This window comes from Solanum lycopersicum, chromosome 6, assembly GCF_036512215.1.
Source record: "Solanum lycopersicum chromosome 6, SLM_r2.1".
Taxonomy (NCBI): domain Eukaryota; kingdom Viridiplantae; phylum Streptophyta; class Magnoliopsida; order Solanales; family Solanaceae; genus Solanum; species Solanum lycopersicum.
Window position 1 is genome coordinate 39,462,563 of NC_090805.1, and position 144,179 is coordinate 39,606,741.

Here is a 144,179-nt window from a genome sequence, read left to right on the forward strand (position 1 = left end):
TATATATATATATATATATATATATATATATATATATATATATATATATATATTTGTAACTAAAACAGAGACTATAATCATCAGCTATAACATATGAAAAATTGAGAAATTTGAGTAATTTTTTAAAAAGGGTTTGTAAATGTGTATATGTTTAAAAATAGCGTGAGCATATGTAATGGTTCCTCAACTTATTACGGAGATCCTCATAAAGTTTTTTAAGAAAAAAAATTTTCGTGTGCTCTAGGGCGCCAAACCATGAGCTATAGCACATGAAAAAAATCGAGAAATTTGGATAAATTCTAAAAAGTGACTTATAAATGCGGAAATATGCATTATAAAATGTTATGAGTATATGTGATAGTTCCCAAAGTCATTACGGAGGTCCTCATAAAGTTTTATAGCATACAAAAAAGCAAGAAATTTGAGTAATTCCTAAAAAAAATATGTAAATGCAGAAATAGGCGTTAAAAATTAGTAAGAGTATATGTGGTTGTTCCCAACACATTACGAAGGTCCTCATAAAGTATTTTGAGGAAAATTTTCGAGTGCTTTGGGGCGCCAGATCAATGAGTAACACACGAAAAATCGAGGAATTTAGGTAATTCCTAAGAAGGGACCTGTAAATTCAAAAATAGGAGTTAAAAATGATGTAAGTATACGTGGTGGTTTCTTTAATTCATTATAGAGGTTCTCATAAATTTTTTGAGAAAAAAATTTTCGGGTGCTCCGGGGTACCAGATCCATGGGCTATATAGCATACAAAAATCGAGGATTTTGGGTAATTCTTAAAAAAGGGTCTCTAAATGCGGAAATAGGCGTTAAAAATGTTATGAGTATACATGGTGATTCCCAATTCATTACAGAAGTCCTCATAAAGTTTTTTAAGAAAATCTTTTTGGGTACTCTAAGGCGCTAGATCCATGGTATATAGCACACGAAAAATCGAGAAATTTAGTTAATTCCTAAAAAGGGCATGTAAATGAAGAAATTAGCGTTAAAAAAAGTGCGAGTATGTGTGGTGGTTCCCCAACTCATTACTGAGGTACTAATAAAGTCTTTTGAGAAAAAAAATTACAGATGCTTCGAGGCACCAGATCCATGGGCTATATATAGCACATGAAAAATTGAGGAATTAGGGTACTTTCTAAAATGGGGTCTGTAAATGCGGAAATAGGCGTTAGAAATAGTGTGAGTATACGTGGAGGTTCCTCAACTCATTATGGAGGTCCTCATAATTTTTTTTGAGAAAAAATTCGGAGCTTCACGGCGCTAGATCCATGGGCTATAGCACACGAAAAAGCGAGAAATTTGGGTAATTTCTAAAAAAGGCATGTAACTTCAAAAATAGATGTTATAAAAATGGTATGAGTAAACGTGGTGGTTCCCCAACTCATTACGGAGGTCCTCATAGAATTTTTTTGAGAAAATCATTTTGGGTCCCGGGTTGCCAAATCAATGAGTAGCACGGAAAATCAAGAAATTTGGGCAATTCATAAAAAAGGGTTTGTAAATACGAAAATAGGCGTTAAACAATGGAGTGAGTATACGAGGTGGTTCTCTAACTCAATACATAGGTCCTAATAATTTTTTTTAAAGAAATTCTTTTTTTTTAATCCTCCGGGCCACAAATTCATGGGCTAGGACACGAAAAATCAAGGAATTAAGATAATTCCTAATAAAAGGTCTGAAAATGCGAAAGGTGTAAATAATGGTGTCAGTATACGTGAAGTTTCCCCAACTCATTATAGAGGTCCTCATAAAATGTTTTGAGAAAAAACTTCTGGGAGCTCCGGGGCGCTAGATCCATGGTCTATAGAACACAAAAAGTCGAGGAATTTGAGTTATTCCTTAAAAAGTGCATGTAAAAGCGAAAATATGTGTTTAAAATGTTGTGAGTATAAGTGGTGGTTCCCCAATTTATTATAAAGGTCATCATTGAGTTTTTTGAGAATTTTTTTTCTTGCATCCTCCAAGGCGCCAGATCCATAGGCTATGACACATAAAAAATCGAACTTTGGATAATCTCTAATAAAGGGTCTAATGAGAAAATAGGTGTTAAACAAATGGTATGAGCACACATGGTTCCACAACTCACTATGGAGGTCCTCATAAATTCTATTATGGAGGTCCTCACAAATTTTGATGAGAGAAAATTTTTGGGTGCTCTGGGGCGCCAGATCCATGGGGTAGCACATGACAAATCAAGAAATTTGAATAATTCCTAAAAAGAATTTGTAAATGCAGAAATAAGCATAAAAAATGATGTGAGTATACGTAGTAATTTCCCAACTCACTATGTAGATCCTTACAAAGTTTTTTTGAAAATAAAAATTTGGGTGCTCCACTATGGTATTAGCACACGAAAAATGGAGGAATCTGGTTAATTTTGAGAAAAAAACTTCTATGGTGCTTCGGGAGGGGGGTGGGGGTGGGGTGGAGCGGCAGATCATGGGCTATGCATACAAAAAATTGAGAATTTTAGATAATTTCTAAAAGGTGAATGTAAATGCGAAAATAAACGTTAAAATGGTCTAAGTATATATGGTGGTTTCCAACTCATTATGGAGTTCCTCATAAATTTTTTTAGAAGAGATTTCGAGTGCTTCAGGGTGCCAAATTCATGGGTTATATAGCACACAAAAAATTGAGGAAATTGGGTTATTCCTTAAAAAGAGCTTGTAAATGCAGAAATAGAAGTTAAAAAAAAATGATGTAAGTGTAAGTGGTGGTTCCCCAACCTATGGAGGTCCTCAGAATTTGTTTTTAGAAAAAACTTTCGGGTGCTCCAGGGCGCCAGATCCGTGGGTGATAACACACGAATAATCAAGAAATTTGGGTAATTCCTAAAAAAGCTTGCAAATACGAAAATAAACGTTAAAAATGGTGTGAATATACGTGGAGCTTCCCAACTCATTTTAGAAATCCTTATAAAGTTTTATTTAAAAAAAATATTTAGGTGCTCCGAGGCACAAGATATGTGCTATAATACAAGAAAAATCGAGGAATTTGGGCAAATCCTAAGAAGCGACCTATAATTACGAAAATAAGCGTTACAAAATGGTGTAAATATACATAGTAGTTCCTCAACTCTTTACAGAGGTGCTCAAAAGTTTCTTGAGAAAACATTTACGTGCTCCGGGGCTCTGGATCCATGGATTATATAACACACGAAAATTTATAAAATCTGCATTTACCTGTTTTGAGGCTCGTTTGAACTTGAAAATTCGCGCATTTTTCTTGTGAGATAGACTAAGTCCATTGCTAAGGTCTTAACGGATGTCCATGAAAAATTTTGGCCTTTTTATTTCGAAAATTTCGGATCACAAAAAATTCATGAACTATAGCACAAGAATAATTAAAAAAAATCAGCGTTCACCTGCTTTGAGACTTTTTTAACTTGAAAATATGCTCATTTATCTCACAGGGCGATTTGAGTCCATTGTTAAGGTCTTACGGACTTCCATGAAAAACTTCGTCCATTTTGTTTTGAGAATTTTGGATCACAAAAAATCTATGGACTATAGCACACGACTATGGACAAAATCTGCGTTTACCTGCTTTAGGGCTCGCTTGGACTTGAAAATGCGCATATTTTCCCAAAGGGATGAATTAGGTCTATTTCTATGATCTTAACAAACATTCATGAAAAATTTCAAGCATTTTATTTTGGAAATTCCAAATCACAAAAAAATCATGTATTACATTACATGAAAATCAGTAAAAATTTACATCTACCTGCTTTTTGGCTCGTTTGAACTTGAAAATGTGTTTTATTTTTTCGCGGGACAAACTTGGTCCATTGCCAAAGTCTTAAAGAACTTTAATGAAAAATTTCAACCATTTTTTTTGGAAAATCTAGATCACAAAAAATTCATGGATTATAGAACACGAAAATTGAATTAATTTGAGGTTACCTGCTTTTGTACTCGTTTGAACTTGAAAATGCGTCCGTTTTCCTTGTGGACCAAACTAGGTCTATTGCACGTCCACTAATAATTTTGTTCATTTTATTCAGAAATTCCAAATAAAAATTCATAAATTATTAGTACACGAAAATCAAAATATGTATTTACCTATTTTAGGGCTCGTTTAAACTTGAAAACATGCATGTTTTCCCCGCGGGATGAACTGGGTTCATTGCTAAGGTCTTAATGGACGTCCATTAAATATTACGGTCATTTTCTTTCGAGAAATCTAGATCACAAAAAATAAATGTATTATAGTATAAGAAAATTGACAAAATCTGTGTTTACCTGCTTTAAGGCTTGTTTGAACTTTAAGATGAGTTCGTTTTTCCTGCGCGATGAATTGGTCCATTGCAAAGGTCTCAACGAATGACCATGAAAAAATTCAACTATTCTATGTTTGTGAAATCTGAATCACAAAAAATTCATGGACTATAGCATACAAAAATTGATAACATCTGTGTTTACCTGCTTTATGCTCATTTAAACTTGAAAATGCATCAATTTTTTTCCGCGAACGAACTAGATCCATTACAAATGTAACTTATGTACATGTAAAACTTCGGCCTTTATATTTTGAAAATTTCAGATCGCAAAAAATTCATGGACTATAGCACACGAGAATTGGTAAAACCTGCGTTTGCCTGCACAGGGGCTCGTTTGAACTTGAAAATGCGGTCATTTTCCCTGCGAGACGAACTGGTCCATTGTTAAGGTCTTAACGGACGTTGATAAAAACTTTTAGTTATTTTGTTTCAGAAATTCTAGATCACAAAAAATTCATCGTCTATAGCACATGAAAATCGACAACATTTGCATTTTCTTGCTTTAGAGGTCGTTTCAACTTGAAAGCGTGCTCGTTTTTTCCTGCGGGATGAATTGGATCCATTGCTAGGTCTTGACGAACGTCCATGAAAATTTTCCATCATTTTGTTTTAGAAATCCCAAATGACAAAAAATCATAGACTACAACACACAAAAATCAGCAAATTCTGCATTTACCTATTTTGGGCTCGTTTGAACTTGAAAATACGTCCTTTTTTCCAGCGGGACAAATTGGGTCCATTGTTAAGGTCTTAACGGATGTCTATGAAAAATTTTGATCATTTTATTTTGGTAATTTTAGATCACAAATAATTCATAAATTATAGCACAAAAAATTGATAAAATCTACGTTGACCTACTTTGGAACTCGTTTGATATTGAAAATCGTCGATTTTCCCTGCAATATGTACTAGGTCGATTGCTAAGGTCTTCACTGACATCCATGAAAAATTTCGTTCATTTTTATTTTGAGAATTTTAGATCACAAAAATGCATGGACTATTGCACACAAAAATTGACAAAATCTGCATTTACCTGCTTTGGGGGCTAGTTCTAACTTTAAAATGCGCTTGTTTCCCCATTGGATCAACTGGGTCCATTGTTAAGGTCTTAGTGAACATCATAAAAAAATTCGTTTATTTTATGTCGAGAATTTTGGATAAAAAAATTAATGAACTATAGCACATGAAAATCGATAAATCTGCATTTATCTACTTTGAAGCTCGTCTGAACTTGAAAATGCACCGATTTTTCCTGCGAGACAAATTAGGTCCATTTCTAAGGTCTCAAAGGACGTCCATGAAAATTTTTGACTATCTTGTTAGGAAATTATAGATCACAAAAAATTCATGGCCTATAACACACGAAAATTGATAAATTCTAAGGTAACCTGCTTTAGGCTTGTTTGAACTTGAAAATGCGTCTGTTTTCTTTTCGGAACAAAGTAGGTCCATTGTTAAGGTCTTAATGGACGTCCATGAAAAATTTTGACCATTTTATTTTAGGAATTTCGGATCACAAAAAATCCATGGACAATAGTACACAAAAGTAGGCAAAATCAGAGTTTACTTGCTTTGGGCTCGTTTGAACTTGAAAAAATATTGATTTTTCCCGCAGGACGGACTAGGTCCATTGCTAAGGTTATTTGACGTCCATGTAAAATTTCGTCCATTTAATTTGAAAATTTTAGATACAAAAAATCATGAAGTATGCACACACAAATCGACAAATTGTGTGCTTATCAACTTAAGGGCTTGTTTGAACTTGATAATGAACCTCTTTTCCGTGCTGGACGAACTGGGCCCATTATTAAAGTCTTAACAAACGTTTAAGAAAAATTTTGGCCATTTTATTTTGGAAATTCTGAATCACGAAAATTCATTAACTATAATACATGAAAATCGGCAAAATCACTGTTTACCTTCTTTGAAACACGTTTGAACTTGAAAATGCGTTTGTTTTACCCACAGGATGAATTAGGTCTATTGCTAAAAGCTTGATGAACGTTCATTAAAAATTTTGGCCATTTTGTTTCAAAAATTCCAGATCACAAATAATCCATTGACTATGGCACATTAAAATCGTCAAAAATTGTGTTTACCTCCTTTGGCCTCATTTGAACTGAAAATGCATCTGTTTTTCCCATGGGACGAACTTGGTCCATTGCTAAGGTCTTAACGGATGTCTATGAATAATTTTGGTCATTTTATTTCAGAAATATCGGATTAAAAATCTATGGACCATAGCACATAAAAATCGATAAAGTCTAGTTTACCTTCTTTGGGATTCGTTTAAACTTAAAATTGCATCCGTTTTTCCCACAAAATGAAATGAGTCCATTACTAAGGTCTTCATGAATGTCCACGAAAAATGTCAATCATATTATTTTGGAAATCTAGATCACTAAAAATTCATGCACTATAGCTCATGAAAATATGCAAAATCTGCATTTACTTGTTTTGAGGCTCGTTTGAACTTTAAAATGTGCATGTTTTTTTCGTGGGATGAATTGAGTCCATTGCTAATGTCTTAGTTGACGTACATAAAATTTTTTTGCAATTTTTTTTGGGAATTCTGGATCACTAAAAATGTAAGGACTATAGCACACGAAAAATTGAAAAAATCTACGGTTACTTGTTTTGAGCTTGTTTTAACTTGAAAATGCACCCGATTTCCTCGTGGGACGATCAGAGTCCATTTCTAAGGTCTTAATGAACGTCAATGATAAATTTGACAATTTTATTTCTGAAATTCAGAATCATAAAAATCCCTAGACAATAGCACATGAAAATTACAAAATCTTAATTTACATGCTTTGGGACTTGTGTTGAACTTGAAAATGCGCTTGATTTCCCCGCAGGACAAATTAGTTCTATTGCTAGGGTCTTAATGAAAGTCCATGAAAAATTTTGATCATTTAGTATCGGAAGTTGAAAATGACAAAAAATTTGTGGACTATAGCACAAAAGAATCAGAAAAATATGTGTTTACCTACTTTAGGACTCATTTAAACTTGATAATGCGCCGATTTTTCCCGCGGGACGAAGAGGGTCCATTGCTAAAGTGTTAACGGAATTCCATAAAAAAAATTGCATTTTATTTTTGTAATCCAGATTACAAAAAATCCATGGATTAAAATCTGTATTTACTTGCTTTGAAGCTCGTTGAACTTAAAAATGCGTATGTTTTTCCCACGGGCTGAACTGGGTCCATCACTTAGGTCTTAAAGGACGTTCATAAAATTTTTTGGCTATTTTATTTCGGAAATTCTCAATCACAAAAAATCTATGAACTATATCACATGAAAATTAGCAAAATCTGTATTTTCTTGCTTTGAGGCTCGTTTGAACTTGAAAATACATTGCTTTTTCCCGCGGGAAGAACTGGGTCCATTGCTTAGGTATTAGCCGATCTCCATGTAAAATTTTGGCTATTTTTTTTGAAATTCTAAATGCAAAAAAACCTTGGACTATACACGGAAATTGACAAAATATGTGTTAACCTGCATAGAGGCTCATTTAAACTTGAAAATGTGCTCGCTTTTCTTGTAGGAAAAATTGGATCCATTTCTAAGGTCTTAACAGACGTCAATGAAAATTTTCAGCCATTTTTTTTGAATTCCAGATAACTAAAAATCAATGGACAATAGCATAGGAAAAACTTCCAATTTCCAAAAAAAAAAAACCAATTGTGTCGAACTTTCCATTTTTAGAATAGTTACGGAATCTCTATGCTTTCGGGTTCGTTTGAACTTGAAATGCGCCAATTTTCCTTGTGGGATGAACTGGATCCATTGCTAGAATCTTAAAGGACGTCCATGAAAAATCTAGGCCATTTTGTTTCGAGAAATTCAGATCACAAAAAATTCATGAACTATAGCACAGGAAAATTTGCAAAATTGCGCTACTTCGTGGCTCGTTTGAACTTGAAAATGCTTACATTTTCTCCGCATGATGCACTAAGTCCATTGCTAAGGTCATAACGGATGTCCATGAAATTTTTTGATTATTTTATTTTGGAAATTCCGGATCATAAAAAATGCATTGATATAGCACAAGAAAATTGATAGAATCTGCATTTACCTACTTTATGGTGCGTTTGAACTTTAAAATGCACTTGTTTTCCTCGCTGGATGAAATGAGTTCATTGCTAAGGTCTTATTAGACGTTCATGAAAATTTTAGCCATTTTGTTTCTAGAATTATCACAAAAAATCAATGGACTAGCACACGAAAATCGCAAAATCTGCAATTACCTGCTTTGGAGCTCATTTGAACTTAAAAATACTCTCGTTCTTTTTCTAGGGGATGAATTGAGTCCATTGCTAAGGTCTTCTTGGATGTCCATGAAAAAATTCAGTCATTTGTTTTGGAAATCAAGATAAAAAGATATCCATGAAAAATTGCACAAGATAATCGGCAAAATCTGTGTTTACCTACTTTTGTCTCGCTTGTTCTAAAAAATGTGTCTGTTTTCCTCGCAAGACAAACTTGGTTCATTGTTAAGGTTTTAGTATACGTCCATGAAAAGTTTGGCCATTTTTTTGGGAATTTAAGATTAAAAAAATCTCATGCACTATAGCACACGAAAATCGACAAAATTTATGATCGACAAAATTTATGTTTACCTGCTTTGAGGCTTGTTTGAACTTTAAAATATGCCAGTTTTCTCGCAGGATGAATTGAGTCCAGCTAAGGTCTTCATAGACGTCCAAATTTTTTTGACAATTTTATTTCGGGAATTCCAGATTACATAAATTTCATAGACTACAACATATGATAATTGAAAAAATCTTCGTTTACCTACTCTGGGACTTGTTTGAACTTGAAAATGCGTCTATTTCCATGCGGGATCAACTAGGTAAATTGCTAACGTCTAAATGGACGTCCAAGAAAAATTTTCGCCATTAAGTTTCAGAAATTTACGATCACAAATATTCATGGACTATGTCACACGATAATCGGTAACATCTGCATTTACCTACTTTGGGGCTCGTTTAAACTTGAAAATGCGTCTGTTTTTTCCGCGTGATGAACTGAGTATATTGTTAACGTCTTAACAGACAATCATGAAAAATTTTATTCATTTCATTTTGGAAATTTATGTTCACAAAAAATTCAAGGCTTATAGTTCACAATAATAAAAAAATAATCTGCGTTTACCTACTTTAAGGCTCGTTTAAACTTGAAAATGTACACGTTTTAACTCCGGGACAAATTGAGCACATTGCTAACTTCTTAACGAATATCCATGAAAATTTTTGAGCAATTCGTTTCAAAAATTCTCGATCACAAAAAATCCATATATTATAGCACATGATAATTGACAAAACCTGAGTTTACCTATTTTGGCTCATTTGAACTTGAAAATGCGCCCATTTTTCCCATGGGATGAACTGCGTACATTGCTAACGTCTTAATGACGTCCTTACAAAATTTCGGCCTTTTCATTTTTAAAATTCATGATCACAAAAAATCTATGAACTATAGCACATAATAATCAGCAAAATTCGCATTTACCTACTTTGAGGCTCGTTTGAACTTGAAAATGTGCCAATTTTTCCTTCGGAACAAACTAGTATATTGCTAACATCTTAACAGACGTCCATGAAAAATTTCGGTCATTTAATTTCGAAAAATTTCTATCATAAAAAATCCATGGACTATATAGCACACGATATCGGTAAAATCTGTGTTTATCTACTTTGGAGCTCGTTTGAACTTGAAAATGTACCCATTTTCCCCACGGGACGAACTAGGTACATTTCTAACGTCTTAAAAGACGTCCATGAAAAATTTCGACCATTTCTTTCAGAAATTCACTAATGAATCATATAAACAATGAGGTATTGACATAACTTGTTCGTCTGACTTTCAAAAACTCCTTTTAATCTATTCAATTTTGAATTTCTCTCAATTTTGAAAAAAAAATATAATTTTATTTTGCCAAAAATTGAATGCAATGAAAGAGTTTTTGAGTTTGGAATACATTAGAAATGCATATAAGAATGTCAATTTGAAGATTGCATAATCAATTTTATAATTTTTGACAGTCGATTTTTATCCAATTTTATCACTACTAAAATCATTTTTTAACGATAAAAACTAATGGTTTAGGTTTCTTCGGACTTCTTTTATTTTTTTAGCAAATATTAGAGTTTTCTATGATTTTTGAATTTATTTTTCTAAATTTTAATCTTAAATACTTTCACCTATTTTGTTGTCTTTCTTCCTGCTCAAAATAATTTGTGAAAAATCAATATAAATTTTAAGAAGAAAAACACGAACTCAAAAATGAAAAAAATAAATAAATCATATTTTCAATTATCAAATCCTACATTCACAATAAACAATTTTAGCATTCCAATCACATCATAATAACGGAAAATTCCAAATCAGATAAGCTATATAAATTTTAGCAGAAAGATTAGAACTCCTTATTTATGTAGTAAAGCAACAATTTTTAACTTGCATTATTGACCCATAAATCTAGCAAAAAAGAAAATTAAGAAAAACCCCAAAAAGATCAAGAAAACGCATTACCGCATTGCCACATTCATCAAATCAAACATTCAATCATCAATTTATCATAAAAAAAGATAATTTTATCTCACAACATTCACAAACTGACAAAAACAAACAGAAAAAAGCTTCTTCTTTTGACACATTTTGATGGGGGAGGGTCGAGGGTGGTGGGTGGAGAAGAAAGTGTAGTTGAGGAAGCGAGGTTGGGGTTTGAGGTGAGGGTGGGGTAGTGGAGAAGACGATTTTGATAATCCATAAGTGTTGAACTAATAAACTTCAAAATCGGACCAATTGATATAGAACTCTAATTATTAAATAACTATTTTTAATATAATGGACAACTGAAAATTAATTTTCCAAACATTTTAACTAATCAAACATAGCAAAATAAAAAAGATATTTTATAATATTTGAACAGTAATTGAAAGAACAAAATCATTAAAAACAAAAAGAGAGACTGTTGAATCACTCCATCACGCAATTGCTGTTCATCTCTTAGCTTAAAACCCTTCTCTATTCTCTCTTTTAAAGACCAAAATCGAGGTGGGTTTTCTTTTTATCTGTTCTATTTGATCTGCATTTTCAGTTTTCTGAACCAATTAACTGATTTGTGATTGTGGGGTTTTCGTTTTTTTATGTGTATGGATATCCGGGTTTGATTTTAATAGCAACTTTCCCTTTTCTACTTTTGAAATTTGTGATTTTTTTTAAACTCATGCATTGTTCATGTCGATTTTCACGCATTGTTCATGTCTGACTCAGTTTGTTGTCTTTGTAAAAGTTTTTGTAAAATTTTGCCTAATTTTGATGTAATTTTCGTCCCCTTTGAGTGAAGTATCCAGAAACCTTGATGTAGACTTGATTTTACTATTTTTATTGTGATTTTTTGAGAGCATCAGTTTCTCTTCACCTAAAGTAGTTGCCTTTTGTCAATGTGGAGTTGAGTAAATAAGTAAATGAAGGAAGAACAATTAGCCCCTTTGTTACTATAACGTGTTTATTTTTGGGATCATTAACTTGGAAGTGATTTGTTCAGAAAAGTTGATTAGGCTCATTTATCTGTACTTTCAGCGTATCGGAAAAACTGGCTGTGTAGGTAATTGTTCACCTAAAGTATCAAAAAGGAGAACTTTCATTGAAAACTCATGTATAATTATAATGCACCCCATAGTCATTTGTGTGCTATGTCATTATGCTAACTCATGATTCTTTCATAACAATGTCACATACATGAACTAGTTTCGAAAAATGTTGCATACGTGAATAATCTACAAATACAAAATTGGCATGCTTACTTTAAGATTATTTTACTTAAAAAGTAAGGTTATGTGTACCTATTTATGGATCGACTGACCTGGATATTAATGTGTAAAAGTTGGATACAAATACTGGTTGTCTATCAATATAATGCCTTGTACGGTGCGTTAGCATTTCCGAATGAAAATGGCATTTCATTTAAGCACTTTTTTTTTCAGGAGAGATTTTGAATTGAGTCCTGAATTTTCATCTGGTATCCAATCTAAAGTGCTTGTTAATTTGGTGATTGTTAGTCTAGTTCTCATCATTATCATTTTACTCTTTCTTTTTAGATTTATTTGGACGATCAGATTGTTTGTGTAAAAGTGATTTGGTTTAAGTGTTAAGTAGGGTTACTTTGCTGTGGTAATTCATTCATGTTTACTTTCTCCATGAATCTTAATACTTGGCTATTGTATAATAACTTTGGTTGAAAGCTGCAGATTCTTCTTGAAATTCATCTTAATTACTCATGGGCACAATTTCTTATAAGTCGGATGATGAATACTCAACTATTACTGACAAAGGAGACATCGGATTTGTCGACTTTGACAAATATAAATCAGCTGGTAGCTACAATCCAAATGAAGAGAGTGATATAGTTGTTATATCTGTTCCATTTCCGCTGGTAGCAGGAAAACCTAAATCAGGATTTGTTGGGGAAACTGTTGTTGATTCAGTCACAATAGAGAATACCACCAATGAAACCCAGGAGCTGTGGTCAATTAAGATCTATAACTCAAAACCTGAGGATTCATTCACTCTTTCTCTGATGAAACCTCCAACTGATAGTTCTGATTTGCAATATGTTGAAGAATTCATGGAATCCTTTAGCTTAGAGGATAGAATGTTACGGCCAGGTCAAACACTTACAGTATGGCTGACTTGTAAACCCAAAGAAATTGGATTGCACACATCAGCTGTGCATTTCAATGTGGGTGATGACACCATAGAAAGATTAGTTTTTGTCTTGGCTGAGGATAAGGTTTCCCAGTCTCTGGCTTCAAGGAGGCCGTTCCACAGAGACAGAAAGAAGAAAGTACCAGCAGTAGATGTTTTTGCTGCAAATGCATTTGTTGTGGGTTCCCGTCCTACAAGGGCTCCAAATCGAGGTTTCAGATACAGACTTCCTTCATATCCAATTCCAGGTGATATACGGGAAATGATAGAGAACAAACAATTTCCTGATGTTATTGGGGAAGGTTTAAGAAGAGACAATTATATTGCTTATTTTAGAACTTTACTAGCAATTGAAGAAATCAAGATGGAGGTATTTGTTCAGATTTTGATTTGAAGTAAGACTTGATTTTGGGTAGCACTTATATCTTATAGTTTCTTGCATCAGGAAGACATGAGGGACTATGATATGTTGTCAGTCACCATGAAGCGCAAAGGACTACAGTTCTTGTCCCTTGATGTCCCAGGGCTAGCCGAGAGGAGGCCATCACTTGTTTATGGAGATTTTATCTTTGCAAGGCTAGCTTCTGGAGATGCTAGTGAGATCACCCCTTACCAGGTGCATTCATATTTGTGCTTTGTTTTATATCTTAAGCTGCTACTTGATAATATAAGCTCTCTTTACTGCATAATTTGGTAACAACTATTACAAATCCATTTTACCTGTAGATTTTCGAAGTTGCAAGGAATCATTTGATGTATTTGTACATGGCCAAATACATACGCAGCCCCTGAAACTCGGCTTGGATTTTTTTTAGCACCTCAACTTAGCCAAGACCATTTGAACACGCCATAGACTGTGTTTTTAGACCCTTGAATGGTAATCCCTAAGAAAACTAGGACGCGGGAAGCCGGGAACTTACATGCGGTTATCTGTCAAATATGACAAATAAGATAATTCCACGTAGCTTCTCATCAAACTAATGCAAGAAAAAGAAAAAAAAGGGCTTTTGAGCTGAAAAAGGAAACAAGAAGATGCAATAATTGTTAAGAAACTCCCGGAAAGCCAAAACTTCACAATCTCTCTGTATCATCTTATCCACCAGCTGAGATTCTTACCCTTCCAACATTAAAATTCTTCAGTCCTTCTCCTCCACCATCTATATTGATCAGCAACACCACTACTTCAAAGCTTCATTTCACCTCCCAGTTTGTCTCTATAAATTGTTGAGAAAACATGTAAACACGGGTCTACAAATTTCATCATAGACCACAATATCATCGAGAAAAAAGCAAAAAAGCTTGGTTTCGTTATTGCATCAAGAATTTCATTGTGATAAAATTTTATCATTGTAGTAGAATCTGTTAAGATTGATTCAGAGAATTTGAAGCATATTTGTGCAAGCATAGCCACAAACACAAGTATCTATCACCAAAAATTGCAAATTATTCCTTTTAGGCCATTTTCTCTGTCTTATAATGGTCAAGCTCCTACTGTGCATTAGCTACATGCGTTCCCAAGAAATATTTTAAAAGGATTGAAGACTTCCTCTTTCTTTGAGAACAACGATCTTAGAATCTTGTTCCAAATTTTCTCTGTTTCGGCAACTGGACTGTCTTTCTTTATCTTATGTTAAAAAAGATGGAAGAAAAAATTGATCTGTCAAGAAGAGGTCAGAGAAAAGAAAGAAGAAAGGGAGAATCACAGGAAAGAAATGTAAAAAGGTGATATTAGGAGTGGGCCTCATTTATTTCTGTTAAAGTCATTCTACGCACCTGATAAAAGTGAGAAACATATATAGATGATAGATTCATGTCAGCATAATGTGGTTAGTGATACAATTCAAGGGTACATGAAGTGTTAAAATAATGTTTAACTAAGTTAAGGTGCCAAAAGGAATTTTAAGCCAAGTGGGAGGGGCTATCTATGCATTGCCTTTATACATCCAAATCTCTGCTAGATAAGGTCCTTGTGTTGTCTTCTATTACCTTTAAAATCACACCTCTTGAAATAGTCATGTTGATCTTTACAACTATGGATGTCATGGTAGAACATCAACATTTCTATTTGTATTCTTCCTTGAGTCTCTTTTTATTTTGTTTCTGTTATTAAATTCATTTTCATCTATTTTACTAGAAAGGGTGACAACTTTTGTGATGCCTGGCTGCTATGTCTAGCTGTTGTTTGCTAAGTTGCATCTCAGTACAATCAATTGAAGGCCCGAGGTTCAAATACTTGGGGATGAGGAAATTCAATGGTTTCCAATATTTAGTCTTTAGGGAAATTAAGCTGTGCAATGAATGACACATGCATAGCACCCCCTTTATATGATACATGTTAAAAGTTACACTCTCAGTTATGCATATGAAGAATTTTAAAGGGAAAATGATTATATATCAGCAAGATTTTACTCATGAACTTGATAGATCAAAAGGAGAATAAATGTATTAACATAAACTTGGTGATTTTTGTGGTTCTTGGACAGGGTTATATCCACCGAGTTGAGGCGGAAGAAGTATATTTGAAGTTTGATGAAGAATTCCACATCAACCATGTTCCTGGAAATCTGTACAATGTGCAATTTTCATTCAATCGTACGGGTGTGCGGAGGTTACATCAAGCCATTGAAGCTACAGAAAGCTTAAATGGAGAAATTCTCTTTCCATCAGGCATATCCAGAACGAGAAATATACAAGCTGCTAGACTGGCACCTAATTCATGTATGCTTAACAAGGAACAAACAACTGCAGTTGAAAAGATTCTTGGGTGCAAAGGAGGGGCTCCATATGTTATCCATGGGCCTCCTGGTACAGGCAAAACAAGGACTCTTATAGAAGCTATCATCCAGGTACGTATTATGAGGAAAGATGCTCGAGTTCTTGTCTGTGCACCTTCAAATAGTGCTGCAGACCATATACTTGAGAAACTTGTCAGTCAGCAGAATGTTGAAGTGCAGGACAATGAGATTCTTAGGTTGAATGCACTCACACGTCCTTTAGATGATGTGAATCCTAGTTACCTTCGTTTTTGCAATGCTGAAGATAATTCTTTTAAGTGCCCCCTTCTCAGGGACCTTAAAAGATATACGGTTATTATATCTACATATGCTAGTGCATGTCTTCTTTATTCAGAGGGCATCAAACGGGGACACTTCTCTCATATTTTCTTGGATGAGGCAGGACAGGCATCAGAGCCTGATACCATGGTTCCTCTATCACATCTTTTAAAGAAAGAGACAGTCGTTGTACTTGCTGGTGACCCACAGCAACTTGGTCCCATTGTTTTCTCAAAAGATGCTGAAAATTATGGATTGGCAACTTCATATATGGAGAGGTTATTTGAATGCCAGTTATATGGTGATCTCAACGAAAATTATGCTACCAGACTAGTAAGGAATTATCGGTGTCATCCGGTAATTCTGCAGCTTCCCTCAGAAATGTTTTATGAAGGAGAGTTGATCCCATGTAAAGAAGATAAAACTTTTACCCAGACTTGGGTGGACCTGCTTCCAAACAAGGAATTTCCGTTGGTTTTCATTGGCATACAGGGTTGTGATGAAAGAGAAGGAAGCAACCCATCATGGTTCAACAGGATCGAAGCAAGCAAGGTGGTAGAGATCATCAGAGATCTGATAGGGAACAAAGGTCTGAAAGAGGAAGATATTGGGGTGATAACACCTTATAGGCAGCAAGTACTGAAAATAAGAACAGCCCTTGAGAGCTTTGAGTGGGCTAATATAAAGGTTGGCAGCGTAGAGCAATTCCAAGGTCAGGAGAGAGAAGTTATTATCATATCGACCGTCCGGTCGACGATTCAGCATAATGACTTCGACAGAATCCATTACTTAGGATTCTTAAGCAATCCGAGAAGGTTCAATGTTGCTGCTACAAGAGCCAGATCATTGCTTGTAGTTGTCGGGAATCCACACATCATCTGCAAGGTGATTCTGTATTTTTTTCTGCTACTGCATTTGTAGTACCTACGTAGATTTGATATGCCATAGTTTTTTGTTTTTTTTTTTGATATGCCATAGTAAAGGTGGAGTTTCTGTCTATCTATTTCTGAAAATTTTCCTTATACTGGTGATACCTTTTGTTGGCATTTTTGCAGGTTATACCTATTGAGTCATTCATAAAAGTTGAATTAGAAAATGTGACTTTCCTCTTGAATTTGTTATGGGCCTATGTAGAGCTTAAAATTATGAATCTTGAGACATATTTTGCCAATTGTTCCATCTATTAGTGAGAAATACTAATTCTTGTTAATGTATATGATATGGCAGGATCCCTTCTGGAACAAGCTTTTGTGGTATTGTGCAGACAATGACTCCTACAAGGGCTGCTTCTTACCTGAAAAACTGGAGATCCCTCAAGAGGATTTCGGACAAGCAAATAATTGGTTTCAAGAGTATTCCGGACAAGCAAATAATTGGGATGATGTTGGGGCACAAGTAAATAACTGGGACTGTGAAGGAGCAGAAGCTAATGATTGGGACCAAGACCAGGTGGGAAAAGTTAACAATTGGGACCAAGACCAAGGCGGACAAGTCAACAATTGGGACCAAGATGAAGGGGAACTAGCTAAGAATTGGAATGAGGAAGGCACTTGCGTCAATGAAGAGAAACAGAGTTTTCAGCCATCTCCTGATGTTGAGGGTACAACGCACCAAACAGACTACATCCCGGACCCTGTTATGGATGAAGCTGAATGGTCTGATGGTTGGAAATAACTACTCAGTTTATTATGCTAGTGGGTGAATCTTTTGGATGTTACATTGAACCTCAAAACTCAAAGAACCTTTTCAGATTCTGCACTAGAATGTGTGGTTATTGCATTTTGAAAAAATTCAAGCGCAGGAATGCCTGCACTTTAGCTACATGTATAGATGCTATCTATCTATCTATATATTTAAAATGGTTTGGGAAATTCAAGCTCAAAATTTATGTAAAAGCTGATACCTTGAAACCTATATTCCATGAAACGTACTGCAATGAGTGTTATCAGAGCACTTTAAACCTGATGTACATCTACATCACACTTCTAACACATGTTTACATTGATTTGCCAGTTCAGTTGAACTGCAAAGCCATTACCCCACAGGCTGCTAGAAGAACAAATACTGAAAATCTCTGGGAACCCTGTGCTGGTGATGGTATCAAATTAGGCTTGAACCCTAAATTTGTATCAGGGTCTCCAAAGATATCTGTTGGAGATGGTCTTGTATCAGCCACTGGTCTTAGAGGAGGTGTGTATGGTTGAGGAACATTATTAGCAGCTGCAAAATGTGAAACAAACAATAGCTAGACTTCAAGATTCAACAAATTCAAGAAAAATTCATCAGAAGATCAGAGTTTTAATTACCTTTAGGACTAGGAGATGGAATAGGGGAAGGTGATGCTGCATGCAATGTAATAAACAAGTCAGAAATTAGTGACCTAATATCAATTGGAACGAGTGTAATTTCACGTATGATCACTGACTCATTTAATTACCCTTGCACTGAACGGGGACACCATCCATTTTACAAGCTTTAGGGAGGGAAATAGCCAAAGTCCTGTTAATGGGAACGCGAAAAGGAACGTTTCCAGTAACAACAAGGCAGAGGCAATCTGTGCCATTGTTCATGACATACTTGAGAGATCTGCAACAATCTGAAGTTGGTGAAGAATTATTGCTCCCACCATTGCTAATGAAGTTTATGCAAGGGCTAAAGCTACGTAGCATGGCCGCGCTACACACTGTACTAATCTGCCCGGAAACTGATTGCGTGCTGAAAATCATTAAAACAAGAGTCAAAATTGAAGATAGTATTATCCCTTCCATTTTTGTAATGAATTTGAAAGATTTGTAGAGTTAGTAATTAAAAGGGAATGTGTATGTATGGAGGAAAAATGATTGCATAGAAAATTGATGTTGGATATAGAAGATATTATTACTGATTAGAAGTAATTTATAGATCAATAGATGAAAATAACAAGGAGAAATATGTAGGTTCAAAGTGGTTTGTGGAGCTCAACTACCTTAACTAACTTCAAATAATAAAGAATGTTTAAGTCACCTTTAAACATAATTAATTGCATTTGGATTTTCGAAGTTCTTAATTAAATTGATATCCAAGGGATTCAAGCTAGTTGTGTGACATGATTACTCCTTGAAATTCAAGTCACATTTAATCTTCATACCTCGTAGAATTTTGATTGTTTAATATTGATCAGACTTACATACGCTCCGTTCTTTATATATCAAATTAATTAATGTATACATGGTACACATTTTTTAAAAATAAAAATAAAATTTAGTTTGTAAAAAATAATATTTCAATTCATTTTAGCGTATGAATGAATGTGACATTTGGACGTCTCAAAATTTAATAAGGTGTTATGTGGAATGTGACATTAATCTAAGTGTATATAAATGTTCGCCATAAATAACTAATAATTATTTTTACTTATAATTAGCTAAACTTCTTATTAAGGTTGTGTGCATGACTGTAAAATACTTGAATGGACAATAATTTTATACTAAAATCAATTATTATGCATAGATCTTTTGTTTTCTTCAAGGTTTAATCTAGAAATAGGTGGTTATATACATTGACTAAACTCTCTAATTTTACTTTTACTTGAAAAGGGAAGTGAAATTGGGTAAAGACTTCAATCCTTAGATTAAATCTAGAGATAGTCTAAATCTGATTGATTTCTCGTTTAATTATTAGAGTTAGAGACGGTCTAATCATCTCAAACAATATTTGATGTTTTTTTATAACGTTTCGGGGTTCAGAAGAACCTTAGATCAAGAAAACTTTGGATATATTGTTAGCCAAATGGTATCCATGTAGTGAGTTACCATTTCTCCTTTTTTAAAATACTTGTTTAATACAATGTGCTTGTTATATTTGAATTAACAAACTAACGAAATAATCCTTATGAATTCAATCTCTATCTCATAAAAATTGGGTATTATTTTTACATATACGACAACTGCTGCATTTGCTAAGTCTGTTCAAGTTTTTGTATTTCGGGTTTTAAAAAAATCTAGATATTTGACATGTTTCAGAGGAGGTGAAATCGTACAGATTGGTGTCTCAAGGGCGACACAAAATCTGTCAAGGAACCAAAAGGCCATTAGAAGGGAAAAAGAGAAAAAAATTAAAAAATTTAAATCTCTGAAGATGTCCCCTAATATGTAACACGTGATTTTATTCATATTTTTGAAATAAAATGGAGTAGACTGGCTGATTATGAGGAAATTCCAGATTTAAAAGCCTTAACTTATTTAACAGACGATCATGTCTTTGAATGTGATTGTTGTTGTATTGGATTTATTATTCCTTATGCAGAGCACTTTTAAATGACTAATATGTATGAGTTTTTTTACTATAGTCAAGTGTCACTATTTCACCAACAACCAACACAAAACCTAAAATATTTTTATTTTGGAAAAGACTGGAATATATCATTTAAATTTGAGAAAATATTTATACTCTGGTGATTGAGATCATTTTATTCTGGGAGGTCATATTTCAAATCAAACCTCGCATACTAGACGGGAATAATTTCCTTAAGGAGACACTGTGAATTCAGTGGATTTGATCTTTTTTCTATTAAAATTTTTTCAGATTCTGGTACGTGTTTTACAAACTTTAGATTTGTAAATTAATTTTAGTTCTTCTATTCTTTTGTTCTTCACTGGTTCATTAAACTTGGTAACTTCGTGTTTCTGCAAAGTTTGTTGGAATCAGTAATATTCTTTAGACACATATTTACAACAATTCTTCTTAAGAAAAATATTTCGTATATTGTTTTTTAAAATCTGTTTCTGATTCTAGTTTCGCTACTAGTTTTAATTTTCTAGTTGTGAAAATGTTCTTAAACTTTGTTTTTTTACAAAGATGTTCAAAGTTTTGTTCTACGTATGTTTGGAATACAAGATGAACAACAGAGGGGAATTAATGAGAGAAAATACTTCCTTTTTCTTTGGAAAAGAAAAAAACATATGAGAGAGAATGAGTTGGAAAACTATAATTAAGGTGAAAATAAAATAGGAACTAAATTAGGATACATAATATTTTACAAAAATATTGACATTTTGACAAAAAAATTACACGGGCATATTATTTTTGGAAATATTTAATTTTTTTAATTAATATATTTTAATATTATTAATATTAAAATAAAAATAATAACAGAGTGTTATATGGTAACTTGAATTATAAATTAATTGTGCAAATTTAATTAGGATTCTTATTTGTCTTACCAAAAATAAAAAATACATAATTTCTTGTGTTTTCTTATTGGAAAGCACTTCAATCCTTCAAAGAAAATCATTGCCAACATATTTTTTTTTATAAGAACCGGTACTTGTTGCCATTGAAGCAATGCTAGCAAAATATTAATATGAAACTATTCCAGAAACATAAAGTGCAACAAAATCAACATATTCAAACTTAGAAGAGTAAGCAAACAAAATCAAACACTATTAAATACGGCCCATGATTTAATCACAATTGCATGCTTGGTTACATTTTTTTAAACGAAATCCTTCTTTTGAACAAACAAACTCTTGACCAATAATGGATTTATCTTTTCTTGATCTACTAATTCGATTTTTGCGCACACTAAAACCATTACGATGAGCATAATCAAGATAAAATTTAAATCCAGTATCAAGTGATTGAAATTCCATACCGATGGAAGGCTCTCTTAATTCTTGCTCACCTAGTTGAGGAACAAAAGATACAACTGCATTCATGTTGCTTTCTATATCCTCCAAGGAATCTTCAATTCCTTCTGCATTTTGCTCTTCTAAATTAGAGATTTCAAAAGTTTCCTGCAATACACAATTATTAGATATTAGACTGATAGGGTAAGTTAGCTTTAAAATTTTAAATATTTTTCATGGCTAATGTATTGAACTTCTTCAATTTGCTAAAAAGTTCTTAAACGTATTCTTTAAATATCTTCATCACTACAAAACATAAATTTCTTCATACATTAAAACAAGAATATTTCTTTGAAACGTTTATTCATGTTGCGAAAAAGACTTAATAAGTTATGTAAAAAAAGATATACGAGGAAAACGCTACCATGATAATTGTTTCAAATTGCTTCAATGGTGGATAGTTGGTTGCTTCAATGGTTTATGTAGAAAAAGAAGAACGTTAATCCAACTAAGAAAACACAAGAAATTATGTATTTTTTATTTTTGGTAAGACAAATAAGAATCCTAATTAAATTTGTACAATTAATTTATAATTCAAGTTACCATATAACACTATGTTATTATTTTTATTTTAATATTAATAATATTAAAATATATTAATTAAAAAAATTAAATATTTCCAAAAATAAAATGTCCGTGTAATTTTTTTGTCCACCGTCGGTGGATAGCAGTTAAACTCTTTTACTAATATTTTTAAATTATAGGTGTTTTTAATAATTATATTAGAAATTTTGACTAAATTACTAATTTTCCCTAATATCAAATGTATTAGATTCTTCTTTGTTTCTGTATCATTTTTCTCTTGAAACACAGATTTACAGATGTATAACCAAATGAAGATTTAATCATCTTATTCCCTTGTTTAAACAAAGAAATTGAGTTTTTGGTTACAGGTCCAGCTAACTTAAAACCAACTAGGTCACTTCCAGTTCCACTGGTATAATTTGTTTAAATACTTTTTTTTTTTAAAAAAGAAAGAAATACGAAGGGGATTACATGATGGAGAATCGAACTCTTACCAATAAAATGAAAATTTAGGTAATCAATTAACTGAACAATTAAGATTCTCTCGTTAAAATAATTAAGATTCATATTTGGGCTGAATTCATACCTTATCTCCTTTTAGTAATTATCTTTTTTGTTCATATCTTTATATGATATTAGATGAAATTAACTACTTTTAAGTTTTGACGTTTATACCTTTATATATGCAATGATATAAATCTTCATGACCCTTAAACTTTAATTATACGTGATATAAACGGAACCTAACCAACTCAATCATATATTATTGAAAGTTTGAAGCTCCTAACCTTAAAGTTGAATTACCATTTTGTTCTTCGCTTAATTTTTTTTAATGTACAAAATGTAAATATATATTTTAATAACTAATTAAATAATCAATGTTAAGTATTCAATTTAAATTATTGTAATTAAGATATAATGGAAGATAAAAAGTCATTCAAATGAATGAAATAGATTACATTAATTTGCTAGGTGGAAGTTTAAACATTTCAAATGAAAAGTATTAAAAGAAACTGTTATATATTACAATCCCCAAAAATTTATTCTTCATCGTAATTTGTATGTTTTCTCTTTCAGGTTCTCTTTTATGACAATATTGTGTAGTTGAATTTGGTTTAGACAATATAAGACTCTCATCTTCCTCTCCTTTTTTACATAAAGTTCTTATGGTATGTTCTTTCATATTTTGTATTCTGTCTAATGTTTTAATTTTTTATTTATCATATAAATCATGCCCAATTCTTTAATTGTTATCTAAGGATTCTATCTTTCACATGAAAATAAACTATTAAAATTTTGTTGTCACCATTTATGTAGTCCATTTTTTAGTTTCAAGAATAAATATATGATGATTTTGCAGGCAGTTGAATTACTTTGTTGCTTCTATTTTCATGATAAGTATTGGATATGACTTCTTTATTTACCAAATAGATATTTAGTGTTTACCTTCAATACTATTAGGAACTTGAATTTATTATTTTAATAATTGAAGAATTTTTTATAATGTCTTTGTGGATTTTAAGAAGTTTATATTTGCTTCGTAAGAGTAACATACGCTTAAAAGTAGAAAGAATGTTACGCAAAAGATAGATGACCGTTTTACTTCTATATTAAATTAAAATATTTAACTATTTAATAAATTTGATATTAAATAGTAACTCATCACATTAGTCATGAATCAACCACCATAATGTCTACGAAATATCTTTGTATTGATTTTATGTTGGAGTAAATTATGAATTTTTTGTTCTTTTTGTATTCCAATTGAATATATGAATTGTTGTGTTTGTCCTCCAAAAAGAAAAAGATCGGATCTATATTATATATAATTTTTTTATATATAAATATTTGTATTAAAGTTCCACTAACTCTCCTTTATGTAAATATATAAAGAAAATCGGATCATATTACTGTATATGGTTTTTTTATATATACATATTTGTATTAATGTTCCACTAACTCTCCTTTACGTAAATATAATAATTTTCACTAATTATTTTCATTATGATTTTTACTCCTACCTCTCATTCATGATCTTATATGAGTTAATGTCATATACATTAGCCATGACAACTCTTATGTTCTTCAATCCTATCTATAAATAGTGGCATTTGACGCAAGATTGTACACACTCAAAATAGTTGAAGAAAATGTATCTCTCTTTGTTTATCTCTTTTTATTTGTTTTGTTTAATATTTAGGTTTCTTTATTGTTTTCATTCTATAACATTCTTAATATATATATATATATATATATAAACTAAACATGGAAAGCTTCAAAATGAAAAGTTAAATTGTCATTTTATTCCTAGACTTAATTAAAGTATCAAAAAATATATTTGAAAAATATATTTAATTATTCCTTTAAAATTCAAAAATGATGAATTTGAGTAAATTAAATTAAGTATAGTCCAGTCTCATTTGACTAATAGTTCATTTACTTTTAATATGACAATTATTTAGGCTTTTAGCATTCTCTTTGGATGTAGGTATAATGCATTAAGTTCAGAAAATTAAATCTCTGTTTTAAAAAAAATTGAAAAAAGACATCTCATAATAATTTAGGTCTTTTCAACTACTCCAAACATCTTATAATAATGTGAATCTATTCTATTTCTCCTAACATCTCATTATAAATTTTGTCTTTTTTACTACTCTTAAAATCACGTTATAAATAAGTTTTTTTAATATTTCATTTGGTTAAAATATTCACAGTTTCTTGAGTCTCTTTCTCCACCATCTTCAACTTCATGTACTTATCAACCCCATTCCTTACACCCCACCTTCTTTTTTCTTTTTTTTTGCTTACTTTCTTAATTTCCATATATTTGAATCAATACAAGGTTCCATGACTTTTAACCACATTTGAATTGGTCATGATGCGATTCAATATATGCATCAATTTAGTTTTTATTGTTCATTCATAATCGTTAGTTTCACAAGATAAATAATTTTTCCTTACAATATGTATTTATCTTTAAATTAGAGTACTATATATATGTCAGAAAAGTACTATCGAATTTGCAAGAATTTCTAATCTGAATTTATAGGCTTGTTATTTTTGTTTTCTATTGTATTTGATTTTTTTTGTAGCACATAAGAAGTCTATAGTAATATATATGTCATTTAAATTTTTATCATTTGTTATAGAAGAATTGTTTTATTTTGAAATAAACGTGCCATGCACGTTCCCAGAGACTAGTCTATTAAAAACCACCACCTATAGAGCATAGGATTTCAGCAATCAACTTCACTAATTCGAAACGAGTGGTTTCAAATTACAACTCTATAATCTAAGGGACAAACTCTAGTACCTTAATGTAATAATTAACTCTAACTATTACTCTCAAAGAAGATAGATCTTTTTGATCAATAAATAATTACTTTTAGTTATTAACATCTTCCATATCCAACATCAAGTTTCTATACATGCATTTTTCCTCCTTGCACATCCCTGTTTAAAATTACTAATTCTCCAAATCTTTAAAATTCATTACAGAAATGGAAGGGACAAACTTATAGTCGTCAACTTTGGTTGTTGTTTTAGTGTTTTTCAGCACGTAATTAGTACAGTCTGTACCGCGGAAATGTTACATAGCTTAAGCCCTTGCATAAACTTCATAAGGTATAATTCTTCACCAACTTCAGATTGTTGCCGATCTCTCAAGTATGTCATGAGCAACGAAACAGATTTATATATCAACGGGAGAATCTTAGTAATTGAGTAGGTTGACTATCTAAACTTCCGTCTTGACTTGTTGGTGAGGATTTGATTCCCCGCCTAGTAATCCCCTCAACGTCCGAGTCCAGTTCTCATATCATTTTGCAAGAACTAGCCAAAAAAAGAGAGACACTATTGTTGTAAAGGACCTTTTGTCGATTCGTTTGAGAATAAATTAAAGACAAATTTGATGAGTTAAATGTACCACTAAAAATGCAGTATTAATAAACAGATGTTCTTCATTGCAAACTGAAAATAGTCCACACTAAACTTGTAATCACCAACAGTTTAAGTAAAACTAGAAACAGAATATATGTCGCACATTCCTGAGCTTGAAAATTTTGAAATGCAAAAACTGCACAAGCTAGTACAGAACAGTTTCGTGGTTCAATGCAACCTCCAAACCGTTATTTCCAAGGGGAAAGAAGTTGAACAAGTTTGTCATTATCAAAAAGGGGGAAAATGCTATCTTGATATTTTGATGAGTTGACAACTTCGAGATGATGAAACTCTAGTTATCCCAAGAATTCCTTTTAATAGGAGGAACTGGTGAATATGTTTGTCATCATCAAAAAGGGAGAAAATGTTATTTGTAGTTTTGTGATTTGACAAACCCAGGGACCTTATGAAGGAACCTGGTTCTCGGCTCAATATACTTTTTGGCTGCCGGCTGGAGAAAGTACAAAAAGTTGGTGCACAGTCTCCAACAGTGGCAGAAGTAGCAGACGCGCCAGAATCCTCCGCCAATGGGATTGTTTTACGTTTTGTGACCTTTCTACATAATCAAAACATCCCCATATTCACAATCAATTTTTGCAACTTGAAAAAGCACATTCAAGAACTCTTGCAAAGGCTTAGAAAATCAAGGAGAAGAAATATTCAACAACAACAGAAGCTCAAGTGAACATTGTGTAGTTTTTTGGAAATACTTTCTTTCGATCTTACATTGTAAATTGATCCTAAAACTATAAAGGAATTAGTGTTGTTTGATCTGAAATTCTAAGTTAGTTAGTTGAACTAATTTAGTGGCAACCTTTGTGTTGCTTAGAAAATTCTAAATCATTAGTAGATTAGCGGTTTAGTGGGCAGTCTGTGAGATTGCTTAGAAAATTTCAAGTATCCACTTAGGCTCATCAAGCAATTGAGTTATTGCTTGTTGGTGAGATTAAAAACTTTTTCTGACATTTTGTGTAACCGATTTCCTTTTGCTTGTGAAGATTAGTGAAATGGTTGTGAAAGTCCTGTGAGACAGGTCGTGGTTTTATTCCCTTGAGCAAGGAGGTTTCCACGCAAAACTCCTCTGTTGTTAAACTGCATTTACTTTCTGCTATATCCTTTTTTGTGTGTCAAGGGACCTAGTCCATTGACTGATAGTGGACGCACAGATTCTAACATTGCTGATCTCTCAAGTATGTCATGAGCAACGAAACAGATTTATATTTCAACGGTAGAATCTTAGTAATTGAGTAGGTTGACTATCTAAACTTCCGTCTTGACTTGTTGGTGAGGATTCAATTCCCCACCTAGTAATCCCCTCAACGTCCGAGCCCAGTTCTCATATCATTTTGCAAGAACTAGCAAAAAAAGACAGACACTATTGTTGTAAAGGGCTATTCGACTCGTTTGAGAATAAATTAAAGACAAATTTGATGAGTTAAATGTACCACTAAAAATGCAGTTTTAATAAACAAATGTTTTTCATTGTAAACTGAAAATAGTCCACAATAAACTTGTAATCACCAACAGTTTAAGTAAAATTAGAAACAGAATATATGTCGCGCATTCCTGAGCTTGAAAATTTTGAAATGCAAAAACGAACAGTTTTGTGGTTCAATGCAACCTCCAAAACCGTTATTTCCAACCATCAGACCATTCAGCTTCATCCATAACAGGGACCGAGGTGTAGTGCACTGAAGCTGGCTGAAGAATTTGTTTCTCTTCGTTGCCGTCATCATTCCAATTCTTAGCTTGTCCCCATTCATCTTGATCCCAATTGTTAACTCGACCCCATTCTTGGTCCGAATTATTAACATATCCCCATTGGTCTTGGTCCCAATTATTTGCTTGTTCCGAGTCGTCTTGAGCAATCTCCACTTTTTCAGGCAAGAAGCAGCCCTTGTAGGAGCCATTCTCTGCACAATACCACAAAAGTTGGTTCCAGTAGTGGTCCTGCGAATAAAAATATATTCAGAAAGAGGATAGACAAAAACTCCACCTTTACTATGGGCATACATAATAAGTAAACCGCTTACCTTGCAGATGATGTGTGGATTCCCGATAACTACAAGCAATGATCTAGCTCTTGTAACAGCAACATTGAACCTTCTCGGATTATTTAAAAATCCTAAATAATGGATTCTATCAAAGTCATTATGCTGTATAGTTGATCGGACGGTGGATATGATAATAACTCGTCTCTCCTGACCTTGAAATTGCTCTACGCTGCCAACCTTTATATCAGCCCAATCAAAGCTCTGAATTAAAGCTCTTCTTATTTTCAATGCTTGCTGCCTGTAAGGTGTTATCACCCCAATATCTTCCTCTTTGAGACCTTTGTTCTGTATCAGATCTCTGATGATCTCTACTACCTTGCTTGCTTCGATCCTGTTGAACCATGACGGGTTGTTTCCTTCCCTTTCATCACAACCTTGTATACCAATGAAAAGCAAAGGGAACTCCTTGTTTGGAAGCAGGTCCACCCAAGTTTCATCATCTTCTTTACATGGGATACTCATACACTCTCCCCCATAAAACATTTCTGAGGGAAGCTTCAAAATGGCCGGATGACATCGATAGCTCCTTACTAGTCTGGTAGCATAATTTTCGTTGAGAGAACCAAATAACTCGCATTCAAATAACCTTTCCATGTATGACCTACCCAATCCATACCTTTCAGCATCTTTTGAGAAAACTACGGGACCAAGTTGCCGTGGGTCACCAGCGAGTACAACTACTGTCTCCTTACTTAAAAGATGTGACAGAGGAATCATGGTATCAGGCTCCGATGCCTGTCCTGCCTCATCCAAGAAAATATGAGACAAGTGTCCCCGTTTGATGCCTTGTGCATAAAGAAGAAATGCGCTAGCATATGTAGATATGATAATCCTATATCTTCTAAGCTCCCTAAGAAGAGGACACTTAAAACCATTATCTTCAACATTGCAAAACCGAAGGCAACTAGGATTCACATCGTCTAATGGACGCATCAGTGCATTCAACCTAAATATCTCATGCTCCTGCACTTCAACATTCTGCTGACTCACGAGTTTCTCAAGTATATGGTCTGCAGCACTATTTGAAGGTGCACACACAAGAACTCGAGCATCTTTCCTCATAATATGTAGCTGGATGATAGCTTCTATAAGAGTCCTTGTTTTGCCTGTACCAGGAGGTCCATGGATAATATATGGAGCCCCTCCTTCACACCCGAGAATCTTTTCAACAGCACTTGTTTGCTCCTTGTTAAGCATAGATGAATTACGAGGTGCCAGTACAGCAGCTTGTATGTTTCTCGTGCTGGATATGACTGATGGAAATAGAATTTCTCCATCTAAGCTTTCTGTAGCTTCTATGGCTTGATGCAACCTCCGCACTCCCACACGGTTGAAGGCAAACTGCACATTGTAAAGGTTTCTACCTACATGGTTGTCGTGAAATTCCTTATCAAACTTCAAATATACATCTTCTGCTTCAACTCGGTGAATATAACCCTGTGCAAGAACCACCAAGTTTATGTTAATACATTTAATTCTTTTAATTGTACTGATATATATGCAACCTAAAAAATAGCAGCAAGAAATAACAATTGTTCAAACCTTTCAAGTAAAGTAGATGAAAATAAACTTTAAAACAGAAAAGATAATTGATGACATGACGAAGTGAACCAGGTTCACAACCCATTAGCAGAGCCAACACCGCAACTGAGAAAACCTTATTAAATCCGAAGAATCTTTAAATAAGAAAAAGAAGTACAGAAGATTCCTTATAAGAAAAAGAAAGTTTATTGAATTAAGATAACTACTTTCCTTGTTTCTTCTCTATCATTTCCAAAATGTGAACACACCTGGTAAGGGGTAATGATCTCACTAGCATATGCGGTAGCTAGCTTTGCAAAGATATGATCTCCAACAACAAGTGATGGTCTCCTCTCAGCTAGCCCTGGGACATGAAGGGACAAAAAGTGTTGTCCCCGATGCTTCATGGTGACGAACTGCATATCGTAGTCCCTCATGTCTTCCTGATGCAAGAAACTATAAGATATTAGTACTACCCAAAATCAAGTCTTGGTTAAATTAAAATCTGTACACAAACCTCCATCTTGATTTCTTCAATTGATAGTAAAGTTCTAAAATAGGCAACATAATTGTCTCTGCTTAAACCTTCCCCGATAACATCAGGAAATTTTCTCTTCTCCATCATTTCCCTTACATCCCGTGGAATTGAATATGACGGAAGTTTGTGTCTGAATATACTACATGAATCCCTCGTAGGACGAGAACCCCCAACGAATCCAGCATCTACTGCTGGCGCTTTCTTCTTTCTGTTTCTGTGGAATGGCCTACTCGAAGCCAGGGACTGGGAAACGTTGTCCTCAGCTAAGACAAAAACTAACCTTTCTATGTTGTCATCGCCCACATTGAAATGCACAGCTGATGTGTGCAATCCAATTTCTTTCGGTTTACAAGTCAGCCATACAGTTAATGGCCGACCTGGTTGTAACATTCTATCCTCTAAGCTAAAGGACTCCATGAATTCTTCAACATATTGCAAGTCTGAACAAGCAGTTGGAGGTTTCATCAGAGATAGCGTGAATGAATCCTCCGGTTTCGAGTCATAGATCTTAATTGACCACAGCTCCACGGTTTCATTGGTAGTATTCTCTATTGTGATTGAATCAACAACAGTTTCCCCAACAAAGCCTGATTTAGGTTTTCCCTCTATCAGCGGAAATGGAACAGATATTACAACTATATCACTCTCTTCGTCTGGATTGTAGCTATAAGCTGATTTATATTTGTCAAAGTCGACAAATCCGATGTCTCCTTTATCAGTAATAGTTGAGTATTCATCATCCGAGTTATAACCAATTGTGGCCATGAGTAATCGAGAGGAATTTGAACAAGAACCTGCAGTTATTGTACAACTGCAAAATTTTAATATTCATGGAGAAAGTAAACATGAATGAATTAATTATCACAAACACTTGACACTTAAGCTGAATCCCTTTTACGCAAACAATCTGATAGTGAAATGAAAATGATGAGAACTAGACCAACAAGCAGCAAATTTTCATTTGGACAGTGTACAAGGCATACACGATACACAGCCAGTATTGCTTCCAACGTTTAATATTCAGCTGATCAGGCAATACGTAATAGGTACAGATAACCTTTTAAAGTAAAATAATCTTATAGTAAGCATGCCAATGTTGCATTTATAGATTATTCATGTATTCGACATTGTTATGAAAGAATCATTAGTTAGCACAAACGGTTGGTCAATTTGTTTGCAAAACTTTGCTTCAAAATGAGTAAAACGACTTCCTTAATCAAACTTAGAACAAGTTTCACAAGCGACATTCTACATTGATTGTATTCTCCTCATCCAACCCCCACCCCCTACCGTCACACCCTATAGCCCCCATCTCCACCACCCCCGCCCCTACCTCTCATATATAGAAATGCTTTCCAGAACAATTATATTTTTTTCTTATATACCAAAAACAAGAAAATAAATAACCGAAAACATCTTCCTTCACACTGAACACATCTAAATGGTTTTTCAATGTAATTTCTCCTTTTTGATACTTAGAGATGTTACTGAAATATACATCCACTTTTTGGGACACCCCGAAAGTATAGATAGATAAGCCTAATAATCAATTGTTCTGAACTATTGCAAGGTTCCAGGTCAGAAAATCAGGTGCTCACACACATCATTTTGCTCACTCAAACTCAAAACCATAGGATTGAAATTCAGGAATGTTTGTCACACGAGCAAGTCCCTCTTGTCCGCAAAAAATATTGAAAATCAAGTCTACATCAAAATTAGGCCAAATTTTACAGAAGCTTTCAGAAGTTGCTCTTAAAATCAAACCATACACATATATAAGAAAAGAAAACACACAATCACAAATGAGTTGAGAAAACTAAAAAAAACGCAGATCAAATAAAATAGATACGAAGGAAAACTCACCTCGATTTTGGTCTCTAGAAAGAGAGAACAGAGAAGAAGGGTTTATACTTAATTAGAAATGAGAAATTGTGGAATGTCTCTAAGAGAATAATTATAGTTTGCATCATTAGATTTATGTAATCTATACTCAGATTACAAATTTAATAAGTAGTTGACTGAACAGGAATCTAGTCTTATTCTTGTTCTAATGAATTTTCTTCAATTATAAGCGAGCTGATCTGGATAGATAATTAATGCTACAAACTCCGGTTTCATATAATCAAACATAGAAATAATCGTCGCTTGACATATCTGATTCTACGATATGGAAGTCCGTCTTGATTATTCGTTCTAACTTGATTAGGGAAACAACTAATTAGCTAACTTTTCAGCCACCATATTGCCTTCCCTAAACGGTAATGTTAGAACGTATACAGAAAAAAATGATAATAATGGTAAATCATTCAGTAGTGTCTTATAATCCTAAACAAGAGAATCAAATTAAGATTTATAGTTTAGAAATGTTTTCTTCGATATGTTGGTGATCTAGTTGATTATCTGTCCAAGATAAAAGAGTACTCTATTTGAAACTTTATGAAGTTGGATAACAAGTTCTGCCCTGTTGCAAGAGTTAAGATTCAATAAATTCAAACTACATTTTATCTCTGATTGACAAATTCACTCTCGGAATAATGTCATCTTTGATCGATCTGCACTTCTCATCAATAGGAAGCTTTTACAAGTAGCTTCAATATAATATTTGATATACTGTCATATATTAATGTTTACGTTGTTCAACCTCCCCGGTGAGGTTGCCGGGGGTTATGGGGGCTCCCGCCCCCCATTCGAAGGAGGGTTCGGGGCAGCGTCCTGACCCAAATTTTAGGTTGTACTGTTCATTCTCCATTTATTTTGTAACTGTTCATACTCTGAATAATTAATATATATCTCACTGCTGTAGAAGTTTACCCACGGGGTGTTACCACGAACAATTGGTTTCTCTCTTTCTCTCTCTAGATCTCTCATCTCTCTCGAGAAAGTTTTTGTGTTCTTCATTCATCAAGTGTGTGTGGATTCGATCCTAACACTTTGTTTGACTAAGGAAGAGCTTGAAGGCGTTCAATGGGCGTTTTTTTAATTGTATGTATATGCATTCAATGCCACTTAAGTAGTATGTAGTATGCAATTGACTTTCTGGTAATTGAAGTTCTAACAATGTCTAGGTTGAAAATATTTTTGCAGCTTGTAAAATAGTACTGGATGCTTTTTCATAGCTATATATTACTCTAATTTTAAAGAATTAGGTTGTACTGAAAATTTTACTAGTATTACTTTGATCATTTGGTAGTTAAATAAAATGATAAATTTTATGAATCATGTAGTTTTGATATGAGATTACAATTTATTCTTCTTTAGTTTGCAAATACATTAATTCCTTAAAAAGTAACACAAACTCGATACATAATATGTAGTTCGGATACATTAAAGAGTATCTCGGATACATTATAATATAAACCGGATACATAATATGTAGCTCGAATACATTAAAAATTAGTTTAAATACATAATATGTAGCTCGGATAAATTAAAAAAACTAGATCTGATACATTATTAAATGAACCAGATAGATAATATGTAGTTCGAATACATTAAATACTGACTCAAATACAATACAAAAATAAGGTATGTTAGAAATTTTTTGATATAGAAGCGGATATTGAAAACATAAAACGTGTATTTTAGTAATTTTTCCTTGTGTAAATGTGATTTAATGGTGACAATTTGTCAACTAAAAAAAAGGTTTGTATAATAGTTTTTGCAGAGGCTATTGTTGTTGCTAAAAGTTGTTCTTTAGTAACAAAGTGAAATTTGCCACAATGATATACTAGTTTTTGTGGCAATATCTTTCGCCACCAAAGGTTGTTTTCAGTAGCGATATGAAAGTTGCTGCGGATAGTTCTTAGTTTGTGGCAACAACAATCGCTACAAATATTACTTTTTAGCCGCGAAATCATAGCTGCCACTAATTGTCTTAGGTGCTTTTGACGACTAGGTTGCTACTAAAACTTTCATTTTAGCACCGACTTGGCCAAGATTTTTTTATAAAAATATTTTTAGTGTCGCCACAAATAACCTTTAGTTATGAAAGTACTAGCTACGGCTCAATTGTTGCCACTATAACTATTTACTTACGACTCCACCACATTGTTGGGGAGCATTTTACCCTCGTTGTTTTCTTGCCCGAATTCAGATTTAATGGGGCTCCATTGTGGGTACTGGACACCATGTGGGAAACCAAAAAAAAATTAGGAAAAATTACATAAATTAATACATTTTAAAAAATAATTACTGATTTTAGCAATACTTTTTGTTTATTACCATTTATATCAATGTTTTGTTAAATCTGTAATATTTATTAAAAGTGAATTATGTATGCATATATGAATTATAATTGTTTGTTTGGTAAAAAGTTGTCACATTATATTATAAGTGTATTAAAATGTGTGATAAATGTATTATTCATCATTAAAATTTGTATTATATGTAATTAAAATACAATTGGGAGGCAAATTTATTCTATTTCTTTTTATAGTTCAACTTCACAAGTGTATACAATGATACGTTATTACAAATCTTACCTAATCACGAACCCTTATTAGTTAACCTACATATTCCCTTTCTGCAATTTAAAAATGAAAAAAAAGTCATCCACAAGTAACCAAATCACCACAAAAGAACGTGTATATATATATACATCTCCAACCCCCACATGACTTCATAAATTAAAATTATAACTATGTCAAAAATGGGATTGAATGTCAAAATTCGCACGACTTTAGTTGCAATATTAGTAATAGGGAATAACTACATGGTTTCAAGAGGAGCAATGGCTCAATCTAACTGCATGAATGCATTTTTAAGCATGTATTCATGTCTTAGCTATGTCACTGGATCAACACCAAGAACACCACCGTCGAGCTCTTGCTGCTCCGCCCTCTCAAGGGTGCTGCAATCGCAGCCAAGGTGTCTTTGCACCGTTGCTAATGGAGGTGGTTCGTCGTTAGGAATTCAAATTAATCAAACTCTTGCACTTGCATTACCTGCTGCATGCAACCTTAAAACTCCTCCTGTTAGTAGATGTTATGATGGTAAGTACCTTGTAATTAATTAACAGGACATTTTGGTGCATTTCTAGTACTAGCTCACTACATCAAAAATGAACTCTAGCGGCAATTAATTAGCAATTGCCGCTGAATGTGTATTTTTAGCTGCAATTAGCACTCTTTGTATAATGTTCGTTAAGACTTTAGCGACATTGAATCTAATGGCACTTAACTAATGCAGGTAAAAACTTTAGCACTCTTTATTAATGTGTCTATTTTTGCCGCTAAAAATTGTTTTTGTTATAGTGGTTTAAGAAAATAAGATTCAAAGTTGTACTGTATTTATTTTCTTAAATTTGATTTCAAATAAAAAATCAGACAAACAAATTAAAAAAGAGTCATTTTCATATACTGATTAGTTATTAGTAGCATTAATTTATCAGATTTTCGTTTATACACTTTTCTCTGATACTAATTTCAAACTTGTGCTAATAATACTTGATAGATGGTAATGAACCGGCAATGTCTCCAATCTCAAGGGTCTCTCTAGTAGGCTCGCCAGAGGGTTCATTTTCGGACGAGACTGCGGATCCTCCAATGCCAGGTAAGTCATGAACAAACACACCACGTATCGTGCCTAGTCAGACTAAGAACACTTAAATTGAATTGAAGACATGGTTTTGTGTTGATTATCGATTATTTATGACATGTTCTATGTTTATGGATGGATTGAGCAGGGCTCGAGGAGAACTGGGAGTAGCAGTACGTTGCTGAGTTCTCATCTAGGAGTTCTAAAGAAGTTTGTTACATAAATTAGCAATACATTTTAATGTAATGTCATGTTATGATAATTATGTTGTGGGGTGATTTATATTAGTAATAATTACTTGTGTACTGTTCTCCTTCATTTCTGTACTGTCCTAGCAATGAACTCCAAAAGTTCGAATTTATTTGGCACTATTACTATTTGTAATTGGATATAGCTTAACCATAACGTTCTCTTGAATTCTAACTTTTCAAAATTAATATTATTATTTTGATATGTTATACATAATCGTAACAAAAGAATTATTAGGTACTTAAAAATCATACTAAAAGAAAGAATTGACGAAATTAAAACTTAGTAAGAAGTGAACGTATGATTATGATTCGCTTTTTAGCTCATTTTAGGCTTTAGCCTGAGTAATTTTTGAATAGTATCATGAATCATGATTATGACTACTTATTAACTCAATTCATTTCGAGCTGTTCAAATTCTTCGTCTTGAAAAGATTCCTCTGTTACGACACACGACTTAACACCAAACAGATCACATCAACTGGTCACCCATATAACTGACCACTATACCAATTCCTACCTAATTCCTATATCTGTAAAATATGTCAAATCCTTATCAATGCTAATCTGTCATATAATTTGTTTTCTAGTCTTCCATATCCTTTTTCCAAAATATAATCAGCTAGTCATCTAACAAGATTATTAGTATGTGACCAAACTTTACTATCAGAATCTCTTTTTCTTTCTCCTCATTTCACTGGGATTGATTTTTACAAAAAGATGGCTGATCATAGGTACGAAATGAGTCTTGCCTTGATTGTGTTCGCGGTGATCTGGACTGGAGTAATTGCTCAAGAAAGCGATGACTGCACAAACGTGTGGGTCAGCATGTCACCTTGCCTGAACTACTACGCGGACAGCACCTCACCACAATTCTCAGGTTGCTGCACGCAGCTTAGCACGGTGGTTGATGAAAAGTCAGAGTGCTTGTGCCAGGTTCTCAAAGACCTTGGACTCAACATTAACCAGACTCGGTTATCGGCCCTCACTACCGCTTGCAAAGTTCAGACTCCACCTGCTAGCAACTGCAACGGTAAGAGAATATTCACTCTAAAATCTCCACATAAAAAGCTTGTTAACAGGAAGTGATTTAGTATATAATGGCTTCAACTGTGACAGGACGTGGATCTGCATCACAAGGAGGTCCCAATGATGCAACTTCAACCAATATGGCTGCTCCTTTTTCCTTTTTCTTTCTCTTGATTGCTTCTTATGCTTCAATAATCAACATCACCTAACAGTCCATTGTATTTTGACTAGCTAGTTTGCTCTGTCATGAAAATGTACTATTACTTTTCATAGCATTTGCTCATTTCAGCAGTCAGTTTTCCACCGAAGCCTGATTGGCCATTGTATCGTACTTCGTCAATCACTATTGCTAGTTTGCTCTGCATTCACATTCATGTTGTAAATTAGAGTTAAAACAGACAGTGTAGCTATCAGCTGTTTGAGCCATGCTATCAAGAAAACGATTTGCAAACACACAAAAGATTGAAATAAAATAAAAATGAGCCACGTCCAAAGAAGCTACGTAATAAATTAAATTGGTTGACTTACAAGAAAGGATTTACATAGAATTCACAATCTCTAAACAAGTGGTATGCCACAATAGAAGACCTTGTAGAACCTATAAAAGGACGAAATTCATCTTAGGGGCGCTGTATTTCTATCTATTGATGACATTGACAAGCTTATCAGGGTACATTTGGATTTTGTCGAGCCTCTTAGCTGTCCAGTTTTGTAAGATATTGTCATCTAGTTTCACCTGGTGCAACACAGAGAAACAGATCATGTTACTTGAAACATGCAAGTCTTACAAAATATAGTTGACTTGACTATGAAATTGTTGTACAAAAGGAAAATGAGGAAAATAATTATGCTACAGCTAACACGGAATCATTCTTGAATATAGGAAAAAGACACAAAAATGCATGTACCAATCTCAAACAACAATAAGATACCAAGAGTAATCTAACAAAGTCCGGTCGGGAGTGGGTAAAATGTACACATACCCTTACCACAAAGATCATTGTGGGGGAGAGAGAGGTTATTTCTGGTAGACCCTCGACTCAAGAAATGTAACTAAAGCAAGATTGAAAAGAAAATCAACAACAAAATAGCAAGATGAACAAAGCAAAGAAGCAACCAGCAAAAGCAAATATTCAAAACAAGATAGAATACTACTAAAAAAAGGTGAAGAATAAGACTAACCCTACCTCTCCCACATAAAAGTACTACAACAACCAGTTGCATCCTACCCTTCTACCCTAATATTCGACCTCTCTACCTTCCTATGTAAGGCTGTGTCCCACACTCCTACAACAGAATAAACTATGCCATTTTTTAACACTACCCACGCTCCTTGCCACTGGAAGTAGCACCAACATGACACGATGCAAGCATTTTTGTTATGCTTGAGATTGACTAACAAAGGTAAAAGCAGCACTTTCTAAAGTGAAAAGCACAAATAGTGCCAACACCTACGAGGCTTGAGTAAGTGCAATGCACAATTCACAACATTAAAAAATACTTAACATATTCTTTCTCCAAAAAAAAAAAACATATATGAATTTAGCACTATAATGACCAAACTGCAAGTAAAGTAACGAATTTGAGCATCTTATACACAAAAAGACATTAATCCAACTCCTCAAAGTTGAGATTGAAAGAACTGACCGCTTTGTACTGGGATTACTTTGTGCATCGCCAGGGCTAAGCTGACAGTTCCTTTTGCAGGTTCAACAAACCCGATAGGTTTGGCTTAGACCAATGTATTTGTGTTGAAATTTCATGTAATATTCGAAAATTTATCAAGAACCCAATAATCTTTTTCAAAACTCAAAAACCAAACTCCTTTGTGCATCATAGTGTGAAGCACACAGTTCTATGAAGCACAGGACTTCAACTCTACGTAGAAGGGTGAACACAGGTGAAAAGATGTCCCTAATACATTATCAATCTCTTTCGTAAATGGAGGGAGAAATGAAAAGGGAAAATCAAATTTGATAATTCCTATATCCCTTGTAACCATTGCTCTGACCCATTATCTATGTAAAGGACTCTCTAATCCTTCTTTGTGCATTTACTAAATATTAAGCAACAACAGGGATTACATTCCGATTTACAAACGTGTCTATGTTTCCTTCCCAAAAAAATTTCAAATGAAAAATAAGTCGAAAAACAAGTTTCTTCATGCCCTGTAAATGACATATTTAACAGACGTTGGAGAATTGAACCTACATGAAACTAGTCAAATTCAACAACAGCACTACTCATACCAACAACAGGATTTACATTCTGATGTATAAACGTGTCTTTGTTTCCTTCCCAAAAAATTTAAATAAAAAAGAAGTCGAAAAGCAAGTTTCTTCTTGCCCTGTAAATGACATATTTAACAGATGTTGGAAAATTGTGGAACCTACATGAACCTAGTCAAATTCAAAAACAGCACTACTCATACCAACAATGGGTGGAACTTACATGAACCAAGTCAAATTCAAGCGATAGAATGTCAACGTCCAGTTACGAAAAAAAGGGGGGGAAAAGTATATATAAACACAAACACACGCATTTCTACAAATTTGAACATAAAATGTGTTATTTTCATGACTTAAACAAAAAAAAGAAAAACCTAGGCTAAGGCCTCATTGGCAGCACACTCCCTGTCAGTGGTGTCCAAGATAAATAAATCTTTAAACAAACTCTAATTCATTAAAGATGTTGGACGTGATGTACCAATAAATCAAAAAGATGTTCCCATGAGATAACTCTTTTACATGCCAAAAATACTACAACCTCTAACTCCCCAAACTAGTAAGGGTGAATTATCTATATCCATACTACTCCATTTAAAAAAGTAAATCCTGTATCTATATCCATACTACTCCATTTAAAAAAGTAACTCCTGTATCTATCTCCCTTAACAAGGAGATGAGAATTAGTCCAGGTGACAAGGGTAAAGGTATCTTTGGACCTGACTGGGTTCAGCACGGGGCACAAGGTTAAGTTGGATCACCAAAAATCAGAAAGTTATTCCTGGTATATGGAAATGATTGCGAGACAAACTACCAAGTATCAAGTTTCAGACAGCTTTAAATTATCAGCTATCCAAAAATCAGCATAACTACACAAGAGTTTCATCACATTCTACAGCCAAATACCTCCTGCATGACACCATCAACCAGCCGAATAAACAGCAAAATTAAGGAGAAGGAAAAATGCTAAGCACGTGGCTAATCAAGTTTGAAAAGTGCTGCATCCTTTAGATGCTATTTAGAGAAGATATTTACTTTATTAAGAAAAAAAGAGATTCTCAAGTATGAGAAATCAGGGTAATAATTGTTACAACCAAAAAGACGGTCACAAAGGGAAATACAACTTGTAGCAAGTTGTCTACCTAGAGACTCAGCATGAATCAATGAGACCGTGACCGCATAAATTCTTCAAGTTTCTCCCACACCTCAAGTGCTGCAGCTCTGTCCTGGTGGCGTTTGTTCTTACTAATCTGCAGATCCCATTAGCAAAATACAATTGATAAGACATAATAATCATATAGAATTAAAAGCAAATTGTCGTGATCTGCACAAAAATTGTAGTTTTACAGATTTTAAAGATGAGAGCTAAATCCACAATCGTTACCGAGATAATCTTGACATTCCATTGCTTCACGGTCTTCGCTGACTCCACACTGTCATCCTCAAAACGCAAAAAAAATCCTACAACTGCAGCAAAAATGAGAAAATCTAATTTCAGGTTCCAAGTGAAAATTGACCCAAAAGATCACTACTTTTTCTAGCTAAGAACGAACAAGATTACTCCAATCCTTTTAGTAACTAGTATTACAAGAGGCTATCATCATTTGACAAACAATATGACAAAATCCAGCTGCACATAATCATTCAGAACTTACCCCTGTTAAAGGTCTCAACATGATCCTTAAAAGGCCAATCTTTGAACTGCCAGTCTTTCCCCAACACAAAAACTGCCACCACACGGTCCCAATCTTCCGGCTTCAAGGCAGAAGGCTTATCTCTAACCTCATATGCTGTAACTACCCTATCCCTACTAAACTTCTTTTGTACTGTTATACAGTCCGGTTTTGACCCCTTCATCTGCTTCAGTTTCACATCAGTTGGTATAAACACCCCATCCTCCAAAAAGTCCTTCACATTATAGATGGTGATCAAAGTCGAAAAGGCACTGGGAACCAAAATAATGGGAACACCCTCCCCTATCTTACTCCCCTTCAAATGCATTTTCGCCTTGGGCCCTCCATCATATCCTATTTCATCACCACCTCCATACCCCCTATCTATCCGATTCTTAGCAACCAACCCATCTTTTCTCTGCAAGGATTCCGCCCGGTGCCGCTCCTCATCTCTACGCAACGCAGCCGTAAAAACACTATAGAAATCCCGGTTCTTACAAAACAAAATCGCCTCTCTATCCTTCAAAGGCTTCTCAGCAGCTTTAATCAGCTCAATAGGGTTTTGATTTTCCAAAACCCTAACATCACTCATCACATTCTCCTCATTGCCCGTAACACCAGCTGAAACAGAAACAGGAACTGAAGTATCATTCGACTGAGGGAATTTGAGGAATTCAATAGAATCTGAAGATGCAGTCTTTCCGGTGAGATAATCGAGAAGGGGTTTACGGTCAGGTAGGGTAACCGCCGGAATACGAAGAGAACGAGATTGCTGAATGTATTCAGTGTGTTTAAGGTGGTGATTGGTGATGAAGTTGATTAGGGTTTCGAGAGTGTACCGATTAGCTTGAACATGTTTGGAGCGATAAGCGGTTTCGATTGTGCAAGGGAAAGTGTAGTCATTGCCGAATCGGTAGTCGTCGCCGATGCGAACAATCTTGTGGAGGTCGTTGCGTATGGTGTACTCACGGAGGAGTGTGAGGGGGTCCATGGAAGATCGATTAGGGATTGAAAATTGTCACTGAAATTAAGGGGATTAGAGTATGTTGGACTAGTAGTTCATAGAGACTACTGTATGGAACAAGTTGGCGTTCTCACTGGAGCCGAAAAAAGAAACTCAAATTTTTTTTCCTTCTTAGGTGCTTGGTTCAAGTTTTCGAAAAAATATTTTTCAAAACTTTTCTCCAATTTGAAATTATAAATTACTTGTTGATAAAATATATTTTTTTTAAAAAAAATTAAAATATTTTCAATTTCAAAATTTTATTTTTCACCCCACTCCACCGCTACCCACGATCCCCCACCCCCCAAATCGCCCCCTTCCTCTTCGAAAAAAAATTAAGTTATTTTTAAAAAATATTTTCAATTTCAGATTTTTATTTTTTTCACCCTACCCGCCCCTCCCTACCCATGACCCCCCAACCCCCTCCAAAAAATTAAGTTATTTTTAAAAATATTTCAATTTTCAAATTTTTTCACCTTGCCCCTACCGACGACCCCTCCCCCCCCCCCCCCCCCCCAAAAAAAAAAATTGAATTTGTTTTTAAAAGATATTTTCAACTTCGAAATTATTTTTTTTTTCCTCCCTACCCTTGACCTCCCCCTCCCCTCCCCCCCAAAAAAAATTTAAATTTATTTTTAAAAAATATTTTCAGTTTCGAATTTTTTTTCACCCTTACCCACCCCTAAAAAAATTAACTTTGTTTTTAGAAAACATTTTTTATTTTGAAAATTATTTTCTACTCTAATAAATATAAAAGATATTTCTCAAAATTGTTTTTCCTTCATAAATCAAACACCAAAAAATCTTTTTCGAAAAATATTTTCTACTCACCAACCAAACATGAGAAAATAAGTAAAATATTTACTTATTTTCCAGAAAAACATTTTCGATGAAAAATATTTCTCATCATACCAAACATTAGTTTGCTATTAAAAATTAGTTTAATACAATCTACTTATCAAAATCAAAAGCAAATTACTCTTCTTTTTTTTCAAACGCTGAAAGTTATTTTTAAAAGGTATTTCTAAAAATAATTTTTTAGTAGTAACGTCAAACAAGCTCTAAACAAGGTGAGATACTAAAAATATAAAATTAAATCGTAATCGACAAGTCAATCATAAAATTAGTTTATTAACTTATTAATATTGGGTTATCGAAAAATGGATAGTGAATGGATTAAATTCTTTTTATAATTAACAATTTACTGTTGCAGAGTTGAATTACTCAATTTCTTTATTGGATAAAACGTTAACGTATTAAGAGTTATCACACTTACATTTTTTCCTAGATATATTTTTTTTAAATTGCAAATATAATTTTGTTATATTTTTAATTATTGATATAATCGATTAACCAAATCGAAAAAAATCCAAATCAAAAAAAGAAAAACCAAATTAAACCAAATTTATTTTGGTTCGGATTGGATTGCACTTCTTAAAAAAAAATCAAAAACTCAAACCAAATAATATAAAACGAAACCGAAAAACCAAATGTACACCCCTATCCATAATAAGCCTTTATTAGGGCCACATAAAGGAATTGCCCTAATCAACAATACAAATCTATTTAGGCTTAAGTCATCGATAGCTCCTTAAAGTTGTCTGTATAATTCATTTAGACACCTTAACTAGGACTTGTACCTATTAAACACCTCAATTATTTAGAACATGTACCTATTAAACACAAGATACTGAATACTTAAATATCACAATTTGATACACTTTGTTTGGAATTGACCCCTATATGAGCTCATATGAAAGACTTTAGTGGTAGGAAAACAATTAATTTGATTTTGTGCTAAAAACATTAATGCACGTCCGACCCATTTCCCACACTTTAGACTTGGCCTTTATACCTAGATACAATCCAAATTCATTGGATTTGAATCTAGCTACATACGTAGAACAGTTCAAATTTTAGCCTCAAAGTTTGAGGTGTTACAATTACTGAGTAATGGATTTTTACAAAATTATTCGTATTTGAAAGTTTATAATTACAAATATTTATTTATAAAAGGAATATGAATATATGATTTATCAATGTTGTCGCCCTTTGATATTTTGATATTGTCTTTATGAATTATGACTTGATCATTTGGTAAGATTGTATGAAAATTGAGAAAATTTTGATATTTTTCACAATTTGTTAAAGTTTTCATAATAAGGAAAAAATACAACTTAAGAAATTTAAATTACATGTCCCAACAAAACATTAATTTTATATTTAATTTAATTTCATATCATGATTTCATATCGCATGTTCAAACAGATAAAGTTACTCCCGAGGAAGCGTCTTATTTGCCGCACTATTTTATAGAAATATGATTAATTTTCAAAGGAAGTACATGTATTAAATATCCAAATATTGGTATGACTGAATTTGCAAGCATATTGATTATATTGTCTTCATTTATATTTTAAGATATAATTTATTTTCAAATGGCTTGCCCTATTTTTGTCAATCTCTTCAAATGGCGAATTCTTAATAAAACTTGTATTACTTCAGAAGGATTTTGATTATATTATTTTCATTTATATTTTAAGATATAATTTATTTTTATTAAGTATTTAGTCTATTTGTATCTATCACTTTATAATTGAAGTATTTATACTTTTCAAGAACAATTATTATTAAAGAAAGATACAATGAAGTAGTTCAAACTTTAGGGAAGAAAATGACATAAATAGTCTCTTAACTATAGGAGTAGGTATAAAATGGTTCCTTAAATATACACTAAACTAATTTAGTCTTTTAACTATTCAAAAAACTTATCATTTTTTATCCCTTAAACTCTACATTTAATTAGCTATAAACTTATCAATTCTAATCCTTTAAATATTCAAAACTTATCAGGTTTGATCTTTATTCATTTTTTTAATACAAATAGTTTAGGTTTATAGATTTGCAATTTTTTTTAAATATATCAATTTTATTATTTATTTTATTTTACATAAGAAAATTTGAGTAAATTTAATAAAATCCGCACTGATTAGCATATTCAAGTGTGAGTCATTTACAACAATTTATGCTTAATTTTATCCTCGATTGAATAAAATTAGGACTATATCTTCTTTCTTCACTAATTTTATTTTGAATTGCTGACGTTATTATTCTTTTCATAATAATAGTTTGAAGAAAGAAAGATTGGGATAGAGAAACAATTTCATTAAAAAAAAAATAGGTTAAAGATCTTATTTCACGAAGATTTTCATTTATATAAACCTAAGTCATTTGTATTAAAAAGTGGAGAAAGACCAAATGTGATAAGTTTTTAAATACTTGAAGAACTAAAATCGATAAGTTTATAGTTAAGAAACTAAAATCGATAAGTGTATGATTCAAGATCAAAATTGATAAGTTTTAAAATAATTAAATGACTAAATCCGTTAAAATATAGTTAAGAAACCATCTATTTTTGTCATTTTTCTCTAGTTCAAAGGCATATCTAGGTTTCTCCGGGAATGAAGTCTTTAAGGTAAATACTCCATGTTATATGAGCACAAAGTACACTCACATATTGTTTGAACAAACGGATAAATGAAAAATCAGTTACATGCTTAGATTAATAAACATCTTTATTATTTAAAAGTGAAGGTTTTAATACGAGTTTAAAGACATTTTTACTTTTGATTATAATACAATATAATTTTATTAATAGATATATTATGAACACAACAATCGAAGGTAGTTGTAGTGGTCTTGAAGAGCATCTGCAGATAGAATGCTAAATATGAACATATCTCTTGATCTCCCCTTTATAGTTCTGAACTTTCTTAGAACACCTTCTTTCAAGAATCCAGCTTTTTCCAACACCCTTTGCGATCCTTTATTGTCTACATCCACAAAAGCCTCAATCCTCTCAAGATCTGGCCATTCTTTAAATATATTTGATACAACAATTTTTACTGCCTTTGTGACTATCCCTTTACCCCAATACTTGTAAGCCAATACATAACCAAGCTCTGCTCTACAACTATCCAAATACCCAGAATTTGGTGTCACAGAAATTGCCCCAATTGCTCTGTTTTTAGTGCAAATAACTCGCAACCATGGATGGAGAATTGCATTATTGTTGATGTAATCTAGAGCTTCATCTTTACAAGTGTAAGTATCCCAAGTGCAAAATTGACTGACTTTTTCATCTGTTGCCCATTCCATGAAATCATCCACATCTGTCAGTTCAATTGGCCGCAGAGTTATTTCATCGATTTCTTTTCCTTCTGATTTGCTGCTTGTTTCATCCATTTTTCTAGTAAAAGTAAAAATTAAAGATATCAAAATTTGTTGGAGAATTTTGGGGGAGGAGACTTTGCAAAAGGGAAAATTTATGATCAAAAAGTGTGAGAGAAGGGGTCAATTTTGGTGGGCCTTTTGATTATCCAATATTTGGGTGGCGCGCAATAAATCAAATTGATAAAAGTTTTTTATATATATAGTTATTGGGTTAACGATTTTTTAATGGTTTTATAAAATAAATTATTGGGTTATTGATTTTTAATATTGAGATATTGGACTAGTAATTTGCGTACAAATATTATATATTAATCACAATACCTTAGTAGTTATTAGGTCTTCAATTCACACTTACTTTTAGTTTACAATTTCACATTATAAAAAAAAGTTTAAAATCTAAAATAAGAGCCCTACTCCTCTTAATTTCTCATTGTTTTACGCTTGTATTAGTTCTTTTCATGTTTGTTATTATTGTTTTTACTTTATGAGCATTTGTAAAGTTACATTATTGAGTTTTCAAATCAAATTTTTTAAAAAAATTATATATTTGTTTTATAAGTATTTTCTTATTAGTTAAATCAAAAATCAAACCGTTAAGGAGCGAAATTGATAAACCGAAAACCGATAAAAAAAATATCTTATTGGTTTGGTTATTGCTTTAACATATTTAAAAATAAAAAATCGATAATACATAAAATCGAACCGAATCAACCGATGCACACACCTATATATATATCATTTAACTTGACTGTCGCAGTTGCTTGATTCCATCAATCCTAAGTTAGAGGATATATGGTTAAAGTTAATTCTTGTAAGTTATTCTTACAAGTATGTAGATGCTGAAATAGAAAAGTAAAGTTATTGCATTTACGGTTACAAATTCCAATTTTCAAGTAGATGCTTGTTCATTGTTACGATTCCATCAATCATTTCGTGGATGTAATATAGAATCAATCCCTCACATGTACAAGAACCTCTAGAAGATTCTCTATGGTGCTTTAAACATGTCAAACTGAGGAGACACATGAGAATATTTTACAAAGCAGGTGAAAGCTCTGCCTTAAAAGGTGCTGAGTGATGTGTGGAAGAGCAATCATAACTCTTTCATAGTGTTCGTAATTGGAGGGAAAATGGATTTAGAGGATCACAACTAGTTTGGATTAAGGCTTAGTTGTTTGATTGAATCTGTTAAGAATTCATCACCAACTTAATTAATAACTAAAACATTTAAAAGAAGGATCTAGAATATTCAAGTGATATGTGTGGTTTTCAATGTAATTTTAGCAGATTTTTCCTTGCATAACCTAGACATTCTGGTTAAAAGTTTTCTTGATATTGGCTATACCACACTCCCATGACAGGAATTTTCCACTAGGATGCGCACATATTGGCATGAAAGTGGATAAGGGGTCATCCATGTTCACAGAAGTTGACATACGTTTCGTTTATTTATGACATTAACCTATCTGATCAATCTTCAGGGAATGGTGATCTCCTGACAACCACTAGCATTGAAGATTCTAGTTCATCTGATAAAACTGGCTCTTACAAGGAAAAAAATTGTATTAGCTCAGCCAGATGCTTCAGGGTGGAACTAACCCCCGACAACATTGCAGTTGCTATGGTATATATTGTTCAAGGTGTCTTAGGCCTTTCAGATCTTGCTGTTAGCTTTTATTTGAAAGATGACTACTGCAGAGGTATGCCATCATCTCGGGGAACACTTCTTTATGTTGTTGGTTGAACTTCCACAAGCTTGTATTTTATCCGGAAGTGCTCATTTGAGTTGGAACACAAATCATATTGTCCTTAACGTTTACATTGATTTTGAATCTAAAGATACATTAAGAGTCAGTTGCTTGAACTACAAGTTTATTTAAAGGAAAATCTCCACGCTATCCTCTCCTTCTTTAGAAGTGTTATGTGTATGAGGTGCTTTTATTAATGGTCATTCAACATTTTCTTATCTGTTTCTTCTCAGATCAGTAAATAGAGTTGTTTGGACAGTATGAATCAACCTGTGTGCATTTATTTAGATGAAACTAGACATATCATTTTCAGAGATTGATTCATTGTTTTCTGTAAAGATTTTGAGTGTGATATTTCCAATTTACCAATCTTCCCTCAGCATTTCCGACTTCAGTTGATAAAGGACATTTTAAAATGGAAACTGCACGGCGTCAAATTTATTTTCTTTCAGTGGTACCTCTTCTTTGGATTGAGTACAATGACTGACACATTATTTGTGGCTAACTAGACAGCTGTGATATCTGGTTTCTCATCATTGCCATGGCTTGTAAAACCGTTATATGGATTCATTAGGTTAGATTCAGTTCGTATTTCATCGTTATTCATCTAACTAATTATTTCTAGTAATTAATTTATCATGACATTAGTTTTCCTTTTATAGTGATTCCTTCCCACTCTTTGGATACCGGAGAAGGTCATATTTGGTACTATCAGGACTTTTTGGAGCTCTCTCATGGTTTTTGATGGGCCACTTTTGTAGACAGCAAGTATGGTGCTGCTTTTTGCATACTTATTGGTTCTCTTTCTGTTTCTTTCTCAGCTGTCATAAGTTCCTTTTGGTTCTAGTTGGTTTCAGTTATTTGACTTGTGGTGTTAGGTTTGTTACCTAGTCACAATAATTCAAGCCTGCGTGCTACGTTATTTATCTGAACTGTTTTTGACTTGATCAAGAGTTTGACAACAATCTTCTTGGAATTTGGACCTTCAGAATTGGTGGACACGCTAAGAGATTGTGAACTGAAAACCAACTTATTAACAGCTCGGTCCCATAAAATTAATTCTCTTTGTCCTGCATGTATTCCAATGCATTATATTCACAAGTTCTTGCTAGTTACACCTTAGCTTCACTTGGATTGAAGCAACTGTAAAAGCCTTTTGAAATTTTGAAGGAAGCCAGTCAGATGGTGATGGAATATGTGCGTCCACTACCAGTCAATGGACCAGGTCCCTTGACACAGCAAAAACAGTGCAGAAGATTAAACAATATGAAGAACACAACACAAGCAGTTTACGTGGAAACCTCCTTGCTCAAGGGAGTAAAACCACGACCTGTTGCACAGGATTTACAACCGTCTTCACTAATCTTCTCAAGCAAAAGTGAAACCCGGTTACAATCAATGTGAGAAAAAGTTATTAATCTCACGATCAAGTAATCTACCTATTACTTGAAGAGCCTAAGCGGATACCACACCGCCCACTAAACCACCTAATTCTAGATGACTTAGAATTTGACTAAGCAACAAAACAATGTTGCCCACTAAATCAGTTAACCTTAACTGATTTAGACTTTTACAAACCAAAAACAAATATCTGAATCCTTTATAGATTAGGAACAGATTTACAATGTAAGTACATAGACACAAAGCTCTAAATACAACAAAGATTCTTCTTTACTCTATCAGGTCCTTCTGTTGAGTTGAGCAATGTTCTTCCTTGAAGATGGCCTTCTGTTCAAGCTTGTGAATTTTCAGAGAAAATCCAAATTTAATTTGCCAAGTCTTAAATTTGTGTTTGTTGGAAAGAGATAATATAAATTCCCACAAATTCGTTGAAGTAATCCCATTGGATGAAGGCCTGCTGTTGGAAAAGCTGTGCACCTACCGCATCAGAGATGACAGCTTTTCTGACAACTGTCTTTTCGTCCTTTTCACGTCGCTATCTTGCAGGTACCAGGTCCCTTGCTTGCGGGAACCAGGTCCCTTGCAAACTTCTATATGAGTTCTTGAAAAGGCTTACTGGCTGACTTCCTTCTTTGGATGAATGAATATAATATGGTGTTTGTCATGCTAAAAATATCAAACATAAAGAGTTATTATCCGTTGGACAAACACCCTCCTCCATTCTGATTGGTGTAGTACACTGACGCCTTACCAACCTCTGACGTGACAGCTTTACAGCTGTAACCAATTATGTATCTGATGGAGGAAACTCTGCCTGGTACCAGGTCCCTGCATTTGTGAGATACTGAAACATACAATCTCATCCGCTCTTTTTATTGGTGTAGGATACTGCATGTTTCACCTACCACCTGACATGACAACTTTTATGACTGTACCCCATTTGTATCTGGACGAGAGCACTCTGCCAGGAACCAGGTCCCTGCATTTGTGAGGATCATCAAAACACCTAGAATATAACATTTCCCCCTTTTTGATGATAGCACACAAATATATCTTACACTGAGCTTCGAACTAACATTTTCCCCCTTTTTGATGATGACATACTTATTGATCAGTTTCCCCTATCAGAAAGAATTCTTAGGGTAACTTGAGTTCATCATCTCAAAGTTTGTCAACTCATCAAAATATCAACATAGCATTTTCCTCCTTTTTAATGATGACATACTTATTCATCAGTTCCTCCCTATCAAAAAGAATTCTTGGGGTAACTTAATCATACCTAAAGTTTGTCAAATCATCAAAACATCAACATATCATCTTCCCCCTTTTTGATGATGACAAACATCTTCTTCCGCCTATCGACAGGACCAGGTCCTCATCAGGTAGCAAGCAGCAAGCATTTATTCCCCCTATCAGTATGACCTATCTCTTCAAGTAGCTACCATTGATTCCTCCTATCGATGCGACTGTCTTCTTCAAGCAGTTAGAACACTATTGATCTCATACCTTACCTTAACAACTTTCCCCCTTTTGACATCATAAAAAAGGGTTACAGCAGTAAACCAAGTTGACAGAAATACAGTTCTTGCAAATTCATGGCCACTTAGGCAACACTGAGCATGATTAAAAGGCATAAAGTAATGAGACAAGTCAGTAGAAACAAGACATTTAACATTCATAAACAAAAGATCAGTCATCAAAGCATTGCAAAATTGATTACAAATGAAAACCAAAATAATGCCCAAAGAGAGAAATGAGGACTGACATAGAGAGGTAGGAAGAGAAGGGATGATTTAGAGGCAAGGGATTGAAAGAATAGAATTAGTAGATCTTATCTCTAGCATAAGATTTCAAGAATCTTCTCTTAGCGTACAACATAATGTGCAGCCAAACCTGTATGTTTAACCTTCAGGGCTGCCAATTTTTATTTTTTATTTTTTTTGTTGGCACCTGGTCCCTCTGATAGTGTTGTTTCAGAATGCTGGACTTTTAAACAACCCATTTCAGTATTCCAGTTAACACGAGCAACTGACATAGCTTCCAATACCAGCCTGAGTTTTTCATAACAGAAAGATTGGTAACACAAACAACTCAAGGCCTCCGAGATGAATAGATCAACAATTGAGGAATCAAGAAGATTTTTTTTACACCTTCCTCTTCAGAAAAATTTGAGTTCTCAGAATATCAACTTCTCCTTTTTTAGCATCATCTTTTCCACTTCTTCATTTTTCATGGAGGACCAGATCCCTCTTCACACTTAAAATATTTTCATCAAAGAATTCTCCAGCAAGAATCAAGGGGTTAACAATTTGAAGTGTGTTTGAAAAGAAGAGAAAAGAGAATTTTGAAGCACCTTGATATTTGGAAGGCAACTCGATTTTTCTGGGAAAATAGAAGAAATATGGAATATAAAGAAAGAGAAAATAAGGTATCATTTTGGCACTCAAAAGATGAAACAACAGCCAGATTCCTGAAGGACAGACATGTGGCAATTTCGATGGTTCTCATGCATAATTCAAGCTGCAATGTTAAGATTGCTAACCTTCTAGAAAGGACCAGGTCCCTCTCTGTAGTTTGAATGTCATTGCCTAGATCTATCCTGACCTCCCTTTTTCTTCATCCCCTTTTCCATGTGTGTATACCTACAAAAGGTATGAAACTGAATTTGCTAAAACATACATAACCGAAAAGCAAGGATACCTGCTCCCTTTTCATAGTCATTAAAAGAGTTGATTGCTTCAGGTAGGATCCATTCAAGAAGGTTTTAGCATTTCCATCATCATCTTGATTAATTCAGCCAGATTTTTATAAGTTTCAAGATGTTTCCTGATCCACAAGAGTTGAACCTATCAAGTTGCACTTGCTATATTTATTGCCTCATGTTGATGAAAGAGCAATTGAATCTTGCCTTTTAACAAAGCTTCTCTTCACACAACACCTCAAAGGTTGCCTCAAAGATGACATTATCAATATGTACCTGAATGATCAGCAGTTCCTTGCATATTGAATTCAAAGAGAAGAGTTTTTGACATTTTTACCTCTCATGAATACATTGTTGAAGAGCAACTTGGACAACCGATCAGCTTGTTAGGGAACCGACTATCAGAGTTTGCTTCTTTCAAACTGAGCTTGATTAGCTTCTTCATTCTCACCTTCAAAATTCACATTATCAGTTTGAACTGCATCATCTTTGTTCAGCACTGTCTAAAGGACCAGGTCCCTCATCAGGTTAATCATATGCATCATCTTCTTTGAGATTGTTGGATTTATGAGGATGTTCTTCAGCAAACTCACTATTTAAACCATCTCTCTGATTCTGAAGCAACTCTTCTATCTCAGAAACTTCTTTCCTTGCAACTTCTAAAATCTTCTAGACTCATCAATAAACACATGACCATTTTTAGTATACCCCTGATAAGCCTTGCTGGAGGAAGAGTGTACCACAATTATTCTTTTATCAATGTTGAGATCAAACTTCTCATTATCATCATTTTGGTCACAAACATGTATCATTTATCACTTCAGTTGAAAGTTTCTTGAAAGATTCAAAGTCTGCATATTTCACCTGAAGGAGGTCTGATCTGCTTCTCCTTAACATCATCATCACAACCTTTGTCATTTGCAAATATTATTTTATGCAGACTGGACCAGGTCCTCTGACACAGGTTTGTGCAGCAAAGCAACACTCATGAGCACGTCTCCTTAATTATACCTCAGCATTCATATCTTGAGCATTAAGTTCAGTGATACTATCACAATGAGCAGTAAACAGATCAGCAATATACATGTTCTTGCATCTCTTTTGTATAAAAAATCATCACCCGAGAGAGCAAGTTTGTGACAAAATAGTTATCTGATAAGAGCTTAGCTTCATTCATCATAAATCTACACCAAGAATGTAGTGTTTCTTGCCATTCGCCAAAAGAGACACCTCTACCTTGAAGTGTCTTGAGAGAGAGGAAGTTTTGTAATCTTCTTAGTCATGTGTTTTGAGCATCTGCTATTTATAAACCAACACTGCCAACTTCCTCTCTTTTGCACCAGAATTACTTGTTAGACTTAGGAACCCACTTCAAACAGAGTTCCCAATAACTGTCAAAAGGCTTAACAAGAAACCTACCTGTCCAAGGGGGCAAAGTTTTCTTGCTAAAACGATAGCGAGGACCAGGTCCCTTATGCTCCGTTTCCACATTACTATCGGATCTGAAAAATTTCGCATGAAGACCAGGTTTCCTTTCTTTCTTTTCTTGATTATTTTCAGATCGGACAAACTTCACATGCCTTTCTTTAGCTCTTTTCAGCTGTTTGGAATAATTTGACGAACCTCCTTCAAATTTTTCCAAAATTGGACAATCTTTCTTATGATTTCCATCTCAACAACAATTCTCAGACAACAGATTGTCAGTATCAGGAACACTTTTTCTTCGAGGATTGTAGGAGGATTTTATCTTGTCACAGCCTAACCCTCTTCTACTGTTGTTGTCTTGACCGATCAGATTTGTAAGAATCTTAGAGGAATTGGTCCATTTGAGAGATTTTTCCAGTTCCTCTTTTACACGGACCAGGTCCCTCTCTAACTCAAGATTTCTTTCTAATGCAATTTTGGTCTTCATTTCAGCAGTGTGCAGCTTATTTTCAAGCTCCAGCTGCAAGTTGCTTGCCTCATTCTTTCCTTTAAAAGTTTTATTAGTTACCCCTTTCATCCTTTTCTTCAGTTCTAGATTTTCAGCTTCTAGAACAAGCATTTGACTTTTAATATCAGATATTTGGGCAACTAATGCAATTTTTCCATCTTGAGAGATATCTAGGTTGTTGTTTACGAGATCCTTCTCATCTTTCATTTCACTTATCAAATCAAGTAATACAACAACCAACTTTCTCAACTTACTAGTAGAAAAGGTATTCAAGTTTTGCTTGAAATAAGCTAGAGTTACCTTTTCATCAGAATCTTCCTCGTCTGACTTTGCCATAAAACCATTATCTGTGTTTTCAAAATCATCTGAATCACTTGAGGATTTTTCCCATGCAGTCATTTCTCTTTTTACTGCCCTGAAGAAAACTTCTCTTCTGCTTATCTTGGAACAGACCTGGTCCCCTTCTTTGTCTTCACCATCTGCAATCTTGACAATAGGAACAGGTTTTTCAAGGAACATGAGCTCATCTGTGATGTTGGAGAATCTGGTGCGCACTTCATGAATAAGTTTACCATCATTCATGGTGAAATCTTCAAACTGAGTAGAAAAGAGATCTAGCTTAGATTTCCTTATTTCCTCAGTTCCCTCATAAGTTGTTTTTAACAGATCCCAAATTTCCTTGGTTGATTCACAAGATGAAATCAGATCATATTCATTTATACTAAGGCCACACATCAATAGCTTCCTTGCTTTATGATTTTTCTGGACTAATAGTCTGTCAGAGTCATTATATTGTTTTCTAGTTTTGGGAATGACTCTTGTGACCTCTCCATCTTTAACCTCCATAGTTGGCACATAAGGACCTTTACATATGATATCCCATACTTCACTGTCCTCAGCCATGAGATAGTCTCTCATTCGAATCTTCCAATATTTATATAGCTTACTATCAAACAGAGGAGGTCTTGCGGGAGATTGATTTCTTTGCTTATCCAGTAGTGACGCCATTTCTCGCAGGGACTTCTCTCTTGGTGTTAACCAGATAGAGAGCACCTGCTCTGATACCACTTGATGGAATATGTGCGTCCACTACCAGTCAATGGACCAGGTCCCTTGACACAGCAAAAACAGTGCAGAAGATTAAACAATATGAAGAACACAACACAAGCAGTTTACGTGGAAACCTCCTTGCTCAAGGGAGTAAAACCATGACCTGTTGCACAGGATTTACAACCGTCTTCACTAATCTTCTCAAGCAAAAGTGAAACCCGGTTACAATCAATGTGAGAAAAAGTTATTAATCTCACGATCAAGTAATCTACCTATTACTTGAAGAGCCTAAGCGGATACCACACCGCCCACTAAACCACCTAACTCTAGATGACTTAGAATTTGACTAAGCAACAAAACAATGTTGCCCACTAAATCAATTAACCTTAACTGATTTAGACTTTTACAAACCAAAAATAAATATCTGAATCCTTTATAGATTAGGAACAGATTTACAATGTAAGTACATAGACACAAAGCTCTAAATACAACAAAGATTCTTCTTTACTCTATCAGGTCCTTCTGTTGAGTTGAGCAATGTTCTTCCTTGAAGATGGCCTTCTGTTCAAGCTTGTGAATTTTCAGAGAAAATCCAAATTTAATTTGCCAAGTCTTAAATTTGTGTTTGTTGGAAAGAGATAATATAAATTCCCACAAATTCGTTGAAGTAATCCCATTGGCTGAAGGCCTGCTGTTGGAAAAGCTGTGCATCTACCGCATCAGAGATGACAGCTTTTCTGACAGCTGTCTTTTCGTCCTTTTCACGTCGCTGTCTTGCAGGTACCAGGTCCCTTGCTTGCGGGAACCAGGTCCCTTGCAAACTTCTATATGAGTTCTTGAAAAGGCTTACTGGCTGACTTCCTTCTTTGGATGAATGAATATAATATGGTGTTTGTCATGCTAAAAATATCAAACATAAAGAGTTATTATCCGTTGGACAAACACCCTCCTCCATTCTGATTGGTGTAGTACACTGACGCCTTACCAACCTCTGACGTGACAGCTTTACAGCTGTAACCATTATGTATCTGATGGAGGAAACTCTGCCTGGTACCAGGTCCCTGCATTTGTGAGATACTGAAACATACAATCTCGTCCGCTCTTCTTATTGGTGTAGGATACTGCATGTTTCACCTACCACCTGACATGACAACTTTTATGACTGTACCCCATTTGTATCTGGACGAGAGCACTCTGCCAGGAACCAGGTCCCTGCATTTGTGAGGATCATCAAAACACCTAGAATATAACAGATGGATCCTTGGAAAAAAGGGCCAGAGCTAACGTCTGAGACTCTGAGGCATTATCTGAAGTTAAAGTCTATCAAACAGATGTGTCGATATCAATGGATAAGTTTTCAAGAACTCAGATATTCAATTAGATGACCACCTCATCAAAAGCTTTTATTATTAGAAAGAGCACAGTTTTATTTACTCATGTATGACTTCAATACACCTTTACATGTGGTCCAGATTTTTGTTTTCATAGGTCAAATGCATGAAATCTTTTTAACTTAAGGGTGGTTGTGAGACTTGAACTGCGGATCTCTTCCTTCCTCGACAACAAATTCTGTTGTGTGACCATCTTCTAAAAGCTTAATTTGTCAGATAGAACAATCTTTTTTATTTTTCTTTCGTTTTCAACATTATTGGAAGTCCAAAAAACTTATTAAACTAATACAACCAGAAATTATGTATAAGAATAGTCAAAATCACATCTATAATCAGTGTTTTGTACAAAAAGACCATGTTTAACTCCTATGGTATATCGAACATGGTTTAGGTGGAGTGCATTTTGTCCAACTTGTACAAGGAACACACACAACTATCTAAATGAAGTGTCTAAAACAGCATGCACTTCACAAGCTGTCTCTCTATATGTGGGCTGTTATCGTTTACACTCAGAAGAAGTATGAATGAGAATGATCATATTAGCTTGCGGTGTCTCTTTATATTTGGGTTGTTGCTGATTTGAGTAGGCAATGACCTGCTCATGGTTTCCGAACCTATAATTTGCCTCGTTAAACCTTTTTAGACAGAGGTAACTATTTGTACGAAATGACTTCTCCAACCCTGACAAGTTATCTGTTCCACTTTTAATGCTGGAATCAAAATTTGGATCTCTTAAAATTATGTGATTTTTGTCGCTGAAATGTTATTGGCATCTGTTAACAGGAACTCTTTCCTCTGAGAAACATGGTAATTCTTCATTGTTGAATGATGAGTATTTACATCACAACCATAAGAATATAGAAGGTTATGATGCTGCCGCTTCTTATATTCTAGAAGAAAATGCATAACAGCATAGCTTAGAGTGAGATTTTATCATATTGACATGGAAGAACTCACCACCATGAATTCTCAATGCAAGATATGGAAGTATATAAGGTGGATAAGCTATTTAATCTTGTTGAGTTAGATTATCAATAACTGGGGGCTAACTGGTGTCACAATCTATTGTGCTACTCATTGCCAGGGACCCAGCTCCTTCATCATCATTCATGTTTGTGTGGAGATCTTGGCAATATTACATACCGGGGTGTGTGGGAGGAGTAAAAATCTTGATCTTGAATTTTAGTTTACTGTTCAAATGGAATGAAATTTATCTTTTGTTTTGCTTGTAGTGTTCCTCGAGTTGTTTTCCAGCTGGTATCTTCTTCTGTTCTCCTATTTATCCATGATATAAAATTGAGGTATGATGTAGGTTGTAGATTCCATGGTGGTTGAGCGGGCACGTGGTGAATCCCAAAGCATGTATGGATCTCTTCAGTCACTTTGCTGGGGTTCTTCAGCATGTGGTGGAATTGTCAGTTCTTACTTTAGTGGATCCTTTGTGGAAGTTTATGCTGTGAGGTATGATATTTTTTCATTCTGTTGAGAATTGTAGCCTGTGTTTTGGTTCAGTCAGTTAATTATGTTTTGGTTCCTCCAGGTCTGTCTTTGGTGTAACAGCATTACTTCCACTGATAACATCTCTAGTATCTTTACTTGTGAAAGAGCAGCCTGTTACAAGGGGTCTCTATTTAGGCAATAGCTTCTTTGAGAGTTCAAAAAGTAGCATTATACAGTTATGGGGAGCTGTTAAGCAGCCTAATGTTTTTCTTCCCACGCTAATTATATATTTCTACTTCAGGCAACACCACAGTCAGGTTCTGCTACGTTTTTCTTCATGTATGCTCAACTTCAAATCTCTTGTTCAGATTATTATTAAATGCAAGATGCATGTTTTTAACTGATGATTGTTGATTGTAGAACCAATAGACTTGGTTTCACTCCAGAATTCTTAGGCCGCCTTAATGTTGTTACTTCAGTTATGCGCTTTACAATGGTTGATTAAAGAAAGTTCCTTGAAGGAAAATATTCCTTGTGACAACTATTACTGGTTCAGCTCTTGGGATGACACAGGTATCTATCCCAAAATATCATCTATTTTACTGTGTTTTCCCTTTTGGCCGTTTCTGGCGGTTTAGATTGATTTAATGTGTAAACGACACATTGATAGGTTTTGTTAGATTTTGAGGGGCTTCCAATATTGTAACATTAATTTTACAATATGGACAATAAATAATTTTTCAGATGTGATGTCTATGAATCCGTGTGGATCAAATGGGAGTCTTTGCATTGTTTGGGCTAAATCAAACTTCGAACCAGTGTTGTAGCTATCTAGTGATTTACAAGTATCCTCACTGCAATGACCATAGTAAATCCCTTCTCGTATCGAAATACATGTTTATTAATGATTTTTTTCATACTCAAAACTCAAATTCAAGATCTTTAATTAAAAATGGAACAACTCTATCCGTTGCACCTCATCTAATAATGGTGAAGATTCACAAATTATTTTATCAACTTCTAAAATATCTTGTTTCTAACCTCGAAGTCGACTACCTATTTTTAAAAAAACAAAGATTTCAAAATGTCTTTATAAGTTTAAGTTGTATGTAAAATCTTTCAAGTTTAACAACTTTGTGTTACATTTAAAGTTTCATATGATATAAGATTGATTATTTTAATTTTGCTTGAATTTCAATTATTTAAAGAAAGTTGTTATGAAATAAAGACATATATAATGTTTAAAAATCAAATACAATATCTAAATAAGATAACCTCATAAAAAATTTAATTTCTTATATAGATACTATAGTATTTTATTTTTTTTTCGACACAAAAAAATATATATACTCCCTTCATTTACTTTTTAAGAAATATATACACCAAATTTCTTCATGTGAACGGAGGGAGTTTACAACAATCCAATGATGATGGCTCAGGCTAATTGCTTCTTAAAGATCAATTCTCCGTCGTTTGCGATTTTTTTCTAAAGATCAAAAAATTTATAATTATGAAACATTAAATCAAATTAAAATTTACAATCATAAAATAAAAAATTATAATTAAAATTAATGAAAAATATCATAAGATATTAATATGATAAAAACTGTGTGTTAGAAAATATTTATGAAGCCATTCTAATATTCCATTTTTCTTATTAAAACCAGAGAGGGGAATACGAACGACGAACAGAAAAAATTAGTTTTAAAATGGCTGCGTTGACATTCTCAATACTACCCTTCCGATCCTTGCTCTAATTCGCCGGAAAACGGCATTCCGTCGTCATCTTCACCTGACATCAAAATGTCAGTCACCGTTGCAATGCCGGAAGACCCAGTCCAACAAGAAAATGATGCTGAACCGTTGCTTCATTCTACAGACCGTAAGTTACACACATAATTAACGATATTGTTTGTATTACGCAGTATATGTGGTTAATTCTGCTAAGGTATCTTACAGTAGGTATAAATTGAAAAAGAAAAGTAAAATTATTGTATTTTATTAGCTCATTTTCTAGGAAAGGAAATAGAATTACGGTTACGAATTCCAATTTTCAAGTACATGGCTGTTCATTGTTATGATTGCGAGTTTGATGACTGGGAAATGAGATTGTATGTTGTGTACTGGTAGAAATGTCTTATTGGTTGAATGTTAAATTTGTAAAAAGGGGTTAAAGGCTAGTGGATTATGTTCATTTTCTTTCGGCCAAATCTCCGAGGGAGGAACTGAATACAAGAATTGACATTTCTCAAAGGAATAGGAAAATGCTAGCAAGAAGTAGGTTGAGAGTTCTTTTCCATGGAAGAGCTCAGAAAATAAGATAAAAAGGTTTTCTTGGTTATTTATGTGATTTTCTGAATGCCCTATCCTGCTTTGAGAGGTCTCTTTTATAGGCTGAAATAGTCGATCAGTCTTTTCAATGTGAAACGACTACTCGCTTAGCACTGAAAAGACTACTAAATGGCACATGCCTGGACTATGACATTGGGTTTGAGGCTGATTGGACGCATGTTGGCGTGAGACTCTACAATGGTTGTTGATCTATCCAAGGATCATTATGAGTGTGTTCCAACTGTAAAGTGATCCTTCCCTGTTAAGGATCCTGTTGGCTACCCGGATATGAAGCAGCCTTGGTTGTCTTGAGGCAGCACCAGGGATGATCCATCCAAATTTTCGTAAGCTGGAGTAAGCATCTCACCGGCCTGACTTAATCACGTGTCACGGGCCAGCCCATCCTTTTATCACACGTGTTTTTCCCCCATACATCTGTTTGTTAAAATACAGGTACCAAATCAATATGGTTTAAGACGTAATCCGTATTAGTCATGCTATAGGAATTGATGGAAAACTGATCACTGCCATTTTCAGACGCGGAAACTGCTAAGCATTAACTGCAGCTTAAGTAGTTGTAACATATTATTCATCCAAATTAAATTGTCTGCATAACAACTTTCTTCGTGTGTACTATACAAGGAACAAATTATTCATGCAAATTCAATTCTCTGCATCGAATTTTGTGCCTGTAATATAGAATCAAGTCCCTATTCGCTCGCTTGTTAAAAACTTCTAGAAGATTCTCTATGGTGCTTTAAACATATGAAACTAAGGAGACACATGAGAATCTTTACGAAACAGTGGAAAGCTCTGCCTTAAAGTGCAGAGTGATACGTGGATGAGAAATCATAACTCTTTCATAGTGCTCACAATTGGAGGGGAAATGGATATGGAGTATTACAACTAGTTCGGATCAAGGCTTAGTTAATTGATTGATTGGATATCCCACTTTCACAGCATGGGATTAAATTTTTATTTGTTATTTTTGATAACCAAGAAATCCTAAAGGACCAATGTGGCGCACACTCTGAAACTCGATGGATAATGGGTCCACCCAGACCCATCTCTCTACCCTTCTCCACTTAAATACCCCCTTTTTTTTATCTGCGGTATGGTTAGAGTATTTGTGTATGTTACGGATTGATACTTCAAAATGTTCAACTGTCTTAAACCCATGTGTGCTCTTAAAATGGAAGAGCAGCTACTCGTTGAAGTAAAACATATCAATCCGTGGTGTAATTTTAGCAGATTTTTCTTTGCTAACCTAGACATTCCGGTTAAAAGGTTCTTGATATTAGCTATACCACATTCCTATGTACTAGAATTTTCCACTATAATGCACACGTATCTGCACATTGGAACGTAAGAGCATAAGGGGTCATCCATGTTTACAGAAGTCAACATAGGTTTGATTATTTATAAAACTTCCTTATCTGATCAATTTGCAGGAAATGAAGATCTCCTGACAACCACTAGCAATGAAGATTCTAGTTCATCTGATAAAACTTGCTGTCACAAGGACAAAAATTCTATTAGCTCAGCCAGATGCTTCGGGGTGGAGCTAACCCCAGATAACATTGCTGTTGCTATGGTATATTTTGTTCAAGGGGTCTTGGGCCTTTCAGATCTTGCTGTTAGCTTTTATTTGAAAGATGACCTACACCTAGACCCTGCAGAGGTATGCAATCTTCTGGGGAACACTTCTTTACATTGTTGGTTGAACTTCCACAAAATTATATTTTATCTGAAAGTGCTCATTTCAGCTGGCAAACTAATTATATTGTCCTCAAGTTTAACGTGGATTTTGAATCTAAGATACATTAAGAGTCAGTTGCTTGAACTACAAGTTTATTTTAATGAAAATGTTATTTAATGAAAATCTCCACTTACAAATGGTTCATCTCATAAGTTTTCTTATTCTCCTCCTTTTCCATCATGTCTCTCATTATGTTACTAGCTTTGGTTAGGGTATGGTTTTTGTTGTTGTATTTTTCTACATCTATATTTTCAGTATTGGACTTCAGGAAATATTTCTATATTAGTTTCTCCTTTTATCCTATTACATCATCATTCATCACAAAAAGTTATATAAATGTAATGTACTTGTGCATTTATGTTTATGTATACGCTATCCTCCTCTTCTTTAGAAGTGTTATGTGTATGAGGTGATTTTACCAGTGGTATACTATACTTATGGTCATTCAACATTTTCTTATCTATTTCTTCTCAGATCAATAAATTCAGTTGATTGGACAATATGAATCAACCTGTGGGCATTGTATTCATCCTCCACATCTAGGGCCTGAAAACATGAAACTAGGCATATCATTTTCTGAAATTGTTTCATAGTTCTCTGTAAAGATTTTGAATGATATTTCCAATTTACCAATCTTTGCCTCAGCATTTCTTTCTTCAGTTGATAAAGGGCATTTTAAAATGGAAACTGTTTGACTCGGTGCCAATTTTATTTTCTGTCAGTGGCATCCTCTTCTTTGGAATTGAGTACAATGACTGACACATTATTTGTGGCTAACTAGGCAGCTGTGATATCTGGTTTCTCATCATTGCCATGGCTTATAAAGCCGTTATATGGATTCATCAGGTTGGATTCAGTTCACATTTCATCCTTATTCTTCTAACTAATTGTTTGTAGTAACTAATTTGCCATGACATTGGCTTTGCTTTTGTAGTGATTCCTTCCCACTCTTTGGATACCGGAGAAGGTCATATTTGGTACTATCTGGACTTCTTGGAGCACTCTCATGGTTTTTGATGGCCACCTTTGTAGACAGCAAGTATGGTGCTGCTTTCTGCATACTTATTGGTTCTCTTTCTGTTGCTTTCTCAGATGTTGTAAGTTCCTTTTGATTCTTGTTGGTTTCAGGTACCTGACTAGTGGTGTTAAGTTTGCTACCTAGTCACAATAATGCAAGCCTGTGTGCTACATCATTTATGTAAACTGTTTTTGACTTATCAAGAGGTTTTTTGGGATTTGGACCTTCACAATTGGTGGACACGCTAAGAGATTGTGAACTGAAAACCTGCTTATTAACAGCTCCGTCCCATAAAATTAATTCTCTTTGTCCTGCATCCATGCTAATGCATTATATTCACAAGTTCTTACTAGTTACACCTTAGCTTGACTTGGATTGGAGCAACTGTAAAAGCCTTTTGAAATTTTGAAGGAAGCCAGTCAGATAGATCCTTGGAAAAAGGGACCAGAGATAAGGTCTGAGACTCTGAGACATTATCTGAAGTTAAAGTCTAGTAAACAGCTGTGTCGATATAAAAAATTTAAATAGGATAACTTTTCAAAAACTCGGTTATTCAATTATATGACCACCTCATTAAAAGCTTTGACTATTAGAGAGGGCTGATTTTTATTTACTCATGGATGACTTCAATATGCCTTTCACATGTGATCCAGAACTTTTTTATCATGGGTCAAACATGTGAAATCTTTTTAATGAAGGGTGTCGTGAGACTTGAACTCGGAATCTCTGCCTGCTTCAGTAACATATTTTTGTTGTGTGACCATCTTCTTAAAGTTTAATTTGTCAGTGAGAATAATCTTTTGTTTGCTTACGTCTTTAGCATCATTGAAAATCCAAAAAAACTTATTAAACTATTACAACCAGAAATTATGTATGAGAATAGTCAAAATCACATCTTTTTTTTATGACAAAGTCAAAATCACATCTTTAACCAGCGATTTCTACAAAAAGAACATGTTTAACTCCTATGGTATATTAAACATGGTTTAAGGGGCAGTGTTTTTTCCAACTTGTACAAGGAACATACACAACTATCTAAATGACATGTATGAAGCAGCATGTGCTTCTCAGGTTGTATCTCTCTGTCTGTGGGCTGTTATCATTTACACTCAGAAGAAGTATGAATGAAAATGATCATATTAACATGCATCATCCCTTTATATTTGGGTTGTCGCTAATTTGAGTAGGCAAATGACCTGATTATGGTTTCCGAACCTATAATTTGCTTCGTTAAGGTTAACCTTGTTAGACAGAACTCACTATTTGTACCAAATGACTTCTCCAACCCTGACATGTTGTCTGTTCCACTTTTAATGTTGATTTTCTGTGTACTATTGATTAATCAATCAAAATTTGGATCTCCTAAAATTATGTGATTTTTGTCGCTGAAATGTTATTGGCATCTGTTATCAGGAACCCCTTCCTCTGAGAAACATGATAATTCTTCATTGTTGAATGATGGGTATTTACATCATAACCATAAGAATATAGAAGGTTATGATGCTGCCACTTCTTTTATTCTAGAAGAAAATGCATAACAGTGTAGATTAAGTGAGCTTTTATCATATTGAAATGGAATAACTCACCACCATGAATTCTCAATGCAAGATATGGAAGTATATAAAGTGGATAAACGATCTTCCTGAGTTATATATCAATAAGTGTGGGTTAGCTGGTGTCATAATCTATACCCAGCTCCTTCATCATCATTCATGTTTGTGTTGAGATCTTGGCAATATTACATACTTGGGGTTGGTGGGGAGGGGAGAGCAAAATTTTGCTGCTCAAATATATGATCTTTTGTTTTGCTTGTAGTGTTCTTGTTGTTTTCCAGCTGGTATCTTCTTTTGTTCTCCTATTTATCCAGGATATAAAATTGAGGTATGATGTAGGTTGTAGATTCCATGGTCGTTGAAAGGGCACGTGGTGAGTCCCAAAGCATGTCAGGATCTCTTCAGTCACTTTGCTGGGGTTCTTCAGCATGTGGTGGAATTTTCAGTTCTTACTTCAGTGGATCCCTTGTGGAAGTTTATGGCGTGAGGTATGATATATTTTTTCAGTCTGTTGAGATATTGTAGCCTATGTTGGTCTGAGCAATGTTAATGACGGTCAGTTAATTATGCATTGGTTCCTCCAGGTCCGTTTTTGGTGTAACAGCATTACTTCCACTGATAACATCTGCAGTATCTTTGCTTGTGAAAGAGGAGCCTGTACTTGGCCCAGCAAGGAATCTCTCTTTAAGAAATGGCTTCTTTGAGAGTTCAAAAAGTAGCATTATCCAGTTATGGGGAGCTGTTAAGCAGCCTAATGTTTTTCTTCCCACACTATTTATTTTCCTATTTCAGACAACACCACAGTCAGGTTCTGCTACGTTTTTCTTCATGTACGCTCAATTTCTAGTCTCTTGTTCAGATTATTATTAAATGCAAGATGCAAGTTTTTAAACTGAAGTTTGTTGATTGTAGAACCAATAAACTTGGTTTCACTCCAGAATTTTTAGGCCGCCTTAAGCTTGTTACTTCAGTTGCATCACTTATTGGTGTTGCACTTTACAATGGTTTCTTAAAGAAAGTTCCTTTAAGGAAAATATTCCTTGTGACAACTATTATTGGTTCAGCTCTTGGGATGACACAGGTAGATGTCCAGAATATCTTCTGTTTTATTGTGTCTTGCCTGTTGGTCCTTTCCGGCAATTTTGATTGATTTATGTGTAATTGACGTGTTGATAGGTTCTGCTGGTAACTGGATTAAACCGAAAGTTTGGCATTAGTGATGAGTGGTTTTCAATTGGGGATTCCTTGATTCTATCTGTTCTTGGTCAGGTAATTATCTGTCTTGGTTCTGTCTTTTACTGGCCTAGGTTTGGATTGCTTCTCAGATTGATTAACAATCTCTACTTCTGTGATTCCCTTAATATACATAGAAAGAACATTCTGAATTTTGAACTCACTTTATAGTCCAAATATTTGCAGTTAATCACATAAAAAAAAGAAGTGCATTGAAAGCACATATATCAATTGACAGGACATAACAGTCAACATGGAACTGGAAAGAAACTTATTACAATTAACTAAAGAGGGTATGTGGCTGATAAGTATAGTGTAAAGCAGTTTGGAATTTCGTATGTCTATAGATTACAAGAATTCTACTCAGCAACAGATTCCAGTTAAGAACTGTAGGGACTGGAATTCAGCAATAGATTCTAGTTTAAGAACTATAATACTGAGCTGAAAAACTAGTGAACTTATGAATAATAGTGTTGCACATAAGTCTCAGGTTCAATTCCCAGTGGGGACAAAAAACACTATATTATTCTTGAGTTACTTGGTACATGTTGCTGGTGGAGGTAGCAGGTATGGTGCGCGAAAGCTGGCCTGGACACCACGGTCATAAAAAATAGAGATAAGTTTCAAAACACACCTAAATTATACCTTTTATTGAGTTTCATGCTTAAATTATTAAATTATTGAGAGTGTGAATTTCATACCTAAACTATCACTTTTTAGTTTGAGAAACATACCTCTCTCTTTTATATCACTCTCATCATGGTATGTTTAATAACTCTCTTTTATTTTTGAAGAAATTTATCACATCACACTTCACATGAAAAAAAACATTTAACCTTGATAAAAATTAAATAAATTATTAGTATTATTTAAATTTAAAATTTAAAAATTATTATCCCAAAAATATTATTTCTTTTTATAAAATAAAATGTAAAATAATTTTCTTATCCCACTCCATCACTCCACCCCACCCCACCCCACCCTCAAATACTAATTTAGATATTATTTTTTTAAAAAAAAAAATTCTACCCACCCCATTTAACCCTCCACTTTCAATTTTTTTTTCTCATTTTGTGTTAGATATATACATATCAAAAATATTTTTTACTTGCCGCTGCAAGATATTTTTTAATTTTTTACTTATTTATGTCATATTTGGTACACTAAGAGGAACTTTGTTTTCTAAAAATATATGTACATACATATCTAAGACAAAATGAGAAAAATGGAAAAAAGAATAAAAATTAGGAGCGGAGGTTACACAGGATGGGGTAGAATTTCATTTTTTTAAAAAATAAAATAATATCATTTTTTTTTGGGGGGGGGGGGGGGTACACGGAGGAAGTGGTGGAAGATTTTATCCATGTGAAATGTCATGTGTCAAGTTTTTTTCAAATAAAAGAGAGTGTATTACACGCACCACTTAGGTGTGTTTCTCAAACTAAAAAGTGATAGTTTAGGTATGAAACTCACACTCTCAATAGTTTAGATATGAAACTAGAAAAAAGGAGATAGTTTCGGTGTGTTTTTGACGCTTACCTCTAAAAAAAAATAGTGTTGCACATAAAGATGCAGGGAAGTTGCCATCTCTTTAGTATCCAGGTGTATTGTGACAATATCAATTCTAGGTGAAAAATTACTTGTACCAGGTGTTTACATTTATACCAGTGAGTGCACATTTGTTTGAAATATATACAATTATTACTTAGCCATGATTCATTAATATATAGTTTCACTTCGTTAAATCACTTGACCATGGTAACTTGTATTAATTTTGGGTAAACACCTTGTGCGGATAAGTATTTATATTCTGGCCTTCCCTTTTTCTGTTTTTAGCTATTTTAGTTAACCTCTTATAGCTATTTTCTTTTTCATACTTTCATTATCTTTTATTTGGACACTTGCACTAATTAAGAATCTAGTCTAGATTCAAAGTGTTGCTAAAGTGGTTAATAGTCTTACCTTAATAAGAGACAGGCTACATAGGTAAGGGACTGTTAGTTAAATGTTGAAGGATACACCTATATAACATTGTTGGTACTTGAAGTATTACCTAAGATCACTACATGGTTGTCCTAAGAAATTTACCCTTTTTAATGTAATGCCAGCTTTCGGGAAGTAATTCTAGAGTTCTACGAAGGCAGAAAAAGACGGAATCTCTAAATTTGGTTGATGATTCAGATTGATCAGTAGGTTTGATACTTATGAGACTAGAGGATAATGGTATCGTTTGCCTGGATTGTCTAACTTTATACTTCTTTTCAGGCTTTCTTCATGCCTGTTCTTGTATTAGCTGCAAGAATATGTCCAATGGGAATGGAGGCTACTTTCTTTGCAACCCTTATGTCCATAGCCAATGGGGGAGGTACCCTTGGGGGCCTACTTGGTGCAGGTCTAACTCACATCCTTGGTGTCACCAAGGACAAATTTGATAACTTGGCTATCCTAATAACTATCTGCAATCTCAGCTCCCTACTGCCTTTACCACTACTTGGCCTTCTTCCTCGAGATGAACCCGATTCAGAGGAGAATACTGATATTGAGATGACGCCATATTGAATTCATTCTTTCTCTGCATATAACATGTTGACATGAAATTGCTAATGTGGCCTCAAACGTGGTTGATCGATTTAACTGCAGCTTTTTAGATACCAGTAGGAGAGATTTTTTACTCAGTAGGTGAGAACTCACTCATGTAATTCCTCACTACCTCAAGACATCACGACACAAAAATGTAGAGATTAGTAATATTTACTAGTACTAGTTTTTAAGCTTACATACATACAGTAGTCCTATATTCTTTTTCTTCAATTCTCTCATTGTTTGTAAATGGATCATTTGACGTCAGGTTGATAATATTTTTTCCCTGAACTCACCAATTTTACCATAAAAGTGGGGACATGTAAAATTTCCATTATTTTACTTTCTTTCGACCCTTAAATAAGAATTGTGGGGAGGGTAGAAGCATTCGATGAAACTGGTGAACTTCACTTATTTTTGGATAGAGGGCTCATGGTACCTGCTGCCCACCCTTTCTTATCTCCTTTAAGAACTATGTGTATGAATAGTGGGTTCATAGCTTTAATTGACAAAATCAAGGTTGTTGCCCTGCTGAGAAGATAACTACTATATGCTATTGTCACATAATATATGTTTTTTTGAACAATCGTCTCGAATATCTTGTAAACTCTTCAGGTATATATAAAGAGATTATGACTGGAATATTATTCTTACTTCAAGGAGATCCACAATCCTCTTTACATGGAGATCAAATGAATCACGAGGTTCAAATCATTCTACGTTCGAGAAATACATTACTAATTACCATCCTCAAATTACGAAGAAAACAAAGAGAATTATGCTCTCACAGTTTATTAGTTCTATTTCTTCGTATCTTCCATACATTAAAATTTGTTGACAACACCTTGAACAGTTTTTAATATTTGTTTCAGAAAATTGACACGAAGTAAATAATTGAGTTCAGAATCACTAGGAAATATATAAGAACTAACTGCTAAGTGCAGCTTGTGAAGAAACCTACCCCAAATGGTCCAATTTAAATGTGTATAAGTAGACACTTAAATTTATATAAAGTTTAATAAGTAAATTCGTATAAAGTTTAATAAGTTAACACATGAATCCTATGTAACGTAATACACATAAGTCACAAATTGTCATGTATAGGACGTGTGTCTATTTGTTCAACTTTATCCAAGTTTAACAATTCACTTATGCACATCTAAAATTAAAGGATATAAACATGAATTAAAATCAAATTAAATAGCATGTTTACGTATTATACCTAGCTCAAATAGTTGACGTGACTCTTGATCATTAATTAATGCACCAATTTTTGGAGATTTGGATTGTTTGTTGAGTGTTTGATTGACTATTTGCGTGTTTAGGTTGTTGTTTGTTTGTTGCAATCGACATATTGTGCATTGCATTGGAGTGCATTTTTCATACCCTTTTTCAGGATTACTTTTCCAACTAGTATAGTTATTAGCATTTAGTACTTTCCAATTACCATTCTGTCAAAGAAAATTATGTTAAATGCTTTAAAATATTTAGTTTGAGCAGAGGAAATTTTAATATTTTATAACAAAATAATCATCAAAACAAGTTTACTAACAGATGTACATAGAAATTTTGCAATATTCATGAGCAAATAATAAATTGAACTGAATTCAGATGGATCAAAATAAATATTAAATAAAAAAATATTTATTAAAATACTTTGATAAAAATTTTCATTGATCGACTTGAGTTAAATATAAGCTCAAATTTCGCCAGGCTGAAATGAATTTGACTAATATAAATTATTCTGATAAATAAACAAGTTAATAATCAATCTAAACAATGAACAAATTAAACAAATTACTATTAATTCATCAACTAATAGTCACCTCAATCATCTCACCCATATTAAAAGCAGTCGAATTATACGTTGTGGAAGCATACCAACTGCCTTTTATTTTAGTTGAAAAATCACATCAATGAGTGAGATTTCGACAAATTTAACGTCTCGTGGAAAATATCGATGATTTCAATTATTTCTGACGTCTTTTCAACTTATTCTCAAATAAATGTTTTTTTAAGAAATTTTAGTATGTTGTGTTTGTTTTTGGACAATTAATTAATTCAATTGCCAATTCATACTATACCTTGTTTAGTACGAAAAACTATCACATGCAATGTCTCAAATTGTTGGAAGTTTAAACAGTGTTCAGACACTCCAATCATTGAACCAACTCGGTGAACCACTTTGTGCGCAAAGACATAAATTTTTTAATAGCATGTAAATCACACATGAGATATCACCCGCACTAGATGAATTTTATGCGACAGGCTCGACTCAGAAGACATCAAGGGAGAATCGATCATGCATTATTTCTATAGATGACAATTATTCAAATCAAATGAATCATACCGAAGGACATTCTTTACTTAATAATGTCTTTTATTTTGATTTTTTTTTATTGCTATCGAGTAAATCATACATATTATTAATTATTTGTATTCGGATAAAAGGGGGTTATATTATGGTAACTTGGTTGGTAGTTAGTAGCTTGGAATTTAATCGAGCCAAAACATCTACTACTTTATTTGCTAGACGAAAGTTATGATGGACTGAACTTCTATATTTAATTGATGGATACGACATAACATGAAAAATTGATTTAAAAGTATTTAATTATTATAATAAAATATTATCATAGAGAAGGATTATCAAAGATTAGTAGATAGGGTTTTGTTTCTAATAATTATCATGGAAATACTATGTTTGTTTGGTTGCTGGAATTTTAGTTATCTATTTGAAAAGAATTTTTTACATCTACATGCTTGACTCTCCTTTTATTTGTGCTAAAATACTACTTACATCTGTTAAAATTAAGGTTAATTTCTTCCAACTCTATCACTTGATACATTTTTTTTTGCTCTTTGTTAAAAATGCAGTCATAAAAATATTTATCCTAAAGAGCATCGTAGAGAAATTCGATGGACTGTCCTTTCAAAATTATTTGTTACAAATCAGATGGATAATATAATAATTAAATTGAATAATTTAGTCAACTAGGATTTCAGCTGCCTACTGAGAATATAGTCAAAATTCTTTATTCATACTATTTTATATATATATATATATATATATATATATATATATATATATATATATATATATGTAATATAATATAATATAAAGAAGAATAGATAGGAAGTACTAACACTGAATTTAGAGCTAAATCCTATACATTTATAGTGGATGAATTATTTACGTATATAAGTATAATAATAATAAACCCCTATTATGTTCTCCGAAAAAAACAATCCCATACCAATTAAGTAAAGGCAATTCAAAATTTGAAGACATGTATAATGTCAAATTAAATATTAGGATTGTCTCTATCTTAATATATCTCGTATGTGATAATTATTTTTGAGATAATTTAATATTTTATGTTCCTTCTGTCCGATATTGTTTGTCATGATTTCTATTTTTAGAGTTAAACTATAAAAACTTTGACTAACATTTTAAGATATATATTTTTTCATCATATTAATATGCAAAATTTATAACTTATAGTACTTTTTATATAGTTTTAGAATATCTAATTTTTTTGTTTAAAATATCGAATTAATGTGATTTAATTTACCTTTAAAAATTAGCCATATTGACTTTTATAAGCGTAACATGACAAACAATTTTGGACGGAATGATTATCATTTTGAAACCAAGTATATTATATATATTTGGACAAAAACTTTTTTATCATTTTGGCCCAACATATGTACCTGCAATAAGTTGAACTATCGTTTAAAATTTAGGTGCCGAATAATAGAGTTATAATAATGATTTAAATTTGAGATATGTGTCAAAAATATATCTAAATTATTTAATTTTTTTTTAATTTTATACCTAAATATTGAAAGTTTGAGTTTCATATCTAAAATATCACTTTTTAGTTGATAAACACACAACTCTCTCTTATAACACTCTCATTATGGTATGTGTGATACACTCTCTCTTTTATTTTAAAGAATTTTCACATTACACTCCACATAGATAAAATATTTAATCTTAACAAAAAAAAATAATTATTATTATTAGTTAAAATTAAAAATTAAAAAATTATAATAAAAAAATATTTTCTTTATAAAATAAAATGTAAAATATTTTTTACCCCGCGCCATCACTTCCTCTAACCCCTCCCCCCCCCCCCCAAACGCCAAACCCCACCATTTTTTTAAAATAATTTAATTTTTATGTGGATAGTAAAATTTAAATTTTTAATTTTTAATTAATATTAATATTTTATTATTTATTTTTTATCTCGGTAAAATATTTTATCTATGTGGAATGTCATATGTTAATGTTTTCTTAAATAAAAGATTACACACACCACTGAAGTGTGTTTCTCAAACTAAAAAGTTATAGTTTAGATATAAAACTCACACTCTCAATAGTTTAAATATGCAACTCAAAAAAAAAAATTAGATATGTTTTTAATGCTTATCTCTTCAAATCTGAAATATTTGAGTTCTAGATCTGTCTTGACACCTAATTCAAAAACTCATTTCTTTTTCAATACTCAACTTTCTTATGGAGTAGTTAATAATTCTATTGACTAGAATTTATATATATATATATATATATATATATATAGTGATATTCATAGTCAAAGATTAACAAACTATTTCATCATTTTTCAAGTTATGGGATATAGTTTGACTGACGATCTAATTAAAGTAATTTTTTAAAAAACAAATAGTAAATTATGATATCAAACACTTGGTGAAATATCAATTACTATTAAAATGAAAAAGACAAAATATATATATATATATATATATATATATATATATATATATATATATATATCGGAATGACAAGAAAATAATATCAGTTAAAATAAGAAAAGAGCAATAAAAATATGACACGTAGGAGATAGCAACACTAGTTTGAGGGGCTAGATTTGGCGATTGGAGGAAACTTTTAATTTAGGCAACTACAAAAAATTCATGTTTGGTCGACCATATGCTAGACAACAATTCACATCTTGTTTAGACTGGACGATAACTACAACTATATTATATATATGTGGACACAGTTATAATTACTAACAAAAAGGAATTTGTAACACTCATCCATTGCAATATATGACCATTCTTTCGTTAGAAAAAACAATTATTGCCAAAAAAAAAAAAAGGGCTCAATCTTTTATTTGTATATTTTTTAATTTGACTTCAAAATCTAAAATTGTAATAATTATAGAATATCTATAATTAAGTCATATTGTGAAAGTTCGAGAAAAGTTAGTTAGGACGAGAATGAGGATGAGGAATGTGATAGGTGTTATCTCCGGGAATTAATTGATCAACTGCATAATTATAAGTCATAATTCATCTTGTAAGGGAGATTGTTGAAGCAATAGATCTAGGAAGAGAGAATTACAAAAAAATTATTATGTATGAGGTACAACTAACACTAATTGTATGAAATATTTATTTATTGTTTTTTTATTTGAAATGATGGACCTACACTTTATTTTTCTTTTTGTCTCCTATTTTTCTTTCTTGTTTTGCTCTTTCATCTTTTTTCTCATTTTCAGTTCTCTTATTCTTTAATTAATTTTGAAATCAATTTATTTATGGAACCCTTTAATTAACCTCTCATTTTGTACATATGAAAATAATTTTTTATTTATTTGTTTATAATCGATACTTCTTTTTAAAAAATAATCTATTTTATCATTAAAAAAGCATGAGCATAAAAAAGCTCGAATTAATTCTTTAAATAGTCAGTTATGTCATAAAAATTGAAAACTAAAACAATTTATATTTCTTTTCTCTCAATTCTTATTTATTGTTCTATAAAAAAAATTCACCTTCATATTTCATATAATTTATACTTCTACTTTTAGAATTTATTTAAAAATTATTTCTTATTTTATTTTAAAAAATTAATGTTTAATCATGAAAGTTTGAAAGACAATTTTTCAAAATTGAAGGTATATTTCAAATTTGAAAAAAGTATATTAGTATAATCTTTTTTTTAAACTCATTTTTCACTTTTGATATTATTTAAAATATGAATGTTATTTCTATTTTTTTTATAAAAATAAAAAATAATTTTATTTTCTTGGTCACAACATGGAGAAGCCCACATGTTTGGCCATTTCTTATGTGTATATACTTCATGTGATTTTTGATTGTACACATGGCCTATACATAACGACAATTGCTTAAATTCTTCAACTTTCACGTGGAGGATTAGCAATTAAGAGACACTTGTTCAATCACATTTAATTTACTTAATCAGATAAAGGGTGCATTTATGGGTGAATAAATTGCCTCTTCATTTGTCGGATATCCATCATATAAACTAATCTCAACTATTAATTATTTTAGGAATCAGTCTAACATCCTTCAAACCAAAGAACCACATATTTCGTACATATTGATCTCTTTATGAATATATATATATATATATGTACATTATAAATTTATTTTTATTAATTTACAAGCAGTAAACATATTGTAAGCCTTAGCTATATTAATTAGCATGTACAAGTTGCTAGATTTACATGACTAAGTAAAGTTTGTAAGATTTAATCAGCATAATGATTTGTGTCTATTAAAATAAAAGAAAAGAATATTATGTTATTTACCGTTTAACTTCAGAATTCCTTTATTCAGAAGATACACACATTATTAATACGTCAAAGACATAACTTTTGTCAAGAGTGTCCAACTTTAAATATATGTATCCTTTAAATGTAAAATTTGACATATAAACATAATGTAATTTTCTGATGAAAAATATTCAACCAGACACCCTCGGAATGGCTATAGCTACGCCCTGGCTTTAATCACCTACAAGAACTAACCTTCCATTCATAGTAACCCTTTTTAGATAATTAGGTTTGAGAATCTGATCATAACCATGTCTTTTTAGAAGATCATTCTTCCCTATCTATCTTAAAGAATATTCTCTTCAATTTTTTCCCTAAAAATCTAAATTAAATGACATTTTGATATATTTTAAATATTAGACAAAATAATTTAAAATATTTTTTATTTTTTTAATTACGTACCAATTAAAACATGTCATTCAATTTGAAATCAAAATCTATTTTTTAACATATAATAAATTAATATCTTCGTTATTGGTATAATAAAAAAGAAGAGAGGGAGTAGAAATTCATGATTAAGTTATTTTCATTTAAAAAAAAGTATCGTACCAAACAAAAATAATAAACTTCTTTACTAAAGAAGAAGTCATTTTCTTTACAACTTACTCAACTTTTAACTTTATCTTAATTGCTTTAACCGATAGTTAGATATTATAGTTAACTTTCAATACCAAAAAATTCATTAAACACTTTTTGGGTATTATTATTATTATAAATCTTTAATATTTATATGTATATATTATGTTCAAAATTATATATCAAAACACACAACCCAAACACGAAAACTTGTGTTTCATAAAAAAGACTCGTTTGTTACACGCCAAGTCCCACTAAAACATCTTATTGTTTCTCCAACTGTACTTTTCAATATAGAGATTGATTAGAATATTTATTTCATAATGTAGCTAGACATCATTATTGATCCCTAGAAATCAAATCTTTGAATGGCTATATAGAAGTGCTAATATATAAATAAAATATATTATCAATTAATAATATTATTTTTCATATATCATGAAATCTCGTTATAATATATATATATATATCATTCGTGAAATTTTCAGACAAATGTTGTCACTTGTCACTATAGAAATGTTTAATTGTAATATTTTTTTAATTGTATCTCATCTTTTGCAAAGTCTACATAAATCCAAACAATTAAGAATATTTGATAAAAAATTTTCATGTGATTTTAGGTCGATATTATTCTCTGTTAATATCTTTTCTCATCGTAATTTCGTATATAAGTAGTGTATTTGGTGCTCAACACACGACATGACCATGTCATTACAAGCAAATTAATTCCTTCTCCAATTTTATCCCAAATGCTTGCCTCTAATTGAAACTTGATAATCATTTTTAATTCTATCTAATCTTATATGATCGTATACATTAACATTTACGTTTCTACTATACTCATTTGGTAAATGTGTTTGAATTTTATTGACCATTCACACATGATATATATATATATATAAACATTATTAATCACATTACACTTTTCCATTTCAACGTAACCTTCCAATTTTAAAATCACAAAAGCGCAATTTAAAAAAAAAAAAAAGAGGATAAAATTATAATAACTTTGTCAACCGAAAGTAAAATATAAGAAAATGACAATGCAATATTTGCTGTTTATTTATTATTATGCAAAGAAATTAAAGGCACCACTACTCAATGACCCTACAATGACCAAATTGTCTCATTTCTCACTGCCCCATATGTCCCATGTAACATGGAGGAAATTATGGCACCTTTAATTCCCCTCACTATATAACTTCTCTTAAACCCCCCTTCTCCATTCACACACACACACACAAAAAAAAGTACCAATAAATCTCATAAAAAACAAAGCCAAAAAAGGTACTTTAATTAAAAAAAATCAAGAAAATTGAGTGATGGAAATAGTATTGGCAAAGTGTGATTGTTGTGGATTAAAAGAAGAGTGTACAATAGAGTACATAAGTGAAGTGAAAGAGAATTTTGAAGGTAAATGGCTATGTGGATTATGTTCAGAAGCTGTTAGAGATGAATTTAATAGAGGAAACAAGAAGCAATATTTTATTGAAATGGAAGAAGCTTTAAAAGCTCACATGTCATTTTGTAGAAAATATAAGTCTAATAATCCTGCTGTTCATGTAGCTGATGGTATGAGGCAAATGTTAAGAAGAAGGTCAGGTGATTTGTCAACTAATTCTTCTTCTAAGAAGTATACAAGTAGATCAATCACTACATAATAATAAGTAGGAGATGTATCTTCTTTTATCAAACGTATCGAATTCGAGCATTAATAATATATAAAATTATTAGTATATACGTACATTTTTCTTTTTAATAGATTTGTATATGTGATATGAATTCGAATTAGTCAAATTAGCTTAACCAGTTTCACATATGGTCTAATTAGTTAGAAGGTTGAAAAATAAGACCTCACGATCCCTTTTGATGGCTAAATCTTAATGTACCAATCTTTGTGTTGTACATATATATAGAATGTTAGTAATATTTTTTAGTGGAGAGTACTATTGTGTTAATAATTTTGTTTAATTTCTCTTTGTTCATGGGAGTTTATGTTGTTTATTTTTGAGTGAATAGGTTAAAGAGTTCCTAAATTTAATAGTATTATTTTTTGTTGTTTTTTTTTTCTTTTGGATTATAACTCATTGCAGATTAAAAATCTTTTATTGAATATACAGAAATAACTTGTTAGGAGATACGTGTAGATAAAAAAAGAAGTCTTAAAAATTAGTCCATTTAACAAAATTAATTCTGGGAGTTGTAAGAATACTATACCTAATATATAATTTAGATACGAAATTCGCTAAATAATAATAGTTTTAAAAAGATTTGAATAGCCTAATATTCACTCAATTTTTTATCCAAGTCGATTTTTAAGGTACTTTTACGGGGTAATATTTACGTAGCATGTTATATTTCTCCAGAGACAATTTTAATATAAGTTCATGATAGTTTGGAGAATTCTTCAACTTGCAAAATAATGATAAATTTGATTTATTTTTTTTAGCCAATTCAGTCTTTGTCTTTTTCCTTTTAAGTCACTGAACTATCATAGTATATTTTTAACAAAAAGGTATTTTTCTACTTTTTCCACATGATAATGAAGTTTTTAATATTTAAATCTAAGTGCACACGTCAAAAATAGAAAAAAAAGTAAAGTTACTTTAGAATGACTCACTACAACACTTTCTGCTGTAGATAGGATTAGTTCACCCACTTCAATTAGTAATCAAGAAAATGATCTAAGAGACTCAACGAATTAATTACTCGCGACTGCGATTATGATTTCAGCATATAATTAATAGTATGACTTACATAATTTAGTTGATTTAATGATATGATATTTCTTGTATCAACATCGAGTTCAATTAGTCAAATAATAAAATACAATTCAATTATAAATAAGTTGAGATATATAAGTTAAACAAAATTAATATCCATAAAATTTTAAATTTAATATAAAAATCATAAATTTACGTGCATCACATGTAGGATCGTATATCTACTCATACATTAGGTTAAGGTGGCTCACATTGATGATTTAGTTCTTCTTTTTGATATAGATTGTCTAACACTAATATTTTGTGATTCCTTAGCTACGAAGCAAATAAGTGAGTTGTAAAAGTGATGTTTTAATCAAATTGACAATGAAATATAATAGGGACTTATATTTATTATCGTTATATAGCGATATAATATGTAATTCTGAAAATAACAATTTTATTTTGAATATATATATATGAAAGAGACTAAAGGGTTGAAGGTTATTGAAGGATTATAACATCTCTTATATTGGATATGATAATATAAAAAAATGGTATAATATTCATATTATAATTAGCTAATATCAAAATTAATAATAGAGTAAGATATGATTATATTTTCTTGCTACTGTGATAAATGTCAAATTATGTACGTTGCAATAAAAATAACTTTTAATGGTAATAAATATATGTATTAATAAAAAGTGATAAAACTTTTAACGAAAATATTCACAAAAAATATTAAATGCTGCTAAAAATATTAAATTATTTTTCTTAATTAATTATCGATTAAAAGACATTATTGATGTATTAATATTTAATGTATATGCAAGTTTTGCCTATTCCTATCACTAATGATAATAAGAGCTAATATTGTTTTTGCTCTCTTTTGAGTTAGGAAATTACACTTAATTACTTTGAAAACTAATGGTCTTACAGTCTTAGAACTAATAATCGACTTACTTTATGAGTTAATTTTTAAGGTCAAAAATTAATATTTGTTAATTTGAAATTTTATACACCAAATAAACAAAATCAAAGTTAATTCAATATTCACTCATGTATCTCACATATTGCAATATCATATTATAAAAAATTATATTCATTGATTTTAAAAATAGAAAATTTTAAACTGTTGACCCTCATTCATTTCAGGAGTAAACATTCAAAGTTAAAAAATAAAAATTCTTCAATTTAAAGTTCAAAATCACCTATCTTAAAGATAGATGATTCTCGTAGATGAAAAGGAGGTCATCAATTTGAATGACTCACTAATTTAAGAACAATAAAAATTAAATTAGTTATTGATTCGACTGCTATTCACAATTCATTTATATCGCTTCTAAAGAAAATGATTAAAATAGTCCTTTTATGTTTGATAGCAGGTTCAAAGTAGTCCTTTAGTTATGCACTTAACAATTTTGGTTATTTAAGTTTATCAAAAATTGTTACTTTTAATTATCATCAAATATTATTAAATCTCGCCCGTTAAAATCACAAAAGAAAAAAAAAGAAAGGAAATTAGCGGGAACTTGCGTTTAGGGGCATAATATTTGCACTTTAATGATATATTCACTTTATTTCTATAGTCTTTGTGTAATTTTCTGGCCATGTAAAATAAGTTTTAGTGTTTAATGTAATATTTGATGTTGCATATTTTAAGATTTGATATTTATGTTTTCTTTGATATAGTTCACATTAAATTCAATGTATAGAGTTTATTGTTTAGCAAAATATTAAAGAATAATTAATAATTTATTTGATCAAACATAAATTATTCTAATATTAGTTATTACAAGATTATTATCTCACCCTTAAATATGTCGTAAAAATGACTGGAATAACAAAACCCAAAATAAGTTATTTTACAAATTTATTCTAAATAAATATAAAATAAATTTATCTTAAAACAAACCTTAACCTTGATCTCTTGTACCAGACGAATCCTAAAAGTATTAACACTAATTCCACTAAATAAGATTTGAGGAAGACCTGGATGGAAATAGAAAAATTATTTTTGATTGATATGGAAATAGAAAAATTATTTTTGATTGATATCCTGTTCAATAACGTTTGATTTTTATTTTTTTTCAAAATAAAAAATTCAACAAACACAAAGGATATTCGTCATTTTGAACGTTTGATTTTTATTTTTTTTCAAAATAAAAAATTCAACAAACACAAAGGATATTCGTCATTTTTTCGCCGCTTCTGTATACGGAGGGTCGAGAAGTCGGAGTCGGAGCCGTAGCCGCAGCCGGAGTCGGAGTCGGGGCAGAAGGGAAAACAAACTGAATAATGGCGGAAGCCCTCTTCGAGCTGGAAGAAACTCTCATCTCCAGAAAGGTACCATTTTTAAGCACTAACATTCTAATGGACTTTCTTCTTTGACCTAAATTTCCACTGCTACTGTGCATTAACCTTCAGGAAAATAATCCTTTTCTCCCCTTTCTATTTGATTAGGTAATTCGTACCCTTTGTTCTTTTTTCCCCTCTTTGTTTTTCAGAAATTAAATCAAGGTGCATTAGGTTTTCTAACTAATTTGTGCAGTGATATTTATTTGTTTCTTTAATGATAAATATTTGTAGGAAGCTCTGACGAGTGAAGAAGCTAAACTACTTAATTCATGGAAGCAAAATGCTGTAAGAGATTTTGGCATTGGTGCTACCGGTGCTTCCATTGCCACTTGGTTAGGTACATTTCCCGTATATTACATTGTCAAGTAAACTATGATTGGAGTGTCTTTTGTTAGTTTTACTAGTAGTACTTTTAACATAAGCTTCTTCGTAGTTGAGTTTTCCTTGATAAGAGAAGAAAAAAAAAGTAGAAGCAATGAAGACGATGGTGTTTGACTGGATATACTGTTGAGTAAATTTAGTTTGATAGTGAAAATATCACATCAAAGGTTAAAGTTGAACAGATAAATGGATTTGAGTTCTTGAAAGAGGTAAAAGTTATATAGAATGATACTATTAGTGGAGTGTTGTCAAACATTTTGGACTGTCCTAATAGAATGAGTCTAGTATAGAATGGGGCAAAGGGAGTACAGTAAAAAAAGGGGGGAGGGGGGGTGTTTCATTGATGCTTTTATGTGAAATTAACTTTGAAGGAAAAGGTCCCTCTTTTGGATGGTGAAAGGCGATAAAAGACGGCAAGGGCCTGCCTCTCCACAAGACGAGCCTTTTTGAGGTGCGGCCAAAAAATTAAAATACTTAATTGCATATTCAAATAATCAAAATCTCAATAGCAATAACATATAAACAAATATTTCAATTCAAAAACTGAAAATAGATTGTACATACTTAGAACTTGAACGAGAAAAAAATAGAACAAAAATCAAAGCAGTGAAAAAAAAAGAAGGTAGAAGTGACCTTGAAGTTTGAAGAAGAGGAAAAATGAAAAAGAAATAAAGGAAGAAGAAATTGGAAGAAGAAAGAACAACGTATTGGTTGGACTTTGGAGTCGGCGGAAAATTCTAGCTGGCAGCCCGAGGAGTCTAGTCGAAAACCTTAAAATTACCTTTAACTTTTAAAACTCTATATCGGTCGCCTTTTTTTAAAGAAAATACAAAAGGCAACGCCTTTGTCGCCTCTTGCCTTTGTCGCCATGGCATCGCCTTTTGAAGATCACCTCGCCACAAAGCTAAAAGGCAATGAAGGGTCGCCTCCCCTCCCCTTCCCTCCCCTCCCCTCTCGCCATTGGCGACGAGACGATCGCCTTTCATAACACTGTGTCACACTTCTTGAAAACTTTTGAGTACATATGAGTAGAAAGAGGAATTAATGCATCGGATTCGAGAGTATCGAACTTCTCTTGTTTGAAAGGATGAAAACCATTGAAACGGTATTAGCAATAATTGGAAGATTTGGCAGAAATATGTAAAATACCACCCTAAAAAGATTGTTCCAGAATAAAGGGAAATGGTTACCAGTTAACTTTCTCAAAAAGAAAAAAAGGGAAATGGTTAGAAGAGGTTCTCCAGCAGCTAGAAATAGGGTTATTAGATAAGTCAGAAAATCGTCCTTAATCACTCATTTGTCTAGGTGTTGCTCTGTATTATATCCACTCTGCTTGCAGAAATTATTTCTTTTCTCCTCTTCTATTATTTGCTTTTATATTTTTGACACCTAACATATTTCTCTCAATTTGTTTCTTTGAAGTAACCAGAAGGCTGAATAACCTAGTTCGTATGAACCTGACAGCAGGTAAGCTCAATTTGCAATTTCATTATAATTTTTTCAGAAATTGACTGGGCTTTTTTTCCATGTTTATCTTTTCTGCCTATATGCCAGTCACCCTTGATACTATCTGGTTTCATTCCATGTATTTGTGGACTTGGTAGATAGTGACGTGTTTTAAGATGCCTATTAGTGACTCATGTTCAAGTGCTCAATAAGTTTGCTTTTACATATTTGTTGTTTAAAGTGAATATTTAAAAACTTGAGTATCTGTTTAATTCCTTAAGTGGTTACTAACTCTCAAGTAGATGAAATTACCTAGTAAAGTCACATATCTTTTTATTGTTCAATAAAATCACTCAGCCTACCATTATCTCTTGCAAAATAACAGTGACAGAAAAGCCAATTCAGTCAACCCTCTGTTTGCTTCTGACCTTTATTCCATTTTCTGTTCATTTTCAACTATCTATGTGCTCATTCTCTCCATGCAGAGGAAAAGCTAAAAGATTAGTAATTTAAAGTAGTTTTTATGTAAATTTTGTATATTTAATGTTTCTTAAAGAATTCATGTCCAAATTTACAGTGATAATTTGATGGTGCCCCTCATCAGGAAATTCTTTCATTTGGCATGGAGGAAGTATAGGATATCAAGTTTCTGGAATTGGGTTTATTCTGGCAACATAATTTAACTACTTAGTTATATCAGATACTGTAGATCAGTGGCTGTTTTATTTGGTTCTGTCAATTTTTATTTTGTTACGATGAAGCTTATTTTTTCTTTCTTTGTAGTCATTGTGATTTGTGGTTAGTTTGAACTAAGATTATGAATTGAACTAGTTGAAAGCTTGAGTCTATGATATCATATCTAGACCATTGTTATTTTGTAAGAATAATAGTTAACTTGAATAATTTTTATTGGGACGATAAAGTTAAGTTACTTTACTAGGTAATTTTACCAACTTGAGTGACCATTAAGAAAATGACCCCTTAACATCAAGTGCCTAAATTAAGGATAGCATATAAAGTTCTCTATTGCCTCAGTGCCCTCGTGGGATCTTGCATTTTAGATATGGACATTGATAAAATTATGCTGTAAATTGTATGATTATGACAAATTTAAGTTGCTAGTTCAAGAGAGATTTATAAGTCTCCTAAATAACAATGACCCTGAATATGTAGGGAGCACTTCCACCTCAATGGACCTTTATGTGGCGTGACTCCGGATTAGCCGCAGCCCCAAAACAGGTACTTGAGACCAGGTGGGCCTATTACATGTTCACTTTCGTGCTATTCAGAGTCATTGCTATTTAGGGGACTTGCTATCTCTCTTAAACTGCATATTACCATTCTTGTAATGATACACACTGTTCAAAATGCTTATCTGGAGCTCAAAGCTACACAAGATCAAACTTTATACCAAAACAGAGAACATTTTGCTTTTCTTTTGGTAATTATACTACTTTAATCTTTTGAACTTTCCCCCATCCAGGTGTTGGTTTCTATTATGGCATTAGGAGATTTGCTAAGTGTGTGGATTCAGAAATTGAACATATTCTCTCTCAGCATGGGACTCGTTTGCAAACGGGGTTGGCAGAAATGTAGGTTATTGACCAATGACAAACATTTCGATTTGTGCAAAATATATAAGTTGAGTTGCAACTCCTAGGGGTCGGTTGGTTACCGGGATTAGGTCATGATCCCAGTATAAAATTTGGGATTAAATCCAATGTTTGACTGTTGGTATTAAGCTAATACAGGTATAAATCTTATACCAAATCTGGTATTGTCAATCTTATTTTGAATTTGTGATTATAATCCTTAATGCTATACAAGCCCATGTATACATGACTTAGTATGATGAAGCTTGGCACTTGTATTCTTGTGCTTCATCTTAAAACAATTGCTCTACTTCTATAGTGCAAGTCCATCTATAAAATCTCCTTTTACGTATAAAAATAATAATTGCTCTGCGTCTATATTCTAGTAGGTTTGGCAACTTCTCCAAACTAAAAATATACCATTTACTATTTAATGTTCAACCCTTTCCTGATTGTTCCCAACAAAGTATGAAATCTAATTAGGGTCAGGTTGTTTTAAGAATTTGCAATAGAATTAGTGATTTTCTTTTGGATATAGGTTATATTCAACGTCTAATAATTTCTGAATTAGTTTTATGACTTCATCAAAGCAGTAGTCTTTTAGGCTCTGTGTATAGTGTATACATACTAAGTTTGTCCCTCGGGAAAAAACCATTTGTTTCCAATTTTTCTGCAATGCATCAGAATGAGAATCTCTCCTCTTGATTTTTGTTCAACTTGTGTGAACTCAAGTGTAGACAATTGTTAACTTGAAACGTGTTTGTTATCACCGAGGGAAGCGTCATGATGAGAATTAAAGAAGTAAATAGAGGAAGGAGATTATGAGGGTTGTTATATAACTGCTAAATTGAAGATAATTGCAAGACATAACAAGAATCTAGGCTTTGAGATTATTTGATCTTTGGTGGATTAATCCAAGTAAAAGACTTGCATAGCACTGTATTAACTTGAATCATACTCACCCCATAAAATATTGCTTTCATGTTAATTATACTTAAACATTGAATGTTCTGTGAGTTCGATATGGTCAAATCTTCATATTTGTCGCTCATTGTTAGTAGAGTGAGATATCACCTGAAAATATGGGAACTGACTGCTAGGCTAAGCGTACTGAGAGCCACCTCAACATGTTTCAATTGCTTGGCAGATGTGTAACTGGGTTATTTGGACCAACGGTATGGGTATAGTGCTAATATTTGGCAAGGACATTATAGATCATACTGCTGCCTATTTGAAACAGAACTAGTCTTTCCATCTTTCTAGTTGCCTCAGTACTTTGTAACTGGAGTTAAGAATTTAATCTTGATATGCCACTTCTTCATCTCCCAGCACTATTTATTTAGACTTATTTGCAATATCAACTAGTGTGACTGGTTAGTAAATTTCGTAGGCTATATTATTGTTCTTCGATTTTGGTTTGTTCTTATTACTCTGAAATGGCTTCCGCCTAAGATAAGACATGTGATCAACCTTATATAGCAAGCGATTATTCATCCTTTGCATGTGCATTAGGATACCAGATGACACTGACAGTGCATTGGATTTTAAAAGATTAGTTGAGAGCTAACCAGAATGTCAAGTAATAACGAAAAGATTCTGTTGAGTAGTCCCACATTGAAGGATGGGATGCATTTTATTTCCTTATATTGTCTTGGACAATCCTCACCCTTTGAGTTCGCTTCTGGCGCTGAGTTAGGCTCATGGTCCATTTCTTTAACTTGGTATCAGAGTCAGACACCCCCAATTCTTGTTTCACCCGATATTGTATCCCCATATTATCTTGTCCATGCTCCAGTTGGTATACTTAAGCATGTGATGGCTTAATCATGTCCACATAGACATTTACATCGACTAGTCTGTAGGTGTATGGTAAATGGAAGTGGTAAAAGAGACTATTAAAATCACACAGAAGAAACTTGCAACCACCTCTAAGCATCCATACAGATTTAGCTAGAGATAGAATATAATAGAAGCAAGGAATTTACACAGTACTAAAGTAGTTCAAATTAAGGTTTTGTCATTGTCACTTAAATTTGTTTGGTGTTTGCTGGACTTGTATGCAAGTGTAAGGAAGTGCAGCATTTGAAAATCACTAAGCGTGCTCCTAATTTACTGGAAGGTCTGATTTGAGCTGTGTGGTTACAGAGACAGCGCATGCTGAAAAGATTCTTCACATTTTCGTGGTTCAGGAAAAAAAATTACTTTGAGAAGTACAAACGTTTTATTTACCTGATACTAAAGCTTCTTTTGCTCAAGTGTTTTGTCGTAATTTCTTCTGTTTTCTTCCCCAGCATTAACTATGTACTGAATGTATATTTTGACATGATAGAATGTTGAAGAAGTATCAGCATGATCCGCACGTATTGCAACGTGTCTCCAAACATTTTTTCTGTGAGAATGTTTATAACGACGACTCGACAGACCAGCCAAAACCAAGGTGGCGCTTTCGGAACTCCTTTGAGGAAGATGTTGCTTCTGCTCATATGACATATGATGATGCCTTTTACAATAAGAAAATCAATTCGGTGAAAACTGATCTGAGGAAGACCAATCTACAGCGCAGGAAAATTAATGTGAGTATGCAACTACTGCCTTCAAGGTTATTTAAAATATGAATCAGAGAGTAGTACTGGAGAGTATCAGACATACTTATTGGAGTATGGACAAGGTAACAAATTTTGTACACATGGCTAAAAATACTAAAAAGTAACAACCTTTTGTGAAAATTTCCTGTAATAATGAAAGCTGCATACCCCAAGCAGAATGTAGTGTTCATTGGGGCTTTCTTCTGTCTAAATGAGGAAGGAGGAGAAGCTTAACAAGTACCAGCTTGGAGATAAATTCCTTCCGCTGAGTCATTGCTTTGGATGTGTTCGGTAGGAGGTAAAATATAAAATACGTAGGTTTATTTCTTATTTTCTTGTGTTCTTATGTGAATAAACAAAGTATTATCCTTAAAGCATTTGTACATGATCTAGACAAATACCATGGGAGGTGGGGGTGTGGAGGTAGGGGCGCGGCGTGGCGTGGTCAGGGTGAAATGAGGTGTGTTGGAACTTGGAGGGTGAGAAAGAAACGATCAATGAAGAATGCCACTTGTAGAACTTGTTCCCGTACTTCTGCTATGGAAGTCATTTTTCTCATTTTCAAGGAACTTGTTTTCCAAAAATTTTGATCAATGAAAATGTTTTCTTCCATATCCAACACAACCTTTCCCATAGCTGACTATGCAACTTTGTAAGTTATTTGTTTACTGGAGTCTTTGTTCATAAATGTAGATGAGTGCAGCAGCTGATGTTCTGGAGGCAATTGAAGACCCATTTGACTGCATATTTGGCTCTTCAGCAAGTGTCCAAGATATTCATCATCCTGATGCATTTAGCTCACTGCCTAGAAGGCATAACTATAACCAGAAAAGGTCCCAGCGTAGGCATAGGATGCGTCACAAGGAGAACATGGATGTTTGAGCTTTCTTCAATCGACCAAGTAGACCTCACAAATGCCCCTTGCATGTACCTAAAATTATTGCGAATCTGCTCTCTCCTTGATACGCGGAGTATTGCATCATAGCTGAATGAGTCATGCACCAAATCTCTAGCTGGAATTTGTATTACCTCCAAGCTGCTAGTATATATTTATGGCTCCATTTGCATTTCAGTTATACAGGGATGATGTACAGATTTCAACATAAGCTAGTTATAGAGGATTAACACAGGGGAAGTTGAATGTTCATCTCCACTTGAAATATTTGGATGAAATCAAATTTGAGTTCTGAATTCCCAGCATGTATTAGTTAGAAGAAATAAATTTATGGAATAAACATCTGTACTTGTTACCAATGTTTTGGCAACTCTTTTTCAATTTCTGGAAAGTTTATCTTGTCCAAGGGTATGATTGTAAGTAAAATTTTATATAGTTGTGAGCCAACTATAAGTTTAAGTTGTTATATAGTATAAAATTTATTTTTTAATGCAGTGAATCATATCAATAGCAATAAATTAGGAATGAGGCTGTTTGAGAGAAGGTGAGAGTAACTTTTATGCTGGATAGACGAGAAAGCGAGACTAAAGTGGCTTGGACATGTAACATGTGTAGAGAAGGTGTATTGACGCCTCAACAAGGAGGTGCGAGAGGCTACGCTAGTCGTAGGAGGAACAAAGATGAATAAAAATAGATCAAGAAAATATTGAGAAGAAGTAATTAGACATAATATGAGTAATTTCTATATTTATCGAATAATTTTTAATCTATATTATTTATGTATTTTCGATTATCCCACCATTTTACATTCTATTTCCAACCAAATCTTATAAAAAAATAATGCTCTTGTTTTTCTTCTTTCCGAAGAAACCTCCACCGCCTCAAGCTCAATCCCTGTTCAATATTTTAAATCCACCTCCCTACTATTTCATTTCTAAGTTATAATAACCCAAAGCGCTTTTAAAAAAATAGAGACAAAAAATCTAATGCAATTATCAATCTTCCGATCAGGGGTCAATAGAATTCCAAATTGCCCTATTGGAATTTTGAATCTTATCAACATCTGTCTTCTACTTATCGTTTCAATTCCAACAATTCAGGGTATGAGAATGCATCCTCTCTCCTTGAATCCAAAAATTGGACGAATTGATTCTAATTTTTCACAACAGCAACAACACGTTCCTAATTCCGCAATGAAGAAACTCCGGAGACTTCCTCACGTATTTAACTACTTTTTGGAATTGCCGTTCCGTTCTGATGCAGATGTGGCGGTCGAAGAGAAGGAAGGATTCTTCCGTTTCGTGGCGAAAATCGAACTAGGAGGAGCTTGGAATGGACAAGTGAGAGCACAGGCAGTAGAGATTTATCCTGGGGTAACGAAGATCGTTGTGAGAAAGGGAAATGGAGACGGTGATGACGATGAAAAATTGAATGTGGATACATGGAGGTACAGGTTGCCTGCTTCGACTATGCCGGAGATGGCCACAGCGGTATTTGTGGACGGTGAGCTTGTAGTGACGGTGCCCAAGGATGACCATGGCCATGGAGAGTTTGATAATAGAGGTGTTTGGAGAGACGTTGACCAACTTGTTCTTGTACAATAGTTAACTTTTTCATATTTGATGTATTAATTACACAAACAAATACTATATTGGAATATATGTTTATGACGAAACTTCAATATATATACTATATATCTGAACTTCAAATCATATAAAACTTCAAACATCGAATAAAGTTTTGAACACCATATGTCCAAAGTTACTATGAAATAGTACATACGCAAAACAACAAGTTCTTGTCAATTGTAACATACATATGTATGTTTACTTAAACAACAAGGTATATAGTTCCATTGAAATAATGAACACACTTGGCCTCTTTCTTTTTGAGCACATGGTGATAATGTATTAATGTACGAGTAGCAATGTATCAAATCATAATATCAAATTATTTTTTATAATGATGAAGTCCGGATTAGCTTGCACATTTCATTGTGTACTTGTTGTCTCCCATCAATAAGGGTAACTTTGCAATTAAAGTTCAGGCTGATCGGTGTCATCCAGTTTCTTTCGCTTCTGACTGAGATTTTGATCTTGCGAGGTATCACAGTTAGCTGAAAAATACAGAAATTAACTTCATGAAAATCATTGTCCAAAATTTGAAGGATTAAAAGAATCCTACGTGATATTAGAAATATTTAGGGTATGAACTATCACAAGATACGATAATAATAGCAAATTGAGCACTAAATCAAGATTCATGAAATACGAAAGACACGACATCTAGTCAATCATCTTTAGAAATAGGTGCCCATCAAACCCAACAAGAAGAATCACAAGAACAATAATAACAATATCTATCTACATATATCAGCCTGACAGATAGGCTGGAAATCTAAGCAGTATTGCTAAAGGCAGAGAACCAATAACGTTAGCTTCATCCAAAATGATGTGTGTCAAAAAAAAAAAAAATGAGACGTTCAAAATCTGTGAAACGAAGGCATGAATCAAGGAAGAATGACTTATCTAAGATAGATTTGAACGAAGGAAAAAGAACACACGCTAACCACTAGAAAGAACAAGTCAGACAAATTTGAATATGAGCGAGAAAATCCATTAGGAGCAAAACACTGAAAATCAGAGAAGAAGATTGCACAACTTCTCTTCTTCTCAGATCAAATAAGAGCTACGCTCGCAATTTTAGCTTGCGAGACCAATTGCAAAATCTTAAAAAAGCTTCTAAAGGTTCCTCTCTCTCTGATGCGGTCAAAGTTGTTGGATCACCAGTAACAGATGATGAACTTATCGTTAAGATTTTAAGCGGACTGGCCCTGAGTACGGTGAAATCTCTGCTTCCATAAGATCAAGGGATTCTTCCTTGAGTTTTGAAGAGTTGTTTCACAAGCTTACAGATTATGAACTTTTTATCTTCCATGATCACAGCTGCTGTCACACAGAAGATGAACATGCCATCCAAGTCTTATAGGAACAATCTTAATCACTTCAGCAATCAACAACGGAAACCTCCTGTAACTCAAAAGTCCAGCAACAAGAGTCATCAAGACTGGAGGTCGAATTCGAGACCATCTGTCTGCTGCCAATTGTTCTAAAAATTGGGTCACACAACAGATGTATATATTTTTATCATGATGTCTGCTGCCAATTGTCACACACACTTACGGTTGTGATCAACTTGCTGATACATTTAATATTTACCAAGCCCTTGCCAAAACCAGCCTTTGAGTAGTGTTGTTCCAAGTTAGGCATTGTTGCACTACGCCTAACTTGAGTGGGTGTATTAATCATTAGTTGCTCTAATTATTAGTTCCTGTAACTAATACTATTTTAGAGTATCAATAGATGACTCCCCCTATTTTTTAGGAGTTCAGGTAGTAGTTGGTTTACTTAAGTGTAGCTGTAGGTTATTCTTATCTGTCGTATTTAAAAGTGTGGGTACTGAATGAATAAGATTATCTTTCGACTACTTTTCTGTTTTATAAGAAGAAAAATGTGAAACTTCTCGAGGATAACCACATCGGTGATCTGAATTAGTATAAAAATCTGTGTCAACTGTGTCTTTTATCTCTTTATGCCTTATATAATATGTTGTTTTATCTAATTCTCTAAACTCTAGGGTAATTGACTTGAAGAAATCAATAGTCGACCAATTATAACTTGACCAACATTCGAAAATAATTTCGATTCACCTCCTCACCCCACACCATCCTCTTTTGTTTCACATACTAATGTGGTGATACAGATCATGCAACAAATAATTCCTCTTTCATACTCTTTCCAAGGCACTCCAATTTTATTTTCTTGTCATATTGCAGTTTAGTTTGCACCAAGCGTTTTTGGTATTTGTGGACAACAGGAAGCACTGAAATAGACATAACTTACAACGCACAGATGTATATATTTTTCATCATGAAATAGACTATACTTAAAACAAAATAAACACATTTGCACATAAATATTTTGCTCGAATACAGATATTCAAGTCAAAGTGACAGGTCAACACAAACAAGACTATGACAAGATAGAGAGGTTACCAGTGCTATCCCCACAGTTTTCCCTTTTCAATGCATCTTGAATGCCGACTCCTTTCACAAGCTGATAGGATTATCAAATTGGTTATTCTAGTAACTAAACCTCAAAACTGAAAAAAAAAGATAGCATCATAGGAAACAAAGTGCCATTAATCCATTAGTTATACCTTTGCATTGATTGGTTTAATACGATCCAACAACTCTTTTGCACTACTTTTTTGTGAGTGACACAAAATACGAATGCCAAGATTCAAAATCTTTTTGATGTCAGCATAAGAAGCAACAGATGTGCAAATGCTTAAAAGCTTCAAAGCATGTGGAACCAAATCCGTCCTTGAATCACAATATCGACAGAGATACTCTGCATTCAAATTGATGCTTCCTTTGACTGTCCCAGCCATGTAAGATCGTAGAGCACACTCTAGATGGGAAACATGTCCACATATGTGGCCATCAACTACTGTAGCTTCACATCGGATGTAACTGTACCCATCATAGTCCAAAACAATAAGCTTCCCGCAAAGTATACAACAGCAGTCTCCGCAAAAACCAGGCTCACTGCAACAGAGATCACAAAATCTGGTGCTCGTCAAAGGATTTTCTGCTGTTAAACTGCTACAGATTCGGTTTCCAGCCTTACAAGTAATGACTCCGAAAGGAGAATCAGACAGTAAAGGCTGCATTTTTGTCCCCGAAGATGTAGTCCTTTCTTTCATATCTGAGTCAAAACCAATACCTAAATAATGAAAAAAAATTGGCATAAGGTTAGTAAACTACCAGTAGTGGCGGAGCCAGAATTTCAATAGTTTTTATGCCAAGTAGATTCAACAACTTACAGATATGCAAAAAAAGTCCTTTTCCCTATCTATATGGTGTAATTTTCAACGAAGCTCCGTTGCGCACATTATAATCATGGACAAAATTCACTTCAAAAACAAAAAGGTTCACCAAAAGGGAATAAAAAAATATAAATTTGTGTGGACTGACTAGGTACTTGTAATGAATAGGAAACCAAGTTCAGATCACCATTTTCCTAAAAATCCAAATTCTTAAGAAAACTCGAAATGTTTGACTTCAAAATTAGGAATTAAATAGCCTCTACTGATGGGGTAATAAAATCTTGAAGTAAACAGTGGGTAATAAAGACGGGGAGTCAAAAAACGTTACCCAATTGAAGAATCTCGAAAAGCCCCTTTTTTATTGCCTTTACCGAGCTCCCGAAGTTCAAAAATGGTGAAATAAGGATGAATCCATGATTTTGGAAAGAAGAATCTATCCAGGTCACTTTTACCCTTCCCAATCGCGACCCATTGTGATGAGTAATGCTGGTCAACTCATTAATTGACCATCGTGATCGTGACACAGGGCCACGCAATCAGGATGCTCAAGATGCTATTGCGATTGCAACATCCTCCATGCGATCGTGAAGCACAAGACCACATACCAATGTGACCGCAACCAAGAGCCTCGCGATCAGAAAGAATACTTAACATGCATCAGATACAACACATCAGCAAACACAAAGACTCAACAAAATCACCTAATGAACCCTCGAGATTCATTCGGAATTTTGCACACACAAACCAGATATGCTACCCAACTAAACTCGACGTTCCAGACTCAGTGAAACGCCGGAACACGGATACAAAGTCTCCATAAGTATCCATTTAAGTTGCAATAAACTAACTTCTACTCAAAAACACTAAACTGCCCTCGAAACTTATAAAATCTCAACCAAGATCTTATGTAGGACTAAAACATCCCTCTAAGTTCCAGTAGTGTCATCAGAATTCCAACCTTAGTGTTCAAACTCTGTATGTTGACCAAAGTCAACTATTGGCCTAATTATACTTAAACTTCCAACTCAAGGGCTCAAATCCACGAAAATGACCCCATAATTGAAAACAACCAAATTCTACAGTTTGGAGCTGATGGAACAGACTAAAGACCCCATACTTCAATGTATTTGTTAAATAGGCTGCCAACAAAAGCTGTGGATGAAAAGACTCCTATTGAGGCATGGAGTGGAATACAACCATCTGCAAAGCATCTAAATGTTTTTTGTTCGATATGCTACTGTCATGTTCCTTCTGTGAAAAGAAGCAAACTTGAACCAAAAGGTGAATTGGGGATCTTTATTGGTTATTCATCACAAGCCAAGCGTTATAGAGTTTTCAACTTGCAAAAAAAATGTATTACAATCCAAAGAGATGTAGTCGTGGATGAGCATGCTTATTGGAACTGGGATAAGGAGAAAATTGAAAAATATAATGCAGTTTTTTTAGAACTTGAGTCCGCTGCCTGAAACCCAATCATTTGGGTCCCAAACTCTGGAAGAAGACGAAGAATCAGACGGGGAATCCTCACTTGATTCACCAATTTTGAAGACAAGGTCCCTTTTCGAGATATATGAAAGATGTAATGTTGCAATATCGGAACCAAATAGCTATCAAGAAGCATCAAGACATGAAGTTTGAATTGAAGCCACAAGGGAGGAGATTGGTATGATAGAAAAGAATGATACTTGGAAGTTGGCTGATAAACCCAAAAATATAAATGTAATGGGGTAAAGTGGGTTTATAGAACCAAACTGATAGAATATATGCCTTCACTTAACAAGTAATGGACCAGGTCCCTTACTACACTAATGAATAAAATCAGAAAGTTAAACGCAGTAAAATCAACACGATGATTTTACGTGGAAACCTCCTTGCTTAAGGGAGTAAAACCACGACCTGTCTCACAGGATTTTCAATCGTTTTCACTAATCTTCAAAAGCAAAAGTAAAACACGATTACACCAAATGTGAGAAAGAGTTATCAATCTCACAGTTAAGCAATAGTCCCTATTGCTTAACAAGCCTAAATAGAAAACTATCTACCCACTAAGTTATTCCACTTGGACAACCTAGACTTTTAACACTACACAACAATTCCTTTATAGATTGAGGAATAGTTTACAGTTTACGAACAAGAGAATGTATTCCTAAACAACTATTACGAAAAGCTCCAGAGATTGGTGTTGTTGTTGGAATACTTCTGCCTTTTGTTTTCTAGCAGCCTTTGCAAATGTTCTTGAAGAGGTTTCTCTCAAGTTGCAAAAACTACCAAAAATGTTTAGGAAAGTGCCTTTTATGTGGACAAGTCACTTTCCTAAACCTCTTTGCCATTGGCTGGAAGAGTCACACTTTCTGACGCCATCGGGAAGTGTGCACCTACTTTCTGTACCGTCTCCAGCTGGCAGTTAACTGGCTCATCATCATGAGAGCCTGGTACCTCTACTAGGTCCCTGGGTTTGTTTCATCTTCAATACTCAAGTAAGAAACCTGGTACCTTTACAAGGTCCCTAAGTTTGTCAAATCATCAAAACTACAAATAACACAAACTCAATCTAGAGAGCTCAGTTTATAAATACAAAGCCAGACTTATTGTGAAAGGTTAAGCGCAAATTGCAGGTCTGGATTATGGAGACACGTTTGCACCTATTGCACGACATGATACAAGCTGCTATTTGCTTTCGCAGCTCAGTCAAATTGGAAGTTGTATCATTTATGTGAAATCAGCATTCTTAAATGGATTGTTGCGGGAGGAGATCTATGTTGATCAACCAGAAGACTTTCAAGTTGCAAGAATGGAGGATTAAGTCTACCGACTTCATAAGGCATTGTATCGGCTAAAGTAGGCTCCTCGAGCATGATACAGTAAGATTGATGATCATCTCATTCAATGTGGCTTCAAGAGAAGTGAAAATGAAACCACTTTATACATGAAGAAGGCTAAAGGAGAAGACGTGTTTGTGGTGTCACTCTATGTTGTTGATCTTGGTAACAGGAAGCAATAAAGCTATGGTGAATCAGTTCGTGCAAGAAATGGAGACCAAGTTTGAAATGTCAGATTTGGGCGAATGAGTTACTTTTTGGGAATGGAGATTCATCAAGCTACTGTTGGAATATTTATTTCTCTGAGAAAATATGCATTGGATATTCTTGAAAGATTCAAGATAGAGAGGTGCAAGCCTGTACTGACCACACTGGTTCACAATGAAAAGATTTCGAAGTTTGAAGGGGTCACAGGGGTGATTCAACAGTTTATAGAAGTTTGATTGGTAGTTTACTGTATTTGACAGCAACAAGACCCGGTCTCATGTTTGCAGCAAGTCTACTATCGAGGTTTATGCAAGCTCCAAGTCAAGTTCATCTTGGTGTTGCTAAAAAAACGTTGAGATATATCAATAGAACTGCTGATTATGGTATTTTGTTTAAAAGGGAAGAGCAAGGGCAACTGATAGGTTACTCAGATATTGATCGAGCAGGAAGCGTTGATGATATGAAAAGCACTTCTGGATATGCTTTTGCACTTGGTTCAGGCATGTTCTCATGGAATTCAAAGAAGCAAGAGATGGTAGCTTTATCTTCTGCAAAAGCAAAATACATCGCCACTGCTGGTGCAACTAATCAGTCTCTATGGTTAAGAAATATTCTACGTGATCTGGAGCAAAAAATGACATTGAAGCTACTACATTAAGGTTGACAACAAATCAGTAATATCTATGGCCGAAAATTCAGTGCAACATGCTCGTAAAAAGCATATAAATGTGAAGTTTCACGCTATCAGGCAAGCAGAGAAGGATGGCAAAGTTAAACTTGTTCATTGCAACTCAGATCAGCAGATTGCAGACATCATGACCAAGACAGTCTGGACCAATAGTTTTAGGCAGATATGTTTTATTTCAATTGATGAAAGGAAAATAAGCCAAAGGGAAGACAATATTCTCTTGTTTATTTTAGGTAACTATAATTAGTATTAGTTTAATTAGGAGACCCTTTGTCCTAATAGATTTGGAAAAGGAGAATATTGTTCTTTTAAGATTAGGAAAATACTATATTAACTGTGTGCTGTTTCTCTGTGTTCAGTGGTAGATCCGCCGCTATCAGCTTCCATCTCTGGCTGAATCCTTACTGTCCTCCGTGTTTGCCTGAAGCTCGAGTCACTTAAATTTAGGTATTTTCCAACCATTTATTCGAATCATTTAGTTAGTTAAGACTTAAAACTGAAAAATGTCTGATCGGTCTGAGCTTAACTCTGATCTTCTGGTTATATTTGTTAAGCGTATTAATTTGATTAAAGATTTTCTTAGTTTTGGGACTGTCTGCAAATCCTGGCACTCTCTGGCCACAAAGGATAATGTTAATGTAGCCGAGGAAGAGGATGATGACACATGCAGGAAATTCTTCAGTCTAGAAAATGGGATGATTCTGAAAAAGAGTATACCTAGAGCTAGGGGGAAAAGGTGTGTTGAGTCGATGAGATGACTTGTAACATTCCGAATAAGCCAGAACGAAACAAGTTTGTTGCATACATTTTCTGGTGTTGAAATCCAGCTGCCAGATAAAATTCTATACCAAGTGAGTGCCACATTCGAGAAATAATGAATATTGTGGACACGTCACTTTCTCACGAGCAATCTCTATCCATAAAGTATTTTTGTCAGCTAATCCTTCTCATACATCTGACTACGTTCTAATGATCATTGAGGGAGATTTCAGTTTCCTCATTCTATGGAGACCAGGTGATTTGTTATGGACCAGACTATCGCCCTACAATGGACAAATTACTAATGTAGTATATTTCAATGGAAAATTTTTTGCAGTCGATTATATGGATTGTATCTATGTTTGCTATGCCTCTGGCTCTGAAATTGATGAAAACCACCCCATAGCACAGCTAAATCAACGTATTGATGGTATTATAACATCCTAGGATCTTTTTCTCCTGTTTCGAGAAGGATGCAGCTTGGACATGGGGGTGTTTAAATGAAAGTATCCAGCCACATTATGATGGTGTTTCCATCAGTCGTGTTAATTTTTCAAGAAGTCTTTTTAGAATTTCGTAATACATGTATCTAGTAAATTGTGATATATGTATTTAGTTATTTGTGCAAAACATTTGATTTACATTATTACTATAAATATAAACGTAGTTGATGATTGTAATCATCTCAAGTGGCCTATAATGAACTTGAACATTCTCTAAAGATACTATTTTCCTTCCATATTTCCTACAGGATCTACCAGTGAACACAAAGAAGCAGCACACCATTAATATAGTATTTTCCTAATCCTACCACTTGGGGATTCTAAGACATGATACACAATATAGTCTAAGAGATTCTTAAGTATTGTAAGCTTCTTTTTTTTCTTTCATAATGAAAAACTCTATCTGCTTTTGTCGGGAGGAGTAAGCCTAACTGAACTTCATTAAATCTTTGTGTTATTCTTCTTCTCTAGTTTTTCTATGTTTGTGATTGTGTGCTAGTTAATCCACATATTTCCGCATCAATAGATATACAATACATTTCCATTTAACCTTGTGAATGAAAATGGATATATCTTAAAAATTCCAACTATTTCTCTCCTTCAACCTTTGAGTTTGATTATTATTCATTTCCTTTTGTAGTTCAATTATTGTTTTACCTTGTTTTTTACTTTTGTTCAGGTTGATTTGTAAGATTGTCTATATTATCTTGCTATAAATTTTTCATTTATGTTATTTCTTTCTTTATACTACTTATGACCGTTATTTCTCTTGAGCTGAGGATTTATCATAAATAGTCTATCTACCTAAGTAGTAGTAAGGTCAACATACACTTTACCCTCTTTATATCTCATTTTGTTAAATTACATTGCGTATTTTTCTGTTGCGGATAATTAAACATTATAAAACAATTAAAAAACAGGTAACTACAAACTCCAAAATACAACAACCATTCCAAATACTTTCCGTACGAACAACACAATTGTGTTTACACTTTTCTATATTTTGATTTCTATAATACACAATTCGACCAAAAATGGATGTCAATGACTTCCTTAATAATTTCTAAAGTAAAATGATCAATCTCAAAGCTTAACCAATATATATCTATACGACCTGTAGGTAAAGTTATTGGATAATGAGCTACATCCATTGTTCTCTTTTGTAATTAATGGATATTCAAAATACTTCTCAATGAGTATTAGAATAAATACTCTCATTAAACATGAGAACATAACAAAGTTTACTCCTAGCAGTATATTATACAAATTTTCACATTTTGTTTGGTAAACTGCAAGTACTTGTAACTGGTATCATATCATTCACATTTGACAGAAAAGGAAACAAACAAACTACTACGTAAAGACTAGAGATGGAACAAAGTCCATGGACATGGATGCATGTGTAAAGGCCAAGAGGTGAGACATGTGATTTGGAATCGGTCCTTACACATAACTCGGTAAATATTAATTTTTTTTCGAAGTTTAGTATACACAGTGAGCCATGTGGTTATTACTGCTTCATTTAAGTGATGCAAACAACTGAATAAATCTCTACATGATATATACCGAAGAGCCTTGTTGAAGCTAACCTTTTGAGCTTGCCGACTGCTTTGAAGGAATCATCCAACTGAATGAGGCAAAGAATCGATTGATATCCATACCAGGGTACGCAGATTGGAGATATTTTTTTACTGAAGCCTTACTTCGAAAGGCATTTTCCTTTCCATTTTTTGGTGCCTGAAAACGCTCCGGAAGATACAAATATCTATCTTTGAAGGTGCCTTTGTTTGTAGCTCTTTTCCCTGTCCTCCATCCCCACTTATCACCAACATTTGGCCAATCCATAGGAGCATATGGTAAACCTTCACCACATTCATTCTCAGAAACTGGATACAGTTGAAGCCCAGTTTCATTGATTGTAGATGCACTCTCATTATATACAACAAGTGCAAGACTCTCCACAACCTCCTCGTTGGCTGACATTTAGCTGGAAATCTCTAATTCCGTTGATACCAATGAAAGTCTGAAATCATAGAAAAATAATAAAGAAAAGAAATGTCAAAGTCCACATCAGAAAGCAAACTTTTTTTGGCTATAAAAACTATACTTCATATGAAAATAAATGTAAGAACTACAAGTATTGGCTACCTAACCAGCAGCATGCTTGCTATAAACATTTGAATTTATACAACTCTTTATCGGTTTCCTCCCATTAATGCTATGTTTTGAATTTACTTCACCCCTAGTTTTATAAGAAACAATCAACTCGACTATATATTTAATTAAACTTACTATTTATAGTAGACAATTCCATTTAGGATAGTTAGTGATAGTTAGCGCTTTTATTTAGTGGAGGAACTAGTTTCTCGCAATGTAGTCAATTGGACCCCCTTCACTAACAAAATATACTGTGCAATTATGGCAGACCTAATCTTCCTAGTTATGTGTAAATTGTTGAATCCCCTTGACATAAGGTAAGATACTAGTGTAGTGGCCAATGGGGTTCAAAATTTGTTTTAGATATTCAAATCTTAGGTGTACATTCTAGTATTTATCTCAAAATTTATTTTTGAATCTCTATAAGTCAATGCTATAATTGCATCTGCCAACTGTAGATTAACTGTTTACAAATACCAACCTGCACCTGAGGACAAGTTAAGTGGTCAGGCGCCTCCATGGCACAATGGGTGATGGATCACTCTAATACCATTGATACAATCGAGGAGAACATGAAACTAATATGGAGTAAAGAAGACAATAAAAAGCTTCTAACACAAATGAGTATATTACCTACTTGAAGAAAAAAAAACATTATTTTTTAAGCATCGAGGACAAGTATATTAATTAACAGAAAACCCTGATTGAATTTGAGAACATACCTGAGAGATTAGGAACTTGACTAAACGGTTCTCCTGCTAATCCAAGACAAACAAGAAAAACATAAAATTCAAATGCAAAGGAAAAAGAAAAAATCAAAACCCTAAAACGGCCTTGTGAAATGCAAAGGCTGTAATAAGTTTTTTTTTTAGTATTCAAAAACTTTTATACTCCCTCCATGTGTGAATTGGTACACACCTGTCACATTCCTTAACGAGCAATAATTAAAAGAGTAATTATATTGTATCATTCTTTGAATATAATTAATTATGTATTAGGGAAATCAATTGTACTTCCTCTAGTTTATATATTATAACTCTCCTCTTAAACAAAAATATTTAAGGACAACATTAAAGACTAATTTTTAATTATTAATATTCCTAAATTATTCTCTTAACAAACGTAAAGTAATTAATAACATCATTAAAAGAAAGGATAGATACGGAAACAAAAATCCTAGTAACAATTATCTTGAACTTTGAAAATTTCACTTATTTTGAACTATAAAAAAACTTTTGACAATTCACTTAATTTGGATTAGAGAGTAAATCTTAGTAGTTCAATTTGTTTGGACTTTTGTTTCATCTTGTTGGTGAAGGTCCAATTTATCAATAGCTGATTGATGGTAAAAGAGGAAAGTTTTCAAAAAAATATAGTAATGCTCAAAGTCACACTTGCATTGTCAGTTTTTTTTTCTTTCTACATAAATTATATATCACCATATATGTAACAAACACACACGCCATTTGAATAGTTGATTGTATATATATAGTATGCGATCTGTATTTTAATTATATACAAAGAAGATGTTAAGCAACAATTCACATGAATATATATATATATATATATATATATTTTTATAATAATTATTATTATTACGTTATAATTAAAAATAATTAAGTCCAAAAATTGTATCATACAAACAATTTTAAAAAAATATATAGTCGATACCTCAAAGAAAAATATAGAAGAAGAAAGAAAGAAAAAGGACAACATAATCTTATATGCTACTGCACTTTCCATCCAAACAAACTATACAAAATCCTCTCTTCCAAATAAAAACTATAAGCATATAATTTATACAAAGTGTAAGCGTATAATTTAAAATTATGAACATTTATTTTTTAAATGGTTAAGAAAGAGAGTGGATATATCACTTTTTGGATTTTATTGATATATAATAAAGCAATACTAATTAATGTGAGATTACTAGTACATAATGAAAAAGAGAAAATTTAAAAAGAATAATGATATAAATCAAAAAACAAGAGAAGAGATATAAGTTATATATATATATATATATATATATATATATATCTCAAGGAACTTTCTTCTGTGGGTGATTTATGTAGTTAGAAATTTCATATAATAAAAACAATGCTCCATATACTATATGATAAAATAATAAAACTTATCTAAATTTATGTTTATAGTAATATATACATATTTCTTTGCTTAAATCTAATATCGATTCGTAAGAAGATAGCCCGTACATTTATGAGCTTATACTTTAGGTAATTAATTGTTGTTATCTTTTCACTTTTGATTCACCAAAAACTATGTTGAAACTTGATTACAAGAAACTGTCTTTTACTGGATTACAAGAATCCTAAAACTTTAGAGACAAAAAAAACAATATACAAAAGAATCGAGAAAGCATGAAGGAATTTTGCAGGTTACTATTATTTATATTTTACTTCTTGAACATGCTAAATTGAGATGAATTTGGTCTACCGGAGTATTCACACCGAAGAAAATTGAAGTTTTGATCTATTTAGATACCTAATAAAAAGAAAAATAAAATAAGAGTATAGTGATAAAAGAATACATGTAATGAGAGACTGCAAAAATTATAATAACTTCACAAATATACTTTTGTTACAAGATATACCCACGCTCATATAAAATAAAAAGAATTACAATGAAGTTGTCACGCCCTGAGCCTACATCTTGGGCGGAATCGAAACTCAAATGCCATTGTTGGACCCCAAGCGAACCCTTGGCTTGACTTCTGGAAGTCATATCTCCCTCATATAACCTCAGAATTTTGCAAACTTGATATCGTTTGAAAGATCTTCCGACGAGCTTTCCAATCATATAAAGAAGGCATAATACATATATTGAACCTTAAACTTGGCTTCAAATTTTAACATTGACCTCAAACTTTCATAGTGCACAAATAGGCACATTAAAGGACAACATTAAAGAATATATATCGTACTTACAAAAATAATATTGTAATTAAGTCTTTTCATCTACTCTTATTGGAATTCTTAAAGACAAACTTATAAAAATAAAAACTGAAATACTTTTTCAAGTAATACATTATAATAATATGGCTTAGTCTTTTTACTCACTCTTATTAAAGTGCCACTTAATGTATCAGATGATTTAGAAAATTGTTCTGTATTTTGTGCTTCCAACTTAATTGAATTATAATATATTTATATTAATTCATATCAAATACTGCCAATTTGCAAAGGATGTAGCATCTTTAGGATTACAATTTAGAAAGAAGGAGAACAATTGATAAAAACCTTCCTTTGGTTGGTATAGCACGATTTAAAAAAAAAATATTTTTGATGTGCATAATTGATTTTGTCATTGCTTTTGACACCATATCAGTTCGTTAGGTGACTTTTTCGTATTTCTCATCTTTTTATAATATTTTAATGTAGTGTTGTTGCTTATGTAACATCTAAGTAAGCTAAGAAAAACAAGAATAATCAAATTTGGAAATAAGTAAAGGAATCTGGAAAATTTTCACATTTTAAAAGTAAGTTTTGACCATTTTCAAACAGCCATAACTTCCAGCTCAGGATGAGTTCTTTATAGTCATAATACATATATTGGATCTTAAACTTGACTTCAAATTTTAATTTTGAACTCAAACTTTTATAGTGCACAAAGAGGCACTTTAACTAGCCTATCTTTTAATAAATAAACACGCGATTTTTGAAGTCAAAGTGCGTGAAATGCAAACGCTCCCACGTGTATTAGTGAGCCAATCAGTGACTGCCAACTAATTAAACATTTTACACGTCTTTTTTTTAAAAAAATATCTTACACGTTATTTTGAAACTTAAAAAAAAATTAATTTTAATTAATATAAAAGAGATTCATTAAGGGTAGAATTGTTATTTCAACATTTTTTTACCGTTGTGGGCTTCAAAATTACCCCTCACTGGCGCAAAATGCGTGCATTTTACGCATTTTGTCAGGTAGGAATTGCGTGTTTATTTATTGAAAGATAGGATAGCTAAAGTGCTTATTTGTGCACTATGAAAGTTTGAAGTCAAAGTTAAAATTTGAAACCAACTTTAGGGTCCAATATATGTATTATGCCTTCTTTATATGAATCGAAAGCTCGTCGAAAGATCTTTCGAACGACTTCAAGTTTGCGAAACTCCGAGGTTGTATGAGGGAGATATGACTTCCAGAAGTTGGGCTGTTGAGCAGGGCTTTGAGAGAAATAAGAAAAGAGGAGAAGGGAGAAGAAGACGCGAGAACACCAAGAATTCGTTCGTGGATTTCGTCGGGTGTGATCCCCAACAAGGTATGTGAGATCCCAAATTGCCCTATTGGAGACACACTTAGGTCAATAGAATCCCAAATTTCCCTATTGGAGTTTGAATCTTATGAACATTTGTCTTCTTCTTATCGTCTTAACCTCAACAATTCAGGGTATGAGAGCACATCCTCTCTCCCTGAAACCAAAAATTGGAGGAATTGATTCAAATTTTTCAGAACAGCAACAACACATTCCTAATTCCGCAATGAAGAAACTCAGGAGACTTCCTCATGTATTTAACTACTCTATGCAATTGCCTGTTCCGTTCTGATGCAAATGTGGCGGTGGAAGAGAAGGAAGGATTCTTCAGTTTGGTGGCGAAAATCGAACTAGAAAGAGCTGGGGATGGACAAGTGAGGGCACAGGCGGTAGAGATTCATCCTGGGGTAACGAAGATCGTTGTAAGAAAAGGAAATGGAGATGAATGATGAGGATGAAAAATTGAATGTGGATGCATGGAGGTACAGGTTGCCTGCTTCGACTATGCTGGAGCTGGCCACAACGGTATTTGTAGACGGAGAGCTTGTACTGACGGTGCCCAAGGATGACCATGGCCGTGGAGAGTTTGATAGCAGATCTAGAGGTGTTTGTAGAGACGCTGACCAACTTATTTTTGTACAATAGTTAACTTTTTCAGATTTGATGTATCAATTACACAAACAATTAGTATATCAGAATATATTCTTATGACGAAACTTCCATCATATATACTATGTATCTAAACTTCAGTCATATAAAACTTCAAACATTAGATAAAGTTTTGAACACCATATGTCCAAAGTTAGTATGAAATAGTACATACGCAAAACAACAATTTCTTGGCAATTGTAACATACATACGTATGTTTACTTAAACAACAAGGTATATAGTTCCATTGAAATAATGAACACACTTGGGCTCTTTCTTTTTGAGCAAATGGTGATAATGTATTAATGTACGAGTAGCAATGTATCAAATCATAATAACAAATCATTTTTTGTAACGCTGAAGTTGGGACTAGCTTGCACATTCCACTGTGTACTCGTTGCCTCCCAAAGGGTAACTTTGCAATCAAAGTTCAGGCAGATTTGAGTCATCCAGTGTCTTTCGTTTCTGACTGAGATTTTGATCTTGCAAGGTACCACAGTTAGCTGAAAAATACAGAAATTAACTTCATGAAAATCATTGTCCAAAATTTGAAGGATTAAAAGAATCCTACATGACATTAGAAATATGTAGGGTATGAACTGCCACAAGATACGATAATATAGCAAATTGAGCACTAAACCAAGATTCCAGAAATACGGAAGACACGACATATAGACAATCATCTTTAGAAAATATGTTTGCCCATCAAGACCAACAAGAAGAATCACAAGAACAATAACAATAATATCTATCTGCATATATCAGCCTAACAGATAGGCTGGAAATCTAAGCAGTATTGCTAAAGGCAGAGAACCAATAACGTTAGCTTCATCCAAAATGATGTGTGTCAAAAAAAAAAATGAGACATTCAAAATCTGTGAAACGAAGGCATGAATCAAGGAAGAATGACTTGTCTAAGATAGATTTGAATGAAGGAGAAAGAACACACGCTAACCACAAGAAAGAACACGCCGAACAAATTTGAATATGAGCGAGAAAATCCCTTAGGAGTAAAACACTGAAAATCAGATAAGAAGATTGCGCAACTTCTCTTCTTCTCAGATCAAATTCAGTGACATTCCAGATCAGAGATTAGTTGAAGATCAGCGAATTGATATCAATTCCATTCTGTCCAAGCAACGGTAAAGAAGTAGCCACACAATATAAAAGCAGATCATCATCACAAAAGTATCAAGCACTAGTTACTGTCTGTAATTATTAGTTACTGTAACTAGTGCTGTTCTAGAGTGTCAATAGAAGACCCCCTTATTGTTATGAGTTCAGGTACTAGTTAGTTTCCTTAAGTTTAGCTGTAGGTTGTTCTTACTCTGTGGTATTTAAAGTTTGGGTACTGAATGAATAAGATTATCTTTTGATTAGTTGCTCTATCTGATTTTATATGGTATCCGAGCCATCATAACCTCTCACGACTTGGATTTTTAATCATCTATGGCTGGCGAAACAATCCCTTCAGTTGTCACTTCAAGTGATGTTACTGCTTCCAACATCAGTGCTTCTGTCACTTCCTCTATCTTTCATGTGTTACAATTTAATCCCACATCTCAGTTACCTATCAAACTGCAAGGTAACCTCAATTACTCAAATTGAAAAGCCCAGCTTGTGATGTTACTCAATGACCATCAACTTATGGGACATCTTGACGGATCAAAACCGGCACCACTTATGAGTTAGCCACAATAACATTCTGCTGCCTAATCTCTGGTATCAAGTCTGGTTTTCTCAGGACCAATTGATTCAATAAGCCATGATGACATCGATCCTACCATTGCGCTAACTATCGCCACCGCTCCATCCGCTCAGAAAGCCTAGGAACTTCTTCACATGGTCTATGCAAATAAGAGCTACACTCACATTTTTAGCTTGCGAAACCGATTGCAAAATCTTAAAAAAGCTTCTAAAATCCATTACGCAAAGGTTCCTCTCTCTCTGATGCGCTCAAAGTTGTTGGATCACCAGTAACAGATGATGAACTTATTGTTAAGATTTTAAGCGGACTGGCCCTGAGTACCGTGAAATCTCTGCTTCCATAAGATCAAAGGATTCTTCCTTGAGTTTTGAAGAGTTGTTTCACAAACTTACAGATTATGAACTTTTTATCTTCCATGATCATAACTGCTGTCACACAGAAGATGAACATGCCATCCAAGTCTTATAGAAACAATCTTAATCACTTCAACAATCAACAATGGAAACCTCCTGTAACTCAAAAGTCCAGCAACAACAGTAAGCAAGACTGGAGGTCGAATTCGAGACAATCTGTCTGCTGCCAATTGTGCCAAAAATTAGGTCAGACTGCAGATGTATATTGTTTCGAATTGAACAACCATTTTGAAGCTAAGGCTAACTTTGCTTCTGGTCTTGGGTTTAGGAGTTCAGGTAGTAGTTGGTTTCCTTAAGTGTAGCTGTATGTTATTCTTATCTGACGTATTCAAAAGTGTAGGTACTGAATGAATAAGATTATCTTTCGACTACTTTTCTGTTTTATGAGAAGAAGAATGTGAAACTTCTCGAGGATAACAACTGACTAGCTATCTGTCTAACTATTAACATTCAAACTCTAAGGAAACCCAAGGGGACTGGATTAGGCACAACATCGGTGATCTGAACTGTGTCTTTTATCTCTTTATGCCTTATATAATATGTTTTTTTTATCTAATTCTCTAAACTCTAGGGTAATCGACTTGAAGAAATCAACCGTCGACCAATTATAACTTGACTAACATTCGAAAATAATTTCGATTCACCTCCTCACCCCACACCATCCTCTTTTGTTTCACATACTAATGTGGTGATACAGATCATGCAACATAATTCCTCTTTCATACTCTTTCCAAGGCACTCCAATTTTATTTTCTTGTCATATTGCAGTTTAGTTTGCACCAAGCGTTTTTGGTATTTGTGGACAACAGGAAGCACTGAAATAGACATAACTTACAATGCACAGATGTATATATTTTTATCATGAAATAGACTATACTTGAAACAAAATAAACACATTTGCACATAAATATCTTGCTCAAATACAGATATTCAAGTCGAAGTGACAGGTCAACACAAACAAGACTATGACAAGATAGAGAAGTTACCAGTGCTATTCCCACAGTTTTCCCTTTTCAATGCATCTTGAATGCCGACTCCTTTCACAAGCTGATATGATTATCAAATTGGTTATTCTAGTAACTAAACCTCAAAACTGAAAAAAAAAGGCAGCGTCATAGGAAACAAAGTACCACTAATCCATACCTTTGCATTGATTGATTTAATACGATCCAACAACTCTTTTGCACTACTTTTTTGTGAGTGACACAAAATACGAATGCCAAGATTCAAAATCTTTTTGATGTCAGCATAAGAAGCAACAGATGTGCAAATGCTTAAAAGCTTCAAAGCATGTGGAACCAAATCCGTCCTTGAATCACAATATCGACAGAGATACTCTGCATTCAAATTGATGCTTCCTTTGACTGTCCCAGCCATGTAAGATCGTAGAGCACACTCTAGATGGGAAACATGTCCACATATGTGGCCATCAACTACTGTAGCTTCACATCGGATGTAACTGTACCCATCATAGTCCAAAACAATAAGCTTCCCGCAAAGTATACAACAGCAGTCTCCGCAAAAACCATGCTCACTGCAACAGAGATCACAAAATCTGGTGCTCGTCAAAGGATTTTCTGCTGTTAAACTGCTACAGATTCGGTTTCCAGCCTTACAAGTAATGACTCCGAAAGGAGAATCAGACAGTAAAGGCTGCATTTTTGTCCCTGAAGATGTAGTCCTCTCTTTTGTATCTGATTCAAAACCAAAATCTAAATAATAAAAAAAAATTGGCATAAGGTTAGCAAACTACCAGTAGTGGCGGAGCCAGAATTTCAATATTTTTTATGCCAAGCAGATTCAACAACTTACAGATATGCAAAAAAAATCATTTTCCCTATCTATATGGTGTAATTTTCAACGAAGCCTTGTTGCGCACGGTATAATCATGGACAAAGTTCACTTTCAAAAACAAAAAGATCCACCAAAAGGGAATAAAAAAATATAAATTTGTGCGGACTGACTAGGTACTTGTAATGAATAGAAACCAAGTTCAGATCACCATTTTTCTAAAAATCCAAATTCTTGAGAAAACTCGAAATGTTTGACTTCGAAATAAGGAATTAAATAGCCTCTACTGATGGGGTAACAAAATCTTGAAGTAAACAGTGGGTAATAAAGATGGGGAGTTAAAAACCCAATTGAAGAATCTCGAAAAGCCCCTTTTTATTGCCTCTACCGAGCTCCCAAAGTTCAAAAATGGTGAAATAAGGATTAATCCATGATTTTGGAAAGGAGAATCTATCCAGGTCACTTTTACCCTTCCCAATCGCGACCCATTGTGATGAGTAATGCTGGTCAACTCATTAATTGACCATCGTGATCGTGACACAGGGCCACACAATCAGGATGCTCAAGATGCTATTGCGATTGCAACATCCTCCATGCGATCGTGAAGCACAAGACCACATACCAATGTGACCGCAACCAAGAGCCTCGCGATCAGAAAGAATACTTAACATGCATCAGATACAACACATCAGCAAACACAAAGACTCAACAAAATCACCTAATGAACCCTCGAGATTCATTCGGAATTTTGCACACACAAACCAGATATGCTACCCAACTAAACTCGACGTTCCAGACTCAGTGAAACGCCGGAACACGGATACAAAGTCTCCATAAGTATCCATTTAAGTTGCAATAAACTAACTTCTACTCAAAAACACTAAACTGCCCTCGAAACTTATAAAATCTCAACCAAGATCTTATGTAGGACTAAAACATCCCTCTAATCCAGTAGTGTCATCAGAATTCCAATCTTAGTGTTCAATCTCCGTGTGTTGATCAAAGTCAACTATTGGCCTAATTATACTTAAACTTCCAACTCAAGGGCTCAAATCCACAAAAATGACCCCATAATTGAAAACAACCAAATTCTGCAGTTTGGAGCTGATGGAACAGATTAAAGACCCTTTCGAGACACGTAGTTTCGCTTGTTGCCAATTGCCACTTTTAACAACTTGAGGTGTCCAAAACTCTAAAGCTTCCAAAAGTTTCAAATTTCCAATCCAATTTTAAGACCAACTTCATAAACTAAAAAAGTGAAAGCATGAATTGGGACAATTATCGAGAGAGCCAAAATGATAAGTTTTCCAAAAGTGTAACACCCCGTCTTCGAAAGAGGAAAGCTTAACAAATTTTATAACTCCCCGGTGTCATCCACAAGGGACACCCACAGTTCGTGGTGTGGGCCACAGACCGTAGGTGGGTCCGTGGATGGGTGCCTTAGGAATTGTCCAGGCATGGACCACAGTTGGTTTTATGGACCGTAGGTGGGTCCACGAACCGTAGTCTTGGAACCTTAGGTCAAGACAAAAGTCTCTGACCACCAACCATGGTTCACCAGGATGGACTGCTGACTGGGTCCATCGGTTGGTAGGTCGATGACACTCACAATTAACTCATGGGCAATTAGGTGGTTTCCTAATTAATTAGTTCCTATACTATGTTGTTTTACCTATATCTAGAACCCCTATATAAATATTTTTACCCCAAATTCACCCCATTTAAGTCATTTTCCAAATTCCCAAAAGAAAAACCAACTCCTCCCAAATATTCTCTTTAGAACTTAAAGAAGATGAAGAAGATTTCACCTAGGGTTTCAACCTAAGGATCTAAATCCTCCATTGAAGATTAGAATTTGGACTTGAAGTATGATAGTTTTCATTCATGGAGTCTCCAAATCCCTCTATTTCAAATTGTAGAATTTCCCAATTAGCTAGGGGTTTCTTCAATCACCATGAGTTCTTTTGATTATTGATCTTAATGATTTAATTATGTTTAAATATTCATGAATTGAAGATTTACAATGCTTTTATGATGTTTACCCTATGAACCCATGCAAACCCTATGTTCTCCAAATTGTGATCTCATAATGTGGGTTATTGATTATGAAAGAGGAGTTTCATGATCTAAAACATGAAGTAATAGAATTACATAAATTTATGGTAAAATCCCTATGTAATGATTGGATTTTAGAGTTGGTGATTGAAAACAAGCTTTGAACGTTGAAAGGGCATAGCTAGACTTTCCTTATTCTAGTTTCTATTTCGTATTTTCTTTTTGAACATGATATATGGGCTAGGCCCACTATTTTCGATTGTAATAAATGGTTATGTTGAGACATCAGTTAGACTTCAGCTTTTTCTATAAAACTATTTTGGACTTAAATGTTGTTTTATTCTTTATTGTTCTATTACTTTATGTTATGATATGATAAGTGACTTGTATGGAGAACTTTAGGGTTCTATACACCATCTTATATCTAGGGGTACCTCTGGGCCGTGACAAAAAGTTTATAAAAATGATCTTCAGGGTCATTATACGAGAATGATCAAATTTAAGGCTCAAGATCAAAATTATACTCATTTTACATACATTAAAGACTATTTCAATCAAATGATATATATTAAGGCCAAAAATAATTCAACCCCCATACATGAAGGACCATTTTGATCATTTCCTCTAGTACTTACAAGGATCCTAAAAACTACAAAAGTTGATATGAATCCTCTAACCCCATGTGTTTACACAAAAAAATATAGATGTTAATTATGTCTTGAATTATTCCGCCCTAGTGTATTTTAGGAAACTATAATTCCTATTGTTCTAATAGGATTAGGAAAAACCTTATTCTAAGAGGTTTATGGCTACTTGGGATTCCATGATATGGTACATGATACACAATGTAGTCCTAGGAGACTCCCAAGTATTGTAAGCTTCTTTTTTTTCTTTCATAGTGAACAACTCTCTCTGCTTTTATTGGGAGAAGTAGGCCTAGCGGAACCTCATTAAATCCTTGTTTATTCTTCTTCTCTAATTTTTCATTGTTTGTGATTGTGTGCTAGTTAATCCGTGATATTTCTGCAACAATTGGTATTGGAGCATTGTTAAGGTTTCTAGACATAATCAAGGGTTAAGATGATCTTAGTTTTAGTCTATGGAAGATTAGAATGAGATCACCTTTGGTGTTACAAGGATTGTGAAAGGCAATCGAGGAGGATTTTCCAAAAATGTTGAAAGAAACAAAACAAGCATACTTGAAGGGAAGGGCTTTGAGTGCGATATTCGTGCGCATTACAAATAATGTTCTTATGGAAATTGCGCTCTAAATAGAAATCTGCAACAACGACATGTAAGAAGTAAGAAGATTTGCACTCTTAAAAAATCACTGACAAACAACCTCTACTTGAAAAAAAGGTTATACAATCTCCGTATGAATGAAGGTACACCGGTCAAAACTCACTTTTATGAGTTTAATTCAATTATAATGGACTTGAGAATGTAGATATCAAAATTGAAAGTGAGGATCAAAACTTAATTGCGTTATGTTCTTTACCACCGTCTTATGATACTTTTGCTGATACGTTGCTGTATGGAAAAGACAATATTTCACTTGGTGATGTTAGTAATGCACTAAATTCTAAGGAGTTGAAGAAGAACTTTCCAGAAAGCAGAACTGAAGGTGAAGAACACATCATACAGATTTCAATAGAAAAAGGTTTAATGATAGATCAAAGTCTAGAGACAGAAAGCAGAACTACTATGAGTGTGGGGAGCAGGGTCATTAAAAAAGAGATTTTCCTTCACTGAAGGAGAAAAAAGGGGAAGCAAAAGTTGATTACTCAACAAATATTTGATTAGTCAACAAATATTGTTGACAATGGTAATAATTCTGATGATATTAAAAATGGGTCATATTGAGAAGAATGTAGGCTCAATAAGAATCAACCACAACAACGCCATGTCCAACAAGCAAATTTTACTGAAGAGTTCACAAAGGAAGAAGAAAGCTTGTTTATGGCTTCTCATGAAGAAAACACAACCAACAAATCATCATGGGTCAGAGATAGTGGATGTACGAGTCACATGTCACACAATGAGCTCATGTTTCATACACTTGACAAGTCAATTAAAACTAAAGTAAGGATGGGAAATGGTGAGACGGTAGATGCACTTGGAAAGGGTTCAATTGCCTTTCACACTACACAAAGTACAAAGTTTATACGTGATATGTTGTATGTTTCTTCTTTAGCATGTAACTTGTTAAGTGTGGCTCAAATGACGTCTAAAGGCTATTCCATATTTTAAGGACAAACATTGTTTGATTTTTGACTCTGAAGATAGTTTGATTGTTAAAGTAGAGATGGTGGATAATGTTAGGATCGAATTCACGCACACACACTAGATGAATGAAGAACACAAGAACTTTCAAGAGAAAGAGATGAGAAATCTAGAGAGAGAGAGAGAGAGAAAACCCAATATTTCGTGGTAACACCCCGTGAGTAAACTTCCACGGCGGTGAGGTATATTTATATTAATAAATCAGAGTATTTTTGGTTACAGAGAATAAATAGAGAATAAATAGGAAAGCCAAAAATAGAGAATAAATAGGAAAGCCTAAAATTAATTAGGCTCCACTACCTGACAATTCTCCCACTTGGAGACTGACTCAGTCATCCAAAAAATACATTCTCAAAAAAAAACCTCTTCACTATCAACATTTTTACCGTACCGCAACATCTGTAGCAACAACTACAGAAGACCAACTGAGGTTTTACATAACCTCAGTTTCCCAACATCAACATATTTCGTCAACATGTCTGCCGGGTTCTTTGCACCCTCTATCTTCTCCAAGCACATATCACCATCCTCCACTGCCCTGCGAGTGAAATGGTATCGCCTTCTGATGTGCTTTGTCTTCGAATGATAGACTGAATTTTTCACCAACTGTATGACACTTTGGCTATCTGAGTAAAGAATCTTCTCGCTCTTCTTCTTGCCCAATTCCTCAAGATAATCTTCCAGCTCACTGCTGTTCCACTTATGGTGTAAATGTACCCGGATGTACTCTTGCTCGAGTCAACATTCGCACCAAGATCAGCATCCACAAAACCCTGTAGAGTCACATTGCCTTTGCCAAAACAAAGTGAAGTACTGGATGTACCTCTCAGATATCTCAGAAGCCACTTCACATCTTTCCAATGCTCTTTCCTAGGGTTCGCCATGTACCTGCTAACAACTCCCACTGCATGTGCTATATCAGGTCTAGTGCAGACCACAACATACATCAACCTACCAACTGCTGAAGCATATGGAACAAGTGCCATGTGATCACGCTCCTCGGTAGTCTTGGGTGACTGCTCCTTTGACTATTTAAAGTGATTTGCCAATGGAGTAGTCCTGGGTTTAGCATCATTAAACCTGAATCTGCTCAGCACCTTCTAAATGTACAACTCCTGAGATAGATTTAAAGAGCCAGCAGATCTATCCCGAGAAATCTTCATCCCCAAAATCTGTTTTGCTGGACCCAAATCTTTCATCTCAAACGCTGCAGACAACCTTGTCTTCAGATTGTTAATCTTCCTCATACTAGATCCTGCAATCAACATATCATCCACATACAAGAGTAGAATGACATATGAATCAGTGTATTTCTTGAAGTAACAACAAGGATCCTTTTCAGCTTTGCAGAATCCACTCTTGGTCATGAAGGAGTCAAACTTCTTGTACCACTGCCTTGGTGCTTGCTTTAGTCTATACAAGCTTCTGGTGAGCTTGCACACCATGTGTTCCTTTCCTGGAACCACAAATCCTTCAGGTTGCTGCATATAGATCTCTTTGTCTAGATCTCTATGTAAAAACGTTGTTTTTACATCCATTTGCTCTAGATGCAAATTCTCCGATGCAACAATACTCAACAGAATTTGAATAAAGGTTAACTTCACAACAGGAGAAAATATTACAGCATAATCAATACCTTTCCTTTGTGAATATCCTTTAACCACTAAACGAGCCTTAAACCTTCTTTTGCCATTTGGTTCAGTCTTGATTCTGAACACCCACTTGTTCAGCAAAGCTCTCTTCCCTGCAGGTAGCTCAGTCAACACCCATGTGTCGTTATTCTCAAGTGACCTCATCTCATCATCCATGGCTTGCTCCCACTTGATCGAATCCTCCACCTGTAGGGCCTCATCAAAAGACTCTGGTTCCCCCTCATCAGTCAACAATAGATATTGTAATGAAGGTGAATACCTATATGGTGCCCTGATGGATCTGGATGATCTCCTTAACACCTGCTCAGGTGTAACTTGCTCCACTTCAGATTCTTCAGTAGGAGTTGGTTGAGTATCTGCTTTGACATCTCTGGGGTTACTCTTCTCCAACTCAACCTCAACTCCCACTTGCTTTGTAATCTCTAGAACCTTCTGCTCTCTGTCCTTGTACAAGACAGACTCATCAAATGTCACGTCACAATGTCTCAGGATCTTTCTGTTATTTTCATCCCAAAACCTGTAACCAAACAAATCAGAACCATAGCCTATGAAGTAACACTTCACAGTCTTGGCATCAAGCTTGTCTCTCTTTTCTGGATCAACATGAACATAAGCAGTGCAACCAAAAGTCCTCAAGTGTGAGTACTTGAGTTCTTTTCCTATCCACACCTCCTCTGGAATCTTGAACCCTAATGGAACTGATGGTCCCTTGTTGATCAAGTATGCAGTTGTGCTCACAGCATCCGCCCAAAGTGTTTTGGGCAGCCCACAGTGTATCCTCATACTCCTTGCATGCTCATTCAATGTTCTGTTCATCCTCTTAGCAATTCCATTCTGCATTGCCTTACCAGGAACTGTTCTCATCAATCTGATTTCCTCAGCTGCATAGAATGCCTTGAACTCTGATTTGTCATACTCTCCTCCATTGTCATACCTTAGGCATTTGACTTTCAAATCGGTGTGATTCTCAACTTCAGCTTTCCACTTCTTTAAAGTTGCAAACACATCTGACTTATGCTTCAAGAAGTAAACCCATACCTTCCTGCTGAAATCATTAAAGAAGGTAACATAGAATCTGGATCCTCCAAGTGATGATACTAGAGATGGTCCCCAAACATCTGTATGGACCATTTCCAACTGCACTTTCTTTGGCTCTCTAGGAATCTTTGTGAAGCTTACTTTTTTCTGTTTGCCCATAACATAGCTCTCGCAAAGACCCATATCAACAGACTTCAGACCCTCTAATGCTCCTTTTGCAACCAGCATCTTCATTCCTTTACCACTCATGTGTCCAAGTCTGTTGTGCCACAAACATGAACCGAAAGCACCTTCAGCAACAACGGTCATGTTTATACACACTGCAGTGGTGTACAAGGTTCCAGATTTGGTGCCACGAGCTACTATCATAGCACCTTTCACGATCTTCCACGAACCTTTCCTAAACTCTGCTGCATATCCCGTGCTATCCAATTGACCAAAAGAGATCAGATTTTTCTTGATCCCAGGAATATATCTGACATCCTTCAATGTCCACTGGTTTCCCGAGGTGGTCTTTATGCAAACATCCCCCTTTCCTTCAATCTCTAAGGCTTTATTGTTAGCAAGATATACTTTTCCAAAATTTTCAGATTTGAAATTTTGAAACAACTCCTTGCTTGGAGACGAATGGAAAGATGCACCAGAATCCAAAATCCATGATTCAACCGGGCTGTTCACACTAAGGATTAGAGCATCCCCAATGTCCTCTGCTGAATTTACAGAATCATTGTCATCTCCAAATTTCTGATTCTGTTTTTTCTTTGGCTTTTTACAGTTCGTCTGAAAGTGCCATTTTTATCCACAGTTCCAACAAGTCACGTTTGATCTGTTCAGTGATTTTCCTCGATTCTTTGATTTTGATCGACCATGTTGATTTTGACCTTTCGTCTTACTTCTCCCCCTTCGATCAACGCTGAGAGCACTGCCCGATGAATCTCCCACTTCTCGTTTGCGAATACTTTCGCTAAGAACAACATCACGGATTCCATCAAACTTCAGTTTCTCAAAATCAATGCCTTAATTTCATCTTCGAAATTAATATCCACAGAATTGAGTTGACTCACAATCATATTGAACTCATTTATATGATCAGAAACGGATCCAGTTTCAGACATCTGTAAATTGAAAAATCTACGCATCAAATATACCTTGTTTATAGCCGATGGTTTTTCATACATGTTTGACAGTGCCTTCAACAGACCGGACGTAGTCTTCTCCTTCTCGATGTTGAACGCCACGTTTCTTGACAAAGTCAACCGGATCAACCCTAGAGCCTGGCGATCCTTGAGTTTCCACTTCTCCTCCGTCATAGATTCCGACTTCACCCCGGTCAACGGTTCGTGAAAATCTTTCTGCTACAGATAATCTTCGATCTGCATCTTCCAGAAACTTAAATCGGATCCATCAAACTTCTCGATTCCAAGCTTCAAACTATCTATCTTCTGTGATCATGTTGAATCTCCTTAGCTCTGATACTAGTTGTTAGGATCGATTTAACGCACACACACTAGATGAATGAAGAACATAAGAACTTTCAAGAGAAAGAGATGAGAAATCTAGAGAGAGAGAGAGAGAGAGAAACCCCAATATTTTGTGGTAACACCCCGTGAGTAAACTTCCACGGCGATGAGGTATATTTATATTAATAAATCAGAGTATTTTTGGTTACAGAGAATAAATAGAGAATAAATAGGAAATCCTAAAATAGAGAAAAATAGGTTAGCCTAAAATTAATTAGGCTCCACTACCTAACAGATAAAACTTCTCCTTTAGATGAGGATTTTGATGGTGAAAATTTTGCAAGTAAGGATGAGTCATGATTGTGGCACAAAAGATATGGTCATTTTTACTATGCTACTTTAAGGTCTATGTATGAAAAGGGCTCGACTAAGGATTTACCTGATATTTCACTGTCTAAAGAAGTTTGTGAGTCATGTCAGATGGGTGAGCTACACAGGAAATTATTTCCTAAAAGTGCTACCTAGAGGGCAAATGAAAAACTTGAACTAGTTCACACTGATGTGTGTGGACCTATGCAGGCATCATCTTTGGGATACAATAAACATTTTTTACTCTTTATTGATGACTTAACAAGGATGGCTTGGGTGTAATTTCTAAGTAACACGTCTCATGTATTTTCAGTGTTCAAGAAATTTAGAGCTTTTGCGGAAAAACAAAGTGGTTGTAAGCTAAAGGCTTTGAGGTCGGACAATGGTGGCGAATACACTTCAAATGAGTTCATAAGTATTGTGAAGATATGGGTATTGATCACGAGTTCAAATCAGTAATATCTATGGCCGAAAATTCAGTGAAACATGGTCGTAAAAGACATATAAATGTGAAGTTTCACGCTATCAGGCAAGCAGATAAGGATGTCAAAGTTAAACTTGTTCATTGCAACTCAAATCAGCAGATTGCAGACATCATGATCAAGGCTCTTCCTAAGGGGAAATTTGAAGTTCTAAGGGCTAAGTTGGGGTCCAAGAAAAATCTCAAGGAGGAGTGTTAGAAAATGAGATTTTTTTAGATGTTTTTTGTTTAATCGTTATTTTTAAATATTATGTTTAGTATGTAAAGGAAAGGTAGTCCTTGGTTTATGGAATACGTTCTGTTAGAAAGTCAATAGTGGTTGAATATGTATGGTCCTCTACATACTTTGTAAAAGCTTATGTGGATATATGTTTTTTTTTTTGAGATATGATATATGAATGAAAATGATTGCTTTTGAACTAAGTCCTTTCTTCTTGCTAGTTTCTAATACTAACAAAAGTATGTAAAGGCTCCATGGTACTCATGAAGGGTAAACTTCATTCTGGACTGTGTTATCTACAAGCCAGTTAAGTTGAAGGAGAAACATATGTAGTTATGGGAAGAGTGATCTGAATCAATCCCAATTGTGGCATTTGCGACTTGGATATATGAGTCAATGAGTCGATTATAAGGATTGTATCTATGTTTGCTATGCCTCTGGCTCTGAAATTGATGAAAACCATCCCATAGCACAGCTAAATCAACGTATTGATGGTATTATAACATCCTAGAATCACTAGGATCTTATTTATAGTTGTGCAACAATTTGTTGGTTTATCGTACGAGTACGACTCAGATGAGGGGATTCCGCTGTTTTCCATCCTAGGTGAAGATGATGAAGAGGAGACTCTCCATTCCACTGTCTTCCATCGTAGGTGAAGATGATGAAGGAGAGACTTCCTCCAACACTTACAGAACAAAAAAATTTCTGGTTTACAAGATTAATTTAGATGCTTGCGAAGCTACGCCAACTAAGGATTTAGGGGACAAAGCAATTTTCTTGGGACCATATGCTTCTATTTCGGTTCAAGCTTCTCAATTTCCAGGAATCAAGCCCAATCATATTTATTTTACAGATAATTGTTTGTTTGCATACCTCCTGTTTCGAGAAGGATGCAGCTTGGACATGGGGGTGTTTAAAAGAAAGTATCCAGCCACATTATGATGGTGTTTCCATCAGTCGTGTTAATTTTTCAAGAAGTCTTTTTAGAATTTTGTAATACATGTATCTAGTAAATTGTGATACATGTATTTAGTTATTTGTGCAAAACATTTGATTTACATTATTATTATAAATGCAAATGTAGTGGCCTTAAGTAGCCTATAATGAACTTGAACATTCTCTAAAGATACTATTTTTCTTCCATATTTCCTACAGGATCTACCAGTGAACACAAAGAAGCAGCACACCATTAATATAGTATTTTCCTCATCCTACCACTTGGGGATTCTAAGACATTATACACAATATAGTCTAAGAGATTCTTAAGTATTGTAAGCTTCTTTTTTTCTTTCATAATGAAAAACTCTATCAGCTTTTGTCGGGAGGAGTAAGCCTAACTGAACTTCATTAAATCCTTGTGTCATTCTTCTTCTCTAGTTTTTCTTTGTTTGTGATTGTGTGCTAGTTAATCCACAATATTTCCGCATCAATAGATATACAATGCATTTCCATTTAACCTTGTGAATGAAACTAGATTTATCTTAAAAATTCCAACTATTTCTCTCCTTCAACCTTTGAGTTTGGTTATTATTCATTTCCTTTTGTAGTTCAATTATTGTTTTACCTTGTTTTTTTACTTTTGTTCAGGTTGATTTGTAAGATTGTCTATAGTCTCTCTTCCTAGGTAGTAGTAAGGTCAACATACACTTTATCCTCTTTAAATCTCATTTTGTTAGATTACATTGCATATCTTTTCTGTTGCGGATAATTAAATATTATAAAACAATTATAAAACAGGTAATTACATTCTCCAAAATACAACAACCATTCCAAATACTTTCCGTACGAACAACACAATTGTGTTTACATTTTTATATATTTTGATTTCTATAATACACAATTCGACCAAAAATGGATGGCAACGACTTCCTTAAAAATTTCTAAAGTAAAATGAGCAATCTCAAAGCTTAACCAAGATATATCTATATTAATGGATATTCAAAATACTTCTCAATGAGTATTAGAATAAATACTCTCATTAAATATGAGAACATAACAAAGTTTACTCCTAGCAGTATATCATACAAATTTTCACATTTTGTTTAGTAAACTGCAAGTACTTGTAACTGGTATCATAACATTCACATTTGACAGAAAAGAAAACAAACAAACTACTACGTAAAGATTAGAAATGGAACAAAGTCCATGGACACGGATGTATATGTGTAAAGGCCAAGAGGTGAGACATGTGATTTGGAATAGGTCCTTACACATAACTCGGTAAATATTAAATTTATTTCAAAGTTTAGTATACACAATGAGCCATGTGGTTATTACTGCTTCTTTTAAATGATGCAAACAACTGAATAAATCTCTACATGATATATACCGAAGAGCCTTATTGAAGCTAACCTTTTGAGCTTGCCGACTGCTTTGAAGGAATCATCCAACTGAATGAGGCAAAGAATTGATCGATATCCATACCAGGGTACGCAAATTGGAGATATTTTTTTACTAAAGCCTTACTTCGAAAGGCATTTTCCTTTCCATTTTTCGGTGCCTTAAAACGCTCCGGAAGATACAAATATCTTTCTTTAAAGGTGCCTTTGTTTGTAACTCTTTTCCCTGTCCTCCATCCCCACTTATCACCAACATTTGGCCAATCCATAGGAGCATATGGTAAACCTTCACCATATTCATTCTCAGAAACTGGATACAGTTGAAGCCCAGTTTCATTGATTGTAGATGCACTCTCATTATATACAACAAGTGCAAGACTCTCCCCAACCTCCTCGTTGGCTGACATTTAGCTGGAAATCTCTAACTCCGTTGATACCAATGAAAGTCTGAAATCATAAAAAAATAATAAAGAAAAGAACTGTCAAAGTCCACATCAGAAAGCAAACTGTTTTTTGCTATAAAAACTATACTTCATATGAAAATAAATGTAAGTACTACAAGTATTGGCAACCTAACCAGCAGAATGCTTATATAATGCAGCATGCTTGATATAAACATTAGAATTTATACAACTCTTTATCGGTTTCCTCTCATTAATGCTATGTTTTGAATTTACTCCACCCTAGTTTTATAAGAAACAATCAACTTGACTATATATTTAATTAAACTTACTATTTGTAGGAGACAATTCCTTTAGGATAGGTAGTGATAGTTAGCGCTTTAATTTAGTGGAGGAACTAGTTTCTCGCAATGTATTCAATTAGACCCCCTTCACTAAAAAAAAATACTTTGCAATTATGGCAGACCCAATTTTCCTAGTTATGTGTAAATTGTTGAATCCCCTTGACATAAGGTAAGATCAAAATTTGTTTTAGATATTCAAATCTTAGGTGTATATTCTAGCATTATCTCAAAATTTATTTTTGAATCTCTATAAGTCAATGCTATAATTGCATCTACCAACTGTAGATTAACTGTTTACAAATACCAACTTGCACCTGAGGACAAGTTAAGTGGTCAGGCGCCTCCATGGCACAATGGGTGATGGATCACTCTAATATCATTGATACAATCAAGGAGAACATGAAACTAATATGGAGTAAAGAAGACAATAAAAAGCTTCTAACACAAATGAGTACATTACCTACTTGAAGAAAAAAAAACATTATTTTTTAAGCATTGAGGACAAGTATATTAATTAACAGAAAACCCTAATTGAATTTGAGAACATACCTGAGAGTAGGAACTTGACTAAATTGTTCTCCTGCTAATCCTAGACAAACAAGAAAAACATAAAATTCAAAAGCAAAGGAAAAAGAAAAAATCAAAACCCTAAAACGGCCTTGTGAAATGCGAAGGCTATACTAAGTTTTTTTTTTTAGTACTCAAAAACTTTTATATTCCCTCCATGTGTGAATTGGTACACACCTGTCACATTCCTTAATGAGCAATAATTAAAAGAGTAATTATATTGTATCATTCTTTGAATATAATTAATTATGTATTAGGGAAATCAATTGTACTTCCTCTAGTTTATATATTATAACTCTCCTCTTAAACAAAAATATTTAAGGACAACATTAAAGACTAATTTTTTTAATTATTAATATTACTCAATTATTCTCTTAACAAACGTAAAGTAATTAATAACATTATTAAAAGAAAGGATAGATACGGAAACAAAAATCCTAGTAACAATTATCTTGAACTTTGAAAATTTCACTTATTTTGAACTATAAAAAAACTTTTGACAATTCACTTAATTTGGATTAGAGAGTAAATCTTAATTATTCAGTTTGTTGATTACCTGGACTTTTGTTTCATCTTGTTGGTGAAGGTCCAATTTATCAATAGCCGATTGATGGTAAAAGAGGACAGTTTTCAAAAAAATATAGTTATGCTCAAAGTCACACTTGCATTGTCAGTTGTTTTTTTTCTTTCTACATAAATTATATATCACCATATATGTAATAAACACACACATCATTTGAATAGTTGATGGTATATATATAGCATGCAATCTGTATTTTAATTCAAAAAAAAAAGATGTTAAGCAACAATCCACATGTATATATATATATATATATATATATATATATATATATATATATATATATATATATATATATATATATATATTATTAATATTATTACGTTATAATTAAAATAATCAAGTCCAAAAATTGTATCATATAAAAAAAAATTTTAAAAAATATAGTCGATACCTCAAAGAAAAATATAGAAGAAGAAAGAAAGAAAAAGAGCAACATAATATTATATGCTACTGCACTTTTCATCGAAACAAACTATACAAAATCCTCTCTTCCAAATAAAAACTATAAGCATATAACTTATACAAAGTGTAAGCGTATAATTTAAAATTATGAATATTTATTTTTTAAATGATTAAGAAAGAGAGTGGATATATCACTTTTCGGATTTTATTGATATACAATAAAGCAATACTAATTAATGTGAGATTAATAACACATTATGAAAAAGGGAAAATTTAAAAAGAATAACGATAGAAACCAAAAAACAAGAGAAGTGATATAATATATATATATATATATATATATATATATATATATATATATATATATATATATATATATATATATATATATAACACTCAAGGAACTTTCTTCTGTGAGTGATTTATGTAGTTAGAAACTTGATATAATAAAAACAATGTTCCATATATTATATGGTAAAATAGTAAAACTTATCTAAATTTATGTTTATAGTAATATATACATATTTCTTTGCTTAAATCTAATATTGATTCGTAAGAAGTTAGCCCGTACATTTATGAGCTTTTACTTTAGGTAATTAATTATTGTTATCTTTTCACTTTTGATTCACCAAAACCTATGTTGGAACTTGATTATAAGAAACTGTCTTTTACTGGATTACAAGAATCCTAAAACTTAAGAGACAAAAAAAACAATATACAAAAGAATCGAGAAAGCATGAAGGAATTTTGCAGGTTACTATTATTTATATTTTACTTCTTGAACATGCTAAATTGAGATGAATTTGGCCTACCGAAGTATTCACACCGAAAAACATTAAAGTTTTGATCTAGTTAGATACCTAATAAAAAAGAAAAAGAAAATAAGAGTATAGTGATAAAAGAATACATGTAATGAGAACAAAAATTATAATAACTTCACAAATATATTTTCGTTACAAAATATACCCACGCTCATATAAAATAAAAAGAATTAGAAAAGAAGTTGTCACTCCCTGAGCCTACACCTTGGGCGGAATCAAAACTCGAATGCTATTGTTGGACCCTAAGTGAACCCTTGGCCTGACTTACTTAACTCAGTGAAATACTAAACTCAACCTAAGCAAGACCGAAACATATTTAAAGAATACTTCATATCATAAATCTGGCCAAAATGACACACAACTCTCAATAACTGAAACAAACTCTAAAAAAAATTACTATTGTCCACAAAGACTCTAAACTGACTGAAGAGGAATGTTGGTACATACCCCACAACATCCTAAAACTAAACTACTAAAAGTACATGAAATTGATGTCCTCTGGAAAGTAAAGAGGCTCACCACTCACTCTGGAGCTCAATCTGGATCAACGAAACACCACATGTTGATCGTGGTTACCTGCGTCTGCATCATAAAATAATGCAGACCAACTGACATCAGTACATTGAATGTAAGATTATGCGAGTTGGAGAACTAACAAAACCAAGGCTTGAAAGGGAGTAAGAATGAATACTTACCTTGGCTCTACTCAACTCATGATCTACTAACTCTTATTCAATATACACAGTTAAAATAAGTGCAATATAAAGAAATGCTGACTGAAAACATGCTTAAATCTCTAAGTGTGTGTGTGTCTACATATATATATATATATATATATATATATATATATATATATATCATATTATATTATATTATAAGTGGGAAGATTCAAAGCTCAAAGTTGAATTACCATTTTATCCTTATATTAAAATAATTAAATAAATATTATAAAATATAATTAAATATTTAATAAATAACTCATTTAGAGGTGCATGAATCAAATTCACATTAATAATAAATTATTCTATTGTAAAAATCAAGAGTATTTGAAAAGTTTTTCCATTAAACAAATATGATATGGACTAAAATCATTGAACTAATTTAATGCAAATTAATTATCTAGTCAAAGGTCATCATAGCTACTTCTATAAATTACCTAGTATGATTTTCATGTAAATGACAAGAGGAGGATGAGAGATTATCATGCAAAAATGAACTTTGCAAATCATTTTGTATGCGTAGTAATTTTTTTTTTGTTTTTAGGAAAAGGGTATGATATACCCCTCAACTTTGTCATTTGGAGCTGATATACCCCTCGTTATAAAAGTGGCTCATATATGCCCTTACCGTTATACAAATGACTCACATATACCCCTGCCATTACAAAATGGCTCACATATACCCTTCATTTAACGGAAGTTAAAAAATTAGTTTTAAATTTATATTTATTACTTCTATTTTTTTAAAAAAAATTATTTAGGGGTATATATGATTCTTCTATCAAAGTTCAAGGTATAATTTTAATTTTTTTCATACATAAATTATTTTTTGACTTCTTTTATTATAATTATTTGAATTTCTTATTCTTATTTTGTTGTTTTCTTTCATTCCTTAGTTTAAAGAATAAAAAATTAAACTATTTTTTTTGTGTGTATAGTAATTTAATTTCGTATTCGAAGAAAAAATTTGGTCATCTACAATAAGTTTTACAAGAATATTAGTGAAACATAAATAAATTTGATTATCAAAATAATAATTATAAATTAGTCATTGAAACAAAAAAAAGTAAAAAAAAAATATGTTTGACGAGGATTAAATTTACTCATATGGGATTATATTTTTTAGAAAAAAAATAATAAAAATTTAGATTAAATTTTTTTTTCATTTCCGTTAGAGGAAAAGGGTATATGTGAGCCATTTGTTTACAAGTAGGGGTATATATGAGTCACTTTCATAACAAGGGGTATATCAGCTCTAAATGACAAAGTTGAAGGGTATATCAGACCTTTTTCCCTTGTTTTTATCCGCTCCTTTTTGTCCGTCCTAAGTATTATATATTTCCTTTTTATATATGTTGATGTACTTTCATATGATTATATTTTTTTATTAGAATATTTTGTGTCCCACATGAAGAAAATAGTAATATACAATTCATGTTCTGCTATGTATCTTAGTTACTGATGAAATTCATATTAATGAAAGATTAATCAGTTCATTTGACATGCTTATTTGGCTCTCGATAGAATATTCTACTTTCGTATAAATATATTTTTGAAATTATTATTTATGAGTAGTGAGAAGAATGACTAAATGAGAAATCATATATATATATATATATATATATATATATATATATATATATATATATATATATGAATGAATCCATATCCTAAATAAAATGGCCCACTTAATTGGAGATAAAGAATGGATCATACTCTATATAGTATATATGTGATTGAGGTTGTATTTTTATTTAAACTTTTCGTTTATATATATAATTTATTGATCTTATTAGTCTATTATTTGTTTGTTGGAACATTCATTCCTAAAATTGTTCATATATCTAGAATAAGTCATTTTGAAAAGTTTATATTGCTCAATTTATATTAATTATCAAAGAGAAATGTTATAAAAAAAGGAGTATTATTCTTTTCTCTTCATAAATCATGTGTACAATACTTTTTAAGGTTAAAAAAGAAAACGTATATGTGATATAATGATAAAAATAATTGACATATTAATCATGGTAATGGCTTCAAGTGTGTTTCGTAATATACCAAGTGTTTGTATCATAAATTTGCATATGTACCACATTGACGAAATCTTTTAGCATTTATAAATTTTATGCATAAAACGTCTATCTACTGTGATTATAAGCTATTTATTTTTTATGTAAAATTTTAACTATAGCTGGAAAATTGTCAAACTCCCATCTATAGATTATTGATTGGAGCTGGACCCATAAATAGTAAAGTAGTAATTATTTTTCAAACTAGAATGTCTACTTTTGCCTTAGAGATATTATTTTATTTAGGAAAAATGCACAAGTACCCCCTCAACCTATGCCCGAAATCCAAGATACACACTTATACTATACTAAGGTCCTATTACCCCTCTGAACATATTTTATAAGTAATTTTCTACCCCTTTTTAGCTTACGTGGCACCAGTTTGAAAAAAAAAAGTCAACCATCGTTGGGCCCACAAGATAGTGCTACGTAGGCTAAAAAGGGGTAAAAAATTATTAATAAAATAAGTTCAGGGAGGTAATAGGACCTTAGTATAGTATAAGTGTGTCTCTGAGATTTCGGGCATAGGTTGAGGGGGTACTTGGGCATTATCCCTTTTATTTATGATATTGTGATAGTCTTCTGCCTACTTATTGATTGTTAATTATTTCTCATACACATAATTTTTTAAAATTTAAAGTTCATTGTGAAGAGTCATTCTCCACTATTTATGTAAAGACACTTTGAGAATTAAATTTTTAATACGCTTTTTAAGAACCAATTTATTAAGATTGATATTATCATAGGAATTGCACTATTCAACATGAGAAGAAAAGAGAATGAGAGAAGGATAACAAAAAAATAACTAGATATATCATCTATTTAATGTTCTTCATATTATATTTGTTATTATTTAGAGAATAAAAGATAAATGGTAAAACTACTATTGTTAATTTAAGCATCTTTTTAATTACTTAACTTTTTAGTATATAAAAATTTAATAATAATAATAAGGGACGAACGTGCAAGGCACGTTCTCAGAAACTAGTATATATATATATGTATGTATATATATATATATATATATATATATATATATATATATATATATATATATATACCAAAGTTATAACACCATATGTCCAAAGTTAGTATGAAAGAGTACGTACGCAAAACAACAAGTTCTTGGCAATTGTAACATACATATGTATGTTTACTTAAACAACAAGGTATATAGTTCCATTGAAATAATGAACACACTTGGCCTCTTTCTTTTTTAGCACATGGTGATAATGTATTAATGTACGAGTAGCAATGTATCAAATCATAATACCAAATCATTTTATGTAACGCTAAAGTTGGGATTAGCTTGCACATTCCACTGTGTACTTGTTGCCTCCCATAAGGGTAACTTTACAATCAAAGTTCAGGCTGATTTGAGTCATCCAGTGTCTTTCGCTTCTGACTGAGATTTTGATCTTGCGAGGTACCACAGTTAGCTGAAAAATACAGAAATTAACTTCATGAAAATCATTGTCCAAAGTTTGAAAGATTAAAAGAATCCTACATGACATTAGAAATATGTAGGGTATGAATTGACACAAGATTCGATAATAATAACAAATTGAGCACTAAATCAAGATTCCAGAAATATGGAAGACACGACATATAGACAATCATCTTTAGAAAATATGGTTGCCCATCAAGCCCAACAAGAAGAATCACAAGAACAATAACAACTATCTTCCATGATCACAACTGTTGTTTCACAAGCTTACAGATTATAAACTTTTTATCTTCCATGATCACAACTGCTGTCACACAGAAGATGAACATGCCATCCAAGTCTTATAGGAACAAGCTTAATTACTTCAACAATCAACAATGGAAACCTCCTGTAGCTCAAAAGTCCAGCAACAACAGTAAGCAAGACTGGAGGTCGAATTCGAGACAATCTGTCTGCTGCCAACTGTGCCAAAAATTAGGTCACACTGCGGATGTATATTGTTTCGAATCGAACAATCATTTTGAAGGTCTTGGGTTTTGGATTCTGGCGGGACTCATCGTGTCACCACTGATCCGCACAATCATGAAGAGTAGACAGGCAATAAGGGCATATCCATGGGTGACTGTAAAACCATTTCTAGTACTCATACTGGTTCAATCTCTTATACAAGCATCTAATTCTGCTTTTAGGCTTTAATTTCTAACACTCTTTGTCCTCATCAATAAAAAACTTGACTTTTGTCTGCCAAGTTTCGTCAAGACAATCTGACATCGGCTGAGCTTTTTCCTTTTACTTTTATTTGGAAGGACCCGCATTCCCAAAAGCCACTGGTACAAGATCGGAATAAGAACGGACTCTATGAGTGGCCGTATCAAACAACAAAACCAGATCCTACACCAAACAGAATAACAGCTAGGTCCCATGTTCTGTTATGTTAGGAACCAAGTTCAAGAACACGAGGTCTTGTCACACACACTTACGCTTGTGATCAACTTGCTGATACATTTAGGATTTACCAAGCCCTTGCCAAAACCAGCCTTTGAATAGTGTTTTTCCAAGTTAGGCATTGTTGCACTACTCTTTTGTTTCACATACCAATGTGGTGATACAGATCATGGACGTGACATTCAATTCTATGCCGTAGAGGCTAGGCTGAACTCTTTACACCAGGAGATGTTATTGCTGCAATTGACGGAAACAACACCCTACAAGAGATCCTTGAGTGATTATACCAAAGTTCCAAACTCTTAAAAAGGAAGCTATTCATTTCCTTCATCTAGTTAGGACCAAAGAGCAGTTGGATAGCATTTAACTGATGCACTAGTTGTGCAACAAATAATTCCTCTTTCATACTCTTTCCAAGGCACTCCAATTTAATTTTCTTGTAATATTGCAGTTTAGTTTTCACCAAGCGTTTTTGGTATTTGTGGACAACAGGAAGCACTGAAATAGACATAACTTACGATGCACAGATGTATATATTTTTATCATGAAATAGACTATACTTAAAACAAAATAAACACATTTGCACATAAATATCTAGCTCAAATACAGATATTCAAGTCGAAGTGACAGGTCAACACAAACAAGACTATGACAAGATAGAGAAGTTACCAGTGCTATCCCCACAGTTTTCCCTTTTCAATGCATCTTGAATGCCGACTCCTTTCACAAGCTGATATGATTATCAAATTGATTATTCTAGTAACTAAACCTCAAAACTGGAAAAAAAGATAGTGTCATAGGAAACAAAGTACCATTAATCAATTAGCTATACCTTTGTATTGATTGAGTTAATACGATCCAACAACTCTTTTGCACTACTTTTTTGTGAGTGACACAAAATACGAATGCCAAGATTCAAAATCTTTTTGATGTCAGCATAAGAAGCAACAGATGTACAAATGCTTAAAAGCTTCAAAGCATGTGGAACCAAATCCGTCCTTGAATCACAATATCGACAGAGATACTCTGCATTCAAATTGATGCTTCCTTTGACTGTCCCAGCCATGTAAGATCGTAGAGCACACTCTAGATGGGAAACATGTCCACATATGTGGCCATCAACTACTGTAGCTTCACATCGGATGTAACTGTACCCATCATAGTCCAAAACAATAAGCTTCCCGCAAAGTATACAACAGCAGTCTCCGCAAAAACCAGGCTCACTGCTACAGAGATCACAAAATCTGGTGCTCGTCAAAGGATTTTCTGCTGTTAAACTGCTACAGATTCGGTTTCCAGCCTTACAAGTAATGACTCCGAAAGGAGAATCAGACAGTAAAGGCTGCATTTTTGTCCCTGAAGATGTAGTCCTCTCTTTCGTATCTGAGTCAAAACCAAAATCTAAATAATAAAAAAAAATTGGCATAAGGTTAGTAAACTACCAGTAGTGGCGGAGCCAGAATTTCAATATTTTTTATGCCAAGCAGATTCAACAACTTACAGATATGCAAAAAAAATCATTTTCCCTATCTATATGGTGTAATTTTCAATGAAGCCTTGTTGCGCACGGTATAATCATGGACAAAGTTCACTTTCAAAAACAAAAAGATCCACCAAAAGGGAATAAAAAAATATAAATTTGTGTGGACTGACTATACTTGTAATGAATAGAAACCAAGTTCATATCACCATTTTTCTAAAAATCCAAATTCTTGAGAAAACTCGAAATGTTTGACTTCGAAATAAGGAATTAAATAGCCTCTACTGATGGGGTAACAAAATCTTGAAGTAAACAGTGGGTAATAAAGATGGGGAGTTAAAAACCCAATTGAAGAATCTCGAAAAGCCCCCTTTTTATTGCCTTTACCGAGCTCCCAAAGTTCAAAAATGGTGAAATAAGGATTAATCCATGATTTTGGAAAGGAGAATCTATCCAGGTCACTTTTACCCTTCCCAATCGCGACCCATTGTGATGAGTAATGCTGGTCAACTCATTAATTGACCATCGTGATAGTGACACAGGGCCACACAATCAGGATGCTCAAGATGCTATTGCGATTGCAACATCCTCCATGCGATCGTGAAGCACAAGACCACATACCAATGTGACCGCAACCAAGAGCCTCGCGATCAGAAAGAATACTTAACATGCATCAAATACAACACATCAGCAAACGCAAAGACTCAACAAAATCACCTAATGAACCCTCGAGATTCATTCGGAATTTTGCACACACAAACCAGATATGCTACCCAACTAAACTCGACGTTCCAGACTCAGTGAAATGCCGGAACACGGATACAAAGTCTCCATAAGTATCCATTTAAGTTGCAATAAACTAACTTCTACTCAAAAACACTAAACTGCCCTCGAAACTTATAAAATCTCAACCAAGATCTTATGTAGGACTAAAACATCCCTCTAATCCAGTAGTGTCATCAGAATTCCAATCTTAGTGTTCAATCTCCGTGTGTTGATCAAAGTCAACTATTGGCCTAATTATACTTAAACTTCCAACTCAAGGGCTCAAATCCACAAAAATGACCCCATAATTGAAAACAACCAAATTCTGCAGTTTGGAGCTGATGGAACAGATTAAAGACCCTTTCGAGACACGTAGTTTCGCTTGTTGCCAATTTCCACTTTTAACAACTTGAGGTGTCCAAAACTCTAAAGCTTCCAAAAGTTTCAAATTTCCAATCCAATTTTAAGACCAACTTCATAAACTAAAAAAGTGAAAGCATGAATTGGGACAATTATCGAGAGAGCCAAAATGATAAGTTTTCCAAAAGTGTAACACCCCGTCTTCGAAAGAGGAAAGCTTAACAAATTTTATAACTCCCCGGTGTCATCCACAAGGGACACCCACAGTTCGTGGTGTGGGCCACAGACCGTAGGTGGGTCCGTGGATGGGTGCCTTAGGAATTGTCCAGGCATGGACCACAGTTGGTTCTACGGACCGTAGGTGGGTCCACGAACCGTAGTCTTGGAACCTTAGGTCAAGACAAAAGTCTCTGACCACCAACCATGGTTCACCAGGATGGACTGCTGACTGGGTCCATCGGTTGGTAGGTCGATGACAACTCACAATTAACTCATGGGCAATTGGGTGGTTTCCTAATTAATTAGTTCCTATACTATGTTGTTTTACCTATATCTAGAACCCCTGTATAAATATTTTTACCCCAAATTCACCCCATTTAAGTCATTTTCCAAATTCCCAAAAGAAAAACCAACTCCTCCCAAATATTCTCTTTAGAACTTAAAGAAGATGAAGAAGATTTCACCTAGGGTTTCAACCTAAGGATCTAAATCCTCCATTGAAGATTAGAAATTGGACTTGAAGTATGATATTTTTCATTCATGGAGTCTCCAAATCCCTCTATTTCAAATTGTAGAATTCCCCAATTAGCTAGGGGTTTCTTCAATCACCATGAGTTCTTTTGATTATTGATCTTAATGATTTAATTATGTTTAAATATTCATGAATTGAAGATTTACAATGCTTTTATGATGTTTACCCTATGAACCCATGCAAACCCTATGTTCTCCAAATTGTGATCTCATAATGTGGGTTATTGATTATGAAAGAGGAGTTTCATGATCTAAAACATGAAGTAATAGAATTACATGAATTTATGGTAAAATCCCTATGTAATGATTGGATTTTAGATTTGGTGATTGAAAACAAGCTTTGAACGTTGAAAGGGCATAGCTAGACTTTCCTTATTCTAGTTTCTATTTCGTATTTTCTTTTTGAACATGATATATGGGCTAGGCCCACTATTTTCGATTGTAATAAATGGTTATGTTGAGACATCAGTTAGACTTCAGCTTTTTCTATAAAACTATTTTGGACTTAAATGTTGTTTTATTCTTTATTGTTCTATTACTTTATGTTATGATATGATAAGTGACTTGTATGGAGAACTTTAGGGTTCTATACACCATCTTATATCTAGGGGTACCTCTGGGCCGTGACAAAAAGTTTATAAAAATGATCTTCAGGGTCATTATACGAGAATGATCAAATTTAAGGCTCAAGATCAAAATTATACTCATTTTACATACATTAAAGACTATTTCAATCAAATGATATATATTAAGGCCAAAAATAATTCAACCCCCATACATGAAGGACCATTTTGATCATTTCCTCTAGTACTTACAAGGATCCTAAAAACTACAAAAGTTGATATGAATCCTCTAACCCCATGTGTTTACACAAAAAAATATAGATGTTAATTATGTCTTGAATTATTCCGCCCTAGTGTATTTTAGGAAACTATAATTCCTATTGTTCTAATAGGATTAGGAAAAACCTTATTCTAAGAGGTTTATGGCTACTTGGGATTCCATGATATGGTACATGATACACAATGTAGTCCTAGGAGACTCCCAAGTATTGTAAGCTTCTTTTTTTTCTTTCATAGTGAACAACTCTCTCTGCTTTTATTGGGAGAAGTAGGCCTAGCGGAACCTCATTAAATCCTTGTTTATTCTTCTTCTCTAATTTTTCATTGTTTGTGATTGTGTGCTAGTTAATCCGTGATATTTCTGCAACAATTGGTATTGGAGCATTGTTAAGGTTTCTAGACATAATCAAGGGTTAAGATGATCTTAGTTTTAGTCTATGGAAGATTAGAATGAGATCACCTTTGGTGTTACAAGGATTGTGAAAGGCAATCGAGGAGGATTTTCCAAAAATGTTGAAAGAAACAAAACAAGCATACTTGAAGGGAAGGGCTTTGAGTGCGATATTCGTGCGCATTACAAATAATGTTCTTATGGAAATTGCGCTCTAAATAGAAATCTGCAACAACGACATGTAAGAAGTAAGAAGATTTGCACTCTTAAAAAATCACTGACAAACAACCTCTACTTGAAAAAAAGGTTATACAATCTCCGTATGAATGAAGGTACACCGGTCAAAACTCACTTTTATGAGTTTAATTCAATTATAATGGACTTGAGAATGTAGATATCAAAATTGAAAGTGAGGATCAAAACTTAATTGCGTTATGTTCTTTACCACCGTCTTATGATACTTTTGCTGATACGTTGCTGTATGGAAAAGACAATATTTCACTTGGTGATGTTAGTAATGCACTAAATTCTAAGGAGTTGAAGAAGAACTTTCCAGAAAGCAGAACTGAAGGTGAAGAACACATCATACAGATTTCAATAGAAAAAGGTTTAATGATAGATCAAAGTCTAGAGACAGAAAGCAGAACTACTATGAGTGTGGGGAGCAGGGTCATTAAAAAAGAGATTTTCCTTCACTGAAGGAGAAAAAAGGGGAAGCAAAAGTTGATTACTCAACAAATATTTGATTAGTCAACAAATATTGTTGACAATGGTAATAATTCTGATGATATTAAAAATGGGTCATATTGAGAAGAATGTAGGCTCAATAAGAATCAACCACAACAACGCCATGTCCAACAAGCAAATTTTACTGAAGAGTTCACAAAGGAAGAAGAAAGCTTGTTTATGGCTTCTCATGAAGAAAACACAACCAACAAATCATCATGGGTCAGAGATAGTGGATGTACGAGTCACATGTCACACAATGAGCTCATGTTTCATACACTTGACAAGTCAATTAAAACTAAAGTAAGGATGGGAAATGGTGAGACGGTAGATGCACTTGGAAAGGGTTCAATTGCCTTTCACACTACACAAAGTACAAAGTTTATACGTGATATGTTGTATGTTTCTTCTTTAGCATGTAACTTGTTAAGTGTGGCTCAAATGACGTCTAAAGGCTATTCCATATTTTAAGGACAAACATTGTTTGATTTTTGACTCTGAAGATAGTTTGATTGTTAAAGTAGAGATGGTGGATAATGTTAGGATCGAATTCACGCACACACACTAGATGAATGAAGAACACAAGAACTTTCAAGAGAAAGAGATGAGAAATCTAGAGAGAGAGAGAGAGAGAAAACCCAATATTTCGTGGTAACACCCCGTGAGTAAACTTCCACGGCGGTGAGGTATATTTATATTAATAAATCAGAGTATTTTTGGTTACAGAGAATAAATAGGAAAGCCTAAAATAGAGAATAAATAGGAAAGCCTAAAATTAATTAGGCTCCACTACCTGACAATTCTCCCACTTGGAGACTGACTCAGTCATCCAAAAAATACATTCTCAAAAAAAAACCTCTTCACTATCAACATTTTTACCGTACCGCAACATCTGTAGCAACAACTACAGAAGATCAACTGAGGTTTTACATAACCTCAGTTTCCCAACATCAACATATTTCGTTAACATGTCTGCCGGGTTCTTTGCACCCTCTATCTTCTCCAAGCACATATCACCATCCTCCACTGCCCTGCGAGTGAAATGGTATCGCCTTCTGATGTGCTTTGTCTTCGAATGATAGACTGAATTTTTCACCAACTGTATGACACTTTGGCTATCTGAGTAAAGAATCTTCTCGCTCTTCTTCTTGCCCAATTCCTCAAGATAATCTTCCAGCTCACTGCTGTTCCACTTATGGTGTAAATGTACCCGGATGTACTCTTGCTCGAGTCAACATTCCCACCAAGATCAGCATCCACAAAACCCTGTAGAGTCACATTGCCTTTGCCAAAACAAAGTGAAGTACTGGATGTACCTCTCAGATATCTCAGAAGCCACTTCACATCTTTCCAATGCTCTTTCCCAGGGTTCGCTATGTACCTGCTAACAACTCCCACTGCATGTGCTATATCAGGTCTAGTGCAGACCACAACATACATCAACCTACCAACTGCTGAAGCATATGGAACAAGTGCCATGTGATCACGCTCCTCGGTAGTCTTGGGTGACTGCTCCTTTGACTATTTAAAGTGATTTGCCAATGGAGTAGTCCTGGGTTTAGCATCATTAAACCTGAATCTGCTCAGCACCTTCTAAATGTACAACTCCTGAGATAGATTTAAAGAGCCAGCAGATCTATCCCGAGAAATCTTCATCCCCAAAATCTGTTTTGCTGGACCCAAATCTTTCATCTCAAACGCTGCAGACAACCTTGTCTTCAGATTGTTAATCTTCCTCATACTAGATCCTACAATCATCATATCATCCACATACAAGAGTAGAAAGACATATGAATCAGTGTATTTCTTGAAGTAACAACAAGGATCCTTTTCAGCTTTGCAGAATCCACTCTTGGTCATGAAGGAGTCAAACTTCTTGTACCACTGCCTTGGTGCTTGCTTTAGTCTATACAAGCTTCTGGTGAGCTTGCACACCATGTGTTCCATTCCTGGAACCACAAATCCTTCAGGTTGCTGCATATAGATCTCTTTGTCTAGATCTCCATGTAAAAACGTTGTTTTTACATCCATTTGCTCTAGATGCAAATTCTCCGATGCAACAATACTCAACAGAATTTGAATAAAGGTTAACTTCACAACAGGAGAAAATATTACAGCATAATCAATACCTTTCCTTTGTGAATATCCTTTAACCACTAAACGAGCCTTAAACCTTCTTTTGCCATTTGGTTCAGTCTTGATTCTGAACACCCACTTGTTCAGCAAAGCTCTCTTCCCTGCAGGTAGCTCAGTCAACACCCATGTGTCGTTATTCTCAAGTGACCTCATCTCATCATCCATGGCTTGCTCCCACTTGATCGAATCCTCCACCTGTAGGGCCTCATCAAAAGACTCTGGTTCCCCCTCATCAGTCAACAATAGATATTGTAATGAAGGTGAATACCTATATGGTGCCCTGATGGATCTGGATGATCTCCTTAACACCTGCTCAGGTGTAACTTGCTCCACTTCAGATTCTTCAGTAGGAGTTGGTTGAGTATCTGCTTTGACATCTCTGGGGTTACTCTTCTCCAACTCAACCTCAACTCCCACTTGCTTTGTAATCTCTAGAACCTTCTGCTCTCTGTCCTTGTACAAGACAGACTCATCAAATGTCACGTCACAATGTCTCAGGATCTTTCTGTTATTTTCATCCCAAAACCTGTAACCAAACAAATCAGAACCATAGCCTATGAAGTAACACTTCACAGTCTTGGCATCAAGCTTGTCTCTCTTTTCTGGATCAACATGAACATAAGCAGTGCAACCAAAAGTCCTCAAGTGTGAGTACTTGAGTTCTTTTCCTATCCACACCTCCTCTGGAATCTTGAACCCTAATGGAACTGATGGTCCCTTGTTGATCAAGTATGCAGTTGTGCTCACAGCATCCGCCCAAAGTGTTTTGGGCAGCCCACAATGTATCCTCATACTCCTTGCATGCTCATTCAATGTTCTGTTCATCCTCTTAGCAATTCCATTCTGCATTGCCTTACCAGGAACTGTTCTCATCAATCTGATTTCCTCAGCTGCATAGAATGCCTTGAACTCTGATTTGTCATACTCTCCTCCATTGTCATACCTTAGGCATTTGACTTTCAAATCGGTGTGATTCTCAACTTCAGCTTTCCACTTCTTGAAAGTTGCAAACACATCTGACTTATGCTTCAAGAAGTAAACCCATACCTTCCTGCTGAAATCATTAAAGAAGGTAACATAGAATCTGGATCCTCCAAGTGATGATACTAGAGATGGTCCCCAAACATCTGTATGGACCATTTCCAACTGCACTTTCTTTGGCTCTCTAGGAATCTTTGTGAAGCTTACTTTTTTCTGTTTGCCCATAACATAGCTCTCGCAAAGACCCATATCAACAGACTTCAGACCCTCTAATGCTCCTTTTGCAACCAGCATCTTCATTCCTTTACCACTCATGTGTCCAAGTCTGTTGTGCCACAAACATGAACCGGAAGCACCTTCAGCAACAACGGTCATGTTTATACACACTGCAGTGGTGTACAAGGTTCCAGATTTGGTGCCACGAGCTACTATCATAGCACCTTTCACGATCTTCCACGAACCTTTCCTAAACTCTGCTGCATATCCCGTGCTATCCAATTGACCAAAAGAGATCAGATTTTTCTTGATCCCAGGAATATATCTGACATCTTTCAATGTCCACTGGTTTCCCGAGGTGGTCTTTATGCAAACATCCCCCTTTCCTTCAATCTCTAAGGCTTTATTGTCAGCAAGATATACTTTTCCAAAATTTTCAGATTTGAAATTTTGAAACAACTCCTTGCTTGGAGACGAATGGAAAGATGCACCAGAATCCAAAATCCATGATTCAACCGGGCTGTTCACACTAAGGATTAGAGCATCCCCAATGTCCTCTGCTGAATTTACAGAATCATTGTCATCTCCAAATTTCTGATTCTGTTTTTTCTTTGGCTTTTTACAGTTCGTCTGAAAGTGCCATTTTTATCCACAGTTCCAACAAGTCACGTTTGATCTGTTTAGTGATTTTCCTCGATTCTTTGATTTTGATCGACCATGTTGATTTTGACCTTTCGTCTTACTTCTCCCCCTTCGATCAACGCTGAGAGCACTGCCCGATGAATCTCCCACTTCTCGTTTGCGAATACTTTCGCTAAGAACAACATCACGGATTCCATCAAACTTCAGTTTCTCAGATCCACGGGAACTGCTAATCGCAGCAACAACAGTATCCCAAGACTCGGGCAGAGATGACATCAAAATCAATGCCTTAATTTCATCTTCGAAATTAATATCCACAGAATTGAGTTGACTCACAATCATATTGAACTCATTTATATGATCAGAAACGGATCCAGTTTCAGACATCTGTAAATTGAAAAATCTACGCATCAAATATACCTTGTTTATAGCCGATGGTTTTTCATACATGTTTGACAGTGCCTTCAACAGACCGGACGTAGTCTTCTCCTTCTCGATGTTGAACGCCACGTTTCTTGACAAAGTCAACCGGATCAACCCTAGAGCCTGGCGATCCTTGAGTTTCCACTTCTCCTCCGTCATAGATTCCGACTTCACCCCGGTCAACGGTTCGTGAAAATCTTTCTGCTACAGATAATCTTCGATCTGCATCTTCCAGAAACTTAAATCGGATCCATCAAACTTCTCGATTCCAAGCTTCAAACAATCTATCTTCTGTGATCATGTTGAATCTCCTTAGCTCTGATACTAGTTGTTAGGATCGATTTAACGCACACACACTAGATGAATGAAGAACATAAGAACTTTCAAGAGAAAGAGATGAGAAATCTAGAGAGAGAGAGAGAGAAAACCCAATATTTTGTGGTAACACCCCGTGAGTAAACTTCCACGACGGTGAGGTATATTTATATTAATAAATCAGAGTATTTTTGGTTACAGAGAATAAATAAAGAATAAATAGGAAATCCTAAAATAGAGAAAAATAGGTTAGCCTAAAATTAATCAGGCTCCACTACCTAACAGATAAAACTTCTCCTTTAGATGAGGGGTTTGATGGTGAAAATTTTGCAAGTAAGGATGAGTCATGATTGTGGCACAAAAGACATGGTCATTTTTACTATGCTACTTTAAGGTCTATGTATGAAAAGGGCTCGACTAAGGATTTACCTGATATTTCACTGTCTAAAGAAGTTTGTGAGTCATATCAGATGGGTGAGGTACACAGGAAATTATTTCCTAAAAGTGCTACCTAGAGGGCAAATGAAAAACTTGAACTAGTTCACATTGATGTGTGTGGACCTATGCAGGCATCATCTTTGGGATACAATAAGCATTTTTTACTCTTTATTGATGACTTAACAAGGATGGCTTGGGTGTAATTTCTAAGTAACACGTCTCAAGTATTTTCAGTTTTCAAGAAATTTAGAGCTTTTGCGGAAAAACAAAGTGGTTGTAAGCTAAAGGCTTTGAGGTCGGACAATGGTGGCGAATACACTTCAAATGAGTTCATAAGTATTGTGAAGATATGGGTATTGATCACGAGTTCAAATCAGTAATATCTATGGCTGAAAATTCAGTGAAACATGGTCGTAAAAAACATATAAATGTGAAGTTTCACGCTATCAGGCAAGCAGATAAGGATGGCAAAGTTAAACTTGTTCATTGCAACTCAAATCAGCAGATTGCAGACATCATGATCAAGGCTCTTCCTAAGGGGAAATTTGAAGTTCTAAGGGCTAAGTTGGGGTCCAAGAAAAATCTCAAGGAGGAGTGTTAGAAATGAGATTTTTTTAGATGTTTTTTGTTTAATAGTTATTTTTAAATATTATGTTTAGTATGTAAAGGAAAGGTAGTCCTTGGTTTATGGAATACGTTCTGTTAGAAAGTCAATAGTGGTTGAATATGCATGGTCCTCTACATACTTTGTAAAAGCTTATGTAGATATATGTTTTTTTTTTGAGATATGATATATGAATGAAAATGATTGCTTTTGAACTAAGTCCTTTCTTCTTGCTAGTTTCTAATACTAACAAAAGTATGTAAAGGCTCCATGGTACTCATGAAGGGTAAACTTCATTCTGGACTGTGTTATCTACAAGCCAGTTAAGTTGAAGGAGAAACAATTGTAGTTATGGGAAGAGTGATCTGAATCAATCCCAATTGTGGCATTTGCGGCTTGGATATATGAGTCAATGAGTCGATTATAAGGATTGTATCTATGTTTGCTATGCCTCTGGCTCTGAAATTGATGAAAACCATCCCATAGCACAGCTAAATCAACGTATTGATGGTATTATAACATCCTAGAATCACTAGGATCTTATTTATAGTTGTGCAACAATTTGTTGGTTTATCGTACGAGTACGACTCAGATGAGGGGATTCCACTGTTTTCCATCCTAGGTGAAGATGATGAAGATGAGACTCTCCATTCCACTGTCTTCCATCGTAGGTGAAGATGATGAAGGAGAGACTTCCTCCAACACTTACAGGACAAAAAAATTTCTGGTTTACAAGATTAATTTAGATGCTTGCGAAGCTACGCCAACTAAGGATTTAGGGGACAAAGCATTTTTCTTGGGACCATATGCTTCTATTTCGGTTCAAGCTTCTCAATTTCCAGGAATCAAGCCCAATCATATTTATTTTACAGATAATTGTTTGTTTGCATACCTCCTGTTTCGAGAAGGATGCAGCTTGGACATGGGGGTGTTTAAATGAAAGTATCCAGCCACATTATGATGATGTTTCCATTAGTCGTGTTAATTTTTCAAGAAGTCTTTTTAGAATTTTGTAATACATGTATCTAGTAAATTGTGATACATGTATTTAGTTATTTGTGCAAAACATTTGATTTACATTATTATTATAAATGCAAATGTAGTGGCCTTAAGTACCCTATAATGAACTTGAACATTCTCTAAAGATACTATTTTCCTTCCATATTTCCTACGGGATCTACCAGTGAACACAAAGAAGCAGCACACCATAAATATAGTATTTTCCTCATCCTACCACTTGGGGATTCTAAGACATTATGCACAATATAGTCTAAGAGATTCTTAAGTATTGTAAGCTTCTTTTTTTCTTTCATAATGAAAAACTCTATCTGCTTTTGTCGGGAGGAGTAAGCCTAACTGAACTTCATTAAATCCTTGTGTCATTCTTCTTCTCTAGTTTTTCTTTGTTTGTGATTGTGTGCTAGTTAATCCACAATATTTCCGCATCAATAGATATACAATGCATTTCCATTTAACCTTGTGAATGAAACTAGATTTATCTTAAAAATTCCAACTATTTCTCTCCTTCAACCTTTGAGTTTGGTTATTATTCATTTCCTTTTGTAGTTCAATTATTGTTTTACCTTGTTTTTTTTACTTTTGTTCAGGTTGATTTGTAAGATTGTCTATAGTCTCTCTACCTAGGTAGTAGTAAGGTCAACATACACTTTATCCTCTTTAAATCTCATTTTGTTAGATTACATTGCGTATCTTTTCTGTTGCGGATAATTAAACATTATAAAACAATTATAAAACAGGTAATTACATTCTCCAAAATACAACAACCATTCCAAATACTTTCCGTACGAACAACACAATTGTGTTTACATTTTTATATATTTTGATTTCTATAATACACAATTCGACCAAAAAAGGATGGCAACGACTTCCTTAAAAATTTCTAAAGTAAAATGAGCAATCTCAAAGCTTAACCAATATATATCTATATTAATGGATATTCAAAATACTTCTCAATGAGTATTAGAATAAATACTCTCATTAAATATGAGAACATAACAAAGTTTACTCCTAGCAGTATATCATACAAATTCACATTTTGTTTAGTAAACTGCAAGTACTTGTAACTGGTATCATAACATTCACATTTGACATAAAAGAAGACAAACAAACTACTACGTAAAGATTAGAGATGTAACAAAGTCCATGGACACGGATGCATATGTGTAAAGGCCAAGAGGTGAGACATGTGATTTGGAATCGGTCCTTACACATAACTCGGTAAATATTAAATTTATTTCAAAGTTTAGTATACACAATGAGCCATGTGGTTATTACTGCTTCTTTTAAATGATGCAAACAACTGAATAAATCTCTACATGATATATACCGAAGAGCCTTATTGAAGCTAACCTTTTGAGCTTGCCGACTGCTTTGAAGGAATCTTCCAACTGAATGAGGCAAAGAATTGATCGATATCCATACCAGGGTACGCAGATTGGAGATATTTTTTTACTAAAGCCTTACTTCGAAAGGCATTTTCCTTTCCATTTTTCGGTGCCTTAAAACGCTCCGGAAGATACAAATATCTTTCTTTAAAGGTGCCTTTGTTTGTAACTCTTTTCCCTGTCCTCCATCCCCACTTATCACCAACATTTGGCCAATCCATAGGAGCATATGGTAAACCTTCACCATATTCATTCTCAGAAACTGGATACAGTTGAAGCCCAGTTTCATTGATTGTAGATGCACTCTCATTATATACAACAAGTGCAAGACTCTCCCCAACCTCCTCGTTGGCTGACATTTAGCTGGAAATCTCTAACTCCGTTGATACCAATGAAAGTCTGAAATCATAGAAAAATAATAAAGAAAAGAACTGTCAAAGTCCACATCAGAAAGCAAACTGTTTTTGGCTATAAAAACTATACTTCATATGAAAATAAATGTAAGTACTACAAGTATTGGCAACCTAACCAGCAGAATGCTTGTATAATGCAGCATGCTTGATATAAACATTAGAATTTATACAACTCTTTATCGGTTTCCTCTCATTAATGCTATGTTTTGAATTTACTCCACCCCTAGTTTTATAAGAAACAATCAACTTGACTATATATTTAATTAAACTTACTATCTGTAGGAGACAATTCCTTTTAGGATAGGTAGTGATAGTTAGAGCTTTAATTTAGTGGAGGAACTAGTTTCTCGCAATGTATTCAATTGGACCCCCTTCACTAAAAAAAAATACTTTGCAATTATGGCAGACCCAATTTTCCTAGTTATGTGTAAATTGTTGAATCCCCTTGACATAAGGTAAGATCAAAATTTGTTTTAGATATTCAAATCTTAGGTGTACATTCTAGCATTATCTCAAAATTTATTTTTGAATCTCTATAAGTCAATGCTATAATTGCATCTACCAACTGTAGATTAACTGTTTACAAATACCAACTTGCACCTGAGGACAAGTTAAGTGGTCAGGCGCCTCCATGGCACAATGGGTGATGGATCACTCTAATATCATTGATACAATCAAGGAGAACATGAAACTAGTATGGAGTAAAGAAGACAATAAAAAGCTTCTAACACAAATGAGTATATTACCTACTTGAAGAAAAAAAAATATTATTTTTTAAGCATTGAGGACAAGTGTATTAATTAACAGAAAACCCTGATTGAATTTGAGAACATACCTGATAGTAGGAACTTGACTAAATTGTTCTCCTGTTAATCCTAGACAAACAAGAAAAACATAAAATTCAAAAGCAAAGGAAAAAAAAAATCGAAACCCTAAAACGGCCTTGTGAAATGCGAAGGCTATACTAAGTTTTTTTTTTTAGTACTCAAAAACTTTTAGATTCCCTCCATGTGTGAATTGGTACACACCTGTCACATTCCTTAATGAGCAATAATTAAAAGAGTAATTATATTGTATCATTCTTTGAATATAATTAATTATGTATTAGGGAAATCAATTGTACTTCCTCTAGTTTATATATTATAACTCTCCTCTTAAACAAAAATATTTAAGGACAACATTAAAGACTAATTTTTTTAATTATTAATATTACTCAATTATTCTCTTAACAAACGTAAAGTAATTAATAACATTATTAAAAGAAAGGATAGATACGGAAACAAAAATCCTAGTAACAATTATCTTGAACTTTGAAAATTTCACTTATTTTGAACTATAAAAAAACTTTTGACAATTCACTTAATTTGGATTAGAGAGTAAATCTTAATTATTCAGTTGTTGATTACCTGGACTTTTGTTTCATCTTGTTGGTGAAGGTCCAATTTATCAATAGCCGATTGATGGTAAAAGAGGACAGTTTTCAAAAAAATATAGTTATGCTCAAAGTCACACTTGCATTGTCAGTTGTTTTTTTTCTTTCTACATAAATTATATATCACCATATATGTAATAAACACACACATCATTTGAATAGTTGATGGTATATATATAGCATGCAATCTGTATTTTAATTCAAAAAAAAAAAGATGTTAAGCAACAATCCACATGAATATATATATATATATATATATATATATATA

The 144,179-nt window shown here is 33.7% G+C and overlaps 16 protein-coding genes, 1 long non-coding RNA gene and 1 pseudogene across 23 annotated transcripts; 10 read left to right on the forward strand and 8 right to left on the reverse strand.

The window, feature by feature from the left end:
* Positions 1–11,108: 11,108 nt before the first annotated feature.
* LOC101258662 (probable RNA helicase SDE3) lies at positions 11,109–17,932 on the forward strand. 2 transcript variants are annotated; one of them, XM_004240994.5, is made up of 5 exons: positions 11,109–11,355; positions 12,552–13,378; positions 13,454–13,624; positions 15,492–16,946; positions 17,289–17,932. In XM_004240994.5, exons 2-5 carry the CDS (start codon positions 12,581–12,583, stop codon positions 17,733–17,735), a joined length of 2,871 nt encoding a protein of 956 aa, XP_004241042.1. In that variant the 5' UTR covers positions 11,109–11,355; positions 12,552–12,580; the 3' UTR covers positions 17,736–17,932. The 2 variants fall into 2 exon arrangements, with proteins under 2 accessions (XP_004241042.1, XP_069155344.1); XM_069299243.1 differs by lacking the exon at positions 11,109–11,355 and adding an exon at positions 11,371–11,908.
* Positions 17,933–17,945: 13 nt separating this feature from the next.
* On the reverse strand, positions 17,946–20,034 carry LOC101251386 (non-specific lipid transfer protein GPI-anchored 21-like). The gene is made up of 3 exons (XM_004241096.5): positions 18,499–20,034; positions 18,368–18,403; positions 17,946–18,281 (listed from the first exon to the last, which is right to left on the reverse strand). Exons 1-3 carry the CDS (start codon positions 18,827–18,829, stop codon positions 18,076–18,078), a joined length of 573 nt encoding a protein of 190 aa, XP_004241144.1. The 5' UTR covers positions 18,830–20,034; the 3' UTR covers positions 17,946–18,075.
* A 7,583-nt stretch (positions 20,035–27,617) lies between these two features.
* LOC101251686 (probable RNA helicase SDE3) lies at positions 27,618–31,090 on the reverse strand. Its single transcript, XM_019214344.3, has 4 exons — positions 30,284–31,090; positions 30,036–30,209; positions 28,225–29,682; positions 27,618–28,141 (listed from the first exon to the last, which is right to left on the reverse strand). Exons 1-4 carry the CDS (start codon positions 31,067–31,069, stop codon positions 27,824–27,826), a joined length of 2,736 nt encoding a protein of 911 aa, XP_019069889.1. The 5' UTR covers positions 31,070–31,090; the 3' UTR covers positions 27,618–27,823.
* A 3,773-nt stretch (positions 31,091–34,863) lies between these two features.
* Positions 34,864–36,244, forward strand: LOC101251991 (non-specific lipid transfer protein GPI-anchored 5-like). The gene is made up of 3 exons (XM_004241098.5): positions 34,864–35,295; positions 35,756–35,854; positions 35,988–36,244. The coding sequence occupies exons 1-3, from the start codon at positions 34,944–34,946 to the stop codon at positions 36,008–36,010; spliced, it is 474 nt and encodes a 157-aa protein (XP_004241146.2). The 5' UTR covers positions 34,864–34,943; the 3' UTR covers positions 36,011–36,244.
* A 130-nt stretch (positions 36,245–36,374) lies between these two features.
* LOC101258962 (protein CDC73 homolog) lies at positions 36,375–42,203 on the reverse strand. Of its 2 annotated transcripts, XR_741989.4 has the most exons (5): positions 40,997–42,203; positions 40,726–40,808; positions 40,484–40,591; positions 37,645–37,852; positions 36,375–37,475 (listed from the first exon to the last, which is right to left on the reverse strand). XR_741989.4 is itself a non-coding variant. In XM_004240995.5 (4 exons), the coding sequence occupies exons 1-3, from the start codon at positions 42,003–42,005 to the stop codon at positions 40,502–40,504; spliced, it is 1,182 nt and encodes a 393-aa protein (XP_004241043.1). In that variant the 5' UTR covers positions 42,006–42,156; the 3' UTR covers positions 37,560–37,852; positions 40,484–40,501. The 2 variants fall into 2 exon arrangements, 1 of the variants encoding a protein (XP_004241043.1); XM_004240995.5 differs by lacking the exon at positions 36,375–37,475 and having other exon boundaries at positions 37,560–37,852; positions 40,997–42,156.
* Positions 36,808–37,484, forward strand: LOC101259446 (non-specific lipid transfer protein GPI-anchored 5-like). Its single transcript, XM_004240997.5, has 2 exons — positions 36,808–37,120; positions 37,207–37,484. The coding sequence occupies exons 1-2, from the start codon at positions 36,808–36,810 to the stop codon at positions 37,323–37,325; spliced, it is 432 nt and encodes a 143-aa protein (XP_004241045.1). The 3' UTR covers positions 37,326–37,484.
* A 3,225-nt stretch (positions 42,204–45,428) lies between the features above and the next one.
* Positions 45,429–49,057, forward strand: LOC101252291 (uncharacterized). The gene is made up of 4 exons (XR_011221758.1): positions 45,429–45,492; positions 47,732–47,950; positions 48,508–48,572; positions 48,661–49,057. It is a non-coding gene; the product is annotated as an uncharacterized lncRNA (long non-coding RNA).
* On the reverse strand, positions 45,535–46,381 carry LOC101259756 (uncharacterized). The gene has a single exon (XM_004240998.5). It carries the CDS (start codon positions 46,260–46,262, stop codon positions 45,681–45,683), a length of 582 nt encoding a protein of 193 aa, XP_004241046.1. The 5' UTR covers positions 46,263–46,381; the 3' UTR covers positions 45,535–45,680.
* Positions 49,058–57,687: 8,630 nt separating the features above from the next.
* LOC112940058 (folate-biopterin transporter 1, chloroplastic-like) lies at positions 57,688–58,596 on the forward strand (annotated as a pseudogene).
* A 946-nt stretch (positions 58,597–59,542) lies between these two features.
* On the forward strand, positions 59,543–69,128 carry LOC101260056 (folate-biopterin transporter 1, chloroplastic-like). 2 transcript variants are annotated; one of them, XM_004240999.5, is made up of 9 exons: positions 59,543–59,796; positions 61,697–61,926; positions 62,786–62,850; positions 62,939–63,101; positions 64,915–65,063; positions 65,160–65,405; positions 65,488–65,656; positions 65,752–65,844; positions 68,074–68,700. In XM_004240999.5, the coding sequence occupies exons 1-9, from the start codon at positions 59,718–59,720 to the stop codon at positions 68,365–68,367; spliced, it is 1,488 nt and encodes a 495-aa protein (XP_004241047.1). In that variant the 5' UTR covers positions 59,543–59,717; the 3' UTR covers positions 68,368–68,700. The 2 variants fall into 2 exon arrangements, with proteins under 2 accessions (XP_004241047.1, XP_025887303.1); XM_026031518.2 differs by lacking the exon at positions 68,074–68,700 and adding an exon at positions 69,004–69,128 and having other exon boundaries at positions 59,545–59,796.
* A 7,611-nt stretch (positions 69,129–76,739) lies between these two features.
* On the forward strand, positions 76,740–77,521 carry LOC101260350 (uncharacterized). The gene has a single exon (XM_004241000.5). The coding sequence runs from the start codon at positions 76,901–76,903 to the stop codon at positions 77,237–77,239; it is 339 nt and encodes a 112-aa protein (XP_004241048.1). The 5' UTR covers positions 76,740–76,900; the 3' UTR covers positions 77,240–77,521.
* Positions 77,522–80,217: 2,696 nt separating this feature from the next.
* Positions 80,218–88,039, forward strand: LOC101260650 (uncharacterized). 4 transcript variants are annotated; one of them, XR_741991.4, is made up of 7 exons: positions 80,241–80,629; positions 80,873–80,978; positions 82,445–82,489; positions 83,952–84,060; positions 86,390–86,728; positions 86,823–86,943; positions 87,339–88,039. XR_741991.4 is itself a non-coding variant. In XM_004241001.5 (6 exons), the coding sequence occupies exons 1-6, from the start codon at positions 80,582–80,584 to the stop codon at positions 87,525–87,527; spliced, it is 741 nt and encodes a 246-aa protein (XP_004241049.1). In that variant the 5' UTR covers positions 80,218–80,581; the 3' UTR covers positions 87,528–88,039. The 4 variants fall into 4 exon arrangements, 2 of the variants coding, with proteins under 2 accessions (XP_004241049.1, XP_010322257.1); XR_741990.4 differs by having other exon boundaries at positions 86,390–86,633; positions 87,339–87,946; XM_004241001.5 differs by lacking the exon at positions 86,823–86,943 and having other exon boundaries at positions 80,218–80,629; positions 86,390–86,633.
* Positions 88,040–88,375: 336 nt separating this feature from the next.
* LOC101260945 (uncharacterized) lies at positions 88,376–89,225 on the forward strand. The gene has a single exon (XM_004241002.5). The coding sequence runs from the start codon at positions 88,527–88,529 to the stop codon at positions 89,142–89,144; it is 618 nt and encodes a 205-aa protein (XP_004241050.1). The 5' UTR covers positions 88,376–88,526; the 3' UTR covers positions 89,145–89,225.
* Positions 89,226–95,356: 6,131 nt separating this feature from the next.
* Positions 95,357–96,114, forward strand: LOC138349385 (secreted RxLR effector protein 161-like). Its single transcript, XM_069299716.1, has 2 exons — positions 95,357–95,414; positions 95,717–96,114. Exons 1-2 carry the CDS (start codon positions 95,357–95,359, stop codon positions 96,112–96,114), a joined length of 456 nt encoding a protein of 151 aa, XP_069155817.1.
* Positions 96,115–98,990: 2,876 nt separating this feature from the next.
* Positions 98,991–99,389, reverse strand: LOC109120475 (uncharacterized). The gene has a single exon (XM_069299717.1). The coding sequence runs from the start codon at positions 99,387–99,389 to the stop codon at positions 98,991–98,993; it is 399 nt and encodes a 132-aa protein (XP_069155818.1).
* Positions 99,390–120,302: 20,913 nt separating this feature from the next.
* Positions 120,303–120,701, reverse strand: LOC138349386 (uncharacterized). Its single transcript, XM_069299718.1, has one exon. It carries the CDS (start codon positions 120,699–120,701, stop codon positions 120,303–120,305), a length of 399 nt encoding a protein of 132 aa, XP_069155819.1.
* An 8,222-nt stretch (positions 120,702–128,923) lies between these two features.
* LOC138349387 (uncharacterized) lies at positions 128,924–135,385 on the reverse strand. Its single transcript, XM_069299719.1, has 5 exons — positions 135,288–135,385; positions 135,117–135,172; positions 129,425–129,993; positions 129,262–129,322; positions 128,924–129,090 (listed from the first exon to the last, which is right to left on the reverse strand). Exons 1-5 carry the CDS (start codon positions 135,383–135,385, stop codon positions 128,924–128,926), a joined length of 951 nt encoding a protein of 316 aa, XP_069155820.1.
* Positions 135,386–142,026: 6,641 nt separating this feature from the next.
* Positions 142,027–142,425, reverse strand: LOC138349388 (uncharacterized). The gene has a single exon (XM_069299720.1). The coding sequence runs from the start codon at positions 142,423–142,425 to the stop codon at positions 142,027–142,029; it is 399 nt and encodes a 132-aa protein (XP_069155821.1).
* Positions 142,426–144,179: the final 1,754 nt, after the last annotated feature.

Bases quoted from the DNA above. Each gene is read 5' to 3' on its own strand.
- LOC101258962 (XM_004240995.5), bottom strand. From the start codon at position 42,005: ATGGACCCCCTCACACTCCTCCGTGAGTACACCATACGCAACGACCTC. The intron at 40,809-40,996 runs GTAAGTTCTGAA...TTTTTGCTGCAG, and splicing joins TGTTGAGACCTTTAACAGGG to TTGTAGGATTTTTTTTGCGT. The intron at 40,592-40,725 runs GTAACGATTGTG...TGGGATCTGCAG, and splicing joins GGAATGTCAAGATTATCTCG to ATTAGTAAGAACAAACGCCA.
- LOC101259756 (XM_004240998.5), bottom strand. From the start codon at position 46,262: ATGGATGAAACAAGCAGCAAATCAGAAGGAAAAGAAATCGATGAAATA.
- LOC101260945 (XM_004241002.5), top strand. From the start codon at position 88,527: ATGCAATTATCAATCTTCCGATCAGGGGTCAATAGAATTCCAAATTGC.
- LOC101251686 (XM_019214344.3), bottom strand. From the start codon at position 31,069: ATGGCCACAATTGGTTATAACTCGGATGATGAATACTCAACTATTACT. The intron at 30,210-30,283 runs GTTTGTGTACAG...TTCTTGCATCAG, and splicing joins TTGAAGAAATCAAGATGGAG to GAAGACATGAGGGACTACGA. The intron at 28,142-28,224 runs GTAAGCGGTTTA...TTTTATTCGCAG, and splicing joins ATCCACACATCATCTGCAAG to GACCACTACTGGAACCAACT.
- LOC101260350 (XM_004241000.5), top strand. From the start codon at position 76,901: ATGGAAATAGTATTGGCAAAGTGTGATTGTTGTGGATTAAAAGAAGAG.
- LOC138349385 (XM_069299716.1), top strand. From the start codon at position 95,357: ATGAAGAAGGCTAAAGGAGAAGACGTGTTTGTGGTGTCACTCTATGTT. The intron at 95,415-95,716 runs GTAACAGGAAGC...TGTATTTGACAG, and splicing joins ACTCTATGTTGTTGATCTTG to CAACAAGACCCGGTCTCATG.
- LOC109120475 (XM_069299717.1), bottom strand. From the start codon at position 99,389: ATGTCAGCCAACGAGGAGGTTGTGGAGAGTCTTGCACTTGTTGTATAT.
- LOC101251386 (XM_004241096.5), bottom strand. From the start codon at position 18,829: ATGGAAGGGATAATACTATCTTCAATTTTGACTCTTGTTTTAATGATT. The intron at 18,404-18,498 runs GTAATTAAATGA...CATTGCATGCAG, and splicing joins TGTCCCCGTTCAGTGCAAGG to CATCACCTTCCCCTATTCCA. The intron at 18,282-18,367 runs GTAATTAAAACT...CACATTTTGCAG, and splicing joins TCCATCTCCTAGTCCTAAAG to CTGCTAATAATGTTCCTCAA.
- LOC138349387 (XM_069299719.1), bottom strand. From the start codon at position 135,385: ATGGCACTTGTTCCATATGCTTCAGCAGTTGGTAGGTTGATGTATGTT. The intron at 135,173-135,287 runs GTACATAGCGAA...GTGACTCTACAG, and splicing joins GCAGTGGGAGTTGTTAGCAG to GGTTTTGTGGATGCTGATCT. The intron at 129,994-135,116 runs GTACATTTACAC...TTTATTATTTAG, and splicing joins TCGAGCAAGAGTACATCCGG to ATTTTGGTTTTGACTCAGAT.
- LOC101258662 (XM_004240994.5), top strand. From the start codon at position 12,581: ATGGGCACAATTTCTTATAAGTCGGATGATGAATACTCAACTATTACT. The intron at 13,625-15,491 runs GTGCATTCATAT...GTTCTTGGACAG, and splicing joins GTGAGATCACCCCTTACCAG to GGTTATATCCACCGAGTTGA. The intron at 16,947-17,288 runs GTGATTCTGTAT...ATGATATGGCAG, and splicing joins ATCCACACATCATCTGCAAG to GATCCCTTCTGGAACAAGCT.
- LOC101260650 (XM_004241001.5), top strand. From the start codon at position 80,582: ATGGCGGAAGCCCTCTTCGAGCTGGAAGAAACTCTCATCTCCAGAAAG. The intron at 80,979-82,444 runs GTACATTTCCCG...GTTTCTTTGAAG, and splicing joins TTCCATTGCCACTTGGTTAG to TAACCAGAAGGCTGAATAAC. The intron at 86,634-87,338 runs GTGAGTATGCAA...TCATAAATGTAG, and splicing joins TACAGCGCAGGAAAATTAAT to ATGAGTGCAGCAGCTGATGT.
- LOC101260056 (XM_004240999.5), top strand. From the start codon at position 59,718: ATGTCAGTCACCGTTGCAATGCCGGAAGACCCAGTCCAACAAGAAAAT. The intron at 59,797-61,696 runs GTAAGTTACACA...ATCAATTTGCAG, and splicing joins GTTGCTTCATTCTACAGACC to GAAATGAAGATCTCCTGACA. The intron at 63,102-64,914 runs GTAAGTTCCTTT...GGTATGATGTAG, and splicing joins CTGTTGCTTTCTCAGATGTT to GTTGTAGATTCCATGGTCGT.
- LOC101251991 (XM_004241098.5), top strand. From the start codon at position 34,944: ATGTCAAAAATGGGATTGAATGTCAAAATTCGCACGACTTTAGTTGCA. The intron at 35,296-35,755 runs GTAAGTACCTTG...AATACTTGATAG, and splicing joins TGTTAGTAGATGTTATGATG to ATGGTAATGAACCGGCAATG. The intron at 35,855-35,987 runs GTAAGTCATGAA...TGGATTGAGCAG, and splicing joins TGCGGATCCTCCAATGCCAG to GGCTCGAGGAGAACTGGGAG.
- LOC138349386 (XM_069299718.1), bottom strand. From the start codon at position 120,701: ATGTCAGCCAACGAGGAGGTTGGGGAGAGTCTTGCACTTGTTGTATAT.
- LOC101259446 (XM_004240997.5), top strand. From the start codon at position 36,808: ATGGCTGATCATAGGTACGAAATGAGTCTTGCCTTGATTGTGTTCGCG. The intron at 37,121-37,206 runs GTAAGAGAATAT...CAACTGTGACAG, and splicing joins ACCTGCTAGCAACTGCAACG to GACGTGGATCTGCATCACAA.
- LOC138349388 (XM_069299720.1), bottom strand. From the start codon at position 142,425: ATGTCAGCCAACGAGGAGGTTGGGGAGAGTCTTGCACTTGTTGTATAT.